Source organism: Notolepis coatsorum (genome assembly GCF_963971535.1).
Source record: "Notolepis coatsorum genome assembly, chromosome: 17".
NCBI classification, from domain to species: domain Eukaryota; kingdom Metazoa; phylum Chordata; class Actinopteri; order Aulopiformes; family Paralepididae; genus Notolepis; species Notolepis coatsorum.
This window is the reverse complement of record NC_140181.1, coordinates 64,855,834-64,979,054: the sequence shown is the minus strand read 5'-3', so window position 1 is coordinate 64,979,054 and position 123,221 is coordinate 64,855,834. Positions and strand designations below refer to the sequence as shown.

Sequence of the window (123,221 nt, the reverse complement as noted above, 5' to 3'; positions counted from 1 at the left end):
ACATTTGTGATGTCTTACTTCTCTGGTTTCTGGCTTTGGGAGATGGTAGCTCATGTTCCCAAATATTGGTTGAGCTTTCCTAGGCCATAGAAATAACCTATTGGAATTCTTAATTTGGTTCCCCTAAGAGTGCCAGTGTTGTGACAAGCGATTACAGCAAAACCAATGTAAGCCAATCGAGTCACTTGGAATGAGGTTGCAGTATTTGATTTGTGAACATACATGTTCTCTGATGCTAGAGCAGTTTCATCCTAACAAGTAGAGAGGTGCCATCTGTATTCCCATTATAGAATCTTAGAATAATGTCAATGAGCCAAAAGCCATATATTCCTTTCCATTTCATACACGGCCTCATCGCACAGCTCCATGTCTGAACCCTCTCTGTCCTAAAACAGAGCATTATGCTCACGTCACACTGCCTAAGCAAGGACGCTAATTGCCTGTGGCAGGTTGCTTGAGACCTAAATCCACAAATGCTTCCAAAAGGCATATAGCAGGCTAATCATGGCAACCCCCTAGTCATGGTCGCCAATCCCATTAGGCTCTTGGTGGCGTAGCCTTCTCTTGTCTACAGAACCAGCATCTCTGATCTGTTGACGAGATTACCCTAAAGAGCTCCAGATCAACCCAGGGAGGGAGGGGCTTAGTACATCAGGCCAGTCTCTGGTGGCCATTGGGCACAGGTGGGCCGGCAGGGGCAATCTGTTGTAGGTAGGGGAGAAATTCATTCATGTTTTACTCATAGTAGTTGCACTTTAGCCATGCATTGTTTGCTCATCACGCTCCAAGGCTGGTGCATCTGGAAAAACAAAAAACATGGTATTTATCTTAACCAATAAGGAACAGAGCTGGGATTACATATCAAGAGATGATTTGTGACGGCAATAGTATGAAATCGAATCATTCCCATAAAACAGCTACACACACATTAACATGAAGGTAAACCGTGTTTTCACAATAAATCCTTGTTCTTTTTTATCACTTTTCCTTCCTCGGCTCAGAAAGTGACAGTAATGTGGAGCAGCACAACAGCAAGGGATGGGAATCCACTGCTAAATCCCTTCCCAGCTCCATTACATTAGCTGGTCAGTGGTTCACTGATTAGCTTGTGTGGTTTAGTCCACACAAGTACCATAAATAAGTATGCTCACACACTGATGACGCACAGGAAACCATGGTGACGGTACTCGCACACCTTGTGAAAACCATAGTCAATCCCGTTACACAAATGTCATGCCTTGACATAATATCATGAAATCAATCGTAAACCTCCTACTGTAAGTCGACGCCGACCAACTGGAGCTGAAACGCTCATGTACATGAGACCAGTGTACTGTGGGAGAATACCTTGGATAAGACAATGCATTTTTATTGTGGAGCGACTCCCTTTCAAAGCATGGGACGTTTTGATCTGTTCTAAGCATTTTATTACTGTTTTACACACAGTGGGCCTCGTTCATCAAAATTGGTCTTTGACTTTATTCGATTCCTTCATATGATTATTTAAAAGAATAGAAACAGATGACGTCTATAGCATTCATACGTAACGATATAAATTGGTTTTAGTGTTTCCTGTGTCACAGAACACTGGAGAAAGTTCAAGTGAACCTCTGATTTTGACATCAAGACGACTTATTTATAAATCACAACTTTGGCTTTGATTTGGTTGTGAGCACAACATTTGTGCATTTTTTATAAATGTGGCACAATAACAATTTTCACCTTGCTGCACTTTCATTCAATACATGGAAAAGAAATGCAAGGGATCATCACCTAAGCCTTCTATTATGCAAACAGTCTACTGACGGACAGACTGTAAACTATCACATGAGCATACACACAAAAGCACCTAAGTGACACAAAATCACACTTATTACACACACACTGCTACTATTTACACTGTAGAATCTGAATTTGTCTTTATCACTTGAGTTTATGTTAAACTAGCACAAGGGTTCACATGCACAAAGAAACTCCTAGATCTTGAGACAATGGCTCCACCGCTGCTAGCTTGATAACGTTAGCTAGCTTGCTAACATTAGCTATCTTGCTAACGTAAGCAAGCTAATATATAAATATACAGGTTAACATTTGAAATAATTATTATAATTGTTATTATTATTATTGTTGTTGTTGGATTTCATGATTGGTTTTTTGTTCTTTATTTATTGTGATGTTTCTTCTTGACTTGTATAAAGAAGCCTTGTCCAGCCCATAGGTTCCGGACTTTACAAATACATGTGTTGTTGTTGTTGTTGTTGTTGTTGTTGTTGTTGTTACTAAATGTTCCTCAGGTCCATTCACCTTGCCATGCAATGCTGTGGTGCTGGCATTGCTCCTCGTCTCATGCCTGCAGACAATTAGAGTCCACTGGCTGGTCTCTGGGCAGTGGGCACTCAGCTGTGTTTTGTCGCTCGTATCCATTACAGCCTCCCATAACATTGATTAATCCATTCAGCACCACCACACTGACATGAGAGTGGGGGAATGAATGAGGGCCACCTGGTGCCAGGTGCGGGTTACCGGGTTGAACTTGTGAATGGTGTTCAAACTGTTGACGCCATGTAGACAATGCAGTAGTAGGACGGTGAGGAGAGCAGTGCCTTGGAAAGCCAGATGACTCTCCTCATCAATGGTCATATTCACCCAGCAGTCTGCTCTGTGGTCGTATGCCTCAATGTCATTGATTGGACTATCATCACGGCCCCGGTCTCCAATGTCCAATAGGATTTGGTAGGGAAGACGTGGGCGGGCCAGGGTCTGCTCATGTTGAGGTCATACATGGCCCTCACATTTGTTCATTGGGACTTACATTTAGTCATTTAGCTGTGGCTTTTATACAAAGTGACTTACAAATGCTGTACGACAAGCCAGAAGGGTACATCTCACACTATGGTAAGTGGTATTGGTCGTCAAGCAGTGTCGAACTTGAGTGCTACACTCTGAGTGTATAGTATTGACAATAAGAAAGTTAGTTCTGACTTGCTTCCAGTGATTTAAATGACCAGAACAGAAATTAAAAAAATTCTGTTTTTGCTGAGGACCCCCTGGAAGCCCCACAAGAACCCCTTGGTGTCCCCTGGAGAACCATTGATCTAGTCCATCTCTCTTTGGGCAAAAGCACACCAACGTGGGCCTTGCGCTCGTCAGGCGAGTGGCCAAACCAGCGGAGGATGACCTCAAACACCACATCCTCCTGTTTCACATACAGTTGGTCCTGCTCTGTGATGTCAGCCAGCTACTTCAGGGACAACTCCAAAAACTCTTCTGAAACATTCATGACAAATCAATTGAGGATAAAGAGGAAGGCCTTGTGCTTCAGGTCGGGGCAGTTGTAGAAGTCGGAGAGCTTCCAGATGTGTATACAGTTCTCCAGATTGATTGATTGATTGATTGAAAATTGTATTAACAGATTGCAGAATGGGTACAGTTACAGTACAGCTCAATACACACAATTGTTAAGGGGATGCAGACCAGAGAAAGACTTTCGTCTTGTTTACATCAGGGTCCCCCATTTTCAATTCATCATAACATATATGACATACACGACATACAGATAGACAGTACTGCTACATCTATACATTTATGACATACCAGATTTGCAAATACAGTACTGTTTGTGATACAAAAAGAGTCTAAAAAAGAGTATATATACATTTGACGTAGAAACTGTACATTGGAGGAGGTTGGGTAGGGGGGGAACTGTACATTGGAGGTCGTTGGGTGGGGGGGAGGGTTGGGTAGGTGGGGTGGGGGAAACTGTACAACTGTACAAGCAAAACTGTACATTGGAATATCGACGAACCCATACTTGGTTCCAAGAGGAGGGTCTTGTGTATTCTTGGGTTAGGTCATTTACCGCCATCTCACCACATGAAATGGCGCCGCTACGACCGGCTGCCTGTCTGTGCGCTCCGTCGAGACTGTGCTTACTTTTGTTAATATTTATAGTTTTAAGAGTTTTGTCTGTACCAACAGTAGGTGCATTTAATGTGTATGACCGTCAGTCACTCATAGACATTGGATTACGTGAAACTTACCGACTGGATTACTCTCTGGATCAGCTCTCTGAACCACAACAATGGCCTGTTGAGATCTTGAGGACATCAGGACCAGATCTCGACCCCAGGAACAAAGGAACCAGGCGGCGAGGAAAGAGAGCTGGAGTCCGTAACAGATTGAGAACCAGGCGTCACAGGACGCCACTACCCAGTATATTGCTAGCCAATGTACAATCAATAGACAATAAACTAGACGACATCCGAGCAAGGATTCAATTCCAGAGAGACGTTAGAGACTGCAATGTTCTCTGCTTCACCGAGATGTGGTTGACGCCGGACGTCCCAGACCACGCCATCCAACCGGCCGAACACTTCTTCATTCACCGCAAGGATAGAACAGTAGAATCCGGCAAACAGCGTGGAGGTGGAATAGCCTTCATGTTGAACAACAATTGGAGCGATCCAGCCAACGTGAAGGAACTATCGAACCACTGCTCCCCCAACCTGGAATATATATCCATCAAGTGTCGACCTTTCTTCCTCCCGAGGGAGCTAACGTCGATCATCCTGGTCGGGGTGTATATTCCACCGCAAGCAAACACTGGTGACGCGCTCTCCAGGCTCCACGACGAGGTAAACAAACTCCAGTCAGCGAACCTTGATGCTGCTATTGTGGTTGTGGGTGATTTCAATAGCGCCAATCTGAGAAAGGTATTGCCGGACTTCTATCAGCATGTGACTTGTAACACCAGAGGCGGTAACATTTTAGACCACTGTTACTCGCAATTCAAGGGTGGGTACAAGGCTCATTCTGCTAGTGGCTTCGGAAAATCTGATCATGCGGCCATTTTTCTTTCACCAAAATATAAACAAAGAATCAAGAGCACTCCGGTAGTCTCGCGAGAGGTGCAGAAATGGGATGTGCACAGACTGGAGTGTATTCCGTGACACAGATAACATTAATGACTACACGGAGACAGTGCTGGACTTTGTTCATACTTTGGTGGAAGAAACAATCCCCACTACCATAATTAAAGTTTACCCAAATCAAAAGCCCTGGGTAGACAAATCCGTCCGTGAAGCTCTGAAAGCGCGCACCACAGCATACAACGCCGGCCTGGTGGCAGGCAACATGAATGACCACAAGGTGGCGCGATACAACGTAAGGAGGACAGTAATAGAGGCAAAACGGCGCTACAGGGATAAAATTGAACTTCAGTTTGAACAGGCTGACTCCAGAGCTATGTGGCAGGGCCTCAAAACGATGACAGACTACAAAGGCACCTCCCTCAAACTCAACAGTGACATCTCCTTAGCAAATTATCTCAATACCTTCTATGCAAGGTTTGAGGCTGGTAATAACAACACCAGCCTACAAGCCACGGCAATGGGGGGGGGGGGGTCTGCTGATGGAGACTCAGTGTTCAGGGTAACAGAGCATGAGGTGAGGCGGACCTATAAAAAAGTGAATATCAGGAAGACAGCAGGACCGGACGGCATCCCCGGCCGCGTCCTAAAAGTCTGTGCCGACCAACTGGCCCCGGTATTCACTGACATATTTAACCTGTCCTTAGAACAGGCTGTCATCCCCACCTGCCTGAAGAAGTCCACTGTCATCCCTGTACCTAAAAAATCCAAGCCTGCTTGCCTCAACGACTACCGCCCTGTAGCTCTCACCTCCATAGCCATGAAGTGCTTTGAGAAGCTAGTAAAGGGCTACATCTGCTCCTCCCTCCCCATCAACCTGGACCCCCTGCAATTTGCATACCGCCCCAACAGGTCCACGGAGGACGCCATAGCCCATGTGCTGCACACAGCAGCATCACACCTGGACAAGAGGAAGGGGAACTATGTGAGAATGCTATTCATCGACTACAGCTCGGCATTCAATACCATAGTCCCCTCCAAACTCATAGCCAAGCTCAGGGACCTGGGCTTGAACTATGACCTCTGCCAGTGGGTCTTGGACTTCCTGACGGGCAGACCCCAGGTGGTGAGAGCAGGCAACTGCACCTCCTCATCCATCACCCTCAACATAGGGGCCCCCCAGGGCTGTGTTCTGAGTCCCCTCCTCTACTCCCTGTACACACACGACTGTGTGGCTCAGCGGAGTAACAACACAATCATAAAATTTGCTGACGACACAGTAGTGGTGGGCCTGATCTCTGCAAACGATGAGAGGGCCTACCTGGAAGAGGTCAAGGTCCTGGCGGGATGGTGCCAGGAGAACAGCCTCTCCCTGAACGTCAGCAAAACAAAGGAGATAATTGTGGACTTTAGGAGGTCGGGGGTCAAGGACTACAGCCCCCTCAGCATCGACGGGGCACTGGTTGAGAGAGTGAACAGTTTTAAGTACCTCGGAGCCCACATATCCGAGGACTTGACATGGACCACACACATTGACAGTGTTGTGAAGAAGGCACGACAATGCCTCTACTTCCTCAGGCGCCTAAGGAAGTTCCAAGTCAGTCAGAAGATCCTTAAGAACTTCTACTCATGTACAATAGAGAGCATCCTGACTGGCAACATCACCTCCTGGTTTGGGAATAGCACTGCACAAGACCGAAGCAGACTACAAAGAGTGACACGTTCAGCCGAACGCACAATTGGAGGGGGGCTTCCCACCCTCCAGAACATTTACAACAAGCGGTGCAGAGGTAAGGCTAAGAGAATCATCAAGGACTCCAGCCACCCGAACAACTGCCTCTTTGAACTGCTGCGGTCAGGCAAGCGATACCGGAGTCTCAAGGCGAGCACAGAAAGACTCCCCAGGCCATCAGGCTGCTCAACGAACAATAAACACTATGCAACAACCATCAAATGCACACAGCACACACATCCACACGCACACACTCACTTTAAACAAACAACACACTGCAGCACCCACTCTCCACACTTTAGATCACCTAAACACACTTTATATTTATTGGTAAAGGATTTGCACTACAACTCGTACACCTTACTGTAAATTGTACCTCATCCCATTTCTGCTTTGCACTATATAGTATTGTATATTAGTACATTGCATAGTATATTGTATATTGTATGGTAACTCAGTTACTTCTATTCTGCATCGAACATTGTACATATGTCTATACTGAACACTGTGACCTCTATTTTTACTTCTATTTTACATGCTATACTATTTTATTTCATACTTATCTTGTCTAGCACAGTCTCTGGAGCGTAACAGTAAGAAGCATTTTGTATAAAAGTATTCTGTACTTCTGTATGACAACTATTAACACTTTGACTGCCGGGACACGTCTTTAGACGTCTTTCCTGGCCATGCTAAAGTTGCCGGGGGACGCTGTACAGCGTCCTTATATCAATATTTCAAAAATCTGCGATCGGATTCATAATGTCCCTCCGCTGGCCTGAGATCCACCAGCAGGACCCACTGAGCTCTCTGGCGGTTCAGGAGCGCCATCTGGTGGCCGATCGGCGCAACCGCTTAACAGGAAGCGCAGTAGAGGTTGTGCTAGACGTCCGTATTGCTTCCGGCCACTCGGTATAGGTTCCGGCACTCTAGCTCGTCACACTACATAGCGATCGATTGCCAATAACTCGATAAACAACATGATTTGGACGTATATACCATTATACAAGCTGGAGATGGACCGGGTAATAATATATCCCATAATGATAAAATGTCTGCTCGACGATGATCGCCCAACGGCGCGCGGAGACTGGGGTGAGTTTCAGCGTGTAACGTTACCATCTTCGATACTAACTGCTTTTATCAACATTTGACCCACATTAGATGATTGGTATAACGCTGCCCACGGAATTATAAACGCCCCCTCGCCCATCCGGTCAACATCAGATGACGTGTAGTAACTTCTAGAAGTACGTCTAGTTGGAATTTTTTATATCGCGCTGATTGCCATCAAACTGTATTTCATCATCAATATAATGCATTTGGGGCTATATATCACGTTCTGGAGAAAGCTGCAGAAAGAGATGAAAACATACTTATACATTAGACCATACTTTACTATGAATATGTGAATGAAAAAGTTTAACGTTGCTACACAATGAACAATACATATAGGACTTTGAATGGGCCCTAATAATGGCAATGTAGCAATAGAATTTAAAAAGTTATAGCCCTGCAAAGAAGGGGACTTTCTCCATAGACAAATAGCGCTGGCAATCTATGGTATATCATTAATTTAACCCAAGGCAACCAAAGTGTTAAAGAAACTTGAAACTTGTACATTGGAGGGGGTTGGGTTAGGACATTTACAGGGGCCAGTTTCGAATTGCAGTCTCCCGTAGGTGTTCTTTGAGAGTGGTTTTGAAAGTGGGTAGTGATTCACATTCCTTTACAGCTTTGGGTAGGGCGTTCCACATTGATGTGGCATAATTGCTAAACGTGTTTAGTCCCTTGTTTGAGCCGAATCTGGGTTTAACATGATTTGTGGAGCTCCCTCTGGTGTTGTGGTCGTGGTATTCACTGACCTTTGGGAAGTATTTTGACATGTGCATGGGTATCTTAGTCGTGTAGTGTATCTCGTAGACCAGGCCCATTGCAAGTTGCTGTACTCTGTCTTCTACTCTAAGCCATCCTAGGTAGTCAAAGTGGGCAGGGGTGAGGTGGGTTCTAGGAGTAATTTCAAGTAGTAGTCTGACCAGTTTGTTTTGTGATGTTTGTAATCTTGTTTTTAGCGCCTTTGAGGTACTTTGGTACCATGAGGTGCAAGCATAGTCATAGTACCCTTGAATGAATACAAGTGGTATTCTTGTTTACCAGAGAGCAGATCCGGTACAAGAATCTAGTTCGTTGGTTGACTTTTTTTATTACATTGGATGCCATTTTGTCACAGGAAAGATTTGCCTCTAGGATGGAACCTAGGTATGTAATTTCGTCTTTCCTTGTGACAATATTGTCACCCACTGTAACTGAGAAGCCGTCGGTCTTGCTGAGTTTGTTATTTGATCCGAAGAGAATGGACTCTGTTTTACCCAGGTGTAATGATAGTTTGTTATCAGCGAGCCAGGTGCAGATTCTGCCGAGTTCTGAGCTGAGGGTTTTTTCAACCTGTAACTTGTTTCTTGTCAGAGACCAGCAGGGCTGAGTCGTCCGCGAACAAGAACAAGTTGCAGTCACAAGCTGACGACATGTCCTTTGCATAAATTAGGAACAGTAGCGGTCCTAGTATGCTTCCTTGTGGAACACCACAGCTCACTGTGAGGGGGGGGGATAGGGTACTGTTTACCTCCACCATCTGTTCTCTCCCCTCAAGGTAGGATTGCATCCAGCTCACTGATAGACTATCAAAACCAATTGCTTTTACCTCCATATTTTCGTCTGTCATAGCCACAGAGCATATTCCATGATAAGCCACATTATATCTGGGGATACACAAGGTATGCTGTAGGCACAAGGTATTGTCACAAGGAAAGAAGAAATTACCTACCTGGGTTCCAAACTTCCATCCTAGAGGCAAATCTTTCCTGTGACAAAATGGCATCCAATGTAATAAAAAAAGTCAACCAACGAACTCGATTCTTGTACCGGATCTCCTCACTGGTAAACAAGAATACCCTGAAGACTCTGGCAGGAGCACTCATTCAAGGGTACTACGACTATGCTTGCACCTCATGGTACCAAAGCACCTCAAAGGCGCTAAAAACAAAATTACAAACATCTCAAAACAAACTGGTCAGACTACTGCTTGACCTTACTCCTAGAACCCACCTCACCCCTGCCCACTTTGACAACCTAGGATGGCTTAGAGTAGACGACAGAGTACAGCAACTTGCAATGGGCCTGGTCTACAAGATACACTACACGACCAAGGTACCCATGTATATGTCAAAATACTTCCCAAAGGTCAGTGAATACCACGATCACAACACCAGAGGGAGCTCCACAAATCATGTTAAACCCAGATTCGGCTCAAACAAGGGACTAAACACGTTTCGCAATTATGCCACATCAATGTGGAACGCCCTACCCAAAGCTGTAAAGGAATGTGAATCACTACCCACTTTCAAAACCACTCTCAAAGAACACCTACGGGAGACTGCAATTCGAAACTGGCCCCTGTAAATGTCCTAACCCAACCCCCTCCAATGTACAGTAAATGACCAAGTATGGTTGTCAATATTCCAATGTACAGTTTTGCTTGTACAGTTGTACAGTGTCCCCCACCCACCCCTCCTACCCAACCCCCCCCCCCCCCACCTCCAATGTACAGCCCCCCCACCCCCCCCCACCCCACCTACCCAACCTCCTCCAATGTACAGTTTCTACGTCAAATGTATATACTCTTTTGTGGGACTCTTTTTGTATCACAAACAGTACTGTATTTGCAAATCTGGTATGTCATAAATGTCTATCTGTATGTCGTGTATGTCATATATGTTATGATGAATTGAAAATGGGGGACCCTGATGTAAACAAGATGAAAGTCTTTCTCTGGTCTGCATCCCTTTAACAATTGTATGTATTGAGCTGTACTGTACTGTACCCATTCTGCAATCTGTTAATAAAGTTTTCAATCAATCAATCAATCAATCAGCCACTGCTCTGCAGGGAGCCAGTGGTTAGAGCAAAGAGAAGCCTGTGAGAAGAGGATGGAAAGTATAGGTAGGGATTTGTGGTTGACTGGTTTTTAAGAATGAACCCTTGAGATGAACAACCATTTTTTAAATGCTCTGAATAGTCCACGTGTTTGCAGTTATACATTCCATCCAAATCACATGGTGTTGTGGAAGTTCCATCTAAGGCCTCTGTCACCCCCACCCCCCCCCCCTGTATCCTCCCCTTCCTCTCCCCTTACACCCCTCACCTGTTCGTCCCTAACCCCGTTCCCAGCTTTATAGTTCGTCCCTAAGCTTAATAAGAGGCAAGCTCACAGAATTGGTGGGGTGCTTGATCCTTCTCCTGGCCAGAGAAAGTCAAGAGCCAAGAGCCACCATGACTAATAATGTGGTATTAAGCTATGAACAACATACTTTTTTCATCCAGATCAACAAACAGTCATCAAGCCTACAGTATAATCCGATTCGACGCTGTTGTGGCAACAATTTTGTTGTTTTCATGTGATACTTTTGTCGAAGTGTCATGAATAAAATTCACGGCCACAATGTATTGTTATGTGCAGTCAATTTCACCACTTCCTGTTGCCACAGGAGGGCGCTAGCTCCATTGTGTGCACAGCAATAATGAGTGTATGGCTCCTCAAATGCAGTTTGACGTTGCATTTTTATTCTTTCTGTTGGGCATCCTCACAAATGAATTAACAGATTTCAATCACAAGTGAAATAACAAATGCATAACTAATTATTTCTGAAAGCATACACAATTTACAATTACACCGCTAGTTCTCACAGTATACAGTAGTAGCAGGCCTACATAATGAGTCTGTCTCAGGACTGAATGGGAGCAGTTCTGCCAGGCTGCTGGGTGATTTTCAGCTGGCTCCAGAGGGCTTTTGTTATGTAAAACACGGAGAGCTTTTGGAGGGATTCCATAATGTGCTGTCATCTGCATTTGTGGACAAGCGACTTTACACGCTTTCTGGAACGACGGTACAAAATCGATTCATATGTATGTGGTGTCGGTGATGTAAACAATCCCGATAAGAGGATTTGTTATGATGTCCTGCAAAATACTTGTGATACTTTGTAATAATGTGAAATGTCCTGTAAGCAGCTATATAAATTAATAGGGATATAGGCAGCTACTAAGATATCACTAGCCCCCTTCGGGACTGTAAAATCACGCCAACATTGTTGGACGAGCGACAACAACGTTGGCGTGATTTTACAGTCCCGAAAGGGGCTAAGATATCACATATTACAACAGTTGGTATTGGAGAAGAGGCATTCCATGAGTGTTGATTCATTATAACAGCACTGGGACTTTGTATCACTCCGCCGCACAGGTTATCAATATCCGATTCTAACAAACTTACACAAAGATGGATATATTTCCATAAAGAACTGTAAACGTCCAGATTAATGTATAATACAAGGTAGCTGGTCGGCAGTAACGTGGGTAGACTTTGTAGTACAAAGTAGCCAGTTGTGCAGGGAAAATGTTTGTGTTCAGGACGGTTAACCTGCTGGCAACGGCCCAAATTCAAGAGGGCAATTGTGGCACTATTTGTTGGCGGAGCTAAATAAATTATTCAATAAACAAACGCATCATAACCTGTTGTCGTCGCGTATTACTGTTATTAATGGCGATTGTAAAACAAATATCACACTCGAGGTTGTGCTGTTATACTGAAGTTGAACATCAGCAAGGCTGATTATCTTCGGTACTCGATCTGCGGGTCTGTGATTATCTTCGATGCGACTGGTAGGTAGGTACCTACGACCGAATCACAGCCATGCTGATATTCATCACAATCTCGTGTGTGATATTGCTTAGGTAAATAACAAGTTTGAATGGATTCAGAATACTCGGTCTATATCCAGGTTTAGGCTGTAACAGACTACAATTGATTGATTGACCATGGGTTTTAATGGACTAATTGAATAGTCCAGGCAATCTACAAATCTGTTAAAATGCCCACCTTTCCTATATTATCATTCTGCAAATGGATGTAACCAAATGAACAAGGAAAGTACAATCAATATTCGTGAACAGGAGCTACTCTCTCCCAAACAAAGCCAGAAGTCATATGCATGATGTCATCAGGTATGAAATCTGGAGCTGTCCCATCACAATGAATGGAAGACTGATTTTATGCACAGAATTATTATTTTAGTTTTATACCCTAACAAGCTTTGTAGTGTCTGTTTAGTGATGTATCTACTTGGTGGTATGGTATGGCTACTGCTATTAGCATAGGAGTATTTACTATTATGATTTATGTGTCAATTACTCACTGTGTGATGACTTGAATTCATGAGGATTTTATTTCTTCTCACATGTCTCCGCTGTGAACGCAGAATCCCAAAAATGTGAAAAAAATATTAAAATACTTGATGAATTTATAACAGAGATTTGTTTTAACAACAGCAAAACTATATCAAAACATCCGTTTACAAACTCTCTCACAACTTGTGCAGTATAATCCAAGTCTCATTTATCAAGTTGTATGCTCAGTAGGCCTACTTCACAAAACGTGCATTTTCACAAAAACCTTGCTAACAAAAAAATGTGTGGTTAAGTGCTGCCTTTTGCTAGAAAATGCATGTTTGTGAAGTAGGCTACTGAGCATATGCCTGAATAAATTAGACTTGGATTATACTGCACAAGTTGTGAGAGAGTTTGTAAACGGATATTTTGATATAGTTTTGCTGTTGTTAAAACAAATCTCCATTAACTTCAATTCATCAAGTATTTCTACCGTTTTCTAGATTTAAAAAAAGGCATCACAGGGTGAGTAATTGATATAACATTTACTAAAAGATTTTAATGAAAGATTTTATTCCAAAGTGATATACTGTAGTCTCCAGTTCCTAACGCATCTCTTAGTGTAGAAACATGAATGGTGCTACCAGTGATTTGCAATTGAAACGGCTGTCCTAGTAATTAGGATACGTATAGCTGGACTGGGGCGTGAGTTCTGTCCTTGAAGCGTTTGTAACTGAAAAGTCACTACAGTAGAGCTCTGTAGTATATGAATACATTTGAACGCATAAAGGATAAAAAATCTAACCGAATCATGGCCTCAAAATCGAAATGCGTATCGAATCGCGAAATCTGTGTATCGCTACATCCCTAGTGATTACTGACAAGCCACCTTGTGCCTGGAAGCAGATGACCTTAAGCGTCGGCAGCCACCCAGCATTCCCTTCCTCCCTCTCTATGTTCCTCCCTCCCTCTCTCTGTTCCTCCCTCCCTCTCTCTGTTCCTCCTTCCCCAGAGGCGTTTTCCAGTCCACTGGCTTGTTTTCAAAGTGTGCTTTGCTTCTCACCACTAGGCTCCTCTTGTCACTGCTGCTTCTCTCACGACACACTCACTACTCACCTCCTCTCACATCCATCCCCCTCTGTCTCACTGCCCTCCTAGATAGATCTGTGGCCACCAGATATTCTATCAGACACTATATATACTGTAGGTTGACATGACATAAGGATGTATTGGTGAGGTTTCTTTTGCACTCAGCTCTTCCGTAACCACTTCTCCATAACCATTTCTCTCCTCGTTGGTTTTCCTCAACCACATGGGTTTGCGGTTGCCATGGCAACAGAATGAGTGGGCAGGAGCAGTGTGCTAATGTGAACTCTACTCTCTGTCTGTGTGTGTGTGTGTGTGTGTGTGTGTGTGTGTGTGTGTAGTATGTGGCAGGGGGAAGCCAAGCACCGTCACCCTCCCCTCTCTGACAACACTGCAGTTATGTATGGGAGGCGTGGAGGGGGCGGAGCTTGACTCACTGCCGCATGAGAACAGAGGGATGCTCTGCAGCCCCACGCTGGACCAACCTCTCTGGAAATCCCTCCTCACACTCACTCACACACACACACACACACGCCCACCCCACTTCAATCAAACCCCCTCTGGTTCTCAGCATCTGTGCTGCATCTTCCCTTCCTCTCCTTTCCTCCACTCTCTCTGCAGCCTCTCTCCTCCTCCTCCTGTTTCTCTACTCCTCCTCTATCTGTTCTTTCCTCCTCTGCTCTCTCGCTCACTTGACGCTGCTGTGTGGTTGCAGCTCCAGATCACACAGCGTTTCTCTCTCTCTCTCTGTCTCTCTCTTTCTCTTTCCACACCGGGCTGCTGAGAGAACCTACTGTCTGGCAACATGTCCTCCAACCTGCCCCCAGGGCCGGCAGCAGGAGCCGGGGCCAAACCCAAGCCCGTTTCCCCCTTCAGGAAGAGGGGCAGCCTGCAGTACGCTTCTAGCCCAGGTAAGTGGAGAAACCCATGGGGCTGGAGGGGGAGGATGTTGGTGGAGAGGGGAAGGGGGGGGGGTGTTGGTCTCACACATTCTAACACTGCAGAATCATTGAGAACGAGAGCCGAGATGCTCTATGAAAACTAGTGTACCGGAGTAAAAATACATTGTTTGTTATGTTTACCAGCTGTTCTGTGTCATCTCTGATGGGGTGGAGCATACTGCAGGGGAAATAAACATCATTAACCCATCTAACTCATATTTGTGAATCAAGAACTTCTGTCTGCGAGTAGTTTGGGGAATTGCAGACCTGTTGATTGGAGAGTCCAGCCCCCCTGCAGTGCTTTCTTTCTTTTATGTTCAAACACCCCCTGTATGTTATATAGCATCAGCCAGATTCCTAAAGTAATAGCATACAGTCGTAATAGTTGTCAACGTCACATCGATATTATTACTAATCATTTCACTGGAATGCCATATGCTGATATTATGCATGTTAACCCTTGCACTACCACACGACAAAGGGTTAACACTTTCACTACCACACTACAGAAGGCTAACCCTTTCACTACCACACTACAAAGGGTTAACACTTTCAGTACTGTAGAGCATTCACTATATGCCCTTTGATACACGGTTATAGCGGCCACCGTACCGGCTACTGTTTAATGTGCACTCTCAGCCTGTGTTAAGCCATGTGTCATGGTAATAAACATAATTGTTCTGAAGGGCCAGATTAACACTGAGAATCTAAGTTTTATTGTTTTATATAACTTGTATATTATTTATATATATAAGCTATATCCCTTTAAGCCTCCGTTTGAATCATAGCATTATTCGCTTTCCTCATTGGATAACGCCCTTGACACTGGCGGCGCCAAGAATCGCGCCCCCCAGACAAGTTCAAAGACGAGTCTGGACAAGTTGAGACATGCCCTTGGCCAGCGCATTGATTCCGGACAAGAGATTCGGTTGCGCCCTAGAAAGCACTCTAAGTATATATATTGTGGAAGGCGCAAACAGCAGCAGTTCGTCATTACAGTTAACGCAGTTCGACCTAATCTAATGCAGCAGTAAGTTCGTCTAGTAGCAGAGTGAAGCGTGAACCTAGTAACTAGTGTGAACCTTAGCAAGTGTGTGTGGACTTAACGTAATTAGTATCAGAACACGAGGTGAACCTAGCAGCAGAACTATTGGACATGTGAGCAGTGGAACCTACCGCGGTGTATCGTTACGGATAACTAGTAGCTCCTTAGATACGACCATGATATTGTAGAACCATTGTTGGTGGATTATAGTGACTTGTGGAAACGTAGTACCGTGGAGAAGAGCATCGTTAATACCATTGTCGTTTGGATTTAACTACCCTGAAGATCTGCATCGGGCTAGCTTCGAGGACGAAGCTGGCTAGCTATCATCACTGCCGTTGGGCTTTGGATTAAGAGCTATTACCCTGCTAACGAGCACTTGGATTACAAGGACCGGATCCGTATGAGACCCCCTTTCTTCAAGTGACCAGGCCAGCCGGAGTATCCGTCTATTCTTCAATCCTCTGGAGCTTACCACTCCGTGGGGGAAATCACCAGTCTCCAGCTATACCCTCGTTTGCCCCCCTATATCGCCATCTCACGCCATGCAGCGTTCCGGTCTAGTATCCTTAGCCTAGGAATGATTCATTCCCACTGACTTTGATACTCTGACATTCTAATATCATTCGCCATAAAAGAGCGACCAAGTAATTCTCAGTTGTATATTTGCTATTGATAATAAAATACTGTAAACGTTATCTCTTTGTCACTGTGCCGTCTATTGAGTGTCTGCCATAATTGACTGTACTGTCAAGTTTCTTTAATAGTTGTCATACAGAAGTACAGAATACTTTCATACAAAATGCTTCTTACTGTTACGCTCCAGAGACTGTGCTAGACAAGATAGTATCAAATAACATAGTATAGCATGTAAATTAGAAGTAGAAAATGAGGTCACAGTGTTCAGTATAGACATATGTACAATGCTCGATGCAGAATAGACGTAACTGAGTTACCATATAATATACAATACTATGCAGTGTACTAATGTACAATATTATATAGTGCAAAGCAGAAATGGGATGAGGTACAATTTAGGTACAATTTACAGTAAGGTGTACGAGTTGTAGTGCAATCCTTCATCAATAAATATAAAGTGTGGGGAGTGGGTGCTACAGTGTGTTTGTTTAAAGTGAGTGTGTGCTATAAAGTGTGGGGAGTGGGTGCTACAGTGTGTTTGTTTAAAGTGAGTGTGTGCGTGTGGATGTGTGTGCTATGTGCATTTGATGGTTGTTGTTGTGTAGTGTTCATTGTTCGTTAAGCAGCCTGATGGCCTGGGGATAGAAGCTTCTTCTGAGTCTTTCTGTGCTCGCCTTGAGACTCCGGTATCGCTTGCCTGACCGCAGCAGTTCAAAGAGGCAGTTGTTCGGGTGACTGGAGTCTTTAATGATTATCTTAGCCTTGCCCCTGCACCGCGTGTTGTAAATGTTCTGGAGGGTGGGGAGCCCCCCTCCGATTGTGCGTTCGGCTGAACGTGTCACTCTTTGTAGTCTGCTTCGGTCTTGTGCAGTGCTATTCCCAAACCAGGAGGTGATGTTGCCAGTCAGGATGCTCTCTATTGTACATGAGTAGAAGTTCTTAAGGATCTTCTGACTGACTTGGAACTTCCTTAGGCGCCTGAGGAAGTAGAGGCATTGTCGTGCCTTCTTCACAACACTGTCAATGTGTGTGGTCCATGTCAAGTCCTCGGATATGTAGGCTCCGAGGTACTTAAAGCTGTTGACTCTCTCAACCGGTGCCCCGTCGATGCTGAGGGGGCTGTAGTCCTTGACCCCCGACCTCCTGAAGTCCACAATCATCTCCTTTGTTTTGCTGACGTTCAGGGAGAGGCTGTTTTCCTGGCACCATCCCGCCAGGACCTTGACCTCTTCCAGGTAGGCCCTCTCGTCGTTGGCAGAGATCAGGCCCACCACCACTGTGTCGTCAGCAAATTTGATGATTGTGTTGCTACTCCGCTGAGCCACACAGTCGTGTGTGTACAGGGAGTAGAGGAGGGGACTCAGAACACAGCCCTGGGGGGCCCCTATGTTGAGGGTGATGGATGAGGAGGTGCAGTTGCCTGCTCTCACCACCTGGGGTCTGCCCGTCAGGAAGTCCAAGACCCACTGGCAGAGGTCATAGTTCAAGCCCAGGTCCCTGAGCTTGGCTATGAGTTTGGAGGGGACTATGGTATTGAATGCCGAGCTGTAGTCGATGAATAGCATTCTCACATAGTTCCCCTTCCTCTTGTCCAGGTGTGATGCTGCTGTGTGCAGCACATGGGCTATGGCTTCCTCCGTGGACCTGTTGGGGCGGTATGCAAATTGCAGGGGGTCCATGTTGATGGGGAGGGAGGAGCAGATGTAGCCCTTTACTAGCTTCTCAAAGCACTTCATGGCTATGGAGGTGAGAGCTACAGGGCGGTAGTCGTTGAGGCAAGCAGGCTTGGATTTTTTGGGTACAGGGATAATAGTGCTTCTTCAGGCAGGTGGGGATGACAGCCTGTTCTAAGGACAGGTTAAATATGTCAGTGAATACCGGGGCCAGTTGGTCGGCACAGACTTTTAGGACGCGGCCGGGGATGCCGTCCGGTCCTGCTGCCTTCCTGATATTCACTTTTTTAAAGGTCCGCCTCACCTCATGCTCTGTTACCCTGAACACTGAGTCTCCATCAGCAGCAGACCCCCCCCCCCATTGCCGTGGCTTGTGGGCTGGTGTTGTTATTACCAGCATCAAACCTCGCATAGAAGGTATTGAGGTCATTTGCTAAGGAGATGTCAGGCAAGTAATAATAATATGTAGTAGTGGTTTAATCTATCACAATCTTTAATACAGTCAGGGTTTTGTAACCCCTCAGTTACAATAATACTTTATAAAGTATTCCCTCCGTCTGGTCATTCAACAAGTACCACACTACAGAAGGTTAACCCCTTCACTACCACGCTACAGACGGTTAAAAAGGTTAATCAGCCCTGCATCACAACTATAGGGACGTTCTAGACTCTCTTGAATCTAGAATGACAATACGATGAAATATCATCCGCTGAACACTGATCCTCTCTCTGTTCATTCGAAACACATTTCAGCTCAACAAAGGGCCTTTGTGAATGTTAATTGTATGCAAATGTTTGACATTTTCATTCAGTGGTGCAGGAGGACTATTAGTGTATCACACACACACACACACACACACACACATACACACAGGTTCAATCAGCTGTCACATCTTTTAACACATTGGTCATATTTGAATTATGTAATACTTACTGTACTTAACCTATTGTTACCACACATAAAAACCAACTAGGACATAAGTTTGTTAGAGTGAATCATTAATATGAAACACGGGATGGACCTTGAGGGAGGGAGGTAATGTCAGACTGTTACAACCAAGCCTGCATGTCTTGCCCTAAGGCCTCAACAGTCACGCTGAGATGGCTCGTTTCCCTATAGGCCTTGGTTGTAACGTGGTGGACAACAACAACATGTTTTTAGCAACAATAATAATATTTATTCTCAATATCCAAAAGGTGGAGAGCTGGGTACCAGCCTCATTGGTTCAGGATACAAAACAATATGGACAAAAAGCAAAATGGTGAGAGACAACAGTGACGATGCTCCCGGTCTGCTTATAGGGCGTGGAGCCTCGTCACCACACCTGTGTTCAATTGTACAAAAACAACTGTCAATTACAACAAAAAAAACTGTGTCAATTACACCTCACCAATTAGTGACACCACACTCACACCACAATGTGAATGTAACACAAAAGACAGTAAGTATACCCTCCACCATGTGAAAGTACACATAACACAGACGTACCGCGGAGCGCGGTGCCAGCTTCCGGCACGGGACCTGAAGAGGCAAATCCCTAGCCAACAGCCAGACTCGCTGGCCCGGGTGGTAGACGGGAGCTGGGATTCGTCTGCGGTTGGCGCTATGCTGGGCCTGCTCCGTAGCCTTGACCAGAGCACTGCGGGCAGTCTCCCACACCCGGAGACAACGCTGGAGATGGGCGTGAGGTGACAGCACGGCAATCTACAATTCCTGAGAGGAGAACATGGGGGGCTGGTAACCCAGCGAGCATTCAAAAGGAGACATACCCGTAGCTGCGCTGGTCAAGGAGTTGAGGGAGCACCCCACCCAGGACGCGGGATTGTTAGCAGTGATGCAACGTAGGGCAGTCTCTAAACACTGGTTGGCTCGCTCAGCTTGTGCATTAGTCTGAGGGTGATATCCGAAGGACAAACTGACGGTGGCCCCAATACCCTGACAGAAAGCCTGCCACACCCGGGAGGAAAACTGAGGGGCCCGGTCTGACACAATGTGGGGAATACCGTGTAGGCGTACCACATGGTCTACAAGGAGCTTCGCTGTCTCTGTGGAGGATGGTAGTTTCTCCAACGCGACAAAATGAACCGCCTTGGAAAAATGGTCCACAATAGTTCAAATAACGGTATTACCCTGAGTCTGGAAGCCCAGTAACAAAGTCCAGTACTATGTGGGAACATGGACGGGTGGGCACAGGTAACGGATGTAGGAGACCGGCGGGCAGCGACAAACTCCCTAACGTCTCTCTCCATGGTGGGCCACCAGAAACTCAGCTGCAGGAAAGACGGCATTCTCGTTTGGCTGAGTTAGGGGGAGGGAAGCCGTGGGTGGGTCCTGGGCGTTGTGGACAGCGACCCCTACAGTTCGGTCGGGGCACCTGCACAGCGAGGGTAGGATCTGGAGAAAGGTAGTGTGACCTTCCACACGTTACACTCTCCCGGTGAGAATCTGCGCTGCCAGGCTGGCTGCCGGCTGGCTGCACATGTGTCGGAGGAAAACATGTGACAGTCTCCGGCCTCCCGGACCAACAGTACGGGGGGGTGCGCAACAACCAGGAAGGGGGTTGGGAATTGGCATAACGACTAACAGTGGGATGGGAGAAAAATCGGAAAAAAGGAGGGGGAAAAAGATAATAATAATTTTAAAAAAAACTAACGCCTGAAACTTTATTAGTTAGTGAGCATTAGTGAGCCCAAAAGGCATTACCAAATACACAAAGTGTCCCAGGTCGGTACAACGCAGTCTTCGATAGCACGAACACAAACGGGAGCCTTTAACAGCATGATGGAAATCCCCGCTTGTCTAACCAGCGCGGCGTCAATAATACATACATCAGACCCTGAGTCAATCATAACGACTCCCGTACCCACGCCAGCATGACCGGGAATAGTTTATTTAGAGGGGTCCTCTTTTGATCGGTTACTACTTGGCTCACTAGCACCCCTCGAGCTAGTGAGCCGGGTCTTTTGGCCACGCTGGACAAGCGTGAACCATGTGACCCGTCCTCCTACAATAGAGGCATAGCCCCTTCTTTAAACGCAGATCACGCTCCTCCGCGAAAAGCCGATAGCGACCCAGAGGAAGCAGGAGAGTCCCTGTAGGCAGGCGCAAAAAAAACTTGCACGGAGGTGGTCTGGCGGTACGGCCAACCGCGGGGTTACGTGCAGACAAGGTGGAGATCGGGACCCCCGCTCACTGCGCCGCTCGCGTTGACGCTGGTCAATCATCAGTGCGAGGGTAATTGTCCCTCAAGATCCCATCCTTTTATTATTATTTTCTTTTAACACTTTAATCGCCAAAAACGCAGTAGGACATCTTTCCCCGCCATGCTCATTCTGCCAAAGATGCCGTACTACGTCTTTGATATCAATATTTCAAAAATCTGTGATCGAAATCATATTTCTCCCCCGGAGACTTGAGATCTACTGTTGAGCCCCTCTCAACTCTCCAACGGTTCAAGAGCGCCATCTGGTGGCCGATCGGCGGATCGCCCAGAGCGGAAACAGGAAATGGAAGCTGGTGCTCATTTCAATTCGGTCCGATCACTCGGTAATTGTCCCAGGACTCGAGCTAGACACAACGGATAGCAATAGAAACCAATAACTCGATAAACAACATGATTTGGACGTATATACTATTATACAACCTGGAAATGGATCGCATATTTCTACATCCCATAATAGGAATATTTCGGTTCCACGCTCATCGCCCAACGCTATGAGGAAGCTACGGTAAGATTCAGTGTTATTCTTTAACGTGTTCGATACTAACTGCTCTAATGATCATATCACCCACACTAGATGAATCATCTAACGTTGGCCACAGAATTATAAACGACCCCCCCCCCCCCCCATCCGGTCAACATCAGATGATCAGTAGTAACTTCTAGAAGCACGTCCATTTGAAATTTTTTATCTCGTGCAGATTCCTATCAAACTGTATTTCATCATCAATATAATGCATTTGGGGCTATAAATCACGTTCTGGAGAAAGCTGCAGAAAACGATAAAAACATACTTATACTTTAGACCGTATTTTAGTATGAATATGTGAATGAAAAAGTATAACGTTGATACACCCTGAACAATAGATATAGGACGTTGAATGGGCCATAGTAATGTCAATTTAGCAATACAATTTAAAAAGTTATAGCCCTGCAAAGAAGGTAAACATCCCCATAGACAAATAGAGCTGGTGTGGGATGGTTTATTCTGAATTTAAGCCTGGCGATCAAAGTGTTTTGGCATTTTATTGCTTTATTGGACAGATCCAGCAGAGAGGAAGGATGGGAGAAGATATGGGGAGGAGACATTCGGCAAAGGTCGCCGGGTCCGGGAGTCGAACCCGGGACGGCCGCGTTGCACTGCAGTGCGTTACGTGGTGCGCCACTCTGGCGCCCCCCAAGATCCCATCCTTAATGGCTTCGCTAAGCCCCTGTCGATAGACGCTCTGTAAAGCCACGTCGTTCCACCCACTCCCCGCAGCGGAAGCCTGGGATATGATGTATGTAATTAATCAATGTGTCTGTAAGCTGGTGACTGTGTGTGTGGGTTTAACAATGTAGATGGGGTCTTACCGTGTTATGTGGTGGGCCAAGGTAGTCAAAAACAACTCCTGGGAATAGTCGGTCTAGGTCCGGGTTCCTCTTAGCAAGCGGGGGCCCAAATGTGGGCCCTCTTGAGGATGATTTTTCCACCGGCACTTTGGCGACCTCTAGTGACTCGGGTGTGCATATTTTTTAATACAATATACATATCGAATTAAAGCCCCATTTGTTGCCTGTCGATAGCCCTTTCAGGTGACAAAATCCATTCAGCGGTTCTCGGGTACACGGAAGTACACGCAAAGTACGCGGTATTACGCAAATACTACTCCTGACTCTTTGGGCTCTAGTTCCGTCAATCATTTGGCGATCTCGAAAATTATTAGACAGGGTTGTAGCCGATGAGTGTGGCTTTCCAATGATTCCCCACCTGGGGGCGTATATCGCTTCCGCAACGGAATTCGGTTTCCTGGTTCCTCTGATTGGCCGCGACCCCCACGTGACCCGCCCCCCCCTATCCACCGCTCTGCTGCCGCGGACGCGCTCGCTTCCTCAATTTATACGCATGGAAGTATTGACTGATGAATGAATGAATGAATGAAAACTTTATTTAACAGATTGCAGAATGGGTACAATACAGTACGGCTCAATACACACAATTGTTAAGGGGATGCAGACCTGAGAAAGACGTTTGTCTTGTTTACATCAGGGTCCCCCATTTTCAATTAATATAGAATGACTACGCCTTAACAAATCATTAAAAAAAGATACCGTTAACTGGAATATGTTGTGCCTTTACACATATGTTGGATTATGTAATTGGTTTGTCATGACAAAACAAATAAAATATTGCGTCGTTCTATCTGAATTGAAAATGGGGGACCCTGATGTAAACAAGACAAACGTCTTTCTCAGGTCTGCATCCCCTTAACAATTGTGTGTATTGAGCCGTACTGTATTGTACCCATTCTGCAATCTGTTAAATAAAGTTTTCATTAATTCATTCATTCAGTCAATACTTCCATGCGTATAAATTGAGGAAGCGAGCCAGTCCGCGGCCGCTCTCTGCCGCACGCAGCAGAGGGGGGCGGGTCACGTGGGGGTCGCGGCCAATCAGAGGAACCAGGAAACCGAATTCCGTTGCGGAAGCGATACACGCCACCTGGGGATGTACGAATCGGGGATCTAGGTGAAAAACTCATGAGCGAAAATAGGAAGAGAAAAACCGCAGAATGAATTGAAGTCTATGAGAAAACTGAGCTTTTCTTTTAATAATAATAATAATACATTTTATTTATAAAGCGCTTTTCAAGAACCAAAGACGCTGACAATGAGCAAAACAAATTAACAGAGAAACAAAGAACCACAGGGAATAAGCAACAGTATGAATACGCAGGACATAAAACCACGGGTAACAGATACAGAGTCCAGTAGGGGAACAGTCAGGGAAGTAAGGAAACCGAGGGGAGAAGGGGCAGGAGAGGGAGAGAAAGTAGGGAAGGGGAAGGGGAGGTGGTAGGTTGGAGGAGGGTGGTTATGGGTAGGGAAGGTTGTATGCTTCGGAGAACAGGTAGGTTTTGAGTCTGGATTTAAAGGTGGAGAGTGAGGGAGAGTCTCGGACAGTTTGAGGGAGGGTGTTCCAAAGTCTGGGTGCAGCTCATGAAAAAGCCCGGTCACCAACACTGTTAAGTTTGGATGACGGGACAGTGAGGGAAGCAGTGGAAGAGGACCGGAGGGAACGGGTGGGGCGGTAAGTGAGAAGGAGGTCAGTCAGGTAGGGGGGGGGTGGAGGGCTTTGAAGGTGAGGAGTAGTGTTTTGAAGTTGATGCGTTCCTTGATCGGGAGCCAGTGGAGGGAGTGGAGGACAGGAGTGATGTGTTCACGGGACCAGGTGTTAGTGAGGAGGCGGGTGGCTGAGTTCTGGACCATCTGCAGTTTATGGAGGGAGCGGGAGGTGATGCCAGTGAGGAGGGAGTTGCAATAGTCAAGGCGGGAGGAGATGAAGGCGTGTATGAGGGATTCAGCAGCAGGGGCGAATTTTGGCAATGTTGCGGAGGTGAAAGTATGATGTTTTTACAATGGAGCGGACATGGGGGTCAAATGAGAGGGTGGGGTCGAGGATGACACCGAGGTTGTGGACTAGGAGGGAAGGGGTGATGGTGGAGTCATTGATGGTAAGTGTGATGGGTCCGGATCTGGTGAGGGTGGTTTTTGTGCTGATGATGAAGAGTTCCGTCTTGTCACTGTTAAGTTTGAGAGGATTATGAGTCATCCAGGTTTGGAGTTCGGAGATGCAGGACTCAATGTGACTGAGGGGAGGGCTGTGGGGGGATTGTGTACTGATGTATATTTGGAGTAACGTTAGAGAGAGACCCGAGTTCGATGGCATTAGCATATCTCATCGGTTTAATGATCTCATCGGTTTAATGATCAGACGCAGGGAAACGGCACAACCAGATGAACCGGGCGGTACTCATGCCGGGTTACTTTTCTCCACGGCCCAGGGTCGTAGAATACCAGTCCCAGTCTCAAGATGTAGGGGAGACCCGTCCGGTTACGGATAACCAAGTGTTGCTTCGTAACTCGCAGGCATCACAGAGATATCGTGGGAAAATGCAGAATTGCATTCCTCGTAAACTTGATTTTCCCTTTGTGTCCTCGAAGGGCGAAGGCGCCGTTACGTCTGAGACATGGATTACATCTAAAGCACAATAGTCTGGGACACTGTATTGTTTATAGATTTCAAGTCTACTCTGTGCATATATACTCATATTAGGTACAGATAATAAATTATCTTCTGTCTGGGTTGGATGCATGTCTTTAAAACTCTTACTGGTCCACTGGCCTATTTAGGAAATCCCTGAACATGAACTTGCATCGGTTTGTGATAGATTATTAGTTACTGGGTATTTCAAAGTACCTCATATTTGGTACTATTTTGACGCTAACAACTAGGGCTTTCCAATGATATAAAATATGTGTATGATTATCATCATTTTTATTATTATGATTCATATGTAGTTGCACTTGAACTTGTTGAAATTGAACTTGGAAGATAAAAATAGATTTGCAAGCACTTACCTTACTTGTTTGAAATGTATGTGTATGGAATGGAATGTAGACAATCTTGGCAATATAGAACAGCTGACAGATTAGAAATAGCATCTATTGTTAAAAAATTATGAATTAATTAATGAAACTAGATTAGATAAAAAAATATATATTTATTTTACATATTGTGATGGTAATTATAAAACGTTCATGTGTGTGAACCTCTTAGCATGCGACAGCCCATATCAGGGACGTTTTTAGGACGATTTGCCCACCGGCACTTTGGCGACCCCTAGTGGCTTGGGTGTGCATATTTTGTAATACAATATATATATATCGAATTGAAGGCTTATTTGTTGCCTGTCGATAGCGACAAAATCCGTTCAGCGGTTCTCGAGTTACATGCCGGTATTTGAGGCTTGTGCAAAGTACACGGTATTGCGCAAAATACCACTCCCGACTCAGGCTGCAGTAGTTCCGTCAATCTAGATCCGATCTTGAAAATGATTGTGGATCGTTGTAGCCAATGAGTGTGGCTTCCAATGATAGCCCATGTGGGGATGTGTGAATCAGGGATCTAGGTGTACAACTAAATTCTTTAACAGGAAGCCAAATGAATTGAAGTCTATGAGAAAACTGAGTTTTTTTTGTAAACAGTTTACCAAAATCACTCCTAATCACTCATTTCTGAATGGATCTTTATGAAATTTGGATATGTACTACATAAGGCTTCAGGCTATGGCTCCGTCTGGATTTGTAAGCCATACCACCTTCTGGGGAAATACTACCTCTGGACTACTAACTACTACAGAAAAACTTGAGTAACAAGTTCAGACCTATGTAACTATTACATTAGCACTAAAAGTGAATTTCTTTCTGGAATCAGAAACTTCAGAATGTCATCTTTCAAAAGAGACGAGGCTGAGAGAAAACGGGTGTTCTGGGGGTGTTTTTCAATGTAGGTGATGTATAGATTGGGGGGAGATGACCACAGCTAAAACGGTGCCGGGTCAGAGAGATCGAAATGTGCATGGTTTGCCTTAGAAGAGGGTGATAGAACGGTGGTTCAGAGCGAGCAGGAGTCACTGAATAGCAGCACACTGAGCAGGGGATGTTGACATTCCGATCTGGAACAAGCTGATAGCGGCACAGAGCGAGGGAGAGGGGTGACATCCTTACTGAGAACAGTAATGAAACGTTTTGAAATGTGTGAAAGGTTATTAGCAGTTGTCATGACAGCGCGTCGCATGACAACCAGAAGGGGGTGGGCCGTCGTTGCTAGGACGAAGATCCTATAAAGGTGACAGTGGTTCCGGGTAAGGGCAGACTACAATCTGACTGAGACTAAGAGGGAAGAAACCAGAAGAGACTCTCTCCTCTCATCACGGAGAGGGGGGGGGGGGGGGGGAATGACACATCATCATTAGCTTCGGCTACCACGAGGATGGTCTTGGCTAATGACCAGGCCTGACCACTATTGGACTGAATAACAGCAGAGACGATAGCAATGAAAATACAATCGGATAACATCTGGGCTGAGGCTTCTGTTTATATCAATAAACAATGCTTCTCCTTGTAAGGTATTACGCTGTGTCAAAGTGTCGAATTCTTACGAAGGTGGAGAATTATTATGGTTCGCGGATCGCACTAACGGGGAGAGATAAGGATTGTATCAGCCAGTATATGAGACGTCAGGATTATTAAAATTACACAACGCAGAGGAATTGGATGGAGAGAGGATAACACAAGAAGACGTGATACTGGCCAGATTGATCAGAATCTAACAGTCATGCATGTGCTATGAGTATAAAGTATGTTGTTTTGGTTTGCAAAAAAAGTATGCAGTCCTCAAAAACTAAAATGGCCAATTTTGGGGGCGCTTGCTCTTTCTTCAAACTTACCCCATTCTCTTCCTAGAGACTTGTCTTCCTCCATACTCTCTGCTCCTCTAGAACCATCTTTCCTGGGTGCGGCAGGTAGCCTGAAGTCTCTGGGTCTCAGCTTGTTGTTGTTAGCCAACGCTAGCATGGGAGCTAGCGTCAAGCAGCTAGGCCTTGGACACACTCATCATCAATTCTAGGTTGATAAAATGAAATATGTTATATATATATAGAAATTACCCACTAATGAATACATTAAATACAGCAATGTGGCTATTTGAAAACATTGCATTTGCGAAATAAATACGTCAATTGTGTGTACACATTAGCCAACGTTAGCCCGCAGCTTAGGCTGGGCAACATATGTTCACGTTCATGCGACACAAAGCTTGTTTTTCCGGGTGAATTTTTTTTACTATTTTTAAACTGAATCATTTTAAACTATTTTTACTATTTGTGTTACTGAAAACTGTAAGCGGAGAGCCTATTGGGATGCTAGATCCTAATCCTGTCTATCTTTTTATGCTCGCTTATGCCTGTATTTTTTACTGTTGTGAAGCACGTTGAACTGCAACCTCTGTATGAAAAGTGCTATACAAATAAAGTTATTATTATTATTACATATCTCTTGTTGTGGAATTAACACAACATTATGCATACTTTTGACAATAAATAAAATAAGAATGTGTTCTTACTAGGGCTGTCAGTTTATCGCGTTAATTAGATAAATTAATTACACAGCAAATTATCGCGTTATGAAAATTTACTCAAAATGAATTACAAACAAATAAAAATTCATTCATTCCATAAGAACGTAGAATACACATTTACAGACTTTTTTTAATATGGTCTGTGCTAGAGCTTAAAGGACTGTATATAAATGTCACCTTAGGGACTGGTCGGATGCCTTAACTGCCGAACTAATGATACCAAATTACACAACTGAGTAAACTAAATTAAATGGAGTCACCTAGACTAGAAAGAGCGAGGAAACTGATGAACCATAATGCCATTTTATATAAACAAGGGGAACAAACATACATACAAATATTCTTAGTACTTTATACAATTCCTAATTAAAATACTATAGCTAATTTTAGATGGGCGCCCAAATTGTTCTACTAAAGTGTTCTGGCCAACGTTGCCGCGGTTACTGTAGCAGCAGAAGAACAATTCCCTCTGCCGGACGAGAGAGGTGGAGAGAGAGTTAGTAAGCCTGGTGGTGAGAATCCGGAGGGGTTCTGTGGCGAAGAGTAGTCGACCGCTGCGTGGCGATGAAGGCGGGAAGACGCTGCCCGTTCCGATTGGCGCTACCAGTCTGCTCCAGACCAGATGCACCGCTGTTGGGTATCCGAGTGTCTCCTCCGCTCAGTAGCGAGCACGCAGACAGCCAGACTGAAGACACGCGTCCGCCTCTGTACAACAGGCTAATGCTAGCGGCTGCTGAGCTAGCAAATGACTGGATGTGTGCCTCTGTACAGAGTCCCTTCGGCATAGAACCTAGCTAAAATGTCCTCCGGTCTGTGCTATATCGTCCGATATGTGCAGTGCAGAGCAGCTAGCAACGCATGTGCAACGGGCTATGTTAGCTATTAGCTCCTAGCTAGCTAGCTACTGCTAACAATAACTGGAAATACGATAGTTAGCTGTAGTCCGCGAATCACTGACGTTTCCTAAACATCTAACTAGCTAACTACTCAAAACGCACACGCTCTGGTGGAATAATGTCCGCGAAATAGGCAACTTTACATCAGTGGTCAAAATGTCCGGGACCGTCCGGCTGGATGCATTTCTCTCTCTCTACAAGTCTGGACAAGTTGAACGACACAGGAAGTGACGCACGATAACTAAACACTTCCACCTCTGCCCAGTAGATGGCAGCACTGTCACACAACATGAGATGCAATATCAGCACATATCAAACAGGTCTAATGAACTTAGAGGGGGAAATCTTAGGTCGAGTTCTACATAACTGCAGACCCTTCAGCACAGCCGCACCCTGATTTGCGGCGCTAATCAGTAACTGAGGTCTGCTGAATGTCTAGTAGTCACTCAGGCTGGTCAAAGTCAGAGTACGGGGGTAGTCGGATCAGTCGAGCCACTGGTCTGTGGTAAGTTCTTCCTCCGACATCCACGACAGCCGAGCGGACTCTTCCGTCTTGCCCTTTTACCACACTCTTCACCCCTCCGGTAAGCCAGCGGGCTCGGGGGAGCGCCTGATCCATGATCATGACTGGGGTTCCTGGTTCTAGGTTGCCTCTTTCAGTGAGCCACTTGCGGCTGCCTTGCAGCGATGGGAGATACTCGGTGGTGAACCTCTTCCAGAATTGGTCGGCTAAAGCCTGACTATATCTCCATTGTCTTCTGCCGATGATCTCGGTGGAGGCGTAGACCGCAAAGGGAAGGGCCGCGTCTCGCCGCCCCATCAGAAGGCTGTTGGGTGTTATGGGGTCGAGATCGGCCGCGTCGCTAATGACGTACCCCAGTGGCTTGGAATTCAGAATGGCTTCAATCTCCACCAGCACGGTGTTGAAGACCTCTGCCTTGGGAACCTGTCCTCTGAGCGCGGTGCCGAGAGCAGCCTTTACCGACTTGACCTCTCTCTCCCACGTTCCACCGAAGTGGGGTGCATTTGGAGGGTTGTAGGAGAAGGTGACCTGTTGGGAGGCCAGCTCGTCCCTCAACTCCTCACTCATCTGGTGGTAACTCTTGATGAGTTCAGCTTCTCCTCCCCGGAAGTTCGTCCCGTGATCAGACCAGAGGGTATGGGGTCGCCCTCTCCTTCCAGTAAATCGACGGAATGACTGGAGGAAGCTGTCTGTTGTCATTTCAGCCAGCACCTCGAGATGGACGGCTCTCGTGGTGAGGCACTTGAAGATGATTCCCCATCTCTTAGCAGTTGCTCTCCCGATCTCTGCCTTGATTGTGAAGGGCCCAAAGCAGTCCATGCCCGTGTTGTGGAAGGGCGCTTCTTGGAGATGGAGGCGGCAGGATGGGAGGTCAGCCATTCGTGGCATGATGGGTTGGGCTCTGAGCTTCTGGCAGGCTGTGCATGACCGTTGGTATCGCTGCACAGCCTCCCGGCCGCGAAGTATCCAGAACCTTCTTTTGAGCTCCGCGAAGAGCCGCTCTTCTCCAGGGTGATACAAGTTGGTGTCATAGTGAGGAATCACCAAGTTAGTCACCGGATGCTTCGAGGGGAGTAGGATGGGGTGTTTGCTGTCCTCGGTGAGGCCCTGAGCCCGTCGTAGGCGGCCTCCGACGCATATGAGGTCTTTCTCGTCCAGTTCGGGGGCCAGTAGCCTCAGCTTGCTGTCTCTTGGTAGCTCCATGGTCCGTCCCAAGCACGCCATCTTGATCTGGAAGACCTCCCGCTGCACCCTCTGCAGCAACATGATCTCAGCTGCGGCGTAGTCATTGGCACTGAGGGGGGTCGGGTCTCCGGGACCGGGGTTCCGGTGGTGGAAGGTACGTACTTGGAGCTCTTCTAGGGTCTGGCAATCCTCAACCTTGGGACCGTCGGTGGTTGAAGGGTCTTGGAGTCCAGTGAGGCCGCAGAAGATGGACTTCTTAAGTTCCACCTCTGCATTCTCCAAGTTCGGAGGAGAAGGCCACTCTTCTTCTGGCTTGCGTAGCTTTTGGTGGTCGAGGTTGGGACGTGCCAATTCCTCGAGGGTCGCACCTCTGGTGATCACGTCCGCCGGGTTGACATCTGTCGAAACATATCGCCAGCAGCTGGTCCCCACGAGCTCTTGGATCTCCGTCACCCTTGTTCCCACAAAGACTTTATATTTGCATGAAGTCGACTGGATCCACTGGATGACTGTTGTGGAGTCAGACCACATCGACACCGCGTAAAGGGGCAGGCGCAGCTCTTCCTTCAGCATCTTTCCCAACTGGGCTCCACTTAGAGCTGTGCAGATCTCCAGCCGGGGAATGGATTGCTGCTTCTTGGGTGCAACTCTTGAGCGTGCAAGAATGAAGGAAACGTGGACTGTGTCGTCGGGCTCTACCGCGCACAGGTACGCTACTGCACTATATGCCTTCTCTGACGCGTCACAGAATACATAAAGGGAGAGCTGGCTGCCGGTCAGACTGACGCTCGAGGGAAAGTAGCTCTGGTAGGGGGTCATCCCATCCCTTCGCCTCAGTCCACAGCTCTCTGACCAGAGCCTTGGCACGCGTCGTGTAGGGGTTGATGTAACCCAACGGGTCATATTGACTCGCCAGAGTACTGTAGATCAGGGGTTCTCAACCTTTCTGCTGCCAAGGCACCCCTGTGTTCAATAAAGTATTCCAGGGCACCCCTACATACGATAAAGACTTTTCCGGTCCTGTCTTTTTTGCTACAATGATGACAAAAGTGCTTGCTTTCAAAATAATGTTTATTTAAGAAACCGGGAAACACATTTGTGTGTATATGCCTATATAATGCATTATTAACAGGTGTTTCAGGTCTAAATGGCTTAGTACTGTTGACATTGCACTGCTTGTAGTAGTAAATCAAATAGCATATTTCTTTAAATAAAATTACAGAAAATTATCACTAAAGTGCTATCTGTTGCAGCTGCACAGTTTTCCATAAAAATTGCATATTTGGATAAGTTTGACCATTTCCCAAAAACAGAAAATCATGTATTTTTTTTAAATACAAAAAAGGATCACCAAGTTACCATTTCTCAAAAAATATAAATAAATACAGAAAATAAGCACTTGTTCACTCAGTGGACATTTCTAGCTCAATGCGAGGTCTGCTGCTGCTGACTAATAATACGGTCAATACGTGGGGAGATCTTTGACAAGGCAACACGCATGTCATCCTCAAGGCTCAACTTGGCCCTATATTTTGTTTTCAGAGCTGTCATGGATAAAAAGCCAGCTTCACACAGATATGTGGTGCTGAATGGTATTAACTGCTGCATCATGAGATACTTGGTACTCAGCACCACACTCTGAAACTAGCTCTCCAGGTGGTATCAGATGAGATTTCAATGAGTTCTTCCAAGAGTTTGGATGGCAATGTGTCAGGAAGCTTTGTCTCAATGTTGTTTGTAAAGTTTTTCTTTATCCAGAGTAACTTGGTGATCCTTTTCTGTGTTTTATTAAATAATGATTTTCAGATTTTGAGAAATGGTCAAACTTCTCCAAATATGGTATTTTCATGGAAAACAGTGCAGCTGCAACAGATAGCACTTTAGTGATAATTTTCTGTAATCCAAAAAGAATTAAAAAGAAAATAAAAAAAAATACCGCTGCTGTAGATCGACCTCCTGGTTACGTAATGGCGAGTTTCGATCTTCTTTTGCCGGTAACACAGGGTGTCAGACTTAAAGCGCCAGAGGAGACCAAGAGTCATTTCCTGGGCGTCCTCACTTGACTGGGAGAGCCAGGTCTTGCTGCTGTCAGCCTTCGCTTCATCTGGGAGGTCTCGGACGACCTCAGGGTCGTTGATGGCCCACTGGCGGACATCAAAGCCAGCGGTGGCCAGGAAGGTGCGTATATCATGCACCAGCTTGTAGGCCTCTGCCGCAGTCTCCACGCTGTGGAGGCAGTTGTCCACATAAAAACTGTGGTGGACAGCATCGGAGACTCCGGGGGGTGCGGCGCCGTCGTCGGCATGACGCTGCAGGGCGTAGGTGGCGCAACACGGGCTGCAGGTCGTCCCGAAGGGCAGCACCTCCCACTGATAGATAGACGGTTCCGGGTCATCTGGGTTTTCTCTCCACAAGAACCTCATGAGTGGCTTATCTTCGTCGAGCAAACACACCTGGTGGAACATGCGTTTTATGTCGCCACTGATGGCGGTCTTCTGTCGTTGGAAGCGCACCATGACTCCGAGGAGAGGAGGGGTCAGAGTCAGACCGGGCAGGAGATAGCGGTTGAGGTTCTGCTGGCGCACTTGAAAGCTGCAATTAAACACCACTCTGTTTCTTCCGTTGTGCTTAACATTATGGTGGGGAAGGTACCATGACTCGGTACTCCTTTCCGCCTCCTCGGGCTTCAGCCTCCTGACGAGTCCAGACTCTATGAGCTTGCTCATCTCTGTGGTGTAGGCGGCAGCCGTCTCAGGGTCTCTGCTGAGTCTTCTTTTTTTCTTTTTTTTTAATTCTTTTTTAAACACACATATAAACAAACATGACAACACACGATAAGATACACAAGCATTAATATACAGTGTATATCCAACGAAATTACCATTTATACCAATGTCTTATACAGGATATACCCCTAATACCTGTTATCTAAAAACCTACACACATATGCTCCAGCTCGAACCCCCCCCTCCCGGACCCCTCTTTGGATAGTACCTCCATTATCCCTCGCTCCTAACCAGACACTACCATTATAAGCTAGCTTTTATTCTCTCCACCACTTCTAACCACATTGACATTTTGGATTCATTGAGACCCAGAATTCTTGCTGTAGATATTTCTTGATAAATCACATCGAGATATGTAAGAAACCAAACTTTCTGGCAAATTTTTTCCGGTTGAAACCAGCGTGATGCAATCAGGTTTTTAGCTACTGTGATACCCGATAAAACCAATCTCTTTAGCTGTGGATTTACTGCAAACTCAAAAACATCATTCAATAGTAATACAGAGGGGTGTACAGGTATATTCCAAGATACGAGTTTTGATAATTGTTGGGTCACATCTTTCCAGAATGTCTTAACTGGTGGGCAGTCCCAATACCTGTGCATAAATGTCCCTTCGTCCCCATTTGTACATTGGGAGCATTTGGAGTCTTGTTTAAGACCCATTCTGTTCAGTCTTATAGGAGTCAAGTATGTCCTGTGAATATAGTTAAGATTGATTTGTTGATGGTCCGGGTTCCTTGATGTAAGTCGGACATTTGCCCAGGCTCCTTGCCAATCAAAGTCACTTTCCAGGTCTGGTATATCCCTCCTCCAGACAGAGTCTAGTTGGAGGGTTTCATACGAGGACGTTAGTAATTGATGATAAAAATTGATGAAACAAAACCTCTCGATGTCTCTCTTTCATAGAAGAATTTGTGGTATCTGTGGTGTTCAATTGGTATGTCTAATGGAACACCGTGAGACTTCAAACATAGCCGTAACTGTATGTAAAAAAGCCATGTGGACTTGGTGAGATAAATTTTTTTGCATATTTCTCCATAACTACAAAAACCCTGTTTGTTAAAAACATCCCCTAATGAGTGTATGCCTTGCTCTTCCCATATAGGGAATCTTATAGGTCGTTTTTCAATTAAGAGTGCATTGTTATTGAATAAGGGAGTATGATTGTGCCATTTATGTGGGTTAGGATTTTTTTTTGTGTTTCACGCTGTTACAAAGGGTCAGATTAAACCGAATATATATATATTTATTGCTTGAGATCCCATGTATACTATTTGTATATCGTCTGATATCCCTTGTGTATTCTTTGTACATATACACGGAATATCCCTTTAACCTAGTACAGACCATAATATTTCGTTCTCGTGCCGAGTTCAAAGTCACCGCGAAGACATGTCTGTACATGCCCGGCTTTGCCCAGGAATACGAGACAGAAATAAGGCTGGTACTAGATTGTTCACCTAACGTATAAATACGGCGCAGGTGAATACAGCAGTGTGTTACCCTAACAAGTTGAAGCCTCACACCACGATACATTGAAGTGGGCCCGTTTTGCCCCAAAATAGAGTCTTGTCTTATCCTAATACGTTCGTTCAACGTATCGTTCGCTCCTTACTAGTAAAGCCTTCATCACGAGTCAACGACCAAGTGAAGTGAGCAACCGTGCATCTAAATAGAGCACTTATAACCGTGTGCGAATAGGATAGTAAAGTGTCAGAGCTTAGTGGAATAACGTCAAGTTCGACCTAGTTAATGTGAAGTACCGCGCACCGGAGAATCTACACCGGTGAATGCAGAGCCCTTTTCCGGCTGGATTATTATTATTATTGCTTTGGTCCTGTGGATATTGGAGCGGAGAAGAATCGTCTACACCCCACTACTGTGTGGGATTTACCCGTGAGGAACATCACTCGAGCCCGTCTCTTGGAGAGGCTGGCCGGCTTTCACCTATGCTGCACGCATACTGGGATTACAGCTGCTGCTTTCGTCTGCCGATCCAGGGAGTAATATACCGCCTCCCATAGCAGGAGCTTATTGAGTTCCCGTTGATCCAGACTTTGCATTCGAACATTTTCCTCCCCCTGCTGGCTTACAACCGGTGGGAACCCTACTATTATCTCCCGCTATATTACCAGAGTACCATAGATATAATTCCTAAGATTCAGGTTGTATTATTATCTCCTGCGTAATATGAGAATGGACATACGTTATTGATTTGCCTACGCACATTCCTTTGCCTTATAAGCGCATCCAAAGTAAAGTATATTATGTACTACGGCACGGTGGTGTAGTGGTTAACACTGTCGCCTCACAGCAAGAAGGTCCAGGGTTCGATTCCCGCTTGGGGACCAGGTTTCCATGATGCCAGTTACCCAGGTGGGGTATCTCCCAGGCCTTTCTGTGTGGAGTTTGCATGTTCTCCCCGTGCTCGCAAGGGTTTCCCCCCCGATAAGATAAACCCAATGGAAAAACATGCACAACAATAGATCGCTAACGCTGTGGCGTCCTTGACGAAGACGGACAGGAGCACTTGGATTGGTCCCCTGGCGCGGCTCACGTTGACGCCTGTCTGCTCCCGGCTGCCCTTGGGGGGGAAGGACGACGGGATGGGTTAATCGCAGATACGAATTGCATGCATGCATCGCATGTGTGCCGATTGATGACCTCTGAGCAGGTCCTAAATTATTATTATTATTATCATTGCTGCTAATAAATACTTAAACCCAGTTTTGTGTGGAACCGAGTCATTGTGGGAAGTGTTCATCATAAGATACCTGTGTACTGTATGGCCAGTAGTAATGTACATAAGACGGTAGTGGTTTAATGATACCATACTTATTAATACAGTCAGGGAATTGTACCCCTCAGTTACACACGCCATATCCGGATCGCATGAGTAATTATGGGGCCAAATTTCCGTTCACAGTGCTTGATTGGTAGTTTAGTGTATGCTATGTCCTTCAGTCTATGTGGGGCTACTATGTTTTCTTCTAATTTTCTCCAGGATACTAATGCTTGGGGATCAAACCATGTTGTCAATGGTCTTAATGTGTACGCCTTAAAATAGTGGAAACAATCTGGAAATGCCATGCCACCGTCTGCTTTATTTCTCTGTGCGGTGGATCTTTTTATACGTGGTGGTTTGTTATTCCAAATAAATTTGTATGTGGAGGAGTGTAATCTTTTCCAGTAACCCTCTGGAGGGGGTAACGGTAGCATTGAACTGAAGAAGTTGATTCTAGGTAGTACATCCATCTTAACTATTGATATCCGTGCCTGTACTGAGTTTTTAAGTTTTGCCCACCTATCAAGGTCGTCTTTGATTTTGTTTTGGATTTTTGTGTAATTGTGCTTCACCGTTTGTCTTATGGTGGGGAATATTTCCACTCCCAAGCATCTAAAATGTTTTACCATAGGTATCTCTCCTGGGAGGGTTATATCTTTTTTTGCAGGGGTGTTAAGTGGAAGGAAAGCCGACTTCGGCCAATTTATCTTAAATCCCGATAAATCACCAAAGTTCTCAATCAACTTGAGCAGATGAGGCAATGTGGTGTTGGGGTTTTGCATGAACAATATTACGTTGTCCGCATATAAACTAATTTTATGTTGTGTGCCCTTGATTACGATTGGTTCTATGGATTGGGATTGTCTTATATATTGTGCTAAAGGCTCTAATGATAGATCGAATAGTCCGGGACTAAGAGGGCAACCCTGTCTGGCTGAGCGTGATACCGGAAAGATTTTGGAGATGATTGTACCTGTTGTAATCATGGCCGATGGGTCTTTGTATAATACTTTAATCATATCAATGAATCCTTTTCCTAACCCCATCCTTTCTAATACTACCCATAGATACGACCATTCCAGCCTGTCAAAGGCTTTCATAGCATCCAGGGACAGCATCGCCTTAGGTATGGTGTCGTCCTTGTCGGCATCTAGTACGTGCAGTATTCGTCTTATGTTATCAGTGATCAGGCGGCCTCTTATGAAGCCAGTTTGGTCCGGATGAACTAAAGACGTCATATGCTTTTGTAATCTGATGGCTAATACCTTAGAGTACAGTTTGATATCGGTTCCGAGGAGGCTTAAGGGTCTGTAACTACCGCACTCGGTGGGGTCTTTGTCTTTTTTGAGAAGGACTGTTATGAGTGCAATATTGTCGTTTTTATGGAAGTTCCCCTCCTTGACTGAGTATAAGATCATATTTAGTAATAAGGGTCCAATTATGTCCCAACAAGAAAGGTACATTTCTGGTGGGATACCGTCTCTTCCAGGAGCCTTACCACTTTGCATTTCGGATATGGCCTTCTTGAGTTCCTCTAGTGTGATCGGTGTTTCTAACTGTTTAGCGTCATCCTCTGAAAGTTTAGGGAGAATAATTTGATTAAGATATGTGTCCATTTTGTTTTGATCGAAGGTCGTTTCTGATTTATATAAGTCGGAGTAGAATTCTTTGAATGTATCGTTTATTTTTTCAGGGTCTGTTTCAAGTACTTGTTGTGCTCTAATGGTAGTTATATCTGCAAATTTTGCATTCATTCTTAATCGCATGGCTAATAGGTGACTAGGTTTAGAACCTTGGGAGTACTGCTGTTGTCTTGTGCTGCGTATTTGTATTTCCGATTGTTGTCTGTATATGGCATTGATCTCTATTTTTAGTACGTTAACTTGATTTTCTAGTCGAGTTGAGTTGTTGTATTTTAAAGAATTAAATAACGTTGAGTAAAGCGTTTCCAGTTCAGACAGTTTTGTGCATTGATTCTTGCGCATTTTGGAGGAAAAGCTATCAGTGAAATCCTTGATCATTCCCTTTACCGACATCCATATTATTCTGGGGTCTTGCACCGAGTTTGCATTCTCCCGTAGGAATACTATAAGAGCTTCTTTGAGTTGTGTAATGAATTCCTTGTTATTAAGCAGCATCGATTTAAATCGCCATCTTGGGGCTCGGGAAGATAGTATACCAAATGTTCCTTTTAGGAGTAAATAACAGTGATCTGATAGTGCATTGGGTATCATTTCCACTTCATATTTATCAAATAGTCTCGGGGATGCAAAGACATAATCTATTCTGGATAATGTGTTATGTCTCGCAGATCGACAAGAGTACTTTCGGGTCGTGGGATTAAGTGATCGCCATAAGTCATTTACACCGACCAATCCTTTAATGCTTTAGATGAATTCTTTTGTTAGCTGGAAAAGGCGAGGTAAGATTTGTCCATCCTTGGATTCCAAATGGCATTAAAATCTGCACCTATTATAAATGAGTAATCGGGAAGGTCTAACATTGCATTGGTTAGTGTAGAGAAGAAACCCTCTTCGTACAAATTTGGGGCATATACCGCTGCCAACGCTATTTTCCTGTTATTGTGTACAATCATAGCTATAGTTATACGACCATCTGCATCCGACCATACTCCCTTTAATTCAATATTTAACTTACGTCTAACGACTATGGCTACACCTCGAGTTCTCGTACCAAAAGAAGAGTGACTAATATTATGATATGTGTTGTCTGCTAACGTATCTATGTCTTTCTCTAAAATGTGCGTTTCGCTTAGTAGAGCCACGTCCACATGTTCTTTTTTCATCAGTGTGAGCACGCTTTTGCGTTTGTGTTGTTTATTTATCCCACCAGTGTTCCATATCATTATATTCAAACTAGCCATAATCTATACATGTTGTTGTGTAATTTTTGGTAATGCTTCTGGAGTGCGAAGCTACAATAGATGTACATCCAATTATTGAGGTCCCGTTGAGAGCCGAGCTTAAAAACATATATATATAATGGGCGGCTAGGTGGTGTAGTGGGCAAGGCACTCGCCACCAGTGTGGAGACGCTAGGATTCGCGTGTTCGAATCCAGCTCTCCACATTGTTTTCAGTTTAGCTGGTCGTCCGCAGTAATACACATTGGCCGTATTACGGGGAGGGAAAACTGAAGGGTGGCGATCGAACGTTGTGAACAAGCGACTCCTACAAGTCGGTTGGTGCGCCTGCGCAGTAGAATCAGGAAGTGTCGGGGGCAGCGTGAGCCTCCCACGCGTTACTCCTCGACACTGAGAGATCGAGCTGCGCAGGTGAAAAGATGCGACTGCTGTTACCTCAAGTACCGGAGGGGACTTGTGCTATGTATGACTTAGTCCACATTGCAGCCGGCTTGTGGGAGGCAAGAAACAGCATTCGTGACAGGGGAGGGTTGAATTGGATGATACGAAATTGGGATGGGAGAAAAATAGAAAATGGGAGAAAAAGTGGATAAAAAAAAAAAAAAAACATATATATATACAAATAAAAATCCCCTTTTTCCCCCCCTCCCAGAGAGTCGTACAGGCCTGTGTTCCATAGACACATCCTCCGCTCCGCGTCTGACTCCCTCCCTTAGGCCACCGGATTGCCCAAACTGAGCTTTGTAATCCTACTCTTCCTATGCTAATTGCCATAGGATCTAACATTTTCATTCTAATTCAATAGAATGTCGCTTTTGGTCTTGCGCCTTCCCTTAATGTAGTAAAATATTATGAAAAATGAAAAAAAGAATACCTTCATTGATATATTCATTTGAACACTAACACCTTAAAATGAAGAAAAATAGAAAAGAACAATGTAAGATAAAAAAAGGGAGTGAGAGCTAAAATAAAACTCAACGTGGAGAAACCACTAAAATAAAATTGAATACATAGATAAAAGAGAAAAACAGAGACTTTTAGAGCTACATTGTGCCAATCTCTAAATCAGTGGAGTGATTATTTAAATTATTAGAATAACCTTGTTGTGCTCATACATTTAGGTGTGGCTGATTTTTTTTAAAGCCTTATCATATGCTTATACACACCGGATGTTAATGTTAAAGTTGCAGGCCTTCGTTGTAATGGTGCATTATATTCTAGAAGGTTGTAGAATACCCTAGTATATACGAACAGACTGCTGTTATGTTCCAGAATGATCTTCCTACCCAGGGTTCATGACTACTAGTATTTTCAGGATATTCCTTAGTGTCCCAGAGCAGTCGAGCGATGAGCCCAGAATATTCCAGATTGTTCACAGTGTCAATGATATATTCTTGTCTCCACGGAGACCAGAGGTCTGTAAATATAATGCATTACGAACCATATTATACACCTTGTGCCTTGGTGTTGCCGGCATGCATATCATCTGCTACTTTTGTTGAGTCGTGGTAAAGTCATTCTAATACTGAAATACAAAGAGAAAGAGAGAGATGAGTAGGCTTATCTGGTGCGAGACAGTGTTGCGTTCTGCCCTGGGGGACCTGCTCCATGTAGATTCAAGTATTCCTCTGCGTCTTTAGGCGTGCGTAATCCTTCCCTCCGGCCGTCTTTTCCCACGATCGATAATAGTGCCGGGTATATTAGCCTTGGTCTGAGGCCACACTTGAACAATTTCTGCATCACCTCCTTGTAGGGGAAACGCTGAGCGATGGCCTCTTTGCATAGATCTTCATAGATAAATATTGAATTTTCACCATATTTCAGTTTCCCCCTTTGGTTGCGTGCAACTCTGATGATGTCATCTCTTATTGCCGTCTTGCGCAGAGTAACAATGATGACTCTTGGACAGGGCCGGACTGGGGAAATAATTCATACCGGGAGATATAGCGCGAAATATAGCCCCAATCAGGCCACTTTTTAAGCGGGGGGTCTGGGGGTCCCCCACCAGGACATTTTTTGTTACAAAGACTTAATGTCCTGCATTCTGGTGAATTTTAGTGCATGTGAATCATAAACTAATGAGCCAACAATTGCTTAGTACAATGTACTGTTATGGACCTCAAATAAAACTGTTGTGGCACTAGCAATGCTACTCTCTCCACCTTCAAAAAGAAAAAAGCAAGAGCACAACATATTTTTCTATTTACTATTATAATACAGTTAACCACTCTCTCCTGTAAGGGCCTTTCTTTTTTTTTGTTTTATCCCTCTCTCCTCCACCCTTTCTCTTTCTTCCACTGTCCATCTTGACATCAACGTTAATTGACTTTCGCTCTACTGTATCTCTCCCGAGTCCCTCACTACCTGGCTCACTGCCTGGCTGTTATTCTGCATCTGAGTGCCGTCTGCCATTCCATTCGCCGCCTCTGCTGTCAATCAGTTGTATCGCCTGGTCCCGCCTCCACCAATCACAAGCGGCAGCAAGTTCAAGTTCAAGTTCAAGTTCTTTAATAGTTGTCATACAGAAGTACAGAATACTTTCATACAAAATGCTTCTTACTGTTACGCTCCAGAGACTGTGCTAGACAAGATAGTATCAAATAACATAATATAGCATGAATTTAGAAGAAGAAAATGAGGTCACAGTGTTCGGTATAGACATATGTACAATGTTCTGAGTTACCATATAATATACAATACACAATACTATGCAGTGTACTAATGTACAGTACTATCTAGTGCAAAGCAGAAATGGGATGAGGTACAATTTTAGGTACAATTTACAGTAAGGTGTACGAGTTGTAGTGCAATCCTTCATCCATAAATATAAAGTGTGGGGAGTGGGTGCTACAGTGTGTTTGTTTAAAGTGGGTGTGTGCTATAAGTGTGTGGAGTGGGTGCTACAGTGTGTTTGTTTAAAGTGAGTGTGTGCGTGTGGATGTGTGTGCTATGTGCGTTTGGTGGTTGTTGTTGTGTAGTGTTCATTCATTGTTCGTTTAGCAGCCTGATGGCCTGGGGATAGAAGCTTCTTCTGAGTCTTTCTGTGCTCGCCTTGAGACTCCTGTATCGCTTGCCTGACCGCAGCAGTTCAAAGAGGCAGTTGTTCGGGTGACTGGAGTCTTTAATGATTCTCTTAGCCTTGCCCTTGCAACGCTTGTAGTAAATGTTCTGGAGGGTGGGGAGCCCCCCTCCAATTGTGCGTTCGGCTGAACGTGTCACTCTTTGTAGTCTGCTTTGGTCTTGTGCAGTGCTATTCCCAAACCAGGAGGTGATGTTGCCGGTCAAGATGCTCTCTATTGTACATGAGTAGAAGTTCTTAAGGATCTTCTGGCTGACTTGGAACTTCCTTAGGCGCCTGAGGAAGTAGAGGCGTTGTCGTGCCTTCTTCACAACACTGTTAATGTGTGTGGTCCATGTCAAGTCCTCGGATATGTAGGCTCCGAGGTACTTAAAGCTGTTGACTCTCTCAACCGGTGCCCCGTCGATGCTGAGGGGGCTGTAGTCCTTGACCCCCGACCTCCTGAAGTCCACAATCATCTCCTTTGTTTTGCTGACGTTCAGGGAGAGGCTGTTTTCCTGGCACCATCCCGCCAGGACCTTGACCTCTTCCAGGTAGGCCCTCTCGTCGTTGGCAGAGATCAGGCCCACCACCACTGTGTCGTCAGCAAATTTGACGATTGTATTGCTACTCCGCTGAGCCACACAGTCGTGTGTGTACAGGGAGTAGAGGAGGGGACTCAGAACACAGCCCTGGGGGGCCCCTATGTTGAGGGTGATGGATGAGGAGGTGCAGTTGCCTGCTCTCACCACCTGGGGTCTGCCAGTCAGGAAGTCCAAGACCCACTGGCAGAGGTCATAGCCCAAGCCCAGGTCCCTGAGCTTGGCTATGAGTATGGAGGGGACTATGGTATTGAATGCCGAGCTGTAGTCGATGAATAGCATTCTCACATAGTTCCCCTGCCTCTTGTCCAGGTGTGATGCTGCTGTGTGCAGCACATGGGATATGGCGTCCTCCGTGGACCTGTTGGGGCGGTATGCAAATTGCAGGGGGTCCATGTTGATGGGGAGGGAGGAGCAGATGTAGCCCTTTACTAGCTTCTCAAAGCACTTCATGGCTATGGAGGTGAGAGCTACAGGGCGGTAGTCGTTGAGGCAAGCAGGCTTGGATTTTTTGGGTACAGGGATAATAGTGGACTTCTTCAGGCAGGTGGGGATGACAGCCTGTTCTAAGGACAGGTTAAATATGTCAGTGAATACTGGGGCCAGTTGGTCGGCACAGACTTTTAGGACGCGGCCGGGGATGCCGTCTGGACCTGCTGCCTTCCTGATATTCACTTTTTTAAAGGTCCGCCTCACCTCATGCTCTGTTACCCTGAACACTGCGCCTCCATCAGCAGCCGACCCCCCCCCCCCCCATTGCCGAGGCTTGTGAGCTGGTGTTGTTATTACCAGCATCAAACCTCGCATAGAAGGTATTGAGGTCATTTGCTAAGGAGATGTCACTGTTCAGTTTGAGGGAGGCGCCTTTGTAGTCTGTCATCGTTTTGAGCCCCTGCCACATAGCTCTAGAGTCAGCTTGTTCAAACTGGAGTTCAATTTTATCCCTGTAGCGTCGTTTGGCCTCTGACACTGTCCTCCTTACGTTGTATCGCGCCACCTTGTGGTCATTCATGTTGCCTGCCTCTAGGCCGTCGTTGTATGCTTTGGTGCGCTCTCTCAGAGCTTCACGGACGGATTTGTCTACCCAGGGTTTTTGATTTGGGTAAACTTTCATTTTGGTAGTGGGGATTGTTTCTTTCACCCTAGTACAAACATAGTCCAGCACTGTCTCCGTGTAGACATTAATGTTATCTGTGTCGCGGAACACATTCCAGTCTGTGTGGTGAAACACTGACCGGATCGTCTCCTCTGACGTCACATCCCATTTCTGCACCTCTCGCGAGACTACGGGAGTACTTTTAATTCTCTGTCTGTACTTTGGTGAAAGAAAGATTGATGCGTGATCTGACTTACCAAAGCCACTATCAGAATGAGCCTTGTAGCCACCTTTAAATTGCGTGTAACAGTGATCTAGGATGTTACCGCCTCTGGTGTTGCAAGTCACATGCTGATAGAAGTCAGGCAATACCTTTCTCAGATTGGCGCTATTGAAATCTCCCAGAACTAAAATGGCGGCGTTAACATTCGCCACTTGGATTCTATTTACCTCGTCGTGTAGTCTGGAGAGCGCAACCTTGTTGCTGGCTTGCGGTGGAATATACACTCCGACCAGGACGATCGCCGTTAACTCCCTCGGGAGGAAGAAAGGACGACACTTGATGGTTATATATTCCAGTTCTGGGGAGCAGTGGTTGGATAATTCCTTCACGTTCGTTGGATCGCTCCAATTTTTGTTAAACATGAAGGCAATACCTCCTCCACGTTGTTTACCGGACTCTGCTGATGTCCGATCCTTGCGATGGATAAAGAAGTGATCAGCCGGTTGAATTGCGTGGTCTGGGACGTCCGGCGTCAACCACGTCTCGGTGAAGCAGAGGACGTTGCAGTCCCTAACGTCTCTTTGATATTGAATCCTTGCTCGGATGTCATCCAGTTTATTGTCAATTGATTGTACATTGGCTAGCAATATACTGGGCAGTGGTGTACGGTGGCGTCTGGATCTCAGCCTGTTACGGATCCCAGCCCTCTTCCCTCGCCGTCTGGTTCCTCTGTTCCTGGGGTCTAGGAACAAAGGATCTGGTCCTGATCTCCGGAGAATTTCTTCAGGCCATTGATGCGGTTCGGAAAGCTGATCCAGTGAGTAATCCAGTTGGTAAGTTTCCCGTAATCCAATGTCTATGAGTGACTGACGGTCATATACATTAAATGCACCAACAGTTGGTACGAACAAAACTCTAAAAACTATAAATATTAACAAAAGTAAACACAGTCTCGACGGAGCGAACAGAGAGGCAGCACGGCTCCATTGTGTGTGTGTGTCCGCGCGAGGGAGAGAGTCAGATAGTTCTCCAACTCTGTCGCAGACAGTGAAATCCTGGTTGTTCCCCACTCACCTAGGTTATCTAACTATCGCGCCGCGCCACCGCCACAACTAGAAACAATGGCCTGGCAAAAAATAAATAAAAAATATAATTTTTTTTTTCTTTTTTTTTATATAATTTTTTTTTTAAATCTGTGCAGGCCAGGCCACCGGGAAAACTCCCGGTGCTCCCGATGGCCAGTCCGGGCCTGCTCTTGGACCGTTGCCTCTTTGTTCTCGAGTACCGATTCTGTAACATTGGTCCACTATCGGCTCTGTGGTTAGAATGTTGTTACCCAAAATCTCTGTTAACACTGTTGGAAACTTGTCGTCTGTGCAATTGACTGATTCATCAAGTCCCACAATGCGGATATTATTTCGCCTGTAGTAACGTTGGGTCTCGAGTAGCCTCTCCGTCGCTTCATCTTTGACTTCTTGTATTTTCCTCCGACATGCTTCTTCCACCTTTTTTATCTCCTTCGTTAACTCTATCAATCCATCATTGACGCTCTTCTCGTTCTCTTTGACTACCCGTGTAATTTCTGTCACCGTATTCTCCACTGTCGTGATTCGCACGGCCTGTACAGCGACCGCTTTCATAACTTCTTCGAATTTAGCATCGATGTCTGCGATGTGTAATTTGAAAGCTACCATCTGTTCCTTAATCAGGCTAGTCAGAGAGTTGAAGTCGGGTTGTGTAATTGCACTGCCTGTGTCAGTTGATATTGTAGGTGCAGTGATGGGACCGATGGATTTGTTGGCTATTATCTTCTCAAAATCCTCTGCTTTGTCCTTCACGGTACTTTTGTCCTCTATTGTCTCCCTCTCGGAGCCAGTCGCCGATGGTCCCGGTATATTCTCCGTTATATTCCCCCCATCGGGGATTGTCAACAACGGATCTGGCGCTGTGTCGCCTGTTATTTTTTTTGAACGTGTCTCAATCGTCGCCGTTGGATTTACTGCTTCGTGTTTCTTTCCAACCTTTTTCTTATCCTTACCATCCATGTTGAGTCTTTATGTCTTTTGATATAGTTAGTAGAAGTTCCTATTAATACATACGATGTGGTTTAATCTCATTGGTATTTGTTAAAATAATGTTTTAGAACGAAATTAACGGTGACGGGAGCGGAGCTGTTACCAAACGCGTGCGCTACATATTGTAGCTAAACCGGAAGTCTGCTGAGTCTTCTTTCAGTGCTAAGCAGGCACGGCTTCGCTACTCCTGGGGGAACCTTGAAGGTCGGCATGGGCTCTCTTCTCAAGAGTGGTGTGGCGTATCTGAGGACACCGCACACGCAGACACCCTTGGTCTTGGCTTGGAGCTGTACTCCTGGGGGAACCTTGAAGGTCGGCATGGGCTCTCTTCTCAAGAGTGGTGTGGCGTATCTGAGGACACCGCACACGCAGACACCCTTGGTCTTGGCTTGGAGAAGATCCATTGCAGCCTTATCTTCCTTGGGGCGAGTGTGTATTTTCTCGTTCTTGTATGGAGCAACGTCCAGCTGCCACAACCTCGTGCCCCGCTCCAATGAAGAGGCAGTGGGTCTGACGGGCGTTCAGATTTCTCAGACTGATGGGGCCCTGCAGCGTCCAGCCCAGCCGAGTCTCCAGGGTGACGGGACATCCGGGTGGACCCTGGATGATGTGCTTGGGTAAAGTGAGGTTCACATTATCGGAGCCGAGCAGGAGGGTGGGCTTCACGTCCATTGCAGCGTTTATCCCCAGATTACAGAGATGTGGGTACTTCTTCATGAGGGACTCCATGGGGTAGCCGTAACTGGAGAGGCACAACCGGCAGCGGTGAACACGCGGCTCACCTTGAAGACTTCCTTCGGCCATCCGGCCGGTGTGATGGTGAGAGCCACACTCTCTCCACAAATAGTGGTGCGCCCTGGTTTGATGGTGAGGAGATCCAGCTCCTCTGCGTCGCCCCTGAGTCCAAGGGCGAGGGCAGCCTCACGCATCAGCAGCGTGTGCGCTCCGAGCCATCGTCAATAACCGCGTAGGTCTCCAGAGTCTTGTCGCGGTTCCGCAGGACCACCGGCACCATCTTCAACAGCACGCGGGGAGTGCTGCCCCTCACGGGGCCCACGTAGTAGTTGCATATCTCTGTAGCGGGCTCATCACGGGCTTCCGCAACGTCTCTGTCTGCAGGGTCCCTTGAGGGTGCAGTCCTTTGCTCGGTGCTCACGGGCGCACTTCCAGCACCGCTTATTCTCGATTATCCACTGTTTCTTTTCTTCTGTAGTCTTCTCCTTGAACACGGGACAGTTGTCTAGCTAGTGGACCTCGGTGCAGCACTGGCATGGCGGCGGAGTTTTCTTCTCTCCTTTCTTCTGGGAGGAGAAGCCTCGTTTGCCTTTCGGGGGCCCTTGGTGCTCCTTTGATGTGGTTTCAGGTATGGTTGTCAGCACCCTAACGGGCCACCCCGTTCGGTCGGACTTGTCTCGTCCACTGCATCCACTGCCTCTCTGCTCTTCCCGCTTGGGGAGGCGGATGTGCCTCATCTCTGACTTCAGGAACTCTGAGAGCTCCATCAGGGTAGACGGTGGCTGTTTGGGGTGGAGACGCTCGTGGTCCTGTCGGAACCTCTCTTCCCTTTACTTTGGAAGCTTCCTGACAAAGTGTTCTACGTTGGAGCCTGCGTAGAGCTCTGTGCGGCCAGCGGCTCCTTGAAACTTCAGCAGGCTCACCAGAGCCTGTACCTTCAAGGAGTATGCGTCCAGGGCCTGGTCGTCCTTTATGTCTGCCATTTCTCCCAGCTCGTGGATCTCATCCAATATGTGGTCCCACGGGCGTCCCCAGCACTCGTCAAGGGCCTGGATAGACAAAGTATAGGGGACGGGGGAGTATGCGTTGGCAGTGCATATGAGCTTGGCCGCAGGCAGCCTACAGTGCATAGACAGCTCGAGGAACTTCTGTTGCTTGCTGTGGTTCGCGGCGCCTAGGAGGAACTCCAGACACATCCTCATGTCATGGTACTGACTTCTAGAATCATCTTTGAAGAATGGGATGGCGCTCCCTGGTGGGCGCTGTGGGAGCGGGTCGTACCTAGGGGCCGGTGTAGTTTCCGGCCAACGTTGATGGGATCTGGAGGTTGCTCTGGGTGTGGCGGGTAGCCGCTCACGTCGAGATGGGGGCGGCACCTCTCCTGGTGCCATATATTCCTTCTGTAGATGAGCCAGTCGCCCTTCCAGGTCTTCGGAGTCGGCCTTGTCCCCACTTCGGGGTCGGGATACCTCGCCGGGTGCTCCTCCCTTTCCGGCTGGCGGCCCTGGGGTGAGTTATTCCTAGTGGATGCTCTTGATATTTGCCTGGAGGCAGAGGCCGATTGCAGTTGGGCGGTAGCGAGCCGGGTGTGCTCCAAGGCCTGGGCTGCCGCTCTATCACGCTCCCGCTCCAGTGCTTCCGCGGCTCTTCTCTCTCTGTTGAGCGCTCTTCTCTCGAGCGCATCTTGGTGGAGCCACTCCTCTCTTGCGAATGCACCTTGGCGTAGGTGCTCCTCTCTTGCGAGTGCATCTTGGCGTCGTTGCTCCTCTCTTGCGAGTGCATCTTCGTATTGGTGCTCCTCTCTTGCGAGTGCATCTTCGCGTTGTTGTTGCATGCATTGGAACATGAGTTCTGAGCCTGTAATGCTCCCTCTGCTCTGGGGGGCCTACCATTTCTGTGAGTGTCTAGGAAGAACTCTCCCGGTTGGAAGTGATTGAAGTCCTGCACACCGCATGGCTCCACGCTGTCTGGGGGAATGATCTCCTTGCCAGGTTGCGAGTCGGTTTCAGCTGAGTCACGCTCCTCTTTTTTTTTTTTAAACTTACATTTTTATTGAACACTTATAGACATACAACACAACATATACAATAACATCAATAACACAACAGCACAATGATGTGGGCCCCTTGAACTCGGCTGCGCTCATCCTCCCAGACCGCGGCAAGAGGAACCCCCCCCCTCCCACCCTAGAAACCGGGCTCCCCCGCATCCCAGGTCCGTCCCACGCGGGGTCCAGCACTCAGCGACACGGGCATCTTGAATCTGATTGGGCCCGACCCAGTAGAGGGGCGAGGGGCAATACTCCCCCCACCGAGCCAAGCCTGCTACCTCCCATGCCACCAAGCCCCCCACCCCACGCACAACCAACCCACAACCCACGGGATCCCACTCTCCCGGGTCAAACCGCATAAACGCTGACCCCCGACTCCCCCCCCCCCCCCTGAGTTGAGCCCATTGGCGCCCCCCATATCTTAGGCCGCTGCGCCCGTAGCCGGGCCCCCATCGACACGGGTCCCTTGAATCAATTGGGGCAGGCCCAGTAGAGGAAAGGATAGGGGACTCCCCCCCACCGAGCCAAGCCCGCTATTCCCCATGCCCCCGAGAGCCACACCCCATGCCCATCGGCCCCCCAAGACACAGGGCCCCGCCGGGCAAAGCCCAGCCTCTCTGATCCCCCTGTGAGAGACCCCTCCCTCCCGCCCTCCTCCCCGAGAGATAGAACACCCCCATATCCTGGTCCACCATGCACAGAGCCGAGCCCCCAGAGCCCCCACCCACCCCCGCCCGACCGCCAGGCCCCCGGCACACTAGAGCCCCAAGCCCAGGTCCGCAACACTACAATAAGCGCACTCTTTCCCCGGTTGGCGGTTTGGAGGGGGATCAGCCCTCCTACTGGAGAAGCCCCCCCCCCAGAGACGAAGATACCCCCCGCAGGAGGCTCTCCAAGCCTCTCTTCATGTCCAACATTTTGAATTTTTGTCCTTCGTATTTGTCCATGTGCACATTTAAAACATATATACTTTACATAAATCGCTCCCAAGGTGTACGGGGGATCCATAAGTCACCCCCTCTCCCCTGCTCGTAGGTGCAGAGTATTGGCTCTCTTGTTGAGAGGGCTCTGCCTAGTGGCGAGGGGTGCCTGATGTCTTGGCCCCCCTTCATCTCACTATAATTGTCCAACATTCGTGTTGTCTATTGTGCTAGAGCTCCTGGTCAAAGTTCTCTGTCTGCTTTTCCTCCTGTTCCGAGACCCCCACCTTCCAGTCCTCCTGTGATTCGAGTCCCATGTTCCATTGTCTCTCCTTCATCCCAGTCCAATGTGTGTAAACCTCTGTGTGTTTATAGTTCTCCATTCTCTGTGTGTAGCATGTTTACTCCTCCAATTATTCTATGTGTTGTATATTTACCCTCCTAATTATTTCCATCTGCAGTGATTATAGTGTGCGTTCGTGTATGTGTTCCATTGGGCATTATTGTCTATAGCTGGGGTGGTTAATCCGTTCTTTATGTACTCCTCTCGTTCGCCTCCCCGTGTCTCACCTCGTCTCTTCCTTCACGTCTCCTTATCATTTCCTTCACCTCGAATCTCAAAAAGTTAATAGTAACCGCTCTCGGGGGGCCTGCCAGCGGGCTGCTTCGGCGCAGGCGCCCCGTGGGCTCTCTGAATCTCCATCACCACATACAGGGCCATAGACTCCCTTTCCACTCCGTCCTCCAATCCCCATAACCGGGTATTATTTCTCTGCAGTCTCCCTTCCATGTCCGACAGATTTTCCTAAATTTTTTCTTGTTGTAGAATTGCAATTGTCAGTACTTCGTGTATCTTTGTTTCCCATTCCTCCGCCTCTGCCGTTCTCCCTTCCAACGCCGCCACGCTCTCACCCTGTTCCACCATCTTTTCATAGACCGCTTCGAGTCCCGCATCCATTTCTCCCCCGATATCCTCCTGCTACGTCTTCAATTCCTCCCCCAGCCTCGCGACATCGGTCCTTATCGTGTCCGTAATTGTCTGCATATCCGCCAATATTGCGTCCGTCCCCATCCTGGCACTTCCCTGTCGAGCGCGGCCGGCCCACCTCCTCCTTCCACCTGGTCCCTCTCTCCCTCGCGACGGGGGTTTTGTATCTTCAAATTCTCCCTTCTCAGAGATCCCTCATTTTCTCTCTTCTTCTCATTCCTTGTTTCCTCCTTGTTCCTTGATTGCATCTCCATTTTTTATTTCTTTTCGGGTCTTTATTCATCAGTTTCTTTACTTATTCGACCAGGAGCTCCAGCACACGCGTGCTACCCGTTTCCTCTCGTACCGGAAGCCCTCCACGCTCCTCTTCTTGATCGTCACTCTCCTCTTCTTGATCGTCACTCTCCTCTTCTTGATTATCACTCTCCTCTTCTTCCTCAGACTCATCTTGGTTGGCGGTATTCAGTGGCGGGAAAGTAGTTATGTCGTTACTACACGGGACTGCCACCTCCTGTCTCTTCTTCTCTTCAGGCAGCTGGGGGGTGTCAGTTGGGTCTGACTCTGCTCTCATAGTCTGATCTAACTGCGGTGTGGCAGCAGCACCCTCTACTGGCTGGGGTGTGCCTGCCGTCTGGGTTGTAAGGTCCCCTACTGTCCGGTCAGCTGATGTGTTTAGCACATGCTGATTTCTCTCCGAACTAGGGATACTGGGTGTACCCAAGACACAGTCATCTAGTCGGGAGGGTCTCCTACGCTCTCTAGGAGCACGTGACTTCCCTTCAGGGAAGGGGGGGGGGAGGTTCTACCTATTGAACCTGCCTCGCTCTTTCGGGACATCCTATCTGGTTAAATCCGGCTCGAAGAACCAAATTGTGCTAGAGCTTAAAGGACTGTATATAAATGTCACCTTAGGGACTGGTCAGATGCCTTAACTGCCGAACTAAGTATACCAAATTACACAACTGAATAAACTAAATTAAATGGAGTCACCTAGAAAGAGCGAGGAAACTGATGAACCATAATATAAACACGGGGAACAAACATACATACAAATATTCTTAGTACTTTATACAATTACTAATTAAAATACTATAGCTAAATTTAGATGGGCGCCCAAATTGTTCTACTAAATTGTTCTGGCCAACGTTGCCGCGGTTACTGTAGCAGCAGAGGAACAATTCCCTCTGCCAGACGAGAGAGGTGGAGAGAGAGTTAGTAAGCCTGGTGGTGAGAACCCGGAGGGGTTCTGTGGTGAAGAGTAGTCAACCGCTGCGTGGCGATGAAGGCGGGAAGACGCTGCCCGGTCCGATTGGCGCTACCAGTCTGCTCCTGCAGACCAGATGCACCGCTGTTGGGTATCCGAGTGTCTCCTCCGCTCAGTAGTGAGCATGCAGACAGCCAGACTGAAGACACGCGGTCCGCCTCTGTACAACAGGCTAGTGCTAGCGGCTGCTGAGCTAGCAAATGACTGGTTGTGTGCCTCTGTACAGAGTCCCTTCGGCACAGAACCTAGCTAAAATGTCCTCCGGTCTGTGCTATATCGTCCGATATGTCCAGTGCAGAGCAGCTAGCAACGCATGTGCAACGGGCTACGTTAGCTATTAGCTCCTAGCTAGCTAGCTTCTGCTAACTGCTAACAATAACTGGAAATACGATAGTTAGCTGTAGTCCGCGAATCACTGACGTTTCCTAAACATCTAACTAGCTAACTACTCAAAACTCACACTCTCTGGTGGAATAATGTCTGCGAAATAGGCAACTTTACATCAGTGGTCAAAATGTCCGTGACCGCCCGGCTGGATGCATTTCTCTCTCTCTACAAGTCTGGACAAGTTGAACGACACAGGAAGTGACGCACGATAACTAAACACTTCCACCTCTGCCCAGTAGATGGCAGCACTGTCACACAACATGAGATGCAATATCAGCAGGCAGACGGTATAAGTAAACAGTATGTGGAAAATAATAACTGAACTCCCACATATCAAACAGGTCTAATGAACTTAGAGGGGGAAATCTTAGGTCGATTTCTACATAACTGCAGACCCTTCAGCACATGGTCCATTTGCATGTTCTTGGTATCTGATTCTAGGGACATCTATGGGACATCTATGGATCTATGGGATCTCAGGGAATGTATTCCCAGTGTCAGAAATACTGTGGGCTAGATCCACAAAGAATGGATTGCACGGTGCAAGTTGCACCCTTAGTTACAATTCATTATGACCCTGGTGTAAACAAGACGAAAGTCTTTCTCTGGTCTGCATCCCCTTAACAATTGTGTGTATTGAGCTGTACTGTATTGTACCCATTCTGCAATCTGTTAATAAAGTTTTCATTCAATCAATCAATCTGCGTGGTGATTGATTGAATGAAATTTTTATTTTGAGTCAATTGTAATGAACCAAATGAGAATATCAATAAAAGAAATGTTATCTTTGACTGTGAATAACACCATGCTCAAATTGACCAGACCTGAAAAATCTAAGCAAATTAATAGATGGAAGATGATTAAACAGAAGGTTTTGTAGATACAGTACTGAATTCTGCCATCCGGACACATGCTATTTGAAATATGATTATAGAATATAGAATATCAGGCATAAAATGGTTATGCGATTCAAATGCAATAATTAGATTAATTAATTACAAATCCTGTAATTAATTAGATTAATTTTGTTAATCGCCTGACAGCACTAGTTCTTACTTGCTTGCCTGGGTAAATAAAGGTTAAATAAATAAAAAAAAAAAAATCTTTTTACAGATACCGATATTTTCCGATATTACATTTTAATGCCAATATCGGTAGGCCAATAATATCGGACATCCCTAATCTTAACATGAACATAAACAGGAAACACATCTTTAGGCCATCCTATATAACAAAATAAGAACACAATAAATCGGCCTAACAATAATAGCCTACACAACATGTGACAACCAACCCCAACTGGAATGTCTGCATCAAGGCTAACAGCCATCTAACAACTAGTTAGCTAGCTAACAACAATCTAAACCATCCCTTCACACTTTTAAGGGTAATAATTGTTTCATTATAAACCAATTGTGTAAAAGTCTAGAAGAAAAATACTGAGGAGCGGAATATTTACAAATGGACATGAAAAACACAAAGTCCTCTCACCTCAAATTCAGCTGTTTCATTCCAAAGATGACAATGTAGGTGAACTCTGACCTAAATTCTGGACATTTAAATACCAAAGTATGGGAGACAGGACCCTCTGGTGGTGAAATATAATGAATGTGACAACGTCCCCCGTTCTCCCCTATGTCGTCAATATTACAGTTCAACTACATATAAATGGAAAAAAATACATTTGTATGAATAACCTAGGACAAAACAGAAAAAAACTAAGAGAGATCAAATTAAGATAAGATAAGATATTCCTTTATTGATCCCCTTGGGGAAGTTCAGGCATCATAGCAGCATGGGGGAGGGGAGGTACATAATTATAGTACAGTGGATAAGTATATATAAAAATAGAATACAAATATAAATAGGCAGTGTAAACAATATAACAATATAATTAACTCTGGACATGCGCATATGTGTCAGAATGCAGGTAGGTGAATTCCAATGGGTGAAGGCAATCACAGAGACAGAGAGTGTTTACTCTTGAACAGGTTCGACTTTAATAGTAAGAACACAGAGTAAATTCTAAGAGAGAACAAGTGCTAATAGCACAAGTGTAAAATAAGGTAAATGGGAGCTTATTGGAGGTCCAGAGTAGAACCGTCCGCGTTATCCCCGAACGCAATTAGTGAAGACCTGACAATGGACAAGCAGAAGAGAGGTATGTTACATAGAGACAAAATACCAACATTCCACACACACCCCTGTGACAGCCAATCAGGAACCACCCCTAAGTGACAGCACTAATTGACAGGGAAATGACAGGTGACAAGCCCAGTGACATATGCCAGGAATGTGGGTGGTCACCGACCGAGGTCGGTGTCCAGAACGTAACAGTACCCTCCCCCGACGAACGGCACCAGACGTTCACCTAGGAGCCTCGGGATTCAGCCGCCGGAAATCAACGATCAGGCTGGGATCTAAAATATCCCTTTGAGGCACCCAAGAACGCTCTTCTATCCCGTACCCCTCCCAATCCACCAAGAACTGAAACCCCCTACCCCTCCGCCTACAACCCAGTATCCTCCGCACCGTGTAAATGGGTTGACCGCCAATAAACCGGGGCGGAGGAACCACAGGCAGTGGCGGGGCCAAGGACGATGAGAGGAATGGCTTCAACAGGGACACATGAAACGTCGGATGAACCCTCATAGAGCTCGGAAGTCGTAGCTTGTAAGCCACTGGATTAACCCGATGAATCACTTTAAATGGTCCTATAAAGCGAGGAGCCAGCTTCTTGGATTCCACCCGGAGAGGGAGATCCCGGGTGGAAGGCCAAACCCGCTGCCCTGGACGGTAAACTGGAGCGGGACGACGCTTACGGTTAGCCTGCCGTTGGGTACTAACCGAAACCTTCTGTAGCGCCTTCCGAACCTGTTTCCACGTCCTGCGACAGCGAGCCACATGTGCCTGGGCCGAGGGCACCTCCGCCTCCTGCTCGGGAAACAGAGGAGGTTGAAAACCATACTGGCATTGAAAGGGAGACATACCGGTAGAAGAGGAGAGAAGGGTATTATGCGCGTACTCAGCCCAAGCCAACCTCCTACTCCACGTTGCCGGACTACCGGCAACGTAACACCTCAAGACCCCCTCCAAATCCTGGTTGACCCTCTCCGTCTGCCCGTTTGACTGTGGATGGAACCCAGACGACAGACTGACAGAGGCGCCGAGGCCGGCGGCAAACGCCTTCCAGAACCTGGAGGCGAACTGAGGACCCCGGTCCGACACGATATCTACTGGCAGCCCGTGGACCCGAAAGACATGCTGTATAATTAAATCAGCAGTCTCCCGGGCCGAAGGAAGCTTGGGGAGAGGGACAAAGTGAGCCGCCTTAGAGAACCGATCCACCACCACCAAGATGGTGGTGAATCCGTCCGAAAGGGGAAGACCAGAAATAAAGTCCAGAGATATGTGTGACCAGGGTCGTTTAGGAATAGGAAGTGGTCGGAGGAGACCCGCCGGTGCCCGTCGAGAGGTCTTACTACGTGCGCACACCAGACAGGCCGCCACAAAGGAACGCGTATCCCCCTCCACTGTCGGCCACCAGAACCTCCTACGGATAAATTCCAGGGTCCTGGTTGCCCCTGGGTGGCTGGTGAGGGATGACGCATGTGCCCACTGTAGCAAGCGTGAGCGCGCCACCTTGGGAACATACGACCGTCCCGGAGGACCCCCACCAGGATCGGGCTCCCGCGTTAGCGCCGACCTTACCACCCTTTCTATGCCCCAAGACACGGGTGCCAAAATCAAGGCCGGTGGAATAATGGGATGGGGCTGCTCCTCCCGCCCAGGAAGATCAAACTGGCGCGACAACGCGTCAGGTTTGATATTCTTGGAGCCGGGTCTATAGGAGATGGTATATCGAAATCGTGTGAAGAACAACGTCCACCTGGCCTGGCGAGCGTTAAGGCGTTTAGCCCCTTGGATGTAAGCCAAGTTCTTATGATCAGTCCAAATAATGAAAGGATGTGCCGCCCCCTCCAACCAATGTCTCCACTCCTCCAGTGCCAATTTGATCGCCAATAACTCCCGATTACCCACGTCGTAATTACGCTCGGCTGGTGACAGACGGCGAGAAAAAAAAGCACACGGGTGCACTTTCCCATCCTTTAAGCATCTCTGAGAGAGCACCCCCCCCCCCACCGCGACGTCAGAGGCATCCACCTCCACAATGAACGGAACCTCCGCGTCATGTTAAACAACAAATCATGTTAAACCCAGATTCGGCTCAAATAAGGGACTAAACACGTTTCGCAATTATGCCACATCAATGTGGAACGCCCTACCCAAAGCTGTAAAGGAATGTGGATCACTACCCACTTTCAAAACCTCTCTCAAGGGACACCTACGGGAGACTGCAATTCAACACTGGCCCCTGTAAATATCCTAACCCAACCCCCTCCAATGTACAGTCATTTACCTAGTATGGTTTTGTCAATAGTTCAATGTACAATTGTGTTTGTTTGTACAGTGTCTCCTCCCCCCCCCCCCTCAATGTACAGTGTTACTTGTTTATACAGTGTGCCCCTGCCCCCCCCCCCCCCCCCCCCCCCAACCACCTCCAATGTAAATTACCCAGTATGGTTGTCAATATCCCAATGTACCCAACCCCCCCCACCCAACCTCCTCCAATGTACAGTTTCTACGTCAAATGTATATACTCCCTTTTCTTGACTCCTTCTGTATCACAAACAGTACTGTATTTGCAAATCTGGTATGTCATAAATGTATAGATGTAGCAGTACTGACTATCTGTATGTCATGTATGTCATATATGTCTATATGAATTGAAAATGGGGGACCCTGATGGAAACAAGACAAACGTCTTTCTCAGGTCTGCATCCCCTTAACAATTGTATGTATTGAGCCGTACTGTATTGTACCCATTCTGCAATCTGTTAAATAAAGTTTTCATTCATTCATTCATTCATGGCGGATCAATACAGGAGCGGATGTAAAACGACGTTTAAGATCGCAGAAGGCCGACTCAGCCCTAGGCGACCATTCAAAGCCAGGGAGAGAGGCCTTAGTGAGAGCTGTTAAAGGATAACTCCACTATTTTGGGAAATTAGCTTATTTAACATCTTCCCTGGAGTTAGACAAGAAGATGCATACCTTTTTTGTCTCTGTGCGTGCATTTTAGCTTTGGGAATAGATGCTCCGTTAGCATAGCTTAGCTTCATCACTGGAAGTGAGGCAGGACAGTAGCCTTACAGTGCCTTACAGTGTATTGCAAGGTCTGACATTGACCAAACTTGATATGCATGACCTTGGTGGGCTCTAGGTCAACTCCTGAAAAGGGGGTCAATGTCAGACTTTGCAATCAAAAGTTAGGGGGCTAATAACCCTTGCCATAATTTCAGTGCGCCCCTAACTTTTGATTGCAAGGTCTGACATTGACCCCCTTTTCAGGAGTTGACCTAGAGCCCACCAAGGTCATGCATATCAAGTTTGGTCAATGTCAGACCTTGCAATACACTGTAAGGCACTGTAAGGCTACTGTCCTGCCTCACTTCCAGTGATGAAGCTAAGCTATGCTAACGGAGCATCTATTCCCAAAGCTAAAATGCACGCACAGAGACAAAAAAGGTATGCATCTTCTTGTCTAACTCCAGGGAAGATGTTAAATAAGCTAATTTCCCAAAATAGTGGAGTTATCCTTTAAGGGATTGGCTAAGACGCTAAAATTGCGAATAAAGCGCCTGTAAAAATTTGCAAAGCCCAAAAACCGTTGTAACCCCTTGAGCGACGAAGGCCGTGGCCAGTCCAAAACTGCACTCACCTTGGCTGGATCCATGCGCAGATCGCCCTTCGTCAACACAAAGCCCAGGAAGTACACGGTGTCCGTGTGAAACACACACTTCTCAGCCTTAACGAATAGTTGATGCTTGAGGAGACGGTCTAGCACCTCCCGAACGTGCATTTGGTGTTGCACCATATCGCGAGAAAAAATCAGGATATCATCTAAGTAGACAAACACCGACACCCCAATCAAGTCTCGCAGCACGTCGTTAACCAGGGCTTGGAAGACTGCCGGAGCATTAGCCAAACCAAAGGGCATGACCAAATACTCATAGTGCCCATTGGGTGTGTTAAATGCAGTCTTCCACTCGTCTCCCTCTCTAATCCTGACCAGGTTGTATGCATTACGTAAGTCAAGTTTAGAAAAGACTTGTGCCCCCTGTAAGCACTCAAAGGCCGTGTCCATGAGGGGTAAAGGATATCGGTTCTTGATGGAAACGTCATTCAATCCCCTATAATCAATGCATGGACGCTGATCCCCATCCTTTTTATCAACAAAAAAGAAACCAGCGCCGGCAGGGGAAGTGGAAGGGCGTATGTGCCCCGCAAGCAATGCCTCCTCTATGTAGGTGTTCATGGCCAAGGTTTCGGGGCGTGAGAGAGAGAACATTCGCCCGCGAGGCGGGGAGGTACCGGGTAGAAGATTAATGGGACAGTCGTATGATCTATGAGGCGGAAGTGCTTTAGCACGCGTCTTGCTAAAAACGTCCGCCAGGTCCCAATAGATCTCAGGCACCCCTATTAAATCGGGATTAGAGGGTAGATCAGAATCTGCCACGCTCCCCACCATCCTGGAGAAAGAGGGAGGAGACAAAAGAGAAGAGGGGGGGGGAGACAAGGGTTTGGGCAAACTCCCGCTGACTATCGACTTGACGTCGGCTGCCGTTGAGAGTTCGCCCGTGCTCCAATTAATGACACGAACACATGACGACAACCAGGGATGACCCAACACCATGACAGAATAGGGGGAAAAGATGACAAAAAATGTAACCCATTCCCACTCCCCACCCTCCACCCGGATGTGTAAGGGAACTGTGCGCTGGGTGACGCTCCCACTGCCCAGAGGCCGACCGTCCAGGGCATAAACTGGTAAGGGAACTCCTAAATCCTCCACTGGGGTTCCCCACTCCTTCACCAATCCCACGTGAATAAAATTGCCCGCCGCCCCTGAGTCAATGAGAGCCTTAGTTCCCCTAATGTCACCCCCACAGTTGATCGCCACCTCAAAAAATGTACGAGAATCCGTGGTTTTGGCAGGAATGAGCCCACCTGCTGGCGCCTTTTCGAAGCCCGACGGCGCACCTTCCATCCCCGATTGGCGCCGAGCCGATACAGCCTGGACCCGACAGCTGCCGAAGCGGTGACCGGTGCGGCCGCACCGGAAGCAGCGTCGCTCTTTGATGAAGCGCTGCCTCTCGTCGTCCGAGAGCGACAGCGCTCCAAGCTGCATGGATTCATCACCCAGTGGCCCACTCGTGTAATGCATGGAATTATCAACACCAGGAGCAGAAGGAAAACATACCTGGGGCTGGGTGTTGTTGACATGCTCCTTCTCCCTCTCCCGGTGCCGATTATCCATCTTGATGGTGGTGTTGATCAGCACTTCCAGCTGCTCGGGGATCTCACGCGCGGAGAGAGCATCTCGCATCCGCGCTGAGAGTCCCCTGACGAACAGAACCACACAGACGTTCTCCGCCCAAGCTGTCTCCCGAGCCAAGATCCGAAAATTGATAGCATAAGCTGCGACCGTGCGGAGGCCCTGCCGGCAGTCGAGAAGACGACCACCAGCCTCGAAGATCGAGAGTACCCGGGAAGTATCGAATACTCTTCTCAATTCCCGGGTAAAGGCGTCCAGACTGTCGCAGATTATCGCCCCTGCCTCTAATTCCGCCGTAGCCCAGGAGAGAGCTTGACCGGTGAGCAGTGTGATAATATACGCTACCTGCGCTGTCTCCGATGGAAATGATCGTGGTTGCAGCCGGAAAACGAGTAGACACTGGGTGATGAATTCCCGACAACCATCCGGTGATCCGTCATAGCGAGCGGGCGCCTGCAGATGTGGTTCGCGGGACCGCTCCTGGACCCCGAACACCCCCCGACTCTCCTCTGCGTGGAGCGCTGCTTCTCCCGCCGCCGACTGAACACCAGCCACTCCTTCTTGGGCTTGTCGGGCTGTGGCCAACGCCGACTGCGCCACCGCTTGGGATGATCCGACGACCCCATTGAGTCGGATTAACTCGGCACTGACCAGCTGCTGATGTTCCTCCATCCGTGTCTGGGCTGCTCCCTGCGTCCGGAGCATCTCCATGATGGCCTCCATGGAATTCTGATGGTCAGGTCTTCTGTCAGAATGCAGGTAGGTGAATTCCAATGGGTGAAGGCAATCACAGAGACAGAGAGTGTTTACTCTTGAACAGGTTCGACTTTAATAGTAAGAACACAGAGTAAATTCTAAGAGAGAACAAGTGCTAATAGCACAAGTGTAAAATAAGGTAAATGGGAGCTTATTGGAGGTCCAGAGTAGAACCGTCCGCGTTATCCCCGAACGCAATTAGTGAAGACCTGACAATGGACAAGCAGAAGAGAGGTATGTTACATAGAGACAAAATACCAACATTCCACACACACCCCCGTGACAGCCAATCAGGAACCACCCCTAAGTGACAGCACTAATTGACAGGGAAATGACAGGTGACAAGCCTAGTGACATATGCCAGGAATGTGGGTGGTCACCGACCGAGGTCGGTGTCCAGAACGTAACACATATGGGCAAGTAGGCAGTGTAAAAAGGTCAAATTAAATAGGAAACAATTACAAACTGAGGTAGAGAGGTTTGTGATCATGTTTTTAAATTGTCCATAGGATAGTGGAGTATTGATTTTTAGTGTGAGTTGAAGATCACTCCAGAAAGCTGGTGCATCAAAATAAAAGGTAGACGTACCAAGTTCAGACTGAACTCGTGGGACCTTAAGTGTCAGCCAATCCTTTGAGCAGGTCAGATGAGGTCCATAATTCCAATCAAGCATCATTATGATATATGGTGATAAATCATTATTATCTTAACACATTAATTGCCAATGACGAGTATACTCGTTATTGGCCGCCATGCGTTGAGTGCCAACAACGAGTAAACTCGTTTTTATGATCGTTATTTCTTTTATTCGCTATTGGCATTCATAATCCAGGAAGCCTCCGGGAGCCAGCTGGACCCTGTCTGATATTGCAACGCCTCAATACCGCCGCCAGGTGGATTTCGGGCGAGTTACACTCCACTCTAAACCGGAATTGGCGCTCTGTGCATCGGGGAAAAAGCTCCGCCAGAGATATCTTGTAACGTGGATCAATATACACACCTCGAGTGCATGGGATCGCTTTCGAGACGCAAGAATCAATACGCTTTCGGTGTTTATTGAGTCATACAAATGGAAAATGGATCTAGCAGATCGATGTCAAATAATTGGAATATTTTTTTTGCAGACGCATCGGCGACAGATAAGAGGAATATAACGTTATTTCCAGCTCGATTGTCCATGTATTTCATTGCAATCTGTCCGATCAACGTATGGTGTCTTACTAAAGAAAGCTGTTAGTGACAATCAAGGAATCATAAACGACCCCCCCCCCCCCCCCCTTTCCTTCACGCATGATGGAGCATAATGTATAGTGATCATATGCATTTGAAATGTTTAATATAGCGTGTATAGGGACGAAACGCCAATCGATAATGTATAATACGCGTCGGGGCCTATAGCGCGCGTTCTATGAATTACTGCTATACAGTCTAAAAACATACTTATATTCTCAACGGTACTAACACGACAATGTATGAATGGAAAAATATAGCGTTCCCACATCCGGAACGATAGATACCCGATGTTGAATGGGCCATAGTAATGTCGATTTAGATATAATATTTAAAAATCTATAGCCCTGCAAAGAAGGTGAGCCACTCCATAGGGTTACAGCACTGGCAGAGAGTGGTAAAGATGGGCAAACTGCGTGGCACCCAATGTGTTAATGATAAACAGATACCAATGTCTATTTCGTCTTTCTGATAGAGAAGACCAGCCCACCTTATCATACAGGATGCAATGATGAGTGCCAGTTATGAATCTAAGAGCAGAATGATAGACTGTGTCTAGGGGTAAAAGAGTGGACAAGGCAATTATATACATATCGCTGCTGTCGGGACAAAACCTCATAACTATTTTTTTTTTATATTATATAAATCAACTCCGTAGATCATCCTCCATATGTGTGTGTGGGTTTTACAAAGTTTAAACAATGGGAAAGCATTAAACCGATCATCTGTCTAAACCTCTTAACTCTATTCACCCTCAAATCTGTGTTAGTTTTTTTCATCTGCTGAAAAGTTGGGTTTTTGGAGTTATGAGGTTTTGTCCCGACAGCAGCGATTAATGAACAGATCATAGTAAAGCAACACAAATAATCAACGGGGAGTACCCAATTATTTACAGGGATGTGCACAAAAAAAGGGGTTGATACCAAGTCAGAGATGATGTGTGTATGTATACGTTTGAAAAAAGTACGACCATTAATAATTACAGACTACTGAAAATCACAGACTGACAGACTGCAACGGAGCACGATGGCGTGTATCAAATTATGAACTGAAGCGAGTGTGTTTAGAATATGAATGTCTCGTAATGATGGTGATTTACTCTCCCTGGGAAACGTCTGATCTGATCTGTCTGATTCTGTGGCTGGTCCCCCGAGGGCTTGTCATGAAAAAGGCCTTGTAATGTGGCTTCTCCCATCTGGAGTGCGGGAATACCACCAGAGCAAGGTAACAGTGACAGCCTGTTTCCTGTCACCCACTCATTTCCATATTTCAAAACGGTCAACCGACCTTTGGAACCTTGTTGTACTTTGCCCACAACCAGGTCACACCTATGTGGGTGGTATCTCACCTTATCACCTATGCACATGCACACACATGTAGGAGTGACATGAGGAGATACTGCAGAGAATCCAATTAGATGGTCTGTCAAGCACTCTAACTGCTCAGTGGAATGCAATATTTAGGTGTGCTAGCTTGAATCATGATCAATGATTGACAGAGCATCCTCCCACCCACTCCCAGCCTGCCGCCCGTCCGTCTGGCAAACATAACAGCTTGATAGCGGTTCAGGCAGTTACCCCACACCTGCATCCATGGTTGCCTCTTACTCAGGCCCACCCACCATTACTCATGTAAAACTGACTGTCCAGCCTGTGGACTTCTAACCCTGTGGGCGGGGCTACGTGTTGTCCTGTTATAACCTCATATTAAATGGAGGGGGGCTGGGCACGTGGGCGACATGCAGCAGATATAGGGATCCCCTGACCTTGTAGAGCTGCACCCTCAGTTGCTACATCGCACATTCTCAACAGAACACAGCTACTTGTAGACAGCCAGTGTCCTGGTTCAGACGTGAATAGTCCAGTACACAGAGGAGAGGAGAGCAGGTACAGTGATATAGGGAGATCTTTACTACCTGCTCATAAGAGAACGCTGATTATATTCCTAGTTGAAATGTTGCTGCATTTTGTTGCCTTTACTGTACAGTTGCCTTTCATTTTGTTGTTTTTATTACCACCGGACATCTGGAGTAATACGATTGTCTGTATTATTACTAAACATTACAATCTTTCACAATGATTGATTTATTGATTTGATGTAAGCCTCTGTATGCGTGTGTGTGTCTGTGTGTGTGTGTGTGTGTGTGTGTGTGTGTGTGTGTGTGTGTGTGTGTGTGTGTGTGTGTGTGTGTGTGTGTGTGTGTGTGTGTGTGTGTGTGTGTGTGTGTGTGTGTGTGTGTGTGTGTGTGTGTGTGTGTGTGTGTGTGTGTGTGTGTGTGTGTGTGTGTGTGTGTGTGTGTGTGTGTGTCTGTGTCTGTGTCTGTGTCTGTGTCTGTGTGTGTGTGTGTGTGAGATACAGCCTTTTGACCATGAGAGGGAGCCTTATGGAAATAAATGGAGCCAGATTGATGAAAACATAAACTTAGGCCAAACGCAACATTGTTGTGTTCTGCTTCGAGCCATGAAGAGTCTATTGGTCCTCTTGATAGATTTTCTGTTTATTTTCTCTTAATGTAATTTATTTATTTCCAATATGGATAATACTTTTTAACAAAAATGCCTTTGAGGGCTTTGAAAAGGCAAAACAACGTAATGTTGAGAGGTCGGGTAGAGAGGTAATTGCCTTTATCGTTGGGTTGCTTCTTTCAGTTTGATTGCCTCTGATGCTCAGGGTTTTCTTGGTCATGTTTCACAGAAGTGCTGATGAAGCTAGCTGCTTCCTATGGCCCTAAAGGGGGGGAAAGTATTTATTTCACCTTTATGTAGTGCATGGTAATGGTTTCACCTTCATGGAATGTAGAGATGGGTACAGATGATAGTTGAAAGTGCATTTTACTGCTAGTTCTCAACACGTGTGTGTTAAACACTTACGAGACATTCACGTATACGAGACATTCAGCAAGAAAGCAGAAACACAATGTGGTCTGGACAGGGGTTGAAAGAAATAGTGATAGTGAAACTGAAGATTGAATACAGTCATGTAGCGTCTACATTGACTGGTTGTAAAAACTTTCTCTTAAGAACTATTTGGTCACCTAATATATTACCTGCCACTCTTTGAAGGTTCTCTTGTCTCTCGGTTTATCCTGTTCTCATCTCCTTGACTTGAATTACCTTGACGATTCTCTCTGTCTAATAATAATAATAATATAATAATTATAATAATAATAATAATAATAATAATAATAATAATAATAATAATAATAATAATAATAATAATAATAATAATAATAATAATAATAATAATAATAATAATAATAATAATAATAATAATAATAATAGATCCAATTAAAAGTGCTTTTCAGGATACTCAAAGATACTTTACATGGTTTGAATCAAATCACATTGAGAGGGGAGCGGCTGGGTAGCGCAGCGGACTAAACGGCTGTCTACCACCACAGAGACAGTGGGATCGAATCCAGCTGTGGTACCTCCGGCTTGGTCGACCGTCGATACTGACACAATTGGCAGTGTCAACGGGTGGGAAGCCGGTGAGGGTGGGTCCTGGTCGTTGTAAAACAGTGACTCCTACAGTTCGGTCGGGGCACCTGCACAGCGAGGGAAGGACCTGAGGGAGGTAGTGTGACCTTCCACACGTTACACTCTCCCAGTGAGAGTCCGCGCTGCCAGGTGAAAAGAAGCGGTGGGCTGGCTACACATGTGTCGGAGGAAGCATGTGATAATCTCCACCCTCCCAGACCGACGGTAGGGGGTAGAGTGCGCAACGACCAGGAAAGGGATTGGGAATTGGCATAACGACTAACATTGGGATGGGAGAAAAACGGAAAAAGAAGGGGGAAAAATACTATTTTTTTTTTACAAGAGTTTTATTTGTCACGGCATACAAGTATACAATGAAATGCGGGGGGTCTTGCCCGCAACGATGTGCATAATTACAATAGTAATATATAATAAGAATCCAATAGAACGACATTGTGCAATAACAAGTAACAAAGTAGGGCATATCGGTATCTGTATGAGTTATTTACAGAGCATGGTAGGACATGCTAGGTCCTGTGGTAGTGCAATACACTGTTTGTTAGCTACGGATGAGGCACTGGGTCTTTATGTACACTGCTATACAATGCTATATTTTACAATCTCAAGCTATACTATACTATTCTTAAAGTGACCTTTCCTTCTGTAAAGTGACCATAAGTGTGAGCGTGTGCAGCATGAGTGTGTGTGTGCTCATGTTAAAGTGGCTGCTAGTGTGTGAGCGTGTACAGTGTGTGTGTTGTGTGTGTGCTCGTGTGTGCTTGTGCGTGGAGAGTTCAGTGTTCAAGGCTCTGATGGCCTGGGGGAAGAAGCTGAGCCGAAGTCTCTCTGTCCTAGTTACTGGTGTTCGCAGGCGTTTGCCTGACCGCAGCAGCATGAACAGGCTGTTGTAGGGGTGGTGAGGGTCTTTCATTATCCTGCAGGCTCTGGATTTGCACCTCTTGTTGTATAGGACCTGCAGGGTTGGTAGTGCAATACCCGTGGTACCCTCGGCTGAGCGCACCACTCTCTGTAGGGCCTTCTTGTCCTGTGCCATGCTGTTTCCATACCAGGCAGTGATGTTTCCAGTCAAGATGCTCTCTACAGCTCCGGAGTAGAAGGACTGGAGTATCTTCCCAGATACTCTGAACTTCCTTAACTGTCTCAGGTGGTAGAGGCGCTGCTTCGCCTTTTTTACGACTGAGTCTATGTGTGTTGTCCATGTCAGGTCCTCTGAGATGTGGACCCCCAGGTACTTGAAGCTGCTCACCCTGTCCACAGTAGCCCCGTTTATCCTCAGTGGTGTGTGTGTCTCCTGCTGTCTCCTCCTAAAATCCACGATCAGCTCCTTGGTTTTACCAATGTTCAGGAGCAGGCTGTTGTCCTGGCACCAGCGTTCCAGTACCTCAACCTCCTCCCGGTAGGCCTTCTCGTCGTTGAGAACATTGAGAGCCTTCTGTCGCATATCAGAGGCAATGTGGAGTCCAAGCACCCTGGCTGTAATCAGATAATTTAAGCAATCACCAGATTATTTCCATGCAGATATGCATGTACAGCGTTGGAAAGATAGGTAGTAATTAATCCTGATACATTTGTATTATGTAATCAATATGAAATATATTTGTGGAGCACATAAGCAATTATGCTGTAGATACTTTACCATAGAGCTACTGTACTAATACCTGTTATGGATTAGAGGTATTCCGTTTAGCAATCCAAACAGACGAGGAAACAGAATAAATGGTCTGGTTTTCAAAGAAGACAAAGAAACAACAGTAGACTAGCTTACCAGAATGTACACAAGATCACAGGAATGGCCTGTGAAACTGACGGCGGTCCATCTGATAGTTAGTTATGTTTTCTTTTTTTAAAGGTTGGTTGGTCCAGTGACAAAACAAATATTGGTTTCAGACTAAACACAAGCCCATGGGTGTTTACTGTTTACTATGAGGTTCTTATCTGGTGGTCAACGGCATTCCACTTCCTCATCCCACACTCAATCAAAAGAAGAAAAATAAAGAAGCCCAAAATGCAAGATGCAAAATGATAGATGCTGCCAAAACAAAACAATTTTTTTTTTTTTTTTTTTAAATCTTTCTTCCCCTCCTTTTTCCCGATTTTTCTCCCATCCCACCCTTCCTGGTTGTTGCGTACTTTCCCCTACTGTTGGTCCAGGAGACCGGAGACTGTCACATGCTTTCCTCCGACGCATGTGCAGCCTGGGGCCAACCTGGCCGCGCAGGTTCTCACCGGGGAGAGTGTAGCGTGTGGGAGGCCACACTATCTCTCCTCAGTTCCAACCCTCGCTGAGCAGGCGCCCCGACCGAACTGTAGGGGTCGCTGTCCACAACGCCCAGGACCCACCCTTCAGTTTTCCCACCCCCTGATACAGCCAATTGTATCAGTGTGAGAGGACAGCCAAGCTGATAGCAACGCCGGGAGCTGGATTCGAACAGGCGAATCCTAGTGTCTCCCGGTGTTGGTGACGAACGTAATCTCTGTGCGCCACCTGCCCCCCCAAAAAATTTACTTAAAAAGTTAAAACGTGATCTGTCAACGGATTACCATGTTAAACAAGACCCCAGTTAGGACATTCAAAAAGCTTTTGTTTCTGAGACATTGGCACCAATGTTAACTCAAGTCAATGGGGGAATGAAACCATCATCTCAAAATCGCTTGCAAGCCAATCCGTATTCCTCCATATCTGTAGCAGTAGTAAGATGAAGGCAAGTAACAGTTTCCCCTTTGACCTGCACTAGATTTTCTCACAAATTGTTAACAAATGCTATTTTCTGATGAACAAAACCTGTGTTCAAATGTTTTGAATGTCATAAGAGCAAAGGTTTCTAAAAACCTCTTTCATTTAATTCCCATGCATTATTTATATGCTCTCTCTCTTGTATACATATACCTCTGTGTATTTAAAGACCCAGATTCAGCGACAGAAACACAAACAAAAGGGAATAGCAATGGAGACATGTTTTCATTCTCTAGTCTAGTTGGTTGACTGAGCTCTTGATACAAGCAATAACATTACAGTTAAATATGAGTTAGCTGTATTTTTTGGCTGCAAAGGGTTTGTTTGTAAACAGACCTAGGAGTAAAACAGACCTATTGTATATTCCAATTTGAACTTCAGAATCAGAAGTCTTTATTGCCAAGTAAGCTTGCACATACAATGAAATTGTCTTGGTAATTTGGTGCATCAACATTAACAGACAATTAAAGTAGAATACAATTAAATGGAATATATAAACTAAATGAATACAAATACAATAGAATAGAATATAGGACGACAGGGGTGTACAATTGTGCAGGATTGTAGTTGAATATATACACTAAATTAGAATAAAAATACAGTGGAATAGAATATGTAACAGAGCTGTGCAATTGTGCAGTATTGTTCAAAAGATATGAACAGTGTCATGTTCAGATGCTCACAGTTGAAGAATGTACGTATATGAATATACCCCTCATATGGTCAAATAAGGGGAAGCCAATAACGGACATCTCACTGGCTCTTTAATTTCCCTCGTGGGAGACAGATGAGGGGGGGGGGGGGGTTATTTTTTTTGTGACCAACTTTTTATTTTGTCTTTAAAAAAAAAACAAGTTCAGAGGAAAGACATTCACATCAGCATTTCATATTAATTCACACAGTGGCATAAAAAGTGTCTTTTCAGTATATAGATTGTCCGTCAGTATATTCATATACTGTGTAGCCTGCCTGTTTGCAGTTGTGACAGTATTTTCCTCTGTTCTGGCGGTCCTGTGGCTGCAAGACAGCCCAGGTCGGTTCTTAACCCCCCTCCCAGCCCCCCCGGTTTGCATAGACATTTTAGGAAAGGTGGAAAGTAAACCATGATTCATACATGTATAGGATACAATTAATTAAAAATAAATCATAATTATGTTATAACCTGTGATCCTGTTACAAAGTAATAGGGGAAAATACAATTTTAACAACAAAAAATACAACAGTAAACAGGAAAAGAAAAGATAAAAAAACAACAACATGATTTTTGTTCATTCTCTGGTGTCAAGGTACAAGTGTTCAACCTAGTGGAGTACTGATTTTACCTTCTGGGCCGCAGTAAGTAATATTTGGATCGATTCTGTCCTTGCTCCCTGTGCTCTAGCACTGGATGCCTCTAATCTCAATACTTCGTAGAAGGACAGTTTCCAACGGTAAATATTGAGACTATGCGGTGGTTTCCATCTCATTACGAGCATTTTCTTTGCTGCCGTTAAACCGGCCAGAAACACTCTCTTTTTGTGAGGTGTTAATTTTAGAGATGAATCATCATTTAATAATAAAATGTGTGGCAAACAAGGTATGTTTATCTCCGTTATATTGGTGAGAAATAATGCAACCTTGGCCCAAAAAGCTAGTACTCCTGGACATTCCCACATCATATGTATGTATGTTCCTATGACTTTTTGCGGACATAAAGCACATAGAGGACTTTGTAAAATTTTTATTTGACAGAGTTTCCTGGGTGACAGATAAAATCTTTGTATCAGTGAGTTAATTGATTATTATAATTACGAGAGGTTAATGGAATATTATCCCATACATTCTGCCAATTTATGCAGGCATTGTAATTCTTTAAATCTATGTTCCAGACAGTGGTATTACCTGTAGTTCTGTTTAGTTTTCCTTGTATTTTATTATATAACCCAGAAACAAAACCATTTTTTTTTTATACATTTTCTTTTTATTATTATTCACATGAAACAAGACAACACATTAAACACAATCACAATACATAGAACTTCACACGAAAATAACAAAAACAATAATAATACAGAATAACAATTTATACAGACAAAGAGAAAAGAAAACAGAGTTCAACCTTCTAAATTTTTAATCCAAGGGGTACTATCCAATAAATGGTCTTTCCCAGTGTTCAGCCCCGATTCCCGGCTGTGTGACCCTATATTAATAAAACGTACATCTCCAATTCACCACTAGGACCACTTTTTGAGAACATGACCCGAAAACAGAGCAATGAACCTTCATGACAAAACAAAAACCTGTAGAGGTGTTCCATAGACTCACAGAGACCGTGTAAAAGTGACCAAACAGTGAATAAATAGTTGAATAGCTGCCCCCCCATAAAATCCCCAGCTAAACTCAAGAGGACAAGACAAAAGACAAGACAGACAAAACATTTCCTCCTCCCCCTCCCAAGAGACCCCCGGACTCACCCGAACACGCACCTCAACCCCGCTCAGCCGCACACGGCGGTCCTGACCTTTTCGGCTGCTGCAAACCACAGGTCAATACCTGCCTGTCCCACCCCAATCACCCGCGCCGTAGATATCTCAAGATAAATCACATCCAATAGTGTTAGGGACCAGTTAATCACTGTAAGCTTCTCAGGCTCCTTCCACCTCATTGCTATTAGCTTCTTCGCTGCTGTGACACCCGCTAGGACAACCCTTTTTAGTTGAACGGACGCAGGTAGTGTCGTTATATCGTTCAGGAGTAGCGTAACAGCTGTGAATGGGATAGTTAAGCCACACAGATCTGAAAGTTTGTCCGTTATTGACCTCCAGAAGCGGGCCACTGGTGGGCAATCCCAATACATATGCATATAAGTGCCAGTGGCCTTTTGAGAGCACAAAGTGCACCGAGAGTCGGTTATCAGTCCCATAGCAAATAGCTTCCTAGGTGTAAGATAGGTCCTATGAATATAATTAAAATTAATTTGCTGGTGATTGGGGTTGCGGGAAGATAATGCCACATTTGCCCAAACATCATCCCAGTCAAACTCGGGGTCCAACTCCGGGATATCCACACGCCAGATTGTATCCAATGATACATTTTTATACGTGGACCCCTGTCTCCGGAGGTCTCATAGTGGTGACCGGAGTGCCGGACGTCCCACGATGATGTCGGGGAGTTCGCGACCCTCTCTGCGCCGCCCCCTATCTCCCTGTCTCCGGCTGTCCCTGAGCAATGACCGGAGTGTTTAATGGCTCTGTGACTAAGACGGGGAGGACGTGACCCTCTTTGCGCCGCCCCTGTGCCTCAAATAGATCCGCTATCAGCTCTATCTTTAATCTTTCAAAATGTTCAGTTGCTATCGCTATTTGCTTTATCTTTAATTTTTCAAAATGTTCAGTTGCTATTGCATGCACTCATCTGTGTTTCACTACACACTTGAGTGCATGCTTACCAACTGTTAGTCTGCAACACTACTAGACATCTAAGAAGGGAGATCCCCCCTTGAATGGCCCTTCTAAGGTTTCTCTCCTCCACACTGCCTGTGGAGCTTTTTTCCCTATTGTTAGGTTTTAGTGAGTTTTTCCTTACCTTCGCGTGGGGTATGTCTGGGAGTGCTTGCATTCTTTAATTTTTTATTTTAATTTTTTGCATTCATCTAAAAATGTTTGGACCTTATGGTGTTCTTGTTCTGTTCTTGACTTATTGTTATGTTTTCTTCTTTACTTATTTAAAGAAGACCTGTACGGCCCATGGGGACATTAACGTGTGTTGTCGGGCCTTATAAATAAACTTGATTTAATTAAGAGCATATAAAAGTCTGAGACAAACCCTCTGGAGGTCATCCTGTCCACTATGAGCCTGAGGAAGGGGTGTGGTTGCAAAGCTTGAGCCCACGGCACGCCATGCGCCCTCAGCGCTGACCTTAGTTGAAGGTAAAGAAAAAAGGACTCGCCGGGAAGATCATAAAATTCTCTTAAGTCCTGAAACGCACGGAGGCCGTTCTTATCATAAATATCCTCCAGAGTATGAACTCCCCTCCTCTGCCATTGAGGAATATTAACCGGCTTGTGCCCAACAAGTAATTGCTAGTTATTAAAAATTGGAGAGTCCAGGTGCCATGGGCATTTAACCCCACACGACCTCTGTACATTACGCCACGTTTGGATCACGTGAGTTATGATCGGTCCATACCTCAGCCGGCATTTCGAAATAGAGACAGTGGAGTACACCACATCCTGCAATCTTAGCGGTGAGACCGCCGCGGCTTCTAAGGTGCGCCAAGATACAGCATCTACAGGGTCTAGCCAGCACATCAGAGGTCTCAGTGAGAAGGACCAGAAATAAAGCTTAAAATCAGGGATTGCGAGGCCCCCATCTTGTTTCCTACGTTGAGTAGTAGCTCTTTTGATTCTCGGGCGTTTGTTATTCCAGATAAATTTAGATACCATCGATTGTACCTTGCGCCAGTGGTCTATTGGAGGGGGCAGGGGGAGCATTGAGCTAACAAAATGTATCCTAGGCAGAACGTTCATTTTGATTATGGAAGCTCGGGCTTGAAGGGAGTTAGGAAGGGACGACCATCTGTCTAGATCCTGGCGTATTTTATCATAAGTACCCGTGAAGTTGTACTTAGTAGTTTGACTCAGCGTGGGGAATATCTCTATACCTAAGTATTTAAAATGTTCCACTATGGGGATATCAGCTGGTAGTCGCACCGCCTTGGCCAGCTCATTAAGAGGTAGGCAGGCTGATTTGTTCCAGTTAATCTTAAAGCCTGACAATTTACCAAAGTCGTCAATTATTTCCAATAATTTTGTGGCCGACCGGGAAGGGTCATCCATAAAAATCAGTAGGTCATCCGCATAGAGAGCAATTTTGTGTGGTGTATTATTGATCATTATGGGGACGATGTCCTCTGATTGCCTAATAAATTGGGCCAATGGTTCGAGGGAAAGCGCGAATAGTCCCGGGCTCGAGGACAACCCTGTCTAGAAGATCTGGAGACTGGGAAAAGTGTGGAACAGTTTTTGCCTGTCAGTATCATTGCCGACGGCGAGGCATACAGGACTTTAATCATATGAATAAAATTCTTTCCCAGACCCATGACCTCAAGTACCTTCCACAGGTATGACCATTCTAGTCTGTCAAACGCCTTCATGGCATCCAAAGACAGAACAGTGGACGGAGCTGTATTGTCTTTACTGTTATCGACTACATGCAACAGCCTCCTAAGATTATCTGCAGCCAGGCGCCCCGGGATAAAACCAGTTTGATCGCAGTGTACCAATACCGTCATAAATCTCTGCAGGCGGCGGGCCAGCACCTTGGCAAATACTTTTAAATCAGCCCGAGAAGACTCAAGGGCCTATAGCTACCACAATCATTGGGATCTTTGTCCTTCTTGAGAAGTAAAGAAATCAGCGCCATGTTGACATCTCTTGAAAACTCCCCCTGTTCGATAGCGTAATTGATCATATCGAGCATCAATGGGCCCAGTTGGTCCCAGAAAGCTAAATACACCTCGGGTGGAATACCATCCCAGCCTGGTGCCTTACCCCTCTGCATTTCAGCGATCGTCTCCCTTAGTTCTATAAGGGTGATCGGTTTCCCCAGTTCCTTAGCCTCTTCCTCAGAAATGTGGGGTATCTCAAGCCCGCCAATGAACGATTCAAATTTAGAGTCGTCGAGATTAACCTCTGAGCTATATAACTGTGAGTAAAACTCTTTAAAAGTGTCGTTGATCTTTTTCGAATCAGTAGTAAGTTGGAGAAAAGTGTGACATGACCCCTGATAAATCCGTTCAATGCGTTCCATAGGACCCTGGGGTCATCGACCGTGCCAACATTGATCTGCAAGAATTCAGCTAGTTTACTCCCGAACTCAGACCAGAAATCATCGTTCTTTAATAAGGTTGAGTTAAAACGCCACCTGGGAGCTCTCGTGGAGAGCCTGCCAAAGGTTGCCACAAGGAAAATCCCCTTGTGGTCCGAGAGAGCCAGGGGAACCAATGAGACGTCGAAACTATCAAACAAATTAGGGGATGCGAATGCATAGTCTATTCGAGAGAAGGTTTTGTGTCTGGCAGACAGGTGAGAGTAATCCTTGAGGGTGGGATTGGATAAGCGCCATAGGTCTGCGAGCCCAGTGTCCTGGGCCCACATCCTGAGGGCCTTAGAGGACCGTTTTTGGTCGCTCGTTTCAGAGGACCCGGACCTATCCATCTCCGCATCCCAGCACGCATTAAAATCGCCACCCACAATGAGAGCGTATCCAGTAAGTTCCAACATATTCTTCGTGATTGTATTATAGAACGCTGAATCAAATGTGTTAGGGGCATACAATGCTATTATTGCCATCTTCCTATGAGAGAACTCAACTTTTGCTATAGTAATCCTTCCCTCCGTGTCCGACCACACATCCAGGACTTTGATATCAAGGTTACGTCTTGTAACTATGACGACTCCTTTCGTCTTATCATCGGCTGAGGATGAGGAGATAACGTGATATTGTCGATTTGCTAGCCTTGACACATCACCCACCAATAAATGCGTCTCACTAAGGAGAGCAATGTCAATATTTCTTCTCTTCAATAACCAAAGGACACTGGCACGCTTGTGTGGGGCGTTAAGACCTCCTGCGTTCCAAATTAAAATATTCAATTTAGCCATGGTCGAGTTTGTCTAAATGCGTAGAGAACATACCAGTGCAGCCAGGCTGAGTACAGAGGCGCTGATCCAGGCGGGCCCAGACGGTCAATCCCAGGAGTTCAGAGGAGGAACAATTACACACATATAACAGGGTTCGTACGGGTGCTGGAAATCCTTGAAAGTGCTTGTTTTTCAATGTGGTGTTTTCAAGGTTTGAAAAGTGCTTGAATTGTGTATAAAGTGCTGGAAAGTTATTGAAATTGTAATTGCACTGTATATACTTTCATAATAAATCGCTATCTGACTAAATAGTTAGGTTTTTACTAGATAAAGAAATAAAATTTAGGAGATCGCCTTTCACGCTAAATGAAGGAGTCCTCTCTCGAGCCTCGCCACTTGCATGCCCGCCCGCCTATTGTTTAATAACAGCGCAGCAGTGCTGCTTTTGCTTCCGCGTTTTCCCTGATTGGCTGCGCCATGCCCCGCGGCAGGCGCGGCAACCGCAGAGCGGAGCGGCAGAGCGAGCGGAGCGGCAGAGCTTGCGGAATTATGTAACCGTCCTAATCGGCCATGATTTTCATTCGGCGCTTCAGCTCACCTGGCAGAGCAGCGGTCCTGCGATCCTGCGGTCCGTTGTTGACGAGTTCGAATCCCATCAAAAAAAAAAATTTTAACGTGATTTTTTTTTGAACGTGTATTCTTTCGCCGGTTAAGGTTAGGCATGGTTAAGGTTAAGGTTAAGGTTAGGCATTGTTTCGGAGTTGGTTAAGGTTAGAACGGTTAAGTTTAGGCGCTGTTAAGGAGCTGGTTAAGGTTAGAGTTTGTCTTAGAGAATGGCAATATTCTTTCTATGGTTAAGGTTAGGCATGGTTAAGGTTAAGGTTAAGGTTAGGCATTGTTTCGGAGTTGGTTAAGGTTAGAACGGTTAAGTTTAGGCGCTGTTAAGGAGCTGGTTAAGGTTAGAGTTTGTCTTAGAGACAGCCTATTTCCGCACTGCCGCTCTCCCGCGTTGCCGCGGTCACATGGTCAAATTGTCACATTCTTGCACTGCTGCGCTGTTAAAAAGCAACACGCTGCCCGCCCCGCCAACGGCACCCCCCGCCCCTCCTGAAAGCCTGCCTCCTGAAAGTTTGCTTTAATCCCAGTAAGGTTAACAAGCTAACCTTAGCAAGCTTCTTATTTAATTTAAGACGTTAGCAAGCTAGTGAGCTATCGTTGCCACAGACAGCTATGTTTATTGTTCATGTTGACAACAACAAGCGACACCGTATATTAAGGTGAGTTAATAAATTCACTGCGCCGCTCTGATAAATGACTCTTCGGTCAGAGAGTCCAGTACTGTGCACAACTTGAGTGCACTCGCTCTGACACACTGAAAGCCTATTTACCTTCAAACAAGTTTTGTTTAGCTGACGCCATTATGCATCGGAGCTGTGGTTTCGCTGTGATCAACATGGCTAACAAGTAACAAGCAAATCAATTATTTCTATATTTCTTTTTTATTGGTCTTTTTCCCCCTCCATTTTCCTCCGATTTTCTCCCATCCCAATGTTAGTCGTATGCCAATTCCCAATCCCCTTCCTGGTCGCTGCGCACTTACCCCCCACAGTCAGATCATCTGGGAGAGTGGAGGCTATCACGTGCTTCCTCCGACACACGTCCAGCCAATCAACCGCTTCTTTTCACCTGGCAGCGCGGATCCTCCCCGAGAGGGCGTAGCGTGTGGAAGGATCACACTATCCCACTCAGGTCCTATCCGCGCTTAGCAGGCGCCCCGACCGAACTGTAGGAGTCGCTGTTTACAACGACCCGGACCCACCCCGCCAGCTTCTCCCACCCTCTAATACAGCCAATTGTATTAGTGTGAACGGCCAGCCAAGCTGGTGACAACCCCGGAGCTGTGAGCTGGATTCGAACAGGCGAATCCAGCTCACAGCTCCGGGGTTGGTGACGAACGCAATCTCCGCTACGCCACCTAACCGCCCCTTCTATTTTAAGGAATGTTCTGTAGGATATGTCGGCAACATAAGAAGCCAGGCAGCTACTAGGGGTAGCTGTTTGTGTGAAATAACAAGAGAGGAGACTAGAACGTGTGTCAACTAACTGTGCGTCTGTATCACAACCAATAACATGGGCATCATATAGCTTACATCCTGGTCCCTGCTGGCGTACCAACTGAACACCACTGTGGGGGGTTATATAAAAATCCTAGGTTGATTTGATTTTGTATACATTTTAAGGCTCAATGAGCTGATTGACTGCCTACCTCAAAGACTGTTCTCTTATTTTGCACATTTTGCACAAGTTTTATCTGGTGATTATTTGAGTGATTGTTTCATATTGGCTCAGCCAGGTTATATAGGATGCCAAGTCTACATCATTTTGGTTTATTATTTTTTTTGTATCCACTTTTTCTCCTTGGGCCTAACAAAATAAATTGTTTGGTTCCTGTTGGTTGTCAGTTGGGTAGGGAATTTCTTTATTTAATTAAAATGTTCATGACAACATGGATGCATGTACTCTGCCAGCATGTTTAATATCCATAATACTAAAAGTTTGACTAAGATTTTTATGAAACTTTATTGTTAAAAAAAAAGAAAAAAAAAAGTATTTTCTTTTTTACTTTTTTTTTAAACTTTTTTTTTATTTTCTTTAACTCATAAAATAATTTGGGTGCAACCTAAATCGACAGGGTAGGTCGGCAACCGGAACCTAACCATTTATTTTGATGAGCCTTATTTTTCTATTTTTCTCCCATCCCAATTTCGTATTTCCAATTATCCCCTCCCCTGTCTTGAACGTTGCTCGACTATGCCCCCCACTGGTCGGTTGTAGGGAGGATAGAAGCCTTGCATCACGTGTCCCCTCCGGTACATGAGGAGGCAACCTGTCGCATCTTTTCCCCTGCCAGCCCGGACTCTCAGTGGCGAGGTGTAACGCATGGGAGGCTCACACTCCCCCCGCTACTTCCTGTCTCTGATGTGCAGGCGTCCCCCAACCGACCTGTAGGAGTCGCTGTCCACAACATCAAATCCCCACCCATCGACTTCCACCCTCTAACTCTGCCAATGAGTTAGTATGACGGCTGGCCCAAGCCGGAGGCAATGCTGACACCCGGATTCGAGACCGGAGTCTCTTGCATTGGTGACGAGCGCAATCTCCGCTGCGCCACCCAGCCGCCCTATCATTTTGGTTGTTTATAGCATAATAACATCTGATTTAATGTGATGGAAGAAGTAAAATTATCATTTTGAGTAAATATTTATTTTAAGATTTTAAGATGCTGGAAAAGCTTGAAAATGCACCTTGAAAAAGCTTGAAAAGTGCTTGAATTTTGCTTTGGAAAAGGTGTAAGAACCCTGATATAAGACAGTACATAAAACACATAAAAATACCACCCCAGTTACAACCCCCCCTCCTTCTACTCTAAACCCTAACCCACCCGTCCTATTATAAGCCCTCCTATACCCACTCTCCAATCCCCTCCCTATGCCCCATCCACTAAGGATGGTCATCTTCCTATCATTTCCCACTGGAGTCATGGATCCAATAAGACGCTCCCCACTCCGACCCCCCTCTAGATAAACCCCTGATTAAACCCCCACTAGTCCAATAAACACAAATAATAATAAAAATAAAATTCAATAAAGATATCGGTCGAAAACCACCTGAGCCTTGGCCCTAACATGAGATAACCATAATGGAAAAAATAGCCATTATTATATAATAACTCAACATCACCCCTGCAACCATCTATTTCCGAGTCTGCGCATCAACGTCGCAATGTTATAGCACAAATGGATAAAGGAAAATTCAAAACAAAATTAAATTAAAGTATACCAGCAGATAGTCTAAGGCAGGATCGGATCACAGGTAAATTGTGCAAACGGATGTCATTTAAACAACGACAATAATAAGAAAGGGAAAAAAGTGGGGTTATGGTCAAAGTGCACACCTGTAAGTGCCCCTCTGATCAGGCACAACGGTTGGAATGACATAACCTATGTAAGAATAGAATTAAACACATTCATTAACCCGGGAATGGTAATAAGCAATACCTGACACAACCTGTTATCATATATTGTTTCAATAAAGATATCGGTCGAAAACCACCGTGAGCCTTGGCCCTAACATGAGTATAACTATAATGGAAAAAATAGCCATTATTATATAATAACTCAACATCAACCCTGCAACCATCTACTTCCAAGTCTGCGCATCAACGTCGCAATGTTATAGCACAAATGGATAAAGGAAAATTCAAAACAAAATTAAATTAAAGTATACCAGCAGATAGTCTAAGGCAGGATCGGATCACAGGTAAATTGTGCAAACGGATGTCATTTAAACAACGACAATAATAAGAAAGGGAAAAAAGTGGGGTTATGGTCAAAGTGCACACCTGTAAGTGCCCCTCTGATCAGGAACAACGGCTGGAATGACATAACCTTTGTAAGAATAGAATTAAACACATTCATTAACCCGGGGATGGTAATAAGCAATACCTGTGTTATCATATATTGTTTATATATATATTCAACCGATCTTCTCCTACCGGAGCCCAAAGCTCAAAACAGCCTGGATATAAAAGAATACAAGAAGTTAGTTAAGGACCCGATCACCGTTGAATTGTGCGAACCGATGACACTTAAACAGCAACAACAACCAAAGTGCGTAAATATTAACGGGTCTCGAATGTCTCAGCGCAGACGTTAGACGCAGCCCGCTAGCTAGCCCGAGGCTAGCGCATAAACTAGTGATGAATCCGGATAGCACGTTAGAGTCTGTTATGTACATTGTTCAGCTAGCTCGTTAGCTTCCAAAGAGGCGATACACAAGTACGACCATGAGGTCAGCATTAGCAAGTAACAGAAGTCAGGGCGGCTAGGTGGTGTAGTGGGCAAGGCACTCGCCACCAGTGTGGAGACGCTAGGATTTGCGTGTTCGAATCCAGCTCTCCACATTGTTTTCAGTTTAGCTGGTCGTCCGCAGTAATACACATTGGCCGTATTACGGGGAGGGAAAACTGAAGGGTGGGGATCGAACGTTGTGAACAAGCGACTCCTACAAGTCGGTTGGTGCGCCTGCGCAGTAGAATCAGGAAGTGTCGGGGGCAGCGTGAGCCTCCCACGCGTTACTCCTCGACACTGAGAGATCGAGCTGCGCAGGTGAAAAGATGCGACTGCTGTTACCTCAAGTACCGGAGGGGACTTGTGCTATGTATGACTTAGTCCACATTGCAGCCGGCTTGTGGGAGGCAAGAAACAGCGTTCGTGACAGGGGAGGGTTGAAATTGGATGATACGAAATTGGGATGGGAGAAAAATAGAAAAAATGGGAGAAAAAGTGGATAAAAAAAAAGCAAGTAACAGAAGTCATTGGGAAGCCCCGCTAGTTGGATGGGCAGTGGACAGTTAGCATGTCTAGGCATGACAGCATGAATAGCCGGCCCTATCAATGTATTCAGGCCCACATCGCCAAGTCACTCACCCGTCATAGATATCAAGCTACAGTCTCGGCTATCCCCTCGAGATATTCCTTCGCTTTAGCCAACGACCAAAATGAACGCCGACCATCGACCTTATCCAACACAGATAATTTCGCGGGAGCGAATAGCGTGGGCCTCAGGCCTAGTTTCCATAGCTTGGACAGGACCACTTTGTATTCGCCTCTCTGTGCTTGAACCTCCGGCGTAAAGTCTTCGAAAATGGCCACTTTGTGATCGCCCAGCCTTAGATTACCCCTTCTGGCACGAGCCGACCGCATGATGAGTTCTCTCTGCTGTAGCCTGTTCAGCTTGACAATGATGGGCCTCGGTTCCTTGTTCACTCCAGGAGTGGTCCTGCCCGCTCTGTAGGCTGATTCACATACGGGAGGGGAGGGGAGGACGTCATTCCCCAGTATTACTTGCAGCAATTCCGGCATGGTCTCAGAGAGACGGCCTTCCCCGCTGCCCTCCGGTACTCCAACAATCCTGATGTTGTAGCGTCTCTCCCGGGACTGTATTTCCACAATTACCGACTGTAGTTTGGCAACTTCGGCCTGCCTAGCCAGCAGGGAGGGCTCCAGATCCGCCATCTTCTCGCCCTGTAATGAGGCCTCCATCGTTAGCGCAGCTAGTTCGATAGCATTAGCCGAGGAGACGGCGTGCAGCGACTCCATCTTGTCTATCAACGGGACGACCGCCAACCTTATTTCCTCTGATATCTCTCGATGAAGGTTATCACAAAAATCCGCCAGCACTTTTCTTTGTGTTTCAGCGAAGCGTGTCTCAGATTCTGCATGGAGCTTGGTCATGACCGAGAGCACAGCTTCGCTTATCTCCCCGACACCGGGCGATGGTGCGGCCAGGCCCGGTGGTGGTTTGCTGGCTGGAGCGCTCATGGATCTGGTTTCCACCACCGACATCGCAGAAAGTCGAAAAAAGTTGACGACAGTAGTTGAAACTCGACGACTTAACAAGCAGACAAAAAACAAATAAAAATAAAATAAAGACTAATGGGGAAAAACGTATATTCCGCACGGTAGAAGGGAGCTCACGTGAAACACGTCTACTCCATAATCGCCAAGCTCCGCCCTGAAACAAAACCATTTTTAACATTTATGCCACTCACTATATTCATTAAAGGGTGACCTGGTAAAGGCTGATTCCATGGGACACCATAAGTGCGCATTGCAGTGCGTAACTGTAAATAAAAAAAGTAGGATGTACTAGGGACATTATAGATTTGTTTGAGCTCTTGAAAGGATCTGAGACCGTATTCACTGTATATGTCAGATAGTTTGTGAATACCTTGTCTTTGCCAATTGGGAAATGTAGCTGGTTTCCCTCCCAACAGTAAGAAGTTGTTATCAAAAATAGGGGTATCTAGGTGCCATTTTGTGTTCCACTGTCCCGTTTCGGCAATATATTTCCAAACGTAAATTGAATGTGCTATAATTGGGCCGAATTTAGTACGGCAAAAGCTTTGGGGTAGACCAGAAAAGAGGATATCTTTGAGTGTACAGTATATGGAGATACAATGTGCCTCTCCATATTCACCCATGGTATGTTGGAATCATTATTGAACCATCTTAGCAACAGCCTGAGCATAAAAGAGAAATAGTACTGTTCGAAATTAGGAACCGATAGCCCTCCTGCTTTCCTACTGTTTTGGAGTGTGGAATTGCTGATTTGTGGATGTTGTTCACGCCATACATTTGAATACTAGCCCCTGTAGCTTCTCCCAAAATCCTGGAGGTGGCAGTAAGTGAATCATGCTTACCAGAAAATGTATCTTAGGGAGAATATGGGTCTTGACTACTGAAAGCCTGACTGAAAATGGGATTAATAATAGTGACCAACGGTTTAACACGTCAGATATTACCTTCTTAAGGCTCTTGTAATTTTTTGACACAATTTTGTCAATGGATGGGTATATATCTATACCTATATATCTGAAACCAGAACCCACTGGTATTTCTGTATGTAGTTGGGGACTACTTGCTGCTGTATTTAGGGGAAGTAAAATTGACTTATTCAAGTTGATCTTGTAACCTGAAATAAAACTAAAATGTTTAATAGTGTCTAAGACTACAGGTAGGGACCGTGGTGTATTGTCAAGAAATAATAACAGATCGTCTGCGTACAGACACATTTTATGGTAAGTGTTATTTACTATTATGGGTTTTATTTCGGCACAATTTCAAAAATTTTGGGCCAAGGGTTCGAGAGATAACGCAAATAATAGTGCGGAGGCGGGGCAGCCCTGCCTGACGCTACGTCTGATAGGGAAGGGTGTGGAACACTGATTGGATGTGATAACCATGGCCGTTGGATTATGATATAAGATTTTAAGCATATTTATAAATGTGTCTCCAAATGCCATATTCTTCATGGTGTGCCATAAGTACTCCCATTCCAGCCTATCGAAGGCCTTTTCGGCGTCAAGGGACAATACTGCGCATGGTGATATTTTTGGAGCTTTGTCAATAATGTGTAAAAGTCGTTTTAAATTATCTGATGCAAATCTTTGTTTAACAAATCCAGTTTGGTCTGGGTGGACCAATATTGGCAGTATCGTCTCTAGACGCCGTGCGAGGACCTTGGCATATAATTTTAAGTCTCCATTAAGAAGGGACAGTGGGCGATAGTTAGCACAGACGTTTCCATCCTTTCCTTTTTTCTGTATCAGTGTGATAATTGTTGTACTTATGTCTCTATTAAAACTCCCTTTCATAATGGCTTGTTGGAACATCTCGAGTAGTAATGGACCCAACTCTTTCCAAAAGGTCAAGTACAACTCCGGTGGGATACCATCGAAACCTGGTGATTTCCCGTGTTTCATTTCTTTCAGTGCATCGTAAAGTTCCTCCAGGGTAAAGGGAGAATCCGTTAAGGTTATTTGTTGCTCTGTTAATTTAGGTGGGGGGGGAGGGGGGTTATTACCACTTTGAGTGCCACGCCGGGTTTTCCTTTTTACCCCCTTGATGCCACGGTCCACTTCAATGTTAACGTTAATATTGCCTAATCTATGTTTTAAATTATGGCTATGTGTCTAATCTGCCCGTCGCTTATCAAAGACTACTTTTCCAGTCAGTGCTGTCAAGGCAGATTGGTTTTTTATCGCTTCATTTAGTTTCAGAGCATTTAGAAAAGCACCCGTTTTGAGATAAAAAAAACAGTTCATTCTGGACCATTCTAAAAAGCCTATATCTTCATCAAAATTAGTCTGATTATCCTAACACTGATAACATAGATTCCTTACCTGACATCAGATGGTATCCAACTGGTATATTCCAATTCCTGATCACCATTCGAAAAAATCGATAAGTGTATGGATCCAACGTGATACAGTAGTACACATGATTCCGCGGGGCTGAGAGGCTCCAGAATTAACTGTGGTAACCCCGGCTGGATCAGTGGACTGGAAAATGTGGAGTACCGGATTTTTTTCCCCATCCATTTTCATTGAGTCCATTCCAAAATCCCTTATGTCATCTGGGAGATGATAGGGGGCGCTTTTTTCCACATATGATCGCCGGCGGCGCTCGGGTATACTCGGGTAGGCTCGCGTGATGCAATATGATTTCAGATCGCTAAAAAAAATAAATAAAAAAAAAACCGAGATATCTCGTGTGTGGCAGTGAAAGTGTTAATCAGACAATCATCTCATTCAGACCCCTGTCTCTCTGCAGAATGCTTACTGAGATAGCAATGTTATATGCACACATACTGAAACATGTGCACACACACACACACACACACACTCCTCTTTAGCAAAACATGGCAAGAGAGGAGAGGAGGGGGCGGGGGGGGGGGGGCGTGAGAAAAATGGACAGTACTAAGAGAGACCCATATTTAACGTTGTATTTCCCCCCCTTCCCCTCTGCCCCTCATGGTACGTTCCAGATTGATGTCAGAGGCGTTTAAATGAAGTGAATCAGCTGCAGAGGCGGCTAGTGCAGCGACAGCTGGCCTGTACCAGGAGGCAGACAGAGAGAGAGGGAGGTTGTCTTGTCTGGGATGGAAAGGGGAAAGTACATGGATCTACTGGACCAGCTCTGTGTATGTATACGACAGGGACAGAGGACAGTGGAGACGTGTGTGTGTGTGTGTGTGTGTGTGTGTGTGTGTGTGTGTGTGTGTGTGTGTGTGTGTGTGTGTGTGTGTGTGTGTGTGTGTGTGTGTGTGTGTGTGTGTGTGTGTGTGTGTGTGTGTGTGTGTGTGTGTGTGTGTGTGTGTGTGTGTGTGTGTGTGTGTGTGTGTGTGTGTGTGTGTGTGTGTGTGTGTGTGTGTGTGTGTGTGCGTGTGTACGCTTTTGTCATTTGTTGTTTCTTCTCCCTCTTCCGCTCTCTCTCTCTCTCTCTCTCCATCCTTATTTCTCTCTCTTCTGACACGTTAGCCCATCTGAAAAGGAGGGCAGACACCATCCTGGGGTGATTGCTGTTAGTTTAGTATGCTCCATCTCTGGCAGGGCAGACTCTCTCTATCTCTCTCTCTCTCTCTCTCTCTCTCTCTCTCTCTCTCTCTCTCTCTCTCTCTCTCTCTCTCCCTCTCTCTCTCTCTTCTCTGCTGGCTAACACAGGCTCTGAGAGGTAATGCTCCACTACCCATCATCCCAGACAAACAAAATAACGCTAGCTCAAGCTCCTCTCCTCTCCTCCAACCTCCCTCCCTCCCTATTTCCCAATCTCTCTCTCTCTCTCTGGCTTGTGTCACTGCCCCCGGGGCAACGCTGTCTGTTATTGTGTTGAGGAGAATGTGTGTGGATTGATTGCCATGCAAACTAGCTTTCTCCTTTTGTTGGGGGGAGGAGGAGGATGAGGAGGAGGGGGGGGTCATAAAGGTGCTACTGTGCACAAAGGAGGATAGTAGAATAATAGATTATGTGCTGACAACACCAGAGGCTTTGGGACCTGAGTGGTAGAGAGAGAGAGAGAGAGAGAGAGAGAGAGAGAGAGAGAGAGAGAGAGAGAGAGAGAGAGAGAGAGATCCGCCCTCCATGGAGAGAGAATAAGGGATAGGGTGAACACAAAAGAGACTCTTCCGGCAGGCTTCAGTCCTGGGCCAGCAGAGTGTATGTTTGCCTCCAGGGGCAGATGGCCCCAACCGCTGCACTCTCCCTGGGCAGTGAGAGGGAGACTTTGGTCACACGTCTTGTGTGACGTCAGCTGTGCTCATGCAGAGCAAGTGTGTGTGTGATGCTGGGAGGTGAAAGCACCCGTTAGCGTAGCACATGCAGTAAAGGCTTTGATGCTGCTGCATTCTTGCTATACCTGTGTGTGTGTGTGTGTGCGTGCGTGTGTGTGTGCACACGTGCACACCACCTACTGTACACTACCTGGTCAGCAGCCAGGTTATAATGGGAAGCCAGTGCTGGATGTCAGGAATACTTCATGGAGGGCAGCAACTATAGCTTGACAATTCAATTAGCTCCGACAATGATCTTGTCTTTGTTTCACTTATATAATGCATAAACCTGTTAGCTGTGGAAGCCCGAAATTCTCAGTGTAAATATCCTTGGGGGGGGAGCACATTTGTTATGTGAATTAGGGATGCACCAATACCTCTGTTTCACCGCTGATAGCAATTAAGATACTGTAGTAGCTTCCTAGCTTAATCTATCTATCCTATTCTCTGCGTTGTGTTAAACCTTAAACTTTTGAAGCATACTATATTCTACCAATGCAGATAGACCAGGAAATGGTTTTCTGCTCGTTAAAGAGAGAGGACACGTCACTGCAACTTGAAGAAGGCGAGGTCGGAGCAGGTTTGAAAAATCCGTTAATTTAATAAAAGATGATTTCATTAAATTACAAATCAAATATTTGAAAGAATGGTGCAATGAATTCTACCGGAAGCAATCGCTATGCCGAAGGACAGTAGAATTCAGTCTAAACGTTCAATATCTAAAAAGCTTGTAGCTGCTCGTTGTTCGTTCTTCAAGGATGTTTTCTGGATGCTGTCCTCTGCTCGTGGTCTTCAATATCTAGTGGAGAAAAGAGTGTGTATTCGCTGTTGTTTCCTGTCTGTTCGTGGTGGGGATTCTGTCCGTCTCCCTCCGTGGAGCTCGTCATATTCAAATCTAGGCTCCGCCTCTAATGTTACGACAAGCGGGCGTATCCAAAAAGCTCTTACCGAGCTTTCTAATTGGAGAAACACTTGTTTCAGCTCTCAATAGGCTAATCCACTACAGTGACGTCAGGACTGAATTTATTAATGGGCGTTTTCCAGCAGTTTCAAGATACCCTACTTGGTCACAAGAGGGGACCGAAACGATCCCTCTTTGATCTTTACGCTATTCCTGCTGTCCTTTGTTTAAAAGGGACAGCAGCCACCACCTGGTGTGTTATGTCTGGCGCCTTAAGGCCGTTTTTTAGTATCCTGTCTATTCAACCTGACTGACCAGATTGTCTCCTAGATGTTTGTTTGATCTTAAAACTGTAAAACCACACAGCTGTTGATTTTCTCAGGAGATAAAACAGTCACTGTCTTTTTGATTTAATTAGCGCCTGTCTATCTCATTCCCCCCCACGAGGAGATTGAGATAGCCAGCTGCATTTACAAAGTGAGAGGTGCATTTCTAATTTTGTGTTTGTGCCTTTGTGTTAAAGAGAGGGGGAAGGGGGGAGAAATCGTGGATGTATTTTACCTTTCCTTATTTCTGCCATTCTGTGATCCTTGGTTGTGCCGTACATTTTTATACAGTTTGTTTGACTGAAAACTACCACAAACTTTAACATAAGTGTCGTCCGATACTGTTGTACTGATCCGATCGATTTGCTTTGATTTCTGATGGGTGGTATGGGATATGATTGGTATCAGATTTTAGTATTGGTGAAATTCTCTGATACCCTGATTTGGCCTGGTATCGGACCGATATCCACTGTCAGTGTCTGTGCATCCCTAAAATGTATTGTCATTATACAGCACAAGTACAGTACAACGAAAATAAGTTTGGCATCCAACCAGAGTAACAGTAAAGTGCAATAGTAATATACAATGTACAGGTGGTGAAACTGGGTACAAAATATACAAATCAGATGTATGTACAGAGATGTAGTATAATATGTACAGTGATACAGGTATAAAGACAGTATGGTAGTAGTCATACTGGCCAGCAGCGTAACTAGTAAGAGTAGGATATGTACAGATATAGATCTAGTATCTACTGGACTATGTGCAGGTAAGTACAGACAGGTGTGGATATATATATACTGTACAGTGAGAATAAATATATATATATGGATATATACAGCATTATTGTACATGCTATCATACAGAGAAATGGGGTTATATGCAGGTGTATAGAATGGTTATATGCAGGTATATTTAGAAAAATATGTATATATATATATATATATATATATATATATATATATATATATATATATATATATATATATCGATCGGCCACCGATCGTTATCGGCCGATAATCAGTATAAATATGCGATCGGGGAATTCCGATAATGAGTCATATTCGCCGATCGCGTTAACTGATCAAGTGGATATCTCACTCGCTTGTCTCAGACGCACAGGACCTGCAAACTGCTCCTCCTCCCTAGCCCCGCCCGCCCCTGTGTAGAGTTTGTAAACAAAGAGGTGCGGCTCCTCTGCTCGAGTCTGTAGTGCATTCGACCTGCGCTAACGTTAGCTACCTAGCTATCGTTACTGTTTAAACAAAATTACCCAGTCAACTATTCACGTTTAGTAGGCATTGTCTAACGGTATTTAGCCGGCTAGCTACCGATAGCTCCTGATATCAACAAATGATCCAGAAAATCTAGTAGTCCATGTTCATACCTCCGGTAGCTTGCGTTAGCTTGCGTTAGCTGACGTTAGTTTACTGTTCAAAACGAAATGTCCCATTGAACTAAAGTTCTGTCTTAACGTCATCTAGCCGGCTAGCAGTAGCTACAGATAGCTCTTGATATCAATGTCTTATAACATTGATTTAATGCGTATTCGAGCTGAGGGCTTGCTGAATGTGAAATGACCAAAGCATAACGTTACCAATAGGGTCCCGCTGCAGCGCCGGAGAATCCTTTTTGGAGCTGGGCTACTAGAGTACACACAGACAGTGGAGCTGTTTGCAGATAGCGAGCATTTTGACTCGTTGCGTGGTGGCGATGTCTCGCAGATAATACAAGTACAAGTCTAATTATATAATGTATATATTTTATAAAAAAAAAAAAATTATATAAAATAATTTTTAATTTCTTTTTAATCAAAAACGATCGGTATCGGATCGGTATCGGCCGATATGGCTCACGACGATTGGTGATCGGTATCGGTGGCAAAAAACGTGATCGGGGCATCCCTAATATATATATATGTAGCGAATATAAAAATATGAACATAAATATGCTGTATATACAGCACTGTTGTACATGCTATCATCCAGAGTATATGGATAGCCTATAGTATGAGGTGGATAGTTAAGATTATTATGATCTAGATGTATCTGCCTAGATGTATCTAGATGAGCAATATGAGGCAACTGTTTAAATCTCCTATAGTATCCCCAATCCTATAGTTTTGGTCCTCCATTTTTGTACTATTGAGCTGCAGCGTGGCAGTATTGGTTTCCTCTGTGGTGTTGATACATGTAGGTCATCAAGTGGCTCTCATTGTGAAACAGTGTCATAGGCATTAACTCAGGCTTCAAAAGTAATTCCACACATGGGCAGTGGAAACGGGTGCACAGAAGCTTGATGAGGCATGAGAGAGCCTTATGGGAGACACGGAGAAGACGGACAACAAGAGAGAGGAGGAGGGAGAGAAAATATATCAAAGAGGGATGGGAAACTATTGTCTTTTAAGTAATAGCTCTTGGCATAATCACCAATATAACAAAATGTTATTCTTACTGACCCTACTGAGCTTCCACCGTCCTTCTTAAAGGATAACTCCACTTTTTTTTTTAAATTAGCTTATTTAACATCTTCCCTGGAGTTAGACAAGAAGATGCATACCTTTTTTGTCTCTGTGCGTGCATTTTAGCTTTGGGAATAGACGCTCCGTTAGCATAGCTTAGCTTCATCACTGGAAGTGGGGGAGGACAGTAGCCTTACAGTGCCTTACAGTGTATTGCAAGGTCTGACATTGACCAAACTTGATATGCATGACCTTGGTGGGCTCTAGGTCAACTCCTGAAAAGGGGGTCAATGTCAGACTTTGCAATCAAAAGTTAGGGGCGCACTGAAATTATGGCAAGGGTTATTAGCCCCCTAACTTTTGATTGCAAAGTCTGACATTGACCCCCTTTTCAGGAGTTGACCTAGAGCCCACCAAGGTCATGCATATCAAGTTTGGTCAATGTCAGACCTTGCAATACACTGTAAGGCACTGTAAGGCTACTGTCCTCCCCCACTTCCAGTGATGAAGCTAAGCTATGCTAACGGAGCGTCTATTCCCAAAGCTAAAATGCACGCACAGAGACAAAAAAGGTATGCATCTTCTTGTCTAACTCCAGGGAAGATGTTAAATAAGCTAATTTAAAAAAAAAAGTGGAGTTATCCTTTAAAGGTGTACTATGTCGCTCGCGGAGAGTTGGATAAGTGAACAAATTTATAACTGAATAAACAAACTGTCAACGGAGGAAAATTGGGTCCCTGGAAAACTGGTTGAACACAATCTGAAAATTTTCAGTTTCACTGTTTATCACTCTTACCTTGTTTACAAAAGCAGGGCCCACAATCTTGTTTACAAATATATTTTAGGCTCATGTTAGGTTCACAGTGCCTCAAAATTATCTTTGTTCTGATTCATGATGGTGGCATAAGGTACAATAATTGTAAGAATTACATGCAGGGGTAGTTATGTTTGTAAACTAACTTGCAGGCTCTGCAAATGTAAACAAATTCCCCTTCCCTGAAACTGTATAGTGCGTCTTTAACCCTGTGTATCTTTGCTCAAGCAGATTAGAATGGAGACTTATCTGGCTCTGAGATGAGCTGCAACAATCCCTCGTATTCAAGACTCTGTGTACATGACAATAACAACATTACACAATACAATGTGATAGGCTAAACTAAACAGTGTGGGAGGATATTAAATAAAGTCAGTGTCGGGGCTCTTATGTTACTTAAAAAGTCTGTTGGGATAATCGAAAGGAGAGTGGGGGGGGGGGGGGGGGGGGGGTATGCAGCGTTTTAGTTGAAGTCCATTCCACAGGAACTCTCTTGACCCTTGACATCCTGCTCCCTCCTCTTCCCAGCTGGTGTGGGATGATTTTTCCATTTGTCCTCACATCCCGAAGACTGCTGACACCGCTCTGACGGGTCCGCCGAACAGGGAGTAAGGCGGGAGGGGGAGAGCGTTCCATGCTGTGTGTATTGCTGCTGAAATATGCATGCAGTGGAAGTCACCCTGCAAGACGACACCATCTGACCTCCTTGTTGGGATCGGTTGATGGGTGTAGTTGGGAAGCAGCGAACTATGGAAGGATGCTTGCTTGTTGACGTTGTAGAAGCTGGTGAATTGTGTTTTTATTATCCTGGCGCAGATTTAATAAGTGGTCTAGAAGCAGCTAGAATTTACCTATCCCCTTTTCGTGACAAACTCTATTTGTCCGAGGGAAGCAACAGTTGCAATTGGAGGATCAAGAAAAGAGGGCAGGGTTTGAGACTGATTCTACATCCACACAGTGTAGAATCAGTCTGGGTATAGCCATCAATCATGTATCAATGCATCACATCATACATGTAGCTGCATCCGACTACCTTATGTATATGTCAGAGTGAAAGATCCCTGACGTTAATTCTTTAGTGATTTGTCTCATCCATGGGGGATGAGTGGTTATATAACCATAGATCCAAATATAGCCGCCATTAGGGGGATTAGCTCCAGGCCCGGTGGGCTTTGCTTGGCTTGGCGCAGCTTGGATGTCTTTGCCGCTGGTTGCATGCTCCTACCCTCCTCCACACCGATGTCCACTCCTATCAGGATAAATTAATACCCCCCCCGGCCAGACAGCACTCCCAACATCCCAGCTAACCGTTGGGATACGGCTGACTTACATATATGCTCCCCATCTTTATCCAGGCCCGGACTGGCCATCGGGAGCACCGGGAGTTTTACCGGTGGCCTGGCCTGCACAGATACAAAAAAATTATAATAATAAAATTATATAATTATATTTATTTATATATATTATAATTTTTTTGCCTGCAGTAAGGCCACTGAGCTTAAAAGCAGGCCAGGCCAGTGTTTATAGTTGCGGCGGCGTGATAGTTAGATAACCTAGGTGGGGAACAACCAGGAGATCACTGCGACAGAGGGTAACGCAGTCTAAACTCACACAACTATCTCTCTCTTTCTCGCTCACACACACACAAAGGGAGCCGCATGTGACTGGTGGAGGCGGGACCATAACAAAAAATCCATCAAAATCAGTGTTGTTGCTAATCATTGACATATGCTAGCCTGTAATACCCCCCCCCCCCCCCCCCAGAAATCCACTTTGCATTTGATATATTGAAAATATTAATACTTTTTTGTGGGGTTTTTTTACAATAATTTGTGATGCCATCACAAACACTGGCATTTAAAGGGTAAAAATTCAAAAATGCCTGCACCAGAATGCAGGAAACTAAGTCTTTGTAACAAAAGTGTTCCTGGTGGGGGACCCTAAATGATTTCCCCCGTCCGGCCCTGATCTTATCCACAGCAGAGCCACTGGTGCAATGTCTGCAGCTTGACTTGGCTGGACTCCCTAGCTAGGATTTGAGTTTAGCTGTTGGGTAACAATAGAGTTTTCTTCTACTCTCCTCCTGGCAACTCTCATCATTTCATCAACCCAGGCCCCCTGATTTAGTTATAGAGAGGTTTGTCACAGTGGGGGAGCTCTGGTATACATGGTATAAATTGGAGCTCCGCATACAATTAGGTATCCCCCCCCCCCTTCCATGGGGGATTAATAAAGTTGTATTGTATTTGATTGTAATGTTGTATATAACAACCTGATAACATCTAGATCTATTAGAGGTGTAATGGTACACAAAAACCATGGTTGGGTAGGTACCTCGGTTTTGAAGTCACGGTTCGGTACGGATTTTTGGTACAGTGGGGGAAAGTTTGGCTTTCCATGTTCCACTCAGGGGTAATGTAGTGTGCAGTTACTACGTAGGGCTGTCAACGACTATTCTATATTCAAATGAATAAACGACTTAACGATAATAATAATAATAATAATAATTATATTAGATTGTGAGAAAAACTACCCCCAGTGGGCGTGGGCCTGAATGCGCTGTATTGAGACTGATAGGAGGCACTTTCACTTTCATTGAGCTGAAGAACATGTAGTAACAAATTAACAACAAGCGGTCGCAAAGACTGTGATTTGCACTCTGAGCAATCTCAAGTCCCGGTTGGAAATACTTCGGATTTTGTAGAACCTCAAGACAAAGTTGTATGCAAGCTATGTAAACTACAGCTGGCGTGTGTGGGGGGGGTAGGTATTTGGCTCAGGGGTAGAGCGGGTCGTCCAATGATCGAAGGGTTGGTGGTTCGAATCCCGCTCAAGCCCATGTCCATCCCATCGCCGTTGTGTCCTTGGGCAAGACACTTAACCTACTTGCCTCGTATGAATGTGTATGCATGTGAATGAATGTTGGTGGTGGTCGGAGGGGCCGTAGGCGATGATTATTCGCCACGCTTCCGTGAGTCTGCCTCAGGGCAGCTCTGGCTGCAATTGTAGCTTACCACCACCGGTATGACTGTGTATGAACGAATAATGGACTCTGTGAAGCGCTCTGGGTGTCATGAAGAGCGCTATATAAATCCAAGTCATTATTATTATTATTAGCTCTGGCTTGTCGCTTGTGTTCGCCGGTATTACAGCACGTCAAGATGCTCGTTATCCCCCTATGGTATGTTTTGACATGGCTTCCCTGCTACACAGTCTAGTTGAGTGTGCGGAGTAGGAGGTGTTGTGAGGCTGTTGTGAGGGGTTGTTGTTGTTGCGTCCTCTAATGAGGCTTTCTATCCAGTCTTAATTGGCCTAATCAAGGGTGCCAATTGGTCCCCCTTGGTCTCCTGTGCTTTACCCATAGAGGACAAACAGACATCCTCCGTTAGCTCAAACTCTTAATTAAGCCAAACATATTTAGATGAAGCCCAATGAAGCAGTTAATGTAGTGCATTATAATGATACCATACCACAGGTAGCCTGCCGTATACCCTCCTTGAACTGTGTGTGTGTGCGCACATGCGTGCTTGTGTGTGGTAGTAGTGGTAGTATAAATACCAGTGGGCAGCGGGCCCAGAGACATTCTAGCAGATCGGGGATGAAATATTCAACAGTACGATGAATATTTCAGTGGCAGGTGCAAGGTTTCTAAGAAAGATTAATATCATGGCACACAGATTGCTAAATATACTACCACAGGGAACCGAGAGAGGTGAAGACATCAGTCCCTCCCCCCGCTGGCTCTGTGCTTGGCTGAACAGTGTCTGACCTCTCTGTATTCAGGTTACCTTCAACGTCCTCCACACACACGGTCATCGCTGGTATCCACTCACGCGCGCCTTTCCGCCCCATGTCGTTTTCCAAGAAGCACACTCTTGTTTCTCCCCCTGCGTGAGAACTGCAATTGTATCACACTTGAGACTTGCAGTGGCAACAATGGAGGGTATTAACCAGTACGTGTGCTGATGGGGCGCTCCACCTGAATGGACCATTGTGTGTCTTGGGACACAAACAGCCGCTGAGCTCAGACCTCCACTGCTGCGCGAGGCCCTGAGGGCCTACTGACCAGCAGACTGGGGAGAGGAACAACAACCATCTGTAGCCACTGTGTCGGCCACTGTGGAAGTGGCATAAGCCGGCAGACTGAGGAATCCTCCGAAAAAATGCGGCCGTGGTCGCCGCGGTTGAATGAGCTGCTTTTGCTGATCCGTATGTCGGTCGGTACTATCGGTAGCCTTGTCTTCCCATCAACCCCTCATTCGTTTTAATCTGCAAATGGAAAGACTATTGCTACTCTTGTGTGGGTTGGTCAGCTCAGATACGGTTGATGGGGCATTGATGTACTATGTACACCATGTCGCACATATCCTAAAACTGTGTCACACGATATAATTTGTTTCTTCTTTGATCTTGAATTGTTGTCAGGCTGATGTCATTGGAGGACACACTGAATCCTTGTTGTGCTGTTTTTCATTGTCCAGGCGACAGACAAGAGACAGTTTAGATATGTCACAAGTGATGCTCTTTCTAAACATTGTAAGTGATTATTTTTCTCTCTCTGTTCCCCTCCTTCTCCCCTCTCTCCCATCTCTAGTCGATCTCCGCGGTGCTCGCCACCTCCTCACTTCCCAGCATTCCTTGCCTGGGATCCCCGTGGCCCTGAAACAACCCATTGACCTGCGAACATCCATGGACGGAAAGTACAAGGAGATCGCTGAGGTTAGTGCTCGACTGTTGTGCTCGGCTGTTATGTACTTACCGCTAAAAACACAATGTCGACCTCACTCAATCTGCTGTGTGTGTGCGTGTGTGCGTGCGTGCGTGCGTGCGTGTGTGCGTGTGTGTGTGTGTGTGTATATGTGTGTGTGTGTCTGTGTGAAGGAGCTCTTCTCCCGCAGCCTGGTGGAGAGTGAGATGCGCAGCGCCCCCTACGAATTCCCAGAGGATAGCCCCATCGAGCAGCTGGAGGAAAGACGCCAGCGCCTGGAGAGGCAGATCAGCCAGGATGTCAAGTAAGTGAATAGGGAGGGAGGGAGGGAATTAAAGGCACAATCTGTAATCCAAGTATGAACAAAAGGGTAGCCCCGCCACCAGAATTGAAAACAAAGGGTTGGAGGCATGTTATCATTCCCAAATTGATTGACAGGTCTTTTATTCGAGGACTAAGACTAGACGACTAACTAAATATTACGTTGGGGTAAAAAAACATAAAAAAACATATTTTCAGCTTTGTTGAGAAAGCTACATGATGACCCTCTAAAGCTCAAACCCTTCAACGAGTACCTCAGACGAAGTTTAACGGTTTTAATTTTCAGAAGGACAATGTTTTCAAACGTTATTATCTAAAGATGGTTGGTAAGATGGTTAAAATGTTGTGTTCATTCATAGTAAGACAATAGAGGTTGAGTACTTTCTTGTGATATATCACATTCACACTCCAAGTGCAAATACATGGGCTGTCTGAAAGATTTTATGTACGCATTCTTCAGTGCAAGGGGTCTATTACGTATGTGAATATACCTCAAATTGAATTATACAGATTGTACCTTTAAGTGCATTCTGTGTCAGTGATCATCTTAACACTTTGAGCGCCACGCCTGGTTTTCCGTTTTACCGCTTGAATGCCACCATCGGCGCCAATGTTAACGTTAATATCGCCTAATCTATGTTTTAAATTATGGCTATGTGTCTAATCTGCCCATCGCATTATCAAAGACTATTTTCCAGTCAGTGCTGTGAAGGCAGATTGTTTTTTTATCGCGTCGTTTCCATTTCAGAGCAGTTAGAAAAGCCCCCGTTTTGATATAAAAAACAGCTCATTCTGGAGCATTCTATGAAAATCGTCTTTTAGTGGAATATTCCACAACGTTGATATTTGTCAGCCTTTTTATGAATCGTTTTCAAATAAACGCTAGATGATCAATATTATACGTGCACGCAAGCACATTACGGCCGCGCACTGATAATCGCTCCGTTGATTTCCTCACGGACTTTTACAGTGAAACCGAAAGAAGACATTTCACAAAACAGCTTATAACTTCATCAAACTTACTCTGATTATCCTACCACTGATAACATAGAGTCCTTACCTGACATCAGATGGTATCCAACTGGTATATTCCAATTCCTGATCACCATTCGAAAAAATCGATACGTGTATGGATCCAACGCGATACAGTAGAACTCCATGATCCGCGGGGCTCTGAGGCTCCAGAATGAACTCTGGTAACCCCGGCTGGATCAGTGAACTGGAAAATGTGGAGTACCGGATTTTTTTCCCCATTCATTTTCATTGAGTCCATTCCAAAATCACTTATGTCATCTGGGAGACGACAGGGGGCGCTTTTTTCCACAGTGATCGCCGGCGCCCCTCGGCTATACTCGGGTAGGCTCGGGTGATGCAATAATTTTTCAGATCGCAAAAAAAGAAAAAAAAGAAAAATCCGAGAAATCTCGTGAGTGGCATTCTACGTCACTATTAAAAACCCGAGAAATCTCGTGAGTGGCACTCAAAGTGTTAAAGTCAACTCTTCCCCTTTGTCCTCAGGTTTGAGCCTGACATCCTGCTACGGGCAAAACAGGAGTTCATGAAAACTGACAGCGCCACAGACCTAGAGTGAGTAAAGTGTCTTCACTGGCAGAACACAACCTTTTAATGTACATCTAAAGAATGAAACAGAAAATAAAAGCCTTTCTTCACCTTCAGATACATGAAGGAGGAGAACCAAGCACCTGACATGTTCCTGGAGAGAGAGATGGTCCCAGAGAAGGAGTACCAGAGAGTCTCCATTTCTGGGGAGGAGCAATGTGGGGTAAGGCAGAGTAGTAGTAGTAGTAGTAGTAGTAGTAGTAGTAGTAGTAGTAGTAGTAGTAGTAGTAGTAGTAGTAGTAGTAGTAGTAGTAGCAGAAGCAGTAGTAGTAGTAGTAGTAGTAGTAGTAGTAGTAGTAGTAGTAGTAGTAGTAGTAGTAGTAGAAGCAGTGATAGTAGTAATAATAATAATAATAATAATAATAATAATAATAATAATAATAATAATAATAATAATAATAATAATAATAATAATAATAAACTTTATTTGTAGAGCACCAAGAATTGCAGCTCAAAGTACTTCACAGCAGCAAAGAAAAAGACAAAATTAGCACATAAAGTGCAGACATACAGTATAAAGATCACATCGTTTTTCACATTAGGATCCAACATCCCAATAGGCCACCTTGTTCATGGTTTGATTCTATGGCAGTTTTAAAATAGACAATAATAAAAAGAGTAAAATAGAATAGACAAAGTAAACTAGTGCAATAGTGCAGTGCAATAACATAGTTAGTAAAATAGAATAGACAGAGAAAAATTATGCAATAGTGCAGTGCAATAAAATAGTTCAATAAAATAGAATAGCCCTCATTTACAGTACAATAGTCACAGTATTGATGTAATGAGTCTAGGTGGCACAACAGAGAAGCGTATCGCTCTTAACACTTTTGAGTTTCTTTACAAAGTTCAGTTATTTATAGAACAGGAAAAAATAATGCTGAATTACTGTATTAACTGGCGCCCCCAAAAGTGGCAATTTTTTTTTTTAAAGATTTATTTTTTAGCGTTTATCGCTTTTTACTACTGGGCAGTCCAGTAGAGAGAGAGAGAGGAGGAACGGGAGACAGAGTGGGGGGAAGACATTCGGCAAATAACGACGGGTCTGGGAATCGAACCCGGGTCGGCCGTGCCGCGACTCAGCGCGTTATGTGGTTCGCCACTGGGGCGCCCGGCAATTTTTTTACTTGAACTTGAGGAACCAAAATACTATAGCACATGCATGAGCCTGGTCTCTTTTGAAAGATAACCTTCTGAGGTTTCTGATACAATAAAGAAAATTCACTTTTAGTGCTAATGAAATAGAGTAACATAGGTCTGAACTGTAGAAAAACTTGTTACTCACGTTTTTCTGTAGTAGTTGCAATATCCAAAAGTATATTTAAAAGAAAATTGGTCTGGCTGAAAAAACTAGTGATATAGAGCGATCTTGGTAAAATGTGAGAGAGAGAAAAGGTCTGCCGGTTTCCAGTTTCTCATCGACTCCAATGCATTCTGCACATTTTTTACTTCCTGTTTTCGCACGTGACTTTTCACCTAGATCCCTGATTCACTCATCCCCACGTGGGGTTTCATTGGAAAGCCACACTCATTGGTTACAACTCTGTCCAATCATTTTCGAGATCGCCAAATGATTGGCGGAGCTAGAGTGTCGGGAGTGGTATTCGAAATTGTTTTAAGTCTGCTAAAGACTTTGGTGCACGCCTCACATATCGGCATGTAACTTGAAATTTTCTTTCTTCCTGTTTGATACCCACTTTGACCCTTCAAACCTCCCTCTCAGGGCGCAGTTCCCTCTCTCAGGGTGCAGTTCCAGGCCTGGGTCCCCCACAGTTTTAAAACCTGAAAGGCTTTCTTCCTGCTTGATACCTGCACAGTTTAATGCCTGACAGTTTAGAACCTGTAATAAAACATTATAAAATAGTAAAATAGAATAGACAGAGTAAAATAGAGTAGTGGCAGTAATAACAGTATTTTTCTTTTTCTCATAAATTCTTTCTGTCCTCCTTGTCTTTCTCCCAAGGTGCCCTTCATAGATCTCCTTGATGCTGCCAAGTGTGTAGTGAAGGCTCTGTTCATAAGAGAGAAGTACATCGGTCTGTCTCTGCAGAGCTTCTGCAGGACCACTGCTCATTACCTCCAGGAGCTGAGACCCCTGCACATGGGCCTCTACACAGCGGAAATCCCAGAGACCAATGTTACAGCTAGTATGTGCACACACACACACACACACACACACACATGCACACACACATGCACGCATGCACGCCAGGGATTAAAGCAAAAGAAAATCTCCTGACTGAACTTTTTTTCAGGCCAAGTCATATTCTTACTCCACTGTATATTTTTAATAGCGTTAGCGTTTTAAAGGAACTAGATTATTTTGAACATCTTTTCTATTGCCAGTTTGCTTTTACGTAATATAATTGCTGTTTTCAATTCATTAAATAAAACTGATACTTTGCAAGGGTTGACTCTGACTTTGTCATACAAATAAATAAATCTACATACTGTAACTTTTCAGTGCATGTTTTTATTTACAGTACATGTGTGACAACTGAACAAGCTTATGACTTGAACAAGGAACTAAACAAGGGAAACAATTATGAATGCAATTTTACAACAACAAAAAAGTGCAGCTTATATACAGAAAACTCCTAATTCTGGGTTTTATGCATGCATAACATAAAATATTGATTTCAAATGTATGTGTTTTGTACTTAATCCACAAGTCTTCTGCATCCAGAGGTTCTTCTAGTCTTTGGACTATAGACCACATGTGTTGTAGCATCTACTGTCCTGACTGTGACTACAGACCACTGTGTTGTAGCCTACTGTCCTGACTGTGACTACAGACCACTGTGTTGTAGAGCCTACTGTCCTGACTGTGACCCTACTGTTGTGGTTGTCGCGCCAGGCAGGGAGGCTGTGTGCTGGAGAACGCGAATGCAAGTCTTGTGGCTAGCTTCTGATTGATGGCGAGCTAGCACCCTTTTCCCATTACTGCCATACTGTAATTTCCTGTGGCATACGTTGCAAAAACACACACCTGGCTCTTTTAGTTTTTTGCACCATGAACTAAAAGGCTTGTTATCATATCCAATTTCCTAGAGCCAAATCCATCTCCATTTATTTCTCACGCATTTATCTACCTCCGACACATCAGAGCCTTTTTTTAGTATGCACGCGTCCATGCTTATAGCATTACTTGCTAAACTGAAATCAAGTTTCCACGCTCATACGGGCTCCGATCAGAGGTAGATCAACGCGTGAGAAATAAGTTTTGTTTGGGTTTTGTCCGCTAAAGTAGGCCTAATGCAGGATTTGTGCACATGTGTTTTCTGACATAGCCTAATGATGTGAATGCGTTTCTTCTACTGGATCTACCTGCCTGTTCATTGTCTATGTACAGTATGCTGAAGGTCGATCAGACAAAGTTTAAAAGAATAAAAGTGATTAAATATATTACTTTTGTCCTGTAACATGTATATGTTTAAAGAGAATGTAGCGTATATCAGCCTATGATTTATGGTAAAATAAATCCCGCTGGGGTGCGTCATAAAAAACATCTCCTGACTGAACTTTTTTCTTCATATTCTTATTTTAACCTCCACTGTATATTTTTATTTAATAGCGTTAGCTAAAAGGAAAAGACAACCTGTATCGGGGTCTGACAGCACTACAATTACATTTTGTAATTGACCTCCACGTTGCTGATCATCTTGCCGTCAAGTTCTCAGTTTCTCTCCCCTCCTCCCCTGGCCGCCCACAGCGCCCCATGACGTACAGGAACACAAAAAACATCACCCCCACTGACCTCACCAATGCCCTGAGCTCCCACCTCGCTCATGATCCTCAGCTGCTCTCAACCATTGAGTTGGTGAACACCTACAACACAGCCCTAGCTGCCACCCTGGACTCCCTCGCACCCCTCAAAACCCGCACTGTCACATTTACACACTCCGCCCCCTGGTACACCCCTGAGCTCCGCTCCATGAAAGCCAAGGGCCGCCAATTGGAGAGGCGCTGCAGGAAAACAGGCCTCGCTGTCCATGCCCAGGCCTACTCTGACCACATCATTTCCTACCGACTCGCTCTCACCCAAACCAAGTCCTCCTTCTACTCTGATATCATCTCCAAAGGCCAAGGGAATTCCAAAGCCCTCTTCTCCACCATCACCAAACTCCTCAAGCCCCCCGACAACCCCCTCCAGACCACCTCCTCTGATCTCTGCAACAGATTCACGGAATTCTTCCAAAACAAAATCGAAGCCATCTACCAGCAGCTCCAGTCTACTCCTGTGTCCCCCACACCTCCGGTTGCTAAACATGACCCTCTGCCCCATCCCACCCACTCCTTTTCATCCTTCTCCCTGGTGGACACAGACTCCATTACGAAGCTGGTGTCGGGCTCTAAATCTTCCACCTGCTCTCTGGACCCCATGCCCACCACCCTGGTGAAGGCTGGCCTGCCTGCCCTCTGTCCTCTCATAGTAGACATCATTAACTCATCCCTGTCCACTGGCTCCGTCCCTGCTGACTTAAAGGTGGCAGCAGTCACCCCAATTAAAAAAAAACCCGGTCTGGACCCCGATAACCTCAACAACTTCCGCCCCATCTCAAACCTCCCCTTCCTCAGCAAGGTCCTCGAGCGCGCAGTAGCCGCCCAGCTACAGAGTCACATGGCCTACCATGACCTGTTTGAACCACTCCAGTCTGGGTTCAGGGCTAAACACAGCACCGAGACCGCCCTGATCAAGGTGACAAATGACCTCCTCATGGCTGCTGATGCTGGCAACATCAACATCCTCATCCTCCTGGACCTCTCAGCTGCCTTCGACACCATCTCACACTCAATCCTCCTAGACCGCCTGGAAAGTGTCCTTGGCATCACTGGTACCCCCTTGTCCTGGTTCACATCCTACCTTACCAACAGGTGGCAGTATGTTTCCCTCGGGGGCTCCAGGTCAGCTCCAGCACTTGTTAAACAGGGTGTTCCCCAGGGTTCGTGCTTGCCTTCACGCAACACGGCCCGCTCCCAAGTAGCCCACTGTTAAGAGCTACAGGCAGTCTCTATCTATCTCAATCACCTACTCGAGATAGAAGCCTGTGGCCGCTCGATATCCCCCAGCAAGGTGCTAAACTCGCCAAGTTCTCGAGTCAATTACTATTTCTGTCTAGTTTACTTCATAGTCACTGGTCTAGTTATATCCAGTTGATATGAAATGTAAGCGTAGAAGAGTTGTTAACCTCTTCTTATTTGTAATAAACCGAATGTATGTCTAGGAGAACTCTCATTGCCTATAATAACAATAATATCATTATTATCATTGTTATCATCAATATCATCATTTTACGTAATGCCTGTTAATAACATATATATATATATAATATATAACTTTTAGCTGCAAAGCATTAACCAGTCAATTGATTCAATCTGTATTACATGCTGCCAGTACATTATAGTCACCTTCAATAGGAAATCAGGGCGGCGGGCGGCATCGTGGCACATTGCTGGCAGAAATCAGTCCAAGAATTCAATGGATAATTAGAAAAAAGTTATCTTTATTTCAATGAAGTTACAAAAAAGGACTGTATTGGATATGTCCCTTACAGTTTAAAAGATTATATAATACAAAACATCTCATCTCTAAGATCGCAATAGCCTGACACGGCTGGTGTCTTGCAAGCAAAATCCTGCATCTTGTCTTCTAAAGTAACAAATGGAAAAATCTGACTCTCGAAGTTGGAGCAGCCATTTATATATCATGTCAAGACCTCTTTTCTATTGGTCCAAAAACAGTGATGTCACAGTGATGTCATTTCACTAGCCAACCAACGTACAATACATACAGATGAATTCTCCTCCCCCTGTATTCGTCACAGTAACTGGAGGAGCAACAGACTACCTTGTGCTGGAAAATCCCTATCCGTTACTAGCAGGCTAGCAGAGGCCCAAGGTCGTCTTCACATTCCTTAGTGGCCAAGCAGTATTGAAATGGAAGCAATTTGCCCTTCAGTAGTGTACAATACATGAACACACTTCTTGCATGAGTATATAGTACATATAGCATACACAGCATATACAGTACATATAGCATACACATAGTACATACAGTACATACATACATATACATATACCTGTACTAATCATTGGTTATATGTTTACTCTATGCAGGCAGGACAGGAAAAGGTTAAAACGTGCCAACCTGCTGTTTTCATTCTGACTTGTGCAGAGCAGCCCCTCACTGCAAGGGTCTGGTCAGAGCTGTCTCCAAGGCCACATTCTTAGCTCCGCTAACAGTAAGATAAGAAGACGAGGCAGACTGCCGTAATATACAATACATAGCCCAACACATACATATACAGATATATACAGATATACATACATATACATGTACTAATCATTGGTTATATGTTTACTCTATGCAGGCCGGACAGGCAAGGGTTAAAATGTGCCAACCTGCTGTTTTCATTCTGACTTGTGCAGAGCAGCCCATACACTTCACATATAGACACATACAGTAACATATGCCTAGATCTAAAACAGATATATACCATAAACATATGCTTAAACCTTTTACATCCCACAATTGACAGAGAGAACAGGATGTCATTATTAACTAGTGTCACTAGTGTGACTCTCAACACCCACCCCTGACTTTTTTCTTAAGCCACAGATTCCGTTGTTTTGTTTTGTTGTTTGTTTGTTAATTTCAACCACTTCATCCAATTGGACAGAACTTGTCTCCTTTTTTTTATTTTTATTTTTATCTCTTTTATCTTATTTGTTTTTTCTTGTTGTTACTATACACAGATCTTTTATGTATTTTATTATATTTTTTCAATTTAATTTCTTATTTTTTCCATCCTTTCCTTGTACAGTGTCCTTGAGTCTGAGAAAGGCGCTTCTCTCTTCAAATCCAATCTATTATTATTATTATTATTATTTTCATATAACAAATATCATAACAGGCTGAGTCTGTCTCAACCGTCATGCTAACCCTTCGATAAGCTTTGTGGTCTGGGCATAAATGTGTCCAGCTATTTATCATTTTTGGCTGGTAAAAAAAACTACCAGCCAGGCAGATTTTTTACCAGCCAAAAATGATAATAGCTTTTTTAGTATATTGCCATGTGTTATTATTACTATATAATACTCTCATATGCAATTATCATAAACAACATAAGGAATATTAGCATAATTTTTTGTGGACTGAAGGAATATTAGCATACTTTTGAGTGGACTGAAGGAATAAGTCAGCGTTAATAGTTTAAAATGCAGATAATTTATTCAAACATATATATTTAGTGTAGGGCTGTCCCGAATACTATTTTACAGGCTTTGAATACTACTTGGTGTTTCCAAACGAGTATTCGAATACTCCTTCTTAAAAAATACTGTTAAAAACAATAAGATTAACTCATAATTAACCAATCAGTCACAAATCAAGAGTGTTGGCTACCATTCTGTTCTATCCAGTAGCAACCCGAGACCGTCAAATTGCGTTGGCAACATGCATTCTGAATCATCGTTGTACTACCAGTATGCTTCTGCTGTGTTGTGAACTTGTGTGTGAAACAGTTGTGTCGTGACTTGTGTGTGAGACTAGGATATATAGGACCGGGACACACACACACACACACACACAGAGAGAGAGAAAAGGCTCCTCAACTACTCTAATAGTGATGGCTGTACCTGTATCTTTGCAGCATTGTTCTGCAAACAAGTTGGCTGGCTAACTTTAGCTAACGTTAGCATCCAGGCTTTACAAACATAAACTTACTGAAAGTGAAAGCCGACAGTCCGACACACCTATATAAACATGCGGAACTAACGTTATAATAAAAATACAATAAACGTACTCGCACATCCAAGCGAAGTCCTTGTAGGGTCTTGATTTCTTCGCTATTGTGTGTGCATTACGGAAGAGTATCCTCATTTTAGTTAAGTGAAGTTAGCTGTGCGCGCATCTCATGCTATGAAAAGGACATGGACACACACACGCGCGGACACATGTCGCGTATAGAAGCGACTGCTGACAACAGAAGCAATTTCTTTTATGAAAATTCAGAAAGTTGGCTCCCAATTTTTTTTACACGCCAGGGTGGCAGTAGCCTCCGTAATTTACCAGCCAAAGAGTAAATTTACACGCCATTGGCGCTTGCTTATTTTGTTCCCTGCATCTACAAATCATATTATACCAGGTAGCCAATTGATGGAAAATCCATCACGACTCCGAATCAAATTGACGGAAATCCGTCTCAAGACGGAGTGCTTTAATCCCTGCATGCACGCACGCACACACACACGCACGCACGCACGCACACACACGCACGCACGCACACACACACACGTAACACGTGTCACACTATTGCACTACCATGCAAGACCCACATAACGCACACTAAGATCCAATTGTTGTTGGGGGTTTTTGCACATTTTAGGCTTTTGGCAGGTGCTCTTTTCAGAGTAGAATGGGGTCAACCCTTTGTAGTGCCAACATAGCAAGTGTGTGTGTTTGAACACACACAATCAGCATAATGCCAGTTGCCCATTTTCTTTTTTCAGTTTACCCAGAGTGGATATGGAATTGATAACGTGGTCATAACTAATGTTTTCTGTCGTGTTCCATATTCTTACATTGAGACATATCAAGACAGACACAACCCATCTGTCACTCGCCCTCAAACAGGCTGCAGAAGCAGTGCGCAGGCTGTGAAAACCGGGCCTCTGATCTTCAGTGAAAAGTGGGCACTTTTGGTTGCACGCGTGTTCCTTACCTCACCTTTAGTCAAAGCAACGTGTGACATTCTGTCCTCTCTTCAGACGCCACGGTGCACCCGCCCGTCTCCGTGACACACCCGTATGAGAACCAAGACCCGGCCGGCATGCCCCCTGACTTGGGCTACGGCTGCAAGATGGTGAACGGTGTGGCGCATGTGTACACCGCAAGGAGCACACTGGATAAGTGAGACGCAGAACTGTATACAATTTCACACTTCCCTCACTCATTCACCTGACGCACCCCTACGTTTCCTACAAGGCTTTGACACCAAGACCAGCTGTTTATTCATTTACGTTACCAACGTGTCTTCCACTGACCCACTCTGTCCTTCTCAGGAGCACAGAGCTAGACCTGCCATATCCAGACCTGAAGGAGTACATCGCCGACACGAACGTCATGATGGCTCTCATTATCAACGGACCAGTGTAAGGTTCCCTAAACTCATGTCGACCCTTTCACTACCACACTATAGAAGGTTAACCGTCTGTAGTGTGGCAGTGGAAGGGTTCACCTTCTGTATTATGGTAGTGAAATTGTTAACCCTTTGTCGTGTGGTAGTGAACACGTTAACCCTTTGTCGTGTGGTAGTGAAAGGGTTAACCCTTTGTCGTGTGGTAGTGAAAGTGTTAACCCTTTGTTGTGTGGTAGTGAAAGGGTTAACCCTCTGTAGTGTGGCAGTGAAATTGTTAACCCTTTGTCGTGTGGTAGTGAAAGTGTTAACCCTTTGTTGTGTGGTAGTGAAAGGGTTAACCTTCTGTAGTGTGGTAGTGAAAGCGTTAACCCCTTGTTGTGTGGTAGTGAAAGGGTTAAAGGAACACACTGCACGTTAGCCTAGCTTAGCACAATGAATGGACGCGGACAGTGCCAGTTAGCCTAGGCCAGGGGTGGCCAACCCGCGGCTCTTTGTCCGTCAATGTGCGGCTCTTCCATCCATTGATCCACATTTAATTTTTTTATATTATAATATTTTTAAATTTTTTTATGTCATTCATTCCATAAGAATGTAGAATAAACATTTACAGTTTTTTTTTTTTTAAATGCTCCATTTGCATGTTCTTGGTATCTGATTCTAGGGACATCTATGGATCTCTGGGAATGTATTCCCAGTGTCAGAAATATTGTGTCTGTTACTAGGCTTGAGTAAATTGTAATGAACCAAAGGAGAATATCAATTATATTTAAAGAAAATAATCATTTGTATCTTTGACTGTGAATAACACCCTGCTAAAATTTACCAGACCGAAAAATCTAAGCAAATTAATAAAGGGAAGATGATTAAACAGAAGGTTTTGTAGATACAGTACTGAATTCTGCCATCCGGACACATGCAATTTGAAATATAATTATAGAATATAGAATATCAGGCCTATAAATGACCTTATTATGGCCAAGTCGCACATCTATGGATCGGGCCAAATCTCCCCTTTCCAATGGCAGAGTTCAATCTGGATTTAGTATTACCAGGCGTGATTCACAAACCGTGAATGAAATCTACTGTAAGTACAGTTACTTCTTTATCATGTCAATTTCTCCACCATTTCTCATCAGATTGCAACGCCTTTTTTTGCTAGACGTTCACAGAAAGGTAGAGAAATGAACTGCATTCTGTTTTATGGCAATAACGTTCACGTTTGTGGGAGATAATCCTGAAAAATAAGAGAAATAAAAAAGTTAATCCAGAAGTCAGATGATTGACAGGGGCTGGCGTGAGCTGGTTAGTGTAGTTTTTCGAAAATTTTAAAGCCCATCGAAGGCCCTGGGTCTCTTCCTTCAAAAGACTACACTCACTTTTGGCTGCCCAGCTTCCTCCTGTTAATATGTACCGGTTTCCGACTCAATGCCCTGAGATTTCTATAATCTTATATTTCACTAATAACAGTTAAAATCATTGTTAAACAAACGTAATGCTGAAAATATACACTTTGACTGCTGTTTTGACAGGGTTAGGGTCTTTACTCTTGGCTACATTTGAAAAGAAAACGCAACATTAATTCATGCATTCTGTAGAGATGGATTTATGGCGTGATGTCGTTTGCGGTCCACTCTGGCTTAAGAGGTTAACCCTGTGAGGCCCAAATAAAACTTCAGAGGCCAGAGGGTGGGACCTATAAACACATACTATCCAATAGCATTGTGAGGCTGAAAAACAGGGCCCATTGACTATGTACATGTGCTTAAAAAATGTAAAATAAACATTTACAGATTTTTTTTAATGGCTAAAAGTGATTTTGTAATTTTGCAACCGTGGGTCTCACAGGGTACTTTTAACCCTGTGAGACCCAAATAAAAAAGACATTAACAACTTCAGAGGCCAGAGGGTGGGACCTATAAACACATGAAGGGTGCCGTGACTGAAAAAAAGGTTGAGAAACACTGGTATATATGGTGTGGCTCTTTGTGGTACCACAGTAATTTTTGTGGCTCTTAGTCTCTGACTGGTTGGCCACCCCTGGCCTAGGCATTGTCCAACTAACACCTCTCCCGAAGGCTAACCGACAATACGTTAGTAGGTTCACTCCACTTCCTGTGAGGGTCTTGTTGTCTTCTGTCTCCGCTGCAGGAAGTCTTTCTGCTACCGGCGCCTGCAGTACCTCAGCTCCAAGTTCCAGATGCACATCCTGCTCAACGAGATGAAGGAGCTGGCGGAGCAGAAGAAGGTCCCGCACAGAGACTTCTACAACATCCGCAAGGTGAGCTCGTCCTCACTGACCATTTCTACTAATGAAAAAAAAACAGTAAATGTCTGGCAGAATTTCTATTCTTACCTCCATCTCGAAAGTCATGGAAAAAAAATTCTACGAACAGGTCGAAAAGTACCTTGCGGAAAGAAATCTAATCTACGAATTCCAATCTGGCTTCAGAACATCCCACTCCACTGATGCATGCCTTCTCTATTTGAACGACCACATCAAACAAGAGGTGGACGCGGGCAAATACTGCGGCATGGTCATGCTGGACCTCCAAAAGGCTTTCAACACCGTCAATCACTCCATTCTGATTGACAAGCTAAAAGCAATTGGTTTTGATAGTTTATCAGTGAGCTGGATGCAATCCTACCTGGAGGGGAGAGAACAGATGGTAGAGGTAAACGGTACCCTATCCCCCCCCCCTCCCAGTGAGCTGTGGTGTTCCACAAGGAAGCATACTAGGACCGTTACTGTTCCTAATTTATGCAAATGACATGTCATCAGCTTGTGACAGCAACTTGTTCCTGTTCGCGGATGACTCAGCCCTGCTGGTCTCTGACAAGAACAAGTTACAGGTTGAACAAACCCTCAGCTTGGAACTCGGCTGAATCTGCACCTGGCTCGCTGATAACAAACTATCATTACAAGTTACAACTGGGTAAAACGGAGTCCATTCTCTTCGGATCAAATAACAAACTCAGCAAGACCAACGGCTTCTCTGTTACAGTGGGTGACAATATTGTCACAAGGAAAGATGAAATTACATACCTGGGTTCCATCCTAGAGGCAAATCTTTCCTGTGACAAGATGGCATCCAATGTAATCAAAAAAGTCAACCAACGAACAAGATTCTTGTACCGGATCTCCTCTCTGGTAAACACAAATACCCTGAAGACTCTAACAGGAGCACTCATTCAAGGGTACTACGACTATGCTTGCACCTCATTGTAACAAAGCACCTCAAAGGCACTGAAAACAAGATTACAAACATCACAAAACAAACTGGTCAGACTACTGCTTGACCTTACTCCTAGAACCCACCTCACCCCTGCCCATTTTGACAACCTAGGATGGCTTAGAGTAGACGACAGAGTACAGCAACCTGCAATGGGCCTGGTCTACAAGATACACTACACCACTAAGGTACCCATGTACATGTCGAAATACTTCCCAAAGGTCAGTGAATACCACAACCACACCACCAGAGGGAATTCCACAAATCATGTTTAACCCAGATTCGGCTCAAACAAGGGACTAAACAAGTTTCGCAATTATGCCACATCAATGTGGAACGCCCTACCCACAGCTGTAAAGGAATCTGAATCACTACCCACCTTCAAAACCGCTCTCAAATAGCACCTACGGGAGGCTGCAATTTGAAACTGGCCCGCGTAAATGTCCAACCCCCCCTCCCTATGCTTGCACCTTGTACTCGCGTATCGAGAGTAAAAAGGTACTTCAACATCAAACATCTCATCCTCCTCGACCTTGGTACATTAAGCAAAGAGTATATAATTTTTATGGATTGATTGAATGTTTTGTGTGCTAAACACTTTTATTAGAAGTGATTTATAATTGTAGGTGTTATCAATAAATGTAAAAGTGGAAGTAAAAAGGTCCTATAATATAATAATAAAATAACATACTCAGGTAAAGTACACATATACCTCAATATTATTTTTTACTTCCCCACCCCCCAGGTATCTGTGGCCTAATTTGAATCACTATAAATATTCCATAAGTTAGAACCAGAGTCCTGTATATCAAACTGACCTCCTTACGTCTCCGACTTGACAGGTAGACACTCACATCCACGCCTCCTCCTGTATGAATCAGAAGCACCTGCTGCGCTTCATTAAACGAGCCATGAAGAAGAATACCTCCGAGATTGTCCACGTGGAGCGGGGCAAGGGCCAGACCCTCATGGAAGTGTTTGAGAACATGCACCTGACTGCTTTCGACCTGAGCGTCGACACGCTGGACATGCACGCGGTGAGTAGCGCCCGTAAAATAACAGATCAAGGGCCTGATTTACGAGAGCCGGTCGATTGAGACGTTCCTAAACCTGATGAAACGATGAATAATAGTTTGACCTGATAGACATGATAGATTGGTTGACTCCCCCCCAGTGAAAACAACTGTCCTAAATATATTCACAGGACCGCAACACTTTTCATCGCTTTGACAAGTTCAACGCTAAGTACAACCCCATCGGAGAGTCCATCCTGAGAGAGATCTTCATCAAAACTGACAACCAAGTCGAGGGGAAATACTTTGGACACATCATCAAGGTGCTCGCTGAATGCATAATCAATTAGAAATCCTCCCACCGGAAGCTTCAACGCTGTCACTGCCAGGGTGAGTTTGTAACACACTGGTGCCCTCTACTGACCGTAGTCTGTCCCTGCCTTTTCAGGAGGTGATGGCTGACCTGGAGGAGAGCAAGTACCAGAACGTAGAACCCCGTCTGTCCATCTACGGACGCTGTAGGGATGAGTGGGACAAGCTCGCCAAGTGGGCCATCAAGCATCAGGTGTACTCAGACAACGTGCGCTGGCTGGTGCAAGTGCCGCGACTCTTGTGAGTAACCCTTCATCAGCGACTGTACAGTATATTTTACCAGCTGCTAATATATGGTAGACATGTGAATGCATGGCTGCCTCTCCTGGCTTACAGTTGAGAACGGGCTGTCATTTAATATTGTCCAAGTCAGTCATTAGTAGTAAAACTCCAGTTTTCTTGTTGGAACAATGTATTTATACTAATACTCTTCATGATCATGACACTGGAGTGTCTAGCAGTGGTCAGCTTGTACTGCCTCGTCAGAGAACTCATAACTTACTGCCATCTTTTATTTATAGGTTAATATATCTCTGGACTAATCTGCCTCCATATTTCTGCATTTTTTAAAAGAAACAAAAAATTATTCTAAGACTGCAATCTGTTTGTTAGCTGTGTTGTATTGTTTCATTTAGTTTGTCATCTCAGGTGTCCTACTTGTTAGTTTTATTATCTATTGTGCGTTGAGTTCTGGGTTTTATCTTTTGTATTTGCTATTGTATGGTGTTACTTGTGATTGTGTTTTATATGGACCCCAGGAAGACTAGCTGGCTGCTATGGCACCAGCTAATGGGGATCCAAACAAAAAACTAAAAACAAGTTCAAACAAGATCAGAATCTGGACATGTTTAGTTTATTTATGTGGAAGGGTATCATTAGAAGGATAGCATTCTACAAGACTGACTCTTTGAATTACATTTGTTTTTATCTCTCTTCAAAGTGATGTTTACCGCACCAAGAAACAGCTGTCCAACTTCCAAGAGATGCTGGAAAACATATTCATGCCTCTGTTTGAGGTCACAGTCAACCCAGGCAGCCACCCGGAGCTGCACCTCTTCCTTCAGCACGTAAGAACTCTTTGTCATGACGTGTCGTGGAATGCTATATATTTGATCACTCGAGGCATGTACCTGACACACTTTGAAAGTCTCGGTTTAATGTCGTTCATCATATATATCGATTTTCTTTTCTTCTTCTTCTTACAGGTAGTGGGCTTTGACAGTGTGGATGATGAGTCAAAACCAGAGCACTACATCTTCAACCTGGACAGTCCTCTACCAGGCAACTGGACAGAGTCGCACAATCCTCCCTACTCCTACTATCTATACTACATGTACGCTAACATGACTGTGCTGAATCACCTGCGCAGGTATGGAGCCACACCTCTATTCAACTGACTCCTCCCATGACCTTTTCTATCCCGACCCTTGAATAGGTACTGTATATATTTTGGTTTACTGAATTCAATTTAATATAAATGAAGGGGTCGGGTCACGTAAGCAATAAAAGTTAAGATTGATCTTTATTAATGCCCTTGGGGGGAATTCTGGGGTCATAGCAGCACAGGGGGGAGGGGTACGTACAGGCAGGGTAACATTGCATTGTCACTAAGCTCTGCTGCAGTCAGACAACCTTTCCTTAAAAATATACAAACTATGATAATTGTTCTCAATTTACCTCCAGACATACGTAATTGTGCAATGAGACGTTCTACTTTACTGTTCGAATCTTGAACTCACCTCTGCGGCGCCTCATTTATTCTTGTGTTCAGGCAGCGGGGGTTCCACACCCTTGTGCTTCGTCCACATTGTGGGGAGGCGGGGCCTATCCATCACCTGGTGTCGGGTTTCATGCTGTCAGAGAACATCTCCCACGGGCTTCTGCTCAGGAAGGTATTCATTCCACATCACCACACGAAGGAGAACTCATTAGATTACCTTGTGACAATGGACCATTGAAGGACGAACGACTTGAACTAAGCTGAACCCGTATAAAGTTTTGTTGCGAGCTTAGTCAAAGGCAGCGTTCTGTTCTGTTCAAGTGTTGTTATCTGACTTTCAGGATAAGGGTCTTTTTAAGGGCCAGGCTGTTAAGACAGCATTGAGACTTTCAAATGCTTCATGAGAATCAGAATCAGAATCAGAAAGGTTTTTATTGCCAAGTAGTTTACACATACAAGGAATTTGATTTGGTAATTTGGTGCGACATTAACGGACAGACAGTTAAGGTAGAATAAAATAAGAGGTCAAATCGAATTAAATGGAATATAAACTCAATAACAATAGAAGTACAATCGAATTATAAAATAGGCCATAAAATGTATAAACATGTACATAAATGTACCGTAGGGCTGGGCTGTGAAGCTCTTGTTCTCGTCATGGACTCACGGAAGCACCGATAATGTACCATGTACATGTCCCTCCTCCAGGCTCCGGTTCTGCAGTATCTGTACTACTTGGCCCAGATTGGCATTGCCATGTCTCCCCTCAGCAACAACAGCCTGTTCCTCAGCTATCACCGCAACCCGCTCCCGGAGTACCTGTCCAGAGGCCTCATGGTGTCCCTCTCCACAGACGACCCCCTGCAGTTCCACTTCACCAAGGTCGGGTGCATCCACGAATCACGATCAGAATCATCTTTATTGTCACGTCCCTATTATGTTACAGCGTAGAGGAGTGTAAGTCTTTGTTCTTGGCTCCTCTGCCTTGCAGCAGCATCAACATACAGCAAAACTTGAACTTCTCATGTTGATTGTACTTTGCAGGAGCCCCTGATGGAAGAGTACAGCATTGCGGCCCAGGTGTGGAAGCTGAGCTCCTGTGACATGTGTGAGCTGGCCAGGAACAGTGTGCTGATGAGTGGTTTCTCCCATAAGGTACTGCTTACCCCTCTAACCTAAGAAATTCTGTCATATATTGAGTTTTCAACCTCAGGGTCAACAAAATAACTTTGTGGGGGTCACATGATTATTAACCTATTAAATAATAACTAACAACTATTTAGTGAATTTATGTTAAGGAAAAGCCGTGAGAACTGTCAACACAAAAATACGTTTTTGATTTCACCTATAAATCACGCCTTAATTAATTGGTAGACAAATTTGAATGTTTTTAAAAATAAAAATGCAAAAATACATTTTAACTAAATATCAGATTTATATTGGATCAACATTTGAGATACACTAAACTTATAAACTTTGTTATATATTTGTTATATATATTTTTATTTTGAAGGCCCAGTCACATAGATTTCCAAGCAACCAACCAAAGGTCCAGATTATCGGCATAGTTAGAAACTTAGAATTATTAATTGTATGATTAATACATGGTTATTATTTTAACAAATTAAACCAGTTAGACTTGCTTCAACTTGCTTTACTATCAGTGTTGAGGAAACTAGCCACTTCACAATGAAGAGAAGTTAAACTACATCCACTTTGAATAGGTTGTCCAACTACATTAATTAAACTTGTGTGGTGTAACAGTTGATCCTACTGTCAACGTTCACTCATGTCCGGAGGTTTCCTGAGCAGGTATCCATTTTGTTTTTAGGAGTCATTAACCAAAAGGGTTGAGAACTGATCTAATCTCTAATCTATAGACCACTTCACTTCTGCGTTACATTAAGCTCATGGGAGAGAGAGCGGGGGGAGAAAATGAATGAATGTGGATGAGAGCCTTGCCATAAAGTGGTTGTAGGTACAACTGTGGGGGTGCTGGAGACATGATCCAATAGACTTGTATACGCCTGAGTCTCCTGAACACGGAGAGACCAATCCCAAATCGATCTGCACTTTCTCTGCCAAGCTATAGTCACTTTTTCAGCACCTACCCCCCAAACAATTTGTATGGAACACCTTTTCACCAGGGGTAATTTTTCTCTGTCAATCCATCCTCTCAATTAGGTGAAGAGCTACTGGCTCGGCCCACATTACCTCAAGGAGGGCCAGGAGAGCAATGACATCCGGCGCACCAACGTCCCCGACATCCGCCTGGCGTACCGCTACGAGACCATGTGTGAAGAACTGAACCTGATCACACAGGCCATCCGCACGGACGAGCTGGAGACCATCGTGGAGGAGGAGGGTAGTCTGTGTATGGGAACCATGCAGGCCGAGAAGTGACGGTGGCCGCTGCGCAAAGACCCAGAGACGACTCATAAGCGCGTCTCCTCTTTTTCCTGCTGGGAATGTGTTGAGGATTTTCAAAACCTATCTCACTTTTTTTTTTAAAGGAAGCACATTGAAAAGACTGTGTTACAAAGACACTGAGTGTGTGTAGAGAGAGTGTGGCAATGTGTGAGATGACCTGTCCTATTACCTGATGTTGAGGAGGTTATGTATGGCCCCATGTTTTCATTTTATACCCTTGATTAGTTAATTGTTACAGTTAAACTTGTGGTTGTGCTCCCGGCGTTGCTATCAGCTTGGCTGGCCTCTCACACTGATACAATTGGCTGTATCAGGGGGTGGGAAAGCTGAAGGGTGGGTCCTGGGCGTTGTGGACAGCAACCCCTACAGTTCGGTCGGGGCGCCTGCTCAGCGAGGGTTGAAACTGAGGAGAGATAGTGTGGCCTCCCACACGCTACACTCTCCCCGGTGAGAACCTGCGCGGCCAGGTTGGCCTGCCCCAGGCTGCACATGCGTCGGAGGAAAGCATGTGACAGTCTCCGGTCTCCCGGACCAACAGTAGGGGAAAGTACGCAACAACCAGGAAGGGTGGGATGGGAGAAAATCGGGAAAAGGGAGGGGAAGAAAGATAAAAAAAAAAAAAAAAAACTTGTGGTTGTGATTTCACTGTGTCTCTTAAGTTAATCTATTTATTTTAAAGTGAATATATTCTTTGTATAAGGCTTTCCGGTTGTCTGTCATGCATTTCCACAAATGTCATGTGCATATTCATATCCACCTCTCATGCTCATTATTTCTAACTATAAACCTAACACTGACTGATTGCGGAGGAAAGATCATTCAGGGACACGTTCCAACATCTGTTGGGTAGAAACTCCCATCTGTGTACTAAATGTATACCAAAATAGTAAAGCCTGTCACCAGAATCCAGCCTGGGTCAAATACATCCCCATTCGTCAATGAAGGTAAACAACTCCTGTGATTTGACCAGACGTCAATACTTCATAGTGTATGGCAGGTAGAATAATTATTACATTATTATAGCAACAACAACATAATAACAATTCATTTATTTTGTATAGCGCTTTTCAATGACCCAAAGTCGCTGACAATAGGCAAAAAACAAAGAAACAAAGAAACAGAACCACAGGGAACAATATGATTACACAAGAACATAACATCAACAAAAGGTACATTCGTAACTGGTATCAACATCATTAACCACTTTATTCCCACAAGTTACTACTATGTGTGTGTTTGTTGTATTTGCCATTTTCCACAGTTTTCATGGTGTTCCATTAAAATGTCAGGCTACTGTATACATTTGTTTCATATTACAACGAACGGTCAACTTATCTGTGTCTCGCTCCATAAACAAGCTCAAACAGTGCAAAGACCCGTAAATAATGACCATTGTAACCCAGCCGTACGATAGAAGATTGGCACCCTGTGGCCATTGGAGGTAAATGCACTGTGTTTAAACATGGCGGATAAGAGGAAACGGTGACAACAACAAAAAAATCTCAAACTTTGGGCACTGGTTTACATTTGTTCACATATTAGGCTCTAAAATGTCCATAAAGTCTGCAGCCTTCTACGGATTTTGTAGCACAGCCCGACCAGAACAGCTGGCATGGGCAATATTTCACTGTATCTCACAAATCACTGTTTTCTCTTCTTCAGTCCAAATCTGTGATTTAACTTGTTAAAGAAGCAATATATTTTTTCATGAAAATGTTCCATAATCTATATTTTGTTTAGACACATGGCATGTTAAGGTTTAAAGGAACACGTCAACATTATGGGAAATGTACTTACCATCTTCTCCAGATTCAGACAAGAAGATACCAATTTCCTCTCTGTGTGTTCAGTAAAAGCTATCCGGCTGCAAGCTAGGTCTGTATCCAAATGTCCGTGTCTGTATCCAAATGTAAATGTATCCGCTTCCATTCATTTGTGCTAAACTAGGCTATAGCTTGCAGCCGGATAGCACTGAATGCACAGAGAGGAAATTGATACCGTTTGTTGGGGTTCCTGATCATTAGTTCTTATTGCTGTTCCAAATTATTGTGTTGTCTTACAGATTTGTATATGCTGTTTCTTTCATGAAATAAATGTCTCTTAAATTAAGAAATCATCATCATCAAATATTGCTTTAACCTTTCAGTCCTAGTCACTGTACATTTACAAGCTCCAATGAAAGTAATGCAATTAATACTCTTATCAGAGAGTAATGGTTGAGTAATTAATTATTAATACTTTTTTATATTATTTTATTTAAAGTAATAATCTCAAAAATGTTCATACAAATAAATGTATATTTTGCTACTCTCTATCACCAATTGATCTACCTATAACCAGTCAATGAATGTTTTTAGTTTTACATTTGCTGTTCTTGGCTGTTCTAAACACTGGTGTCTGGTAGGACATTCCCAGGAAAATCCTCCGGCACATAGGTAGTGATGTGTTTAACATCATGGGCAGCAACAGCAGTTTGTTTGGAGTGAATAACTCAATAGTTAAAGCAGCAATGACCACTTATGACTAATAGATGTTGCCAAAATAAAAGAAAATTAGAATTTTAAGGATTACCACTTTTACCAGGTTAGTCCCACTCTTTTTCAAGACAGATGGACGAAGAAGGGGAAGCATTGCATAGCCTAGCTAGTTCCAGACACAACATAAAAACTCACACCAAGACAAAGTCAAGCTTAAAGTGCAAGGGAAGAATACAATCAAATTATTGGTTAAAACATTCTGTTTACAATAGACTCCGCTTCTACACACTGTGCAATTGCTCTCAAACATTTTCATATAAATAAAAGTCAGTTACTACTCTATCATCTAATGATATAACACAATGTGATTCCACTAAAATCAGTGTCTGGTATCATCCGGTGCACAGGAAGTGATGCGTTTTAGGAGCAATAATGGTTTGTTGCAAACTCAGTATTTAACATTACTTTTCAAGATGGAAAGCAAAAACAGTGCAAAAACACAACAGCAATGACACCAAACTAAAAAAAATTAAGAAATGACTTTGCCCTGAAGCTTTAGCTCCTTCTGCAGGCTATTCCAGGTGGAAGGTGCCGAAAACATGAAATCCTTCTCTCCCAACTCAGTCCAAGCTTTAGAAACAGTCCTGAGGCCATTTGCGGCAGTCTATCTACAATGGCTTTTTAGATAAAACCATATCAGTGACTATAAAAACCTTCACTTTATAAACCAATAGTGAAGAAGGGCATAGCAAGGGTATAGCAAGCACTGAGCAAAGGCTATGTTATTAGTATGCATCCACTCTGTATATCTTATCATTAGGATATTATAGTACATTATAATAAGCTGATTGTAGTGAGTGACTTTAACCTGAACTGTTAAGTGTTATGATACTTCCGATTATCTTAAGGAGGTTAGTGGTAGCCTAAACTTAATTTGGCTGATAACAGAACCCATTAGACCTATTTTGAAAGATTGTTCAAGGTCTACTCAAATTGATCTTGTATTTTCTAATAGGGTTGACAAAATGATGGCCTGTGGTCTCTTCGAGCTAGGAATTAGTGATCACTGCCCTGTGGTATGTGTCAAATGGACAAATATTAAACATTTTAGTGACCAAGCTTTTTTGACAGATATATTTTGCATAGCGACATGCATTGTATATCTGAGATTCTGGATGTTCAGTTAGCACTGGACTTTTTTTTAATTTTATTTCAGTAAATATGCTCCATTCAAGAAACTCAGAATAAAAGACAGAGTAACACCCTCAGCAACATCATAGCTAAAGTATGACCATTTATAAATCAAATGCACACTGGAAAAACTGATCCATGCCTTTGGATCAACCATAAACACTCTAGAAGTACCTTTGAAACCTCACTGTCCAAACTATGGTAATAATTGACGGAGATCGCCGCCACAGCTAGGCATATTAACTAGAACCAAGAGGAGAGATCAGTCCAGTGTTAGCTACTCTGCACTGGCTTCTGGTAACATTTAGATATTTAGATTGTAAGGTCATCCCCCTTATATACAAAGCATTAAATGGAACAGAACAAAGCTACATTGCCAATTCTCTTGTCAACTATGTGCCCCCAAGAGCACTATGATCATCTACTACTGATTTATTGAAGGTTTCCCACAACAGCCAAAAGAAAACCAAGGATGCAGCCATAGCTAATTACACACCAAAGCTATGGAACACCGTACCTATGGACATTAGGGGGGATAATTCACTAAATATCTTAAAAAATAAGAGAGAAAGGGCGGCTGGGTGGGGCAGCGGACTAAGCGCTCGTCATCAACGCGAGAGACACTGGTATCGAATCCGGCTGTCAGCGTTGCCTCCGGCTTGGCCGGCCATCATACTGGCTCAATTGGCAGGGTCAGCGGGAGGGAAGCCGGTGGGTGGTCATCTGGTCGTTGTAAACAGTGACTCCTACAGGTCGGTCAGGGCGCCTGCACAGTGAGGAATGGAGATGGTGAGGGTAGTGTGAGCCTCCCACACGTTACACCTCACCAATGAGAGTCCGTGCTGGCAGGTGAAAAGAAGTGGCTGGCTGACTCTGCATGTATCGGAGGGGACATGTGATAGTATCTATCAACCCTCCCTAGACCGACCAGTGGGGGGCACATGCGAGCAACGACCAGGAAGGGGAGGGGGGTATTGGCACAACTAAATTGGGATGGGAGAAAACAGAGAAAAACAGGAGGAGAAAAAGGTGATCAAAAAAATTAAATAAGAGAGAAAACAACTTGCCTCTTCACCATAGCCTTTTAGTACACTCTGTCACTTAGACTCATTACATCCACACTGCAATTATTGTACTGTAAATGAAAGATATTTTATTGCACTGCTTTTATTCTGTCTAATTTATGCTCATTTTATTTTATTCTATTTTATGTCCATTTATGGCACATTTTACGGCTAGTATGGCAACTGCTCATGCAGTCATCAACCACAAGGCTCTACAAATGGTGGTGAAGTCAGCACAACACATCAGGACTGAGCTGCCAGCCATGGAGGACCTCTACACACAGAGGTGCAGAAGGAAAACATTATCAGAGACCACAGTCACCCCAGCCACAAAATGTTCACTCTGCTACTGTCTGGCAAACGGTACCGGAGCATCCACACAAGAACCAGCAGGTTCAGGGACAGCCACAAGACTCCTGAACAAGGACAAGAACAGGAGATAGCCCTATTAAAAACTCTTGAACACACACACACCTCTTAAAAGACTCTTGAACACACACACCTCTCAAGACTCTTGAACACACACACAAACACACACGCACCTTAACATGCACATACACTATACGCAAGACACTTTCTGTAAATAATTGACTATTTTATTTTATCTTACCTCATTTTATATTTTATTTGATCTTACTACTACTACTTATTGATACCATTTTTTTATTCATTGTTGTTTCTTAATTGTGCACTGTTGAGTCTGAGCTCGAAACACAAACGATTTCATTATTGGACTTGAAGCACTTTGGGCTGTGATTCTTGTATCTGTATTATTTTGTATTATTATTACTTCAGCTGTGAGAAAAGCCAAAGCAAATGATTATTTAGACCTAATTACTATAGCTTCTACTCAAACCATTAATTCACTACCCATGCCATGTCCTCCACTCTCGTCTAGCCCTCATTATCTCCTCCACTCCTGCCACGCTCTCTCTGCAGCGTTCTGTTACCATGTTCATCCAAACAAATTACATTTTTATATACAAGTGACTAACTAAACTAAATCCATACATAAACTCAAGTAACACAATATTTTGTCCCCTATATTCAAATAAAAAATAAACATTGTTTTACCCTTCACCCATTCCCCTCACCATCCTGCCTCCGCTCTCAGCAACATAGGGCCCTAAGAAGCTATTTAAGAGAGCAGGAGACAGTAGGGATTGGGGAACAGATAGAGAGAGGCAAAACAAGGTATCCTCATGGGATCAACTTAGGGTATGCGGGACAATGCGTCCGCAATCACATTCTGAGACCCTTTAATGTGACGAATGTCCAAAGAATAGGGCTGTAAAAACAAAGCCCACCTCATCAACCTCTGGTTGGGATTTTGGAGGGACTTTAAAAAGGTCAAAGGATTATGATCCGTGTACGCCACCAGGGAAGTCACCCCTGACCCCAGATACACGTCAAAATGTTGGAGTGCCCAAATCAGTGATAACGCCTCCTTCTCGATAACTGAGTAGTTAAGTTGGTAGGTGTTAAATTTCCTCGAGAAGAAGGCCACCGATTTATCCACCCCATGCACATCCGCCTGCAGGAGGACTGCCCCTGCCCCCACGTTGGAGGCATCCACCTGTAATGAAAAGGAGTCATTTAAACGTGGAGCAGTTAACACAGGTTCAGAGCACAATAGGGCCTTCACATTTTCAAATGCCACTTGGCATCTGCCTGACCAGACATACTTGGAGTCCTTCCTCAGCAAGTTAGTCAACGGCTCTACTACGGATGAGAAGTTGCGACAAAAACTCCGATAATAGCCCACTAAACCCAGAAAACGCATCAAATCCTTTTTTGTCGCTGGAGGGGCATGACTAAATATTTGTATAACCCAGAGGGAGTGATAAAAGCGCAAACCTCCTGGCCACGCTTAGACAGCGGGACTTGCCAATAACCTTTTAAAAGGTCAAACTTACTCACGTAAGTAGCCGATCCCACCTGATCTACACAGTCTTCCATGCGGGGAAGAGGAAAGACATCTGGTTTGGTAATATTATTCACTCTACGAAAGTCAGTACATGGTCTATAGCTTCCGTTGGGTTTACCGACCAACAGGCAAGGCGACGCCCAACTTGACGAACATGATTCGGCAATTTGGTTGTCCAACATATACTGAACCTCATTGTCCAAATGCTTGCGTTTCTCGGGTGAGACACGATAGAAGCGCTGCTTTATTGGGGCTGCCTCTCCCACATCCACATCATGTTCAATTAGATGTGTGCGAAAATAAAGCAGGAAAACGGTTAATCAGAGCTATTAACTCAACACGCTTCGAGTCATCCAAATCTGCCAAAATCACATCCAACCTCCCCAATGACTCTGAATTTTTCAACCGCCCCTGCAACACCACATCCGGGTTTACTCCTTCCTCAGGGCCGGCTACTGGAGAGGTGGACCTGTCCACTGTAGTGGTACAAAGAGAAACCTTCTCAGTCTCCCCATTATTCTCCCCATCATTCACCCCCCCTTCAGCACGGCCAGAGTAGTAGGGTTTTAAAAGGTTCACATGACACACCCTATTTGCCCTCCTGCCTTTGGCAATAACATAATTCAGGTCAGACACCCGCCGCACAACAGTGTAAGGGCCCGTGAACTTTGCCTGAAAGGGAGACGTTACTACCGGCTGTAAAAGCAAAACTTGATCGCCAGCCTTAAACTGCCTAAGCTCAGTGCGACGATCATAAAGGGACTTCATCTTTCCCTGAGACCTCCCCAACTTCTCCTTCGCACACTCAACAGACAAAAACAACCTGCGTCTGAAACCATTGACATAATCAACCAATTTCCGAGGGGGTTCTGTCATGTCCCAGCTGTCTTTCAACACAGCCATGGGACCACGGACTTTGTGACCAAAAACCAGGTCATTAGGGCTAAACCCCGTGCTCTCCTGGACTACCTCCCTGGAGGCCAATAGAAGCCAGGGCAGGCCCTCCTCCCAGTCACCCCCTAACTCCACACAATAGGAGCGCAGCAACGACTCCAACGTCTGATGAAAACGCTCTAACGCACCCTGAGACTGGGCATGATATACGCTGACGCTTTGTTGTGCCTGATGTGCAGTTGCCGGAGAACTGCCGCAAACATGTGTGAGGTGAAATTGGAACCTTGATCACTCTGAATGATCCTGGGTACCCCGAACACAGAAATGAACTGCGTCAGCGCCTTAACAACAGACTTTGTCGTTATTGACCTAAGCGGAAACGCTGCCGGGTATCTGGTCACCCGACACATTACCGTAAGCAAATACAAATGTCCCTGTTTGGAACGCGGCAATGGCCCAACACAGTCAATAATCAAATGTTCAAATGGCTGATCAACAGCAGGAATAGGAGAGAGCGGGGCCGGTGTGATGGTCTGACTCGGTTTCCCAGTTAACTGACACGTGTGACACGTTTTGATATATGCGGATATATCACGTTTTAAACGGGGCCAAAAACAGTGTCTCAGCGCACGGTCATACGTTTTCCTCACTCCCTGATGCCCTGCCACATTGTCATGACAGGTCTGCAACACCAACGGACGAAATTTGCATGGTACCACAAACTGAAAAATGGGGTCACCCACGAAAGCATCCCCATGCGGTATCCACTTCCGAAACAATAAACCGTCATGAAGACAGTATCCCTGCGCCGAGCTACCTATGTCTTCAAACGGCACGGCCTTCTCAAACAGTTCT

At 45.0% G+C, this 123,221-nt stretch overlaps 1 protein-coding gene across 1 annotated transcript; it reads left to right on the top strand.

Annotated features, from left to right (window-relative positions):
* Nucleotides 1-14,713: 14,713 nt before the first annotated feature.
* ampd2b (adenosine monophosphate deaminase 2b) lies at nt 14,714-115,067 on the top strand (the record flags this gene model as incomplete). The annotated part of the gene is made up of 18 exons (XM_084334194.1): nt 14,714-14,819; nt 94,854-94,978; nt 95,141-95,271; nt 96,807-96,875; nt 96,966-97,071; nt 98,872-99,055; nt 105,678-105,819; nt 105,972-106,061; nt 108,197-108,326; nt 110,121-110,315; nt 110,483-110,614; nt 110,740-110,903; nt 111,604-111,730; nt 111,869-112,032; nt 112,435-112,555; nt 113,092-113,265; nt 113,428-113,538; nt 114,568-115,067. 18 exons carry the CDS (start codon nt 14,714-14,716, stop codon nt 114,784-114,786), a joined length of 2,490 nt encoding a protein of 829 aa, XP_084190320.1. The 3' UTR covers nt 114,787-115,067.
* Between the last annotated feature and the right edge of the window lie 8,154 nt (nt 115,068-123,221).